This window comes from Gossypium arboreum, chromosome 11 (genome assembly GCF_025698485.1).
Source record: "Gossypium arboreum isolate Shixiya-1 chromosome 11, ASM2569848v2, whole genome shotgun sequence".
Classification (NCBI taxonomy): domain Eukaryota; kingdom Viridiplantae; phylum Streptophyta; class Magnoliopsida; order Malvales; family Malvaceae; genus Gossypium; species Gossypium arboreum.
This window is the reverse complement of record NC_069080.1, coordinates 12,960,738-13,104,916: the sequence shown is the minus strand read 5'-3', so window position 1 is coordinate 13,104,916 and position 144,179 is coordinate 12,960,738. Positions and strand designations below refer to the sequence as shown.

The following is a 144,179-nucleotide window of genomic DNA, read 5'->3' as shown; positions in this document are numbered from 1 at the left end:
TTACGACTCACCTTGTGCCCGTTTAACTCGTAACTTCTCATCATTCTTCCGAGCTTCACATATTTGTTTGTAAAATGTCGGTTTAGCTCTCAATTCAGCTAGGATTGAACCATCATCATCAATAATAACCGGGTATTCATAGCTCGTAAAAGCAAACAGAGATTTTCGGCTCAAAGCATCACTACAACATTAGCCTTACCGGATGGTAATCAATAATCAAATCATAGTCCTTTATTAGTTCAAGCCACTGCTACTGTCTCAAATTCAAATCTTTTGTGTCATCAAATATTTCAAACTTTTATGATCGAGATAAATATGACATTTCTCACCGTACAAGTAATGCCGCCATATCTTGGTATAAATACAATAGCGACTAATTCAAGATCATGTCTTGGGTAATTTCTTTCATGTGGTTTAAGTTGTCTTGAAGCATAGGCTATTACTTTACCTTCTTGCATCAAAACACAACCTAAACCATTTAATGAGGCATCATTGTAAATAACAAATTCCTTACCGGTTCAAATTTGCACTAATACAGTGCTTTCGTTAATAGGTCTTTCAATCGGTTGAAACTTTGTTGACATTCATCATCCACTCGAACTTTACATCTTTACGCAATAATCGAGTCATTGGAGATGCTATCATAGAGAATCCTGTACAAATCTCCGATAATAACCAGCTAAACCCAAGAAACTTCTAACTTCGGATACATTCTTGGTGGACTCAATTGACAATAGTTGAGATTTTACTTGGATCTACCCTGATGCCTTCGGTAGATACAATGTGTCCAAGAAAACTCACTTCTCGAAGCCAAAATTCACATTTCTTGAATTTAGCATACAACAGACTTCTCTCGTAGAATTTGCAACACAATTCTCAAATGTTCGCATGTTCTTCTTCATCCAGAAATAAACCAAAATATCATCAATGAATACTACTACAAATCTGTCTAAGTACGGTCTAAATATTCGGTTCATCAAATCCATGAATCTGCAGTGCATTAGTTAGCCCAAACGGCATAACTAGAAACTCATAATGCCTGTACCTGGTTCTAAAGGTTGTTTTTGGCACATCCGACTCTTTTACCCGTGGCGATAATAACTCGATCGAAGATCAATCTTTGAAAACATAGTAGCACCTTTCATTGATCAAATAAATTATCAATGCAGGGTAACGGTATTTATTCTTTATGGTTACTTTATTAAGTCGCCGGTAGTCGATACACAATCTCAAAGACCCATCTTTCTTTTCACAAAGCAGCCGGAGCACCCCAAGGTGAATGACTCGGTCGAACAAAACCCCTCATCAACAAGCTCTTGCAATCGTGTCTTTAACTCTTTTAATTCTATAGGAGCCATCGATCACGGAGCTATGGAGATCGGAGTAGTTGCGAAATCAAATCTATAGAAAATTCCACTTCTCTTTCGGTGGCAATCTGGTAATTCTTCCGAAACACATCGGAAAATTCACATACCATGGGCTACTTCTGTATCTTTGACTCGAGATACCTTGGTGTCGAGTACATAAGCCAAGTAAGCATCATACCCTTTTGACATACCTTTGTCTTGCCATTATGAAATCATATCGATAACCCTCTCATCGATCAGATTTAACCCGAGCAACTCACCATTCGACATTTTAGCACAATATATTTTTGTTTACAATTTACTACCGCATCATGCTGGGTTAACCAATCCATACCCAATATTACGTCAAATTCATCAAATAGCAGTAACATCAAATCAGCCGGGAAACAATAACCTCTTACCATCAGTGGACAATTTTTACAAATTTTATCCACTAACACAGACTGACCCAGGGGGTTTGAGACTTTAACCACAAATTCAGTAGGTTCAACAGATAAATTTTTAACAATTGCAAGTTTAACACATATATATGAATGCGTAGAACCAGGATCAATCAATGCAGTAATATCAGTATCAAGTAAAGAAAATGTACCAGTAATAACATCGGGTGCTGAAGCATCTTCTCTGGCACGAATGGCATATGTCCTAGTAGGTGCTCGTACCTCAGGCCTACCTATAGTATCTTTTGTAGCTCCTCGACTACCACTGACATTACCGGATGGTCGAGGTGGTCGCCCTCGAAACTAGATTACTCGGCCGATATATGTTCAACTTCTTTTCAACCCTTTCGGACAATCTCGAGAAATGGTCAAAAGAACCACATCGGTAACAAGCCCCACTCTTAAATCGGCATTCACCAAAATGAGCTTTATTACGATCGGCATCTCGGTTTAGGAGTGCCAACACCGCCAACACCGGTCATCGATGGAGTAGAAGGCCTTGGATTAGTGCGTTGAGAACCTCGCTCTTTGCCCGAATACCCAATGGTGAAGTAGAACGATCCTCGATATTTCTTCAATTTCTTTGAAGCGAAAACGGGATTTTCCCATCGATCTTTTACTAAAAATTCGAGCTTCCTCTCTCTGTTTCTTTTCTTTGCTCAATTCTTACGCTTTATAAGCTCTCTCGCCAATGTAGCAAACTCTCGAATTTCAAGAATTCGATCAAGAACTTAATGTCTTCATTCAACCCTTCTTGAATCGTTCGCACATTTCACTTCCATTGTACCCATTCGGAGCATATTTACTCAATCGAACAAATTCTCTTTCACATTCGAATCTTGATCTATTGCCTGTTTCACTCAAGAAATTTTTTCTTTTACGGTCAAGGAACCTCTGGTGATATATTTTTTTCGAACTTCGATGCGAAAGAATTCCCATGTAATTTCTTCTTTCGGAACAACTGAAGCTTTAGTATTCCACCAATGGTAAGCTGTATCTTTTAGCAGTGAGACGACACATTTCAGACATTCTTCTGGTGTACAAGATAATTCTTCCAGAACCCGAGTAGTATTTTCTAACCAGAATTCAGCCCGTTCGGAATCATCATCAACTGCTGCTTGAAATTCTTCGGCCCTATATTTTCGAGTTTTATCTACTGGAGCTTTCCTTTTTCCGATTCGATTCAAGACTGCACCTTGTGGGATCTCGGGAACCGGTGGAGGAGCGGGAGGGGAGCTTGAACTTCTGCACTCTGAGGTTAGTTCTTAAGTATTGATTAAACCATTCATTCATCATTTGAAAGAAGACTGTTTTTGCCTCCTCCCCTCGACTCTCTGTCTCGGGCCTTCTACTGCTAGTTTCTTCTCTTTGTACTGAAGCCGGAGCATGACTCCCAGCTTCCTCAGATTGAGCTCGGTCGGATGACATTACTATAAGAAAAACACATTTTAAATGGTCAGGAGATATCACACTATCAATAATAATTTAAATGGCATGTATAGCTAATCCCGTAGTTGCTACATCGGTCCTAGAACCGGCTAAACCATAGCTTTGATACCAATAAATGTAATACCCCTACCCGTATTCATTGCCGGAATAGGGTACGAGGCATTACCGGAGTTTACGAATTAATTTTTTTTTATATTTAATATAGCCCTTTTATAAATATCTAACCTTCCCTGTAATATTAAATCGAGACCAATCCACATCAACCAAATCAATTCAACATATTTTCATGATAGATTCATGCATTTATATAAGATAACGTCATCACATATCTATAACCAGGTTTGTTAACCACACTAATGGCTAACTTTACATTCATTTCACGTTAACATTTACTTTGTTAGCTTATACATGCCATTGATTTCCAAAATAAAGTTTCTTTATATACCGAAATCCACGAGGTTGACGATGTGATGTGTCTCCAGACCAAGTCCGACCTCCAGACCTCTTAACACTACAAAATAGGGAAAAAGGAAGCGGGTAAGCACTTTGTGCTTAGTAAGCTCATGTAACAAGAATTATACTTACCTAATATTTTCAATACAATACAATAAACATCCATATATCCATTCAATGCATTATTACCCTAATATGCACAAACTCAACATTCAAGTTAGTACAATAATTTCCATGTACCAATAATATATACCATGATTGATGAGCTCTTCAATACCATGATTTCCATTTCCTTGTTATTTTTCCATATTTATCCCGTTGAATTTCTTGGAATTTTCGATGGATTTTCAAAGGTACACTTTTAGTGTACAATTCCGAGTCTGTCAATTCATATTCATGTGCACACATTTCCATTTCAGAGAGCACACTCCCGCGAACCTCAACCTTGCAGCGGGATTACCAGTCCAGGCTAAATCCCAAGCGACAATTACTCTAATGAGCTTGGATCCGAATTACAGTCGAGGCTAAATTGAGACCTAATTTGGATTACCCGTCCGGGCTAAATCCATTTTACACATATTCTTCGGAGGGCTATATCAGGATAGGATCACCCGTCCGGCTTGATCCTTTTACCGTCAATTCCTTTTCGAGATCCATCGAATTTTCCTTTCATTCAACCGGGATTTCTTCCCATTTTATCAAATATATCAATGTTTCATTAATTTTCATACAATGAACACTCAAATCATATTCACATCAATAACATACAATCTCAAGCATTTAAGAATATAATTCAAGTTACACGAACTTACCTTGATACTTGTTTGTAAACAGTAAAAATCTATTAATCCCGAACTTTTTCGATTCGAAAAATTCAAATTGAGTTCGGTTGCTAAAATAGGATTTGTCAACTCGACTAACTCAAAATTTTTTGACTCGATTCGACTCGCCTCGATCGAATACTCACACCTACCATTGACCATTTTTGCAAATGGACACCTAGAATAGCGTTGTTTTGATGCAATTTAAGGACCCTGTAATACCCTTACCCGTATTCATTGCCGGAATAGGGTATGAGGCATTACCGGAGTTTACGAATTAATTTTTTTTTTATATTCAATATAGCCCTTTTATAAATATCTAACCTTCCCTGTAATATTAAATCGAGACCAATCCACATCAACCAAATCAATTCAACATATTTTCATGATAGATTCATGCATTTATATAAGATAACGTCATCACATATCTATAACCAGGTTTGTTAACCATACTAATGGCTAACTTTACATTCATTTCACGTTAACATTTACTTTGTTAGCTTATACATGCCATTGATTTCCAAAATAAAGTTTCTTTATATACCGAAATCCTGAGGTTAACAGTGTGATGTGTCTCCGACCAAGTCCGACCTCCGACCTCTTAACACTACAAAACAGGGAAAAAGGAAACGGGGTAAGCACTTTGTGCTTAGTAAGCTCATGTAACAAGAATTATACTTACCTAATATTTTCAATACAATACAATAAACATCCATATATCCATTCAATGCATTATTACCCTAATATGCACAAACTCAACATTCAAGTTAGTACAATAATTTCCATGTACCAATAATATATACCATGATTGATGAGCTCTTCAATACCATGTTCCATTTCCTTGTTATTTTTCCATATTTATCCCGTTGAATTTCTTGGAATTTTCGATGAATTTTCAAAGGTACACTTTTAGTGTACAATTCCGAGTCTGTCAATTCATATTCATGTGCGCACATTTCCATTTCAGAGAGCACACTCCATGAACCTCAACCTTGCAATGGGATTACGGTCGAGCTAAATCCTGCAATATAAACTCATAGAGTATTGTCGGGATTACCACCAGGCTAAATCCTCTAGCGACAATTACTCTAATGAGCTTGGATCTGAATTACCATCAGGCTAAATTGAGACCTAATTCGGATTACCCATCCGGCTAAATCCATTTTACACATATTCTTCGGAGGGCTATATCAGGATAGGATCACCCGTCAAGGCTTGATCCTTTTACCATCAATTCCTTTTAGAGATCCATCGAATTTTCCTTTCATTCAACCGGATTTCTTCCCATTTTATCAAATATATCAATGTTTCATTAATTTTCATACAATGAACACTCAAATCATATTCACATCAATAACATACAATCTCAAGCATTTAAGAATATAATTCAAGTTACGAACTTACCTTGATACTTGTTTGTAAACAAGTAAAATCTATTAATCCGAACTTTTCCTTTCCTCGATCTAGCTTCGTATTTGAATCTTTTGGTGCAAAAATTATGAAATACCAGCTTAGAGAACCCTCCTATGGCGTTTTTAGCTGGTGGAATTGAAGAGAAATGAAGAGAAATCTAGATATTTCCTATTTAGTCCTAGTTTTATTTAGTTAATTTTGCAATATTCCAATTTTACCCTTAATTTATCAATTTTTCTGCGATTTCATACCCTTGCCGTCCAGCCCAAATAACTTTTGGGTCTAATTGCCTTTTAAATCCTTTCTCATTAGACTAATAAGCTATTTAATCACTCTAGCAACTTTTACACCTATTACAATTCAGTCCTTTTCATTTAATTGACTACCCAAACATTAAAATTTCCTAACGAAATTTTAATACCACATTAATAACATTTCATAAATATTTATAAAATTATTTTCGACTCGGTTTTACGAGATAGAGGTCCCGATACCTTATTTTACCCAATTTCTTCAATAATTTCTTTTTCTAACTAATCACTAAATCGATAAAATTTTCCTATCAATATTTTCATACGATTTTCCTATCATATAAATTTTCAAGCAAAAATATTGAAATAAATTTCTCTTTAAATCGGATCTATGGTTACGAAACTATTGTTCCGATAACCTTGAATTTAGGCCATTACAGACCCGACCGAAGTGCCATTAGGATCTACATGTTTCTTTAAAAGGGATCTAATTTCTGTTTTAGTCCTTCTATTTTTAGGCTTTCTTGCAATTTCGCCTTATATTGTTTTATTTTTGTCCCTTTTATTTTTTATTTTTAGTATTTAGTCCTTTTGTAACACCCCTTAACCCCAAACCGTAGCCGAAACAGGGTTACGGAGCATTACCGAACCTATCAGACAATTTACATAAAATACCTATGTTCAACCAATCTAAACACATTTAAATATGCTCAAAACTTGCTAAATTTACACATTTTATATATTGTCCAATACTCAATTCTAAGTACTTATCAAATATTATCAAATAAATCAAATTCATACTAAATTAGTCAAGTCCTATTATATACCATTACCAAAATCTAAATCTACTTATTTCACTTTTACATTCACCATTCAAAATGACACACATAAGACACCCTAGGTACATGCCATTATCAACAATTAACACGCTTTACCTCGTTGAATTCGAGATCGACCTCGGATGCTGATTCGACATTCTCACTTTAACTTAACCTACGCACGGAAATAAACGTACACTGAGTATGGGTATACTCAGTAGTATTTCTATAATCCGAACACTTAATGAAATAAAAATATAACAAACACTTAAAATCATATAACAATGATAACTATTCAATTATTTAATTAATAGATATATTTATTGTAACTTATTTCATTTTTTTTCACTTACTAACCTATATAGCTTTCCACGATTTATTCACAAGTCATTAAACAATTATAATATTCACTTTTATCCAATCCAGAGCTACATAATTCATTTGTCTCAATCATACTTTAGTTCACTCTTTAATATCAATAAACTGTATTCAACTATTCACTTTTCAATCAGTGTTTTGTACATATCCATTTCAATAACAGTCATTACCATTCATATCAAATCAACTTGCTATCCCAGATAGCTTTCACTATATAATACGATTCGTGTGTTTCAGTCCACATTTCAATTCTTCATTCAGTATCAATTTGATCACTGTTATATTTAATAACCCTTATCAACATGACCTAGACTCAGACGGATACACGGATCCAACCAAACACACCAGAATGGCACCCAGTGCCTCATCGGATAGTTCAAAGTAATATAGTGACACCCAGTGTCTCATCAGCCTAGCCGAAGTAAAATGGTACCCAGTACCTCATCAAATCTATCCGAAGAAATATAGTGACACCCAGTGTCTCATCGACTCGAGGTCGAAGTATCCCTGCACTCTTCCAATCCTATGGCATGCCAACTATATCCGACCTAGCTCGATACTATTAATAGGGTTTCCAATTCACTTTCCAGTTTCTAATCATTATACACTTCAACAATCACATTTATTCCCAATTCAATATAACTCAATTCACTTTTCAATAACAAATATTCAATTTCACAATAGTCACTTATTCATATTAATTTCATCACATACTAAATCAATTCATTTCAATTATAAAAAAAAAAACCACAATACAAATAATTCACATATTAATTATTTATCATAACATTTACCCAAAATTCAATTAGCATAATTGCACAATATCACATTCACACATATATATATATATATATATATTTTATAATATATATAATTCAATTCAATATTAATTCAATAAATTCATAACATACCAAATCAACCCTCTTCCATTATCAAACACAATAATTCTCACTTCAACATTCACTAAAGGCATTGAATAAAATATAACAATTAATAACTAGGTTCGGATTATAGAAATACAAACCGTAATTTCCGAGCTAGCTCTCTTCGATTTTGCCTTTTTCCTTGCTTAGCTGAGATTTCCGAAACAAGGCTAGCTACGGAAATTAATTAAATATTATCAATACACTACCATTCAATTTTAATTTCTATTCAAATTTTGCTTAAATTCCAATTTATTCCCTAAACTGAGACTAACTTTTATTCTTCATATTTAACTCAATATTTTCATTCAATTTTCATTTTAGACTTATTTTAACTCTCTAATTCCACCATAGGACCATAATTTCGAAATTATTTCAATTTAGTCCCTACCATTCAAAACTTATGAATTACTTTACAATTCAATCCTTATTTCACTTCTAACTTGAATTTCTATCAATTTAAACCTTAATTCATCATTTTATTCATCATGAACAGTATCTAGAAATCTAAAAATTTTCAAAATATCCTCTTAATTTCATCAAAACCTTATTCTAAAGCTTTCAAAACATCAAAATTAAGTAAAAAGGACTAAATTGACTTACCAATTAAACTTTCAAACCTTGAAATCTAAATTTTCCCTTTTCTCCGTTTCTTTCTTTTCTTTCCTTCCTTTCTCTGTTTCGTTTCATGCTATTCTGTTTTCTATTCTTTTCTTCCTTTTATTTGCTTTATATATATATATATATATATATAATAACTTATTAAATATCTATTTAATAATCAATATATTTATTATAATTATAATATTACTTATATTTACACATGTAACATATCATCATCATACATTTGTCATGTTTTAATTTATTTATTACATAAAAATATTATAATATAATTATTTAATTAATAAATATCTTTTATAATTAATAAATATCTATTAATAATTAAATACATATATTAAAAAATATGTATTTTTATTTATACACTTGTATCAAATCATATCCACACATTTATCTTTATTTAATTTATTCATCATATAATATCAATTTAATAATAATAAATACATTAATATTTACTTAAATAATAAGCAAATACATACATGTATCACAAATGTATGTATAATATTTATTACATTTGTACCAAATTATTTTTATACACTTGTCTTTCTTTTATTTATTTTATATAAAAATCGATTTAAATAGAAAGCAATTAAATAAAATATACTACAATTGTACAAATATATGTATTACACTTGTATATTTTATTTACTATTCATTTGTCTTTATTTAATTTATTTCATAATATAATATCAATTTAATAATAACAATAACATTAATATTTACTTAAATAATAAGTAAACACATACATATATTACAAATGTATGTATAATATTTATTACACACGTATTTTATTTTTATCACACACTTGTCACAATTTAATTTATTTATTATATAAATATCTTATAATATAATTATAATAAATTAATTTAATATCATATATTACTAATAAATATATATATTTTATAATTAAAATCTAAGTAAAATTTTAGATTTTTACTTTATATGCCGCCTCACTTATGCTAAATGGCATAATTTTCATTTGGGTCCTTTTTATTTTCTTTTAATCTATAATTAAACTTTCACACTTTATTCAATTTAATCCTTTTATCCAATTATCCTTAATTAAGCTAAATTCACTTAATTAAACTCTAATTAACCACTCAATTAACTTTGTAAATATTTTTGATAAATATTTACTGATCCATTTTTCAGCAACGGAGACCCGAAAATACACTTTTCCGATAACCGTAAAATTTGGGTCATTACACCTTTGACCTAGCGTTGACTTGCCAAGGGAATGGCATGTACTGGTGTTTGGAATAATTACCCATTTGGTCCTTGTACATTTCTACGTTGTTTCAATTGGATCCTTTTTTTTTCTACGATTTATGCATTTAAATTTTTTTATATTCAATTCAGTCCTTGTACTCTCGACCCTTTGGAGTGACGTGTGCTAGGTCTAGGATTATTTGCTCCCGAAGTCCCTAAAATTTTATACTTTATTTTAATTTAATCCTTTACATTATGTTTTCTTATAATTTAGGTATTAAATATTGTCATATTATCAATTTAGTCCTCTACTTCCTTTTCTTCATTTATTTTACAATTCTTGCTTTAAGTTTTGTTTAAATTTTAACTTAAAACTCATTTATTTAATTTTGCCTTCTTATTTACTATATCTTTTATTTTAATGCTTAAAATTCATGTTATTTATATTTTTTATGTACATTTCATGTTATCCTTGTATTTATCATTATTATTTTTGTTATTCATATTAGTACTATGATAGTAATCACGACATGATTATCGCTATTACTACTATAAAATTGATGTTTTATTATTATTATAGGTGCATTGTTATTATCCACTATCATAGTATTTATTTATTTCATCTTTTTTATTTTTCTTCATTTATTTATTTATTTATTCATTTGCTTATCATTTCAATGTCATCATTTCATTTTTATCCACAACTATTTTATTTAATTTTGTTAATCACCACGTCATGTATCGTATTAGAATATATTTATCCATTTTATTACTAGGCCTAAACAAATTAGAAAGTATATTGTTTTAAAATTTTCATTCGTTCTACCCAATGTATAGGAAACATTTGAAACCAAGGCAATGTTCATTATTTTTGGGATTCGAAGAGTTGTGTAATACCCTCTAACCCTAAACCGTCGCCGAAACAGGATTACAGAGTATTATCGGACCTTTAAGACAAATTACGAACATCATACAAATAAATAGAATACATATTATAAAATATTAATAGTGTCCCTTTAATGGACCCTCGAGGCCCAAAATACGTGTTAAAAGTGTATCGGGACCAATTTGAGTGCTCGAAAACTTTTTCTTGAAATTCCAAAACTCTTCCTAAGTACAAGGCTCACATGCTCATGTAATGGGGTCGTATGAACTCAATATAACCCTTTATAACAACCTAACCAACCCTACAAATTTAAACCGCAATCAATCTGAAACCAATATCACAACCAAAACAATTTATTTACAAATACACCTAAATTATATAAAAAAAATTTAATCTCTAAAACTTACTAAATAATCATTCATATGTATCTATCAAAGTAAACTTAAAAAACTTCATTCAAATTCAATCCAAATTTAGTACCAAATGTGCTATATTAATGACTTATCATTCCTCATAACCAATTTCAAAACATTATATATATTAATATACACAACCAAAACTACATTGACCCATATACTTAACCTAGGTACATGCCACCTTTACCAAAAGAAATATATATCACCAAGTTTCTGAGGTCGGGATCGGTTCTGGATGTTGGATTGGATCGTTTGACTTCTACTAACCTGCATACGGAAAACAACTGTACGCTAAGTATATTATACTCAGTGGTACTACTATAATTTAAATTATTTAAGTAAAATAACAAATAAACATATCAAATTATATAACAATTAATTCATAAATAAACTAATTTATTCTTAACTTTCATTTCTCAACAATAGCAACTCAATTTGGCTATTCATCAATTTAATATCATATAACATCTCATTTGAACATCAATCTCTTCATGAATCTTTGATTCATTCTTTTCATTCTCATTTCTCAATTTCAATTCACTTTCCATTTCATGAATAAAGTCGATCATTTTCATTCAATTTATTTTGCTATTTCATTTATTTGCCCCCTATTAACAGGACTCAGACTTTGGCAAATACAAGGATCTAACCAAACACACCAGAATGTCACCCAGTGCCTTATCGAATAGTTCGAAACAATAGTTGACACCCAGTGTCTCATCAGCCAAGCTGAAGTAAGTTGGTACCCAGTACCTCATTGAATCTATTCGAAGTAATATAGTGACACTCAGTGTCTCATCGACTTGAGATCGAAGTATCCCCAAACACCTCCAATCCTATGACATGCGAACTATATCCGACTTAGCCCAACTAGTTAATAGGGTATTTATATCACTTTCCAATATCTAATCAATACATATTTCAGATAATTTCACTTCGATTCAATTTAATTTGATTCACTTTTCCAATCAATATACAATTCATATATTCACACATATTCATAATTTCATTCACTTTTATTCAATGCAATATTCATACACACCTCAATTTCACTTACCAAGTACTTTAATCAAAATTTAACAATTGATAATAAATAAATTCAAATTATAGTAATACAAACCAGAATTTTCCTGAGTTACTCCTCGTTTGCTTTCTCTTTCCCCTTCTTGGCCGATGTCTCCGGCACTACGTTAACTACAGAAATTAAAATAATTTACAATTATTAATACAACACTAATTTATAACTAATACTTGAATTTCCTACTCAAATTTTACTATAATTCCAATTTATTCCTAACTAAATTCATTTATATTCCTATCACAATTCATGTTTTATTTCCATTCAATTTCCTACTAAACTTAAACTTAACCAACTAATTTTCATCATAAATTCTTAATTTCAAAATTCTTGCAATTTAGTCCCTATAGCACAAAACTTATAACTTATTTTACAATTTAATCCTTTAACCAATTCTAACTAAATATTCTATCAAATAAATCCCTAATTCATCAATTTTCCTATCATGAACTATATCTAAAAATCTAAATTTAAACATAAATCCAATGATACTTTGTTCTGAGATTCCAAAAACATCAAAATTATAAGAAAAGTGACTAAATTGACTTACCAATTTAAACTTGATTCTTAAAACCCTAGTTTTTCCTTTTTCTTTTCTTTTCTTCTTTCTTTATCCTTATTTCGTTTGCTTCTCTGTTTCTTTGTTCTTTCTTTTCCATTTTATGTGTTTTATTTATTATTTAATTAATATTGTAATACCCCGAAAATTTTTATAGTAAATATTATCCTTGATATAGAAAAATAAGGAAATAGGTGACAAAAAGGGAAGTTTTGAGTTATGACAACATTGGGAAGTAAATTATGATATCTTGATTCAGGAAAGGACTAAACTGAAAAAGTGTGAAAATTTTTTTTGCCTAAGAGTAAATACTCAAAATTGAGGGGTTAAAATGTAAATATGAAAAATTTAAAGGGCCAATAGTAAATATTTTAAGGATGGAATGATCTAGAAACTAAGGAAAATGGATGAATTAGGACCAAATTAAATAGGTGAAGAATTATAAGGGACTAAATTACAATTTTATAAAATTAAATGATGACTCAAGGATAGAATTTTAAAAGATAATAAAGGGCAAAATGGTCAATTGGAAGAGAGAAATCTAGAAAGTAATGATGATGTTGATGATATTTTATAATTTTTAATTAAAATAAATATTATTTTAATATTTTAATGAGATTTTTATTTTTTATTATTTTATTATTAATTTATTTAATATATAAGAAAGGAAAGATGAAGAATTTCTATCATCTTTCCATCCATGCAATTCATGTTAGAAGAAAATAGAAGAAAGAAAGTTTTCTTTTCTTTACAATTTGGTCCTTCCACCAAAAATTCACCATTTTCACTTAGAAATCAAAAGAATTTTCATAACTATCAAGAGAGAAAGATGACAAGGAGACTATGAGGACCTATAATATCAAGTTAGATTCAAGAAATAGAAGTTATAGGAGAGAGAAAATCAAGTTAAAGATTGAAATCAATGAGACAAGGTAAGAACATCAAGATTTCAATATATTTTTAAGTTTGATACTATTGAAAAAGCATGGAAATGATGTTAGTGTAGAGTTTTCTTATATAATGTTTTATATTCTTGATATGTTAATGAAGAGAAAGTAATGAGAAATAGTGTAGAGAAAGAAAATAAGGGAGTTATAAACATGGTAAATAAATATCTTACACTAAAACAGTTTTGGATAGCAGCAATAGGCTAACTTTGAAAAATCATCATAAATTTTGGAAATTGAATTAGAGGATGAAAAAAATATGGAATTAAATCTTATTGAGTCTAGTTTCTTATAGAAGAAATGATGTAAGCAATGGATCGTGAATAATGAGATATAATAAATTTTGTGAGACAACGTCAGAATGATTTTGGGTTCCCCTGTTCTGACTTTGGAAAATCATAAAAAATTGCAGAAAAATAATTAATGGCTTAAAGTTATATGTTTAAAATCCTTCATGAGTATGTTTTCAAGATAAATAAGCGCTAACATCATTCAAATCTCGTATGAGTAGATAATTAATTCTTAGTGAAGAAGGGTCGGAACTGTCAGACAGCAGGACAGGGGTAACTTTAAAGAATAAATTGTACTTATTGGCTAAATCAAAATTGCTGAAAATTTTATGGTAAGAATATATGTGAGTCTAGTTTTAGGGAAAATTAGCGGATCTTAATTTCGAGTTCTATATCTTAAGATAAAAATAATTTAGTGACTATGACAGGGATGGATAACTTTGAATATACATATAAGTAAATAGTGAAATTATAGATAATGTTACTTATAAGCATGTTATATACATTAAGGATGTGAAATGGAGAGGAGGAGGAGGAAAATATATATGAATATTCAGCTAGTATGGTTAATTTGCATGTTTTAGGCTCAATGACTAAATTGAATAAAAGTAAAACTTTAGGGGTAATTTTGTAAAAATGTCAAAAATGGCCAAATTGAAGGGAATGAATTGTTTTATTATCTAAATTAATAAATTTAATGAAATTATTAATTTAAGATTGGGTGAAAATCGAGAAAATGGTAAATTACCAAAATGCCCCTAAATCTTGGTATTTATGCAATTTAGTCAGGTAGGTTCGTATAACTTGAATGAGTATGTAAATATGTCAATTTAAATATTGTATTGTATTTTATATGATGTTTGAATTGAATATATGAAATTTATGGATGTTGAAATGAAAGAAATAACATATGTTCTGAAACTACTTGAAAGGGATGAAAATTTATTTGAATATTGGGTTCCGGATGGATATAAGTGATTTCCTAAATGAAAGAATTTCTGCATGTGTTGCAGAAGTAGATAACCCGAACAGTTAATCTGAAAAAAGCCTTCTCGAGAATATAATGTGGATAGGATTTGTTCCTGATTCACTATGGTAATTTAAAGTGAATAGGATTTATTCTTGATTCACTAGGGTAACTTAAGGCGGATAGGATTTGACCTGAAAAGGGTAATCCCGAGTCACTACGGTTACATGATATATGATTCATTATGGCAACCTAAGGTGGATAGGATTTGACCTGAAAAGGGTAATCCTGATTCGCTACAGTTACATGATACATGATTCCTTATGATAACTTAAGGTAGGTAGGATTTGACCTGAAAGGGTAATCTTGATTCACTACAGTTACATGAGATGTGACTCGAGAGAGTGCTTGATGATTAAACGTCCTAAGGGTTATTTCTGAATATGAACTGATGGAATATGAAAATGTACGCTTTGAGTGTACTGTTGAAAAATCCATCGGAATTCCAATGATTCAACGGATAGAATATTTGATATGATACGAGAATTATAATATGAAAAGGATGTTACATGAAACATGAAAATGAGTACTAAATGATATAAATTAATTGAAATTATTCTAAAAATTTTGGTAATACCTCGTATCATATCCCAGTCTCAGGTACGGGTATAGGGTGTTACATTTATTGGTATCAGAGCTAAGGTTTAGTCGGTTCTCGAGCCGAACATAGTATATATGAAGTTTAGAAATACATGTCATTATATAACTTGTGATAGCGTGATATCTCCCGACTCTGATGAGATTTGTTTTACTTATAAAATGACATGTTTTCCAATAGAGCCAATTTCGATAATGCTAAAAACGATGCTTAAGTATATGAGTAAAAAGTTGATTATGATGAATCGAAACTTATAAAGGTATGAATGAATGTTTTATAATACATGTCGATGATGAATATTATGTTATATGTATTATTAAAAGTAAATTATATTACTACACGAAATATTGTACTGATGGCTATATTACAATATATATATATATATATATATATATATATATGAAGTACATGATAAGGATTATTAGTGAATTATGGATGAATAGTGAATTTTAAAATATATTACACATATTAAAGATACGAAGATATAAATGTACGGATTATTGGTACAAGTATTAAATTGTAAAGCATGTAAAAGCATTATCTAGTCTACCGAGCCTCTGCTAAATGAAAAAATAAACAATTTTAGTTACAACGTAAAGGATTATCTTTGAGTAAAAATGTTGATTACGCTGAAACAGAACTCGTAAAGATACAGATAAATGTTTATTAGTATTTGAGAATGATAAATACTATGTTATATGGGTAAATACATGAAAAATTAAATTATGAGACTTTAAGATCTCTGCCCCCTTACCAGTACATTTATATGCAATGAAATTCATGATATTTATATTGATTAAGTTCAGAAGTGTGAGAGTTAAAAAGTTCAATGAACGAGCAATTGATAATGCAGTCAGAACTGAAAATAAGTTAATAAGTAAAGATGGGTTCTGAATAGAGATATTAGATTTTTCTGAAAACTACTTGGGATATACAGTACCACTGCTAAATAAAGAAGTTATTTATAGGAAAATTGCTTTATTCAGATATGGTATTTACAAAATGGTTAACTGAAAATTTCACAAAATGGTTAACTGAAAATTTCTTCTGAATTAGTTTCTTGAGTGATAGTGAAAATTATTGATGACTATACTAGTCAATGGATTGGTAAATAAATTGAAAAAATATTTGAATACAGCTGCTATAATTGGGTATATTACAGTAAATTTTTGGGATTTTATATGGGTGTCTTATATGTATTGATATTTTCAGAAGTACATGCAACTGCTCATGTTTGGATGCTATAATCATTATATGGAAAAGGTTAGATAAATATGCTAACAGACAGAAATTGTCACAAGTCTGGTTGATTCACAAGTGGTATTACTCTATCTTTCTTTGGTTTTCCAAGTCAATATATGTGATAGAACACTTTATACTAGGATTCATATGATATTATCTTCTATTTCTGTTGGTGGAATGATGGTCGCTAAACTAACTAAAAATTTGACTAAGGCAAGCACACCTATCGAACAGTAGTATAGTTATGGTGAGACCGGAAATATCGTATCCACGAGGACTAAAAGTACTAGTTTTATTATCTAGCCTAAAAATTAAGAGAATTTTTAATCTAAAACTAATTATCTAATTAACTAAGATTGCGATAGATATTAAAGTTGGAAAATACTTTTGGAAAACCGATTGAGAAGACAATACCCAAGGAAGAATTCACCTAGACTTCACTTATTACCTCTGAATTAGACGATTTATTCATTTGACTTAATCCGTAGGAATCCCTGATTTATGTTAATATCTCTCTCAAGACTAAAAACAACTGACTCTAGGTTGATTAATCGAAATCTCTTTCTAATTAAAACCCCTATTGTCGCATTAACTCAACCTATGGATTCCCTTATTAGATTTGACTCTAATCTGGCAGATTTATGTCGTCCTATCTCTAGGATTGCATGCAACTCCGCTTAATTATGAACGATTTACTCATAAATAGGGACTTTTGCTCCACTGAATAAGCACATCAAAAACCTGAATTAATATCCTGGAATATTAAAGCAAGGGTTAAATCTCACAATTAAGAATAAGAACAAGAATTTATCATATAATTCAAAGAGTAATAAGATTCGTCTTAGGTTTCATCTCCCTTAGGTATTTAGGGAGTTTAGTTCATAATAATGGAAAACATCTCAAAAATTGGAAAGCAACAAAACATAAAGAAACCCAAAGAACTTTTAGGAAATTGGATGGAAATCTTCAGTCTTGATGTAGATCCTCCTTCTGAGCTGATCCCGACGGCTGTTCTTGAGTATTTTCTATCTTCTCTTCTTCGTGTCCCTCTTGATCCTCTTCTAGGGTGTTTATATAGACCTTGGAATGCCCAAAATAGCCTAAAATTGGCCTTTTTCGAATAGAATTAGACTTTGGCTCCACAGGGACACGGTCGTGTGCCACGCCCGTGTAAAGGTGTTTTAGGCCGTGTGTAATTCTGAGTTGGTTTTTAGTCGACACGGCCATGACACACAGGCCTGTGGTTTGCCCGTATGTATTACACGGACATGTGGATTACCTTTGTGGAAGTGCCTAGGCCATGTGAAACACTGAATTAGGCCCATTTTGTCTATTTTTGGCCCGTTTCTTGCTCTTTTCGCCTTCTTATGCTTGCCTAAATATAAAACATGAATTTAAAGGATTAGGAGCATCAAATTCAATGAAACCAAGGAAAAATCATCCATAAATATGCCAAGCATGTGGTAAAAATATGTATATATTATGGTTTAACAAATATCCCCACACTTAAGCATTTGCTTGTCCTCAAGCAAAATCCTCAACTCATAATTAAAATATATCATTCTCAACTTATAATTCTCATTAATAATGTTTCGAAGTAATCCCTAAGTAATCATACATTGAGAGCTTAACTAAAAGAACATTAACATTTCAAACAATCCAAGTTGAGCATTTTAATCATCAAATCATAGGTATCCCCATTTATCTAAGTAATCACCTCTAATTCCAAATGGACAGGAGTTGACATCCTCACTAAAGATTCACTCAAATCACTCGAAGTGTTTAAGGTTCAATAATTAAGCACTCAATAGTCAAACATGAAAAGTTATTACCATAGGCTTGCATGAAAATCAAATCTCCACCACTATAAATGAGATGATACACAAATCAAAAGGTCTTTAACAGGGTTGTAATGGGGCTTGGGTTAAAGGTGTGGATAAAGGCTGAAAAAGAGGGTTAGAATCGAGATTAATTTAATAAATTACCAAGCTTAGAAAAATAAAGCTAATCACTGAATTACAAACAAGTGCCAGAATTAACACTATCCAAAACTAATGAAGTGAGCTTTTCTCTCAATATAATGATTTTAACTTATCCAAGCTCTTTAGCACAATATGTAATTGAATGAATATAAATATACATTTTTTTTTTCAAGAATAAGAACAAGTGCAATAATGGAAAGTACATAATAAGAAATAATTCAGCAACTAGAATGAACGAACATTAGTTATGTAACTAATCAAATCAAATCTCGATAAAAAAGAGTCGATGAAAAGGGAGAAATTCTTAATGAATCAAAAAGGGTTAAGATGTGGGTTAGCATTAAGTGGGAAAATCAAGAAACAATGGTTAAGGCTCAAAGAGGTTCACTAAGGGTCAATTATGTGGGTAGGCTTTTTATGGGGTAGGTGGGTTAAAACCTAAGTGCCTTTATCATCTCGGTATATCAAATCAATGGTGTGGTCTTGACATGTATATTCGAAGCAAGATCTAGAAAAACAAATCAGTATTTACACACTCATAAGCAATAATAAAAGTGAGCAAGAAAGGATATATGCTCCAAAAGGCTCAAGATCTCACAAAAAATTATGGCTTTTGATGTCAATCCTGTGAATTCAGAACTTCAAGATAATACCTCGATTCAGGGAAGTAACCTAGCAATTTTAGTTCTCAAAATTCCACTTATCATGCTTGATTCTCTAATGTCTTAAGGTTAACCAATCAATGTACAATTACCTATGATTTAATTCAAAACATGTCGAAAATTATAAATTAATCAGAATTCACTTTAATAATAATATGAGAAAATTATTTGAGAACGAGATAAAATTCAGGGATTTTCTAATAAACATATAAATAACCTCCTCACATTTAAGACGTACATTGTCCTCAATGTACAAAGATAAATAATAAAAATATAAACATAATATCAGAAGAGAGAGAGAGAAGTGAAACTGCCTTGAATTTTTGGATGAAATCCTTGGAATAGTGAAAGCGAGAATTATTGATAAGGCTAATGAAAGACATGATTCTGAGTTACTAATAAGAAAATAAACACAACTGTGGAAGAGAATTAAGGGAGTACTCGATAATAACTATAAAGATAAATATAGTTCAAAATATAAAACATAAGTCTTCAAAAATAAATAAAAGGAAAATTAAAATTAAAATAAAAATTAATAATAATAATGAAATAAATGAACTTAAAGGTCCTCATCATCGGATGCCTCGTGGATTGACGGTGCCAAAGGAGAGATGTGGAGGTGGTGGTAAATTTGTCGAAGAGTGGCATCGATGCTGCCGAACCGCTCAAAGCACTGCTGCACAAAGCGAGTGAATCACTCGGATATATCTATCAAATTGGCAGCAAGAGGTCGGTGACTCAATGGTGGTGGTGGGTATGGGTCCTCGTGAGGGGAGGGACATCATCAGTAATGTCCTCTGGCTCATCTTGGTCGTCAGACTGAACGATTCTGTACTGAAGGGGGTCGAATCCATGGCGTCGCTCTATTATCCTCATGTGGATCATGCTAGATATTCCTTAAGGAGACATCTGGCCTACTAGAGTGAGTGTCACTGGCATCTTTGGATTTTCAAAAAGGCCGAAGTGTCGAGCGAGATGAGTCACGTAGGGGCCAAGGCAAATGGGGCCCCTCCTATGGTGGTCTGTCTGGTGGCGAAAAGCCAGGGCGATAAAATATGCCAAATCAAATACATGACCAGTCGCCATGCTCCATAAGAAGTAAGCATCGGTGGTGCTAAAGACGCTGATGCTCTCTCTCCTTCCAGTCAAGGTATGAGCCAAATAGCATGGATGTAGCGTAGTACTGGAGGAAGAGAAGTCGCCTTTGAGCGACTTGCATCATAGGGAACAGCCCTCGCTGTAAGGTCGGTCCAACAACAGGAGGGCGAATAGTGTATGTGACGGTGAAGATGTAAAAAATTCTGGGAAGCCATAAACTCCTCCATGTAAAGGCCTAAAGTAGCTCCAAACTCTGGTACACTCATGTGTCGTACAAGTCCACCCAGTCTAAAAATAATAATACCGGCCTCGTCATAGGTATTCATCACATGCTGCAGATGGAAAGTAGTGTAAAACACCAAGGTAAGATCTGAATAGGTGGGCTCGATAATTGAAAAGAACCGATCTCACGGGGCAGTAGCGAGATGGAATTGAACAAGGTGGGCAAGTTGAACCTGCTGTAAAGTGGTCTAATCAGTACAACGGCCTACACCTAGTGGTCGCACGCGCAAAAGTTGAAATAAGTCGTCCTGTGGGCTAGAGGAGAATCGAAGCAGTGGGTGACGAGCTTCAGTCGAGGCACTCGAGCGGGTTGCGCCAGGACCCTTCCACTTTTTTGAAGCGCGGACGGCAATCTTCTTACCTCGTGTGTTTGTCATGGTGTTCTTGAAAATAACAGAAGTCAAATGGCACCAAGTATTTAACCACAAGACAAAGATAAAAAAAATAGAATCTAAGTAAAAATAAAACTATAGTCCTAAAAGGTGTATACCCTAACACTAATGAAAGTAAAGACTAGAATAATAGGGACATATGCAAATATATGAGAATATAAGTACTAATAATAATAAAATAGGCTAAAGCAAAACTTGAAAAGATAGAAAACTAAAACAAAGTAGTAATAATAAAAATAAAAATCATAATAATCCTAAATAGTAACATAATAATAATGAAGACTATCAAAAACTAAATAATTAACGAAAAATATACTAAACTCAAAATGAAATAACAATCAAGAAATAACAAAGAAATAAAGGAGTAAATAAGTAAAATGGGATAAAATAGAGGTGAGGGTGAAAGAGGAAACCACGATCAATGGTCGGAGGTGCGGACGACGGTAGAAGGAGCTGGTGTGCGCATGTGATGGAGGTGGAAGTTTGGGGGTAGAGAAAGAAGATGAAAAGGGAAAAGCAAGGGAAGGGAAAAGAAGAAAGGATGGAGAAGAAAGAAAGAGAAAAGAAAGGAAAGGGAGGAAGGGGGTCGGCCAGCGTGGGAGGCGATTGCTGGTGCGGTCGGCATTGGGGGGCACGGGCGTGGGGGGTTTGATGGCTGCGACGACTAAGGGGAGGCTTTGAGGAAGTAGATAAAAGTGAAGGAAAAGCTAGGGTTTGGTCACAAGCCTATGTGGCTCAAGTTTAGCCCGTGTTTGTCGCGAAAATTGAATGCCCAATCGTCACATGGCCTGGGGACACGCCCATATGTCTAGGCCGTCTAGTTCACAAGACCGTGTCGCACTACCGTGTTCTTCGTTGTTCACTTCTCCCACACCCTTGCGGTGTCCCACACGCCCATGTGTTCGATCACATGGCCGTGTACCTTGCTCGTGTACCTCTCTGACTTGTTAAAAATTTAAAAATTTTGCTCCAATTTTCACACTGCCTGAGACACGCCCGTGTTTCCAGGCCGTGTGGTCCACACGGCCGTGTCGCACGCTCGTGTGGCCTCTTTTAGCCCGTGTCTGTCGATTTTGAGTGAATTAAGCCCTGATTCTAGACGGCCAAGGACACACCCGTGTGTTTAGGCCGTGTGGGTCACTGTTCCTACATAAAAAATAAGAAAAATAGAAAAAATAAACGGGTTAGTAGTGTTAGTGCTCGGGTTGCCTCTTGAGAAGCACTTATTTAGAGTCTGAGCTCAACTTACCTCTAATTCGCATGGTCACGGCAGATCACGGAGTCGAGACTCCTCTTTCTCACTATCCATTCTATTATCCACTTAAAGTCGAAGTCGAATAATATTTACCTTAAACGTGCCGAATTGAGAATGATTTACCTCAACTGTACAGTATGGGAAAACATTCAGTACCGTGAAAGGAATCGCTCCGTTTGTATTAAGCCTTGAAGTAGCAATTCGGGGGTACTTTTCATCTAACAATAATTTATCCCCGACCTTAAATTGCTTTGTTTCATCCCTATGCTCATCATGGCGTCGCTTTGATTCATCGTGTACTTTTGGTTTCTCCTTAACATGTGTTCGCCATTCGTCTAATTCATCGATCTGAAGCCGTCGTTCTTCATGAGTGGCTTTGTTTTTGTTACATGGATTAAAATGTGGCTCCATCACGTTCTTCCTAGAGGTTTCCTGAAAAGTAGTTTGAGCCATAATGTTATTCATATCAATAGAACTTTTATAAGCATCTTGCTTACTAGAAAATTTAGTTGAATCACGAGCTTGGAGGGTAATCGTGTCATCACCTACACAAAGCGTTAATTCACCTGTGCCAAAATCTATGATAGTCCTAGTAGTTGCTAAAAAGGGTCGTCCTAAAATCAAAGGCACGTCACTATCCTCATCCATGTCTAAAACAATAAAATCAATTGGGAATATAAATTTATCAATTTTGACTAGCACATCTTCAATGATACCCCTAGGAAACCTAATTGTTTTATTTGCCAGTTGAATGCTCATCCTAGTTTGTTTTGGTTTCCCAAGACCTAGTTGTTTAAACATTTTATAGGGCATAACATTAATGCTCGCCCCTAGTTTAGCCAATGCATTATTAATATTTAAACTACCAATTAAGAAAGGAATCGTAAAACTCTCTGGATCTTTCAACTTGTTGGGTAGCTTATTCTGTAGAATGGCTGAGCAAACTGCGTTTAATTCCACATACGACGCATCATCTAACTTTCGTTTATTAGCCTAGAGCTCCTTTAAAAATTTCACTACGTTTGGCATTTGCGAAAGAGCTTCAATAAACTGTAAGTTAATATGTAATTTTTTTAAAATTTTAAGGAATTTACAGAATTTTTCATTTGTGTGATCTTTCCTTGTCGCATTTGGGTATGACACACAAAGTTTATATTCCTTATTGACTGAATTAAGCTTATTCTGGCTTACCTCAACTTTACCATTGCTTACCACAGTTTCTCATCTCGATTCCGCTGCAGATTCAGCTAACCCTTCTTCATCTCGAACCGTGATTGCGTGAAGTTGCTCTCTACCTTGTAGTCATTCAAAAATTAACTTAGCGAGCTGTCCTATTTGAGTTTCGAGCCCTTGAATTGATGCTTGCTGATTTTTAAGTGCCATTTTGGTATTCTGAAAATGAGTTTCTGACAACGAGATGAATTTTGTGAGTATCTCTTCAAGGTTCGGTTGCTTCTCTTGTTGGTAAGGTGGTTGTTGAAAGCCTGGAGGATGTTGTGGCCTTTGATTTCCCTGACCACCCCACGAGAAATTGGGATGGTTCCTTCAACCTGCATTATAAGTGGTACTATACGGGTTATTTTGAGGTTTAGAATTATTACCCATATAGTGGACTTGTTCTTCCTCGGTGCTAGGGTTGAAGGATGGATACTCTGTGCTGTGCACTCCTCCTCCATTTGAATCACACCTCATCACTGGATGTACCTGAGTAAAACCACACAAACCATCTATCTTTTTATTTAAAACTTCTACCTGGTTGATAGCATAGTGACCGCGTCGAGGTTGAAAACACTAGCTGCTTTTGTCGGCTTCGTTCTCATGACTTGCCACTGATAGTTATTCAGTGACATCTCTTCAATAAATTCGTAAGCTTCTTCAAGTGTTTTGTTGTTGAAAGTACCACCGGCGGTTGCATCAATCAGTTGCCTTGTTAAGGGGTTCACACCATTGTAAAAAGTCTAAACCTGGAGCCATAGAGGTAACTCATGGTGAGGGCACCTTCTCAAAAAATCCTTGTCTCTCTCCAAAGCATCATAAAGAGTTTCTAGATCCATCTGCACAAAAGAAGAGATATCATTCCTCAATTTAGCTGTTTTAGCCGGCAAAAAATATTTAAGTAAAAATTTTTCGATCATTTGTTCCTAAGTGGTGATTGACCCTCGTGGTAACGAGTTCAACCACTGTTTAGTCTTATTCCTCAATGAAAAGGGAAATAACCGAAGGCGAACGGCGCCTTCGGCATCGTCAGAAACACCATTAATCTTAAAAGTGTTGCAGAATTCTAGAAAATTTGCTAAATGAGTGTTAGGTTTCAGTTTAAAATTATTTGCAGCAATAGCAGGTTTAACTATACTCGATTCAGTTCCTGTTAAAGCAGGTTTAGCATAATCATACATAGTAAGAGGAGCAGGATTCTGATCTACTGGATTTGCAGCAACCACAGGAGGTAGCGGATTATTCTGATTACCAGCCATCTCCTCGGTGTTATTGGTGTCGTCCTCGTGCCCTTCCTCTATGTATTGTAGGTTTCGCCTTATTTCTCTTCGATTTCTGCGAGCTGTGCTCTCGATTTTTGTAACGCCCCTAACACGAATCCTTCACCGGAATAGAGTTACAGAGCATTACCGGAGTTACCGATTTATTTATCAGATATTTCATTTCATCTAACGTTCATATTTGGAATCAATTAAAATCAAACATATTGTCCCTTAACGTACTTATTTTTCTCGATATGTTGTACTTGAATTTATTACTCGTCTCAATTTAATTAATTTCCTTGTATCAACGTATCAAAGATAATCACCTATTTACATGTCATGATAAATATTATTCTTTTGCCATTTCTTCATAAACATAAATCAGGTAATTCATTATATCGATATTTCATGCATTTAAAAATACAATTCAAGTTACACTAACTTACCTTGTTACTTGTTCATGTTTATAATTTTATTAATTCGATATCTTTTCTTTTCCACGTTCAAGTCTCGTATTCGAGTCATCAGGATCTTTACAAAGAAATTTGATCGTCGTTTTCATTTATTTCATGTTCTAATACATTCAATTGATGCTCTAAACAAAATTACCATTTTACCCCTAAACTTTTTAATTAATGACGATTTCATCCTTAGGCTAAAAAAATAAAATTCTTGCAATTTAATCCTTATTTCCAACTGTTATTATCAAACAAATTGATAACAACCCATGAATTCTATAAAATATCAGAATTTTCCATAATTTCAACAATTTTCAATTAAATCCTTAAAACATGTTTTTCCCCGATCTTGAAATAAATTAATAATTTCATTCAATTTTGTAATTTTAAATGATAAAATAATCCATTTCATGCAAATTGGTCATTTCTAACATTTTTACAAAATTACCCATAAAGTTTTACTTTTATTCAATTTAGTCCCTGAGCCTAAAACATGCAAATTAGTCATGCTAGATGAGTATTCATACATATTTCCCTCCTCCTCCTCTCCGTTCCACATCCTTAATTTATATAACATGCTACAAATAACAATATCAATAATTTCACTATTTACTTATATGTATATTCAAAACTATCCACTTGCGTCATATCCACAAATTATTTATATCTTGAGCTACAGAACTCAAAATTAAGATCCGCTAATTTTCCATGAAACTATACTTATGTATCTTCTTACCATAAAATTTTCAAAATTTTTGGTTTAGCCAATAAGTACAGTTTATTCTTTAAAGTCACCCTTATTCTGCTGTCTGACAATTCAGACCCTTCTTAACTAAAAATTAATTTTCTCATTGTACAGAATTCAAATGATGTTCCCGTTTATTTCTCTTGAAAATAGACTCATTCATTTAAGCCCCTAATTATTTTTCTCCAATTTTTTTTATGATTTTCCAAAGTCAAAATAGAGGAACCCGAAATCATTCTGATCTTATCTCACAAAATTTACTATATCTCACAATTTACAATTTCATTTCTTACACCATTTCTTTTATAAGAAACTAGACTAAATAAGATTTAATTTCATTTTTTATTTAACCTCTAATTCGATTCCCATAATTTTTGGTGATTTTTCAAATTTAGACTATTGCTGCTGTCTAAAACTGTTTTAGTGCAATGTATTATTTACCATGTTTATAACACCCTTATTTTCTTTCTTTACACTATTTTTCATTACTTTCTCTTATTTTCTCTTCACTAACATGACAAGAACATCAGACCATATATAAGAAAACTCTAAATCAACATTAATTCCATGCTTTTTCAACAATATTAAACTTAAAAATATATTGAAATCTTGATGTTCTTACCTTTTCTTATTGACTTCAATCTTTAACTTGATTTTTCTCTCTCCTCCAGCTTCTATTTCTTGAATCCAACTTGATATTCTTGCTCCCCATCATCTCCTTGCTATCTTTCTCTCTTGATGGCTATGGAAATTCTTTCAATTTTTAGGTGAAAACAATGAGTTTTTGGTGGAAGGACTAAATTGTAAAGAAAGAAAACTTCTTTTCTTCTTCCTCTCTCACGTTGGTTTGCATGGGAAAGAAAAAATGATGATTCTTCATCTTTCTTTCCTTATATATACTAAATAAAATAATAATAAAATAATAAAATATTATTTAAAAATCAATTTAAAGTATTAATAAACTGATATTTATTTATTTAATTTATCTAAAATATCTCCAATATCATCATTGTCTCTAGATTTCTCTCTCTTTCAATTGACCATTTTGCCCTTAGTGATCTTTTAAAATTCCATTCTTGAGTCATCACTTAATTTGGTAAAATTACAATTTAGTCCCTCATAATTCTTCACCTATTCAATTTGGTCCTAATTCATCAATTTTCCTTGGTTTCTAGATCATTCCACCCTTAAAATATTTTCACTATTAGTCCTTCAACTTTTCATATTTACACTTTAATCCCTCAAATTTTGAGTATTTACTCCTGGGCCATAAAACTTTTCTCACTTTTACAATTTAGTCCTTTCTTGAATCAATATGTCATAATATACTTTCCAGTGACATAACTCAATTTTTTCTCTTCTTATCACTTTATTTCCTTATTTTACTATATTAAGGATAATATCTTACTGTAGAAATTTTATGGTGTTACAATTTCACTGTCAAAAAGCAAAAGTCCTGACGGGTTCCTCCTAGTCATAAACTAGAGGCACCTGCCAGAAGCAATTAAAAAGAAAAATTTAGAAAAGAAAAATTAAACTTAAAGCAAAAAGTAAATTGCAATAAAAGCAAAAATGGCTAAAGTAATAAAAATCAAGCGTTCTTAATATCTTAGTTCCCCGGCAACGGCGCCAAAAACTTGATGGTCGCTAAACTAACTAAAAATTTGACTAAGGCAAGCGCACCTATCGAACAGTAGAATAGTTATGGTGAGACCGAAAATATCGCATCCACGAGGACTAAAGGTACTAGTAATTACTATCTTTTTATTATCTAGCCTAACAATTAAGAGAATTTTTAATCTAAAACTAATTATCTAATTAACTAAGATTGCGATAGAGATTAAAGTTGGAAAATACTTTTGGAAAACCGATGGAGAAGGCAATACCCAAGGAAAAATTCACCTAGACTTCACCTATTACCTCTGAATTAGATGATTTATTCATTTGACTTAATCCGTAGAAATCCCTGATTTATGTTAATATCTCTCTCGAGACTAAAAACAACTAACTCTAGGTTGATTAATCGAAATCTCTTTCTAATTAAAACCCCTATTGTCATATTAACTCGATCTATGGTTTCTCTTATTAGATTTGACTCTAATCCTGCAGATTTTTGTCGTCCTATCTCTAGGATTGCATGCAGTTCTGCTTAATTATGAACGATCTACTCTTAAACAGGGACTTTTGCTCCACTGAATAAGCACATCAAAAACCTAAATTAATATCCTGGAATATTAAAGCATAGGTTAAATCTCACAATTAAGAAAAAGAACAAGTATTTATCATATAATTCAAAGAGTAATAAGATTCGTCTTAGGTTTCATCTAAGCGTCAATATTTCATAAAAATTCAACATTTATATACTTATTTCATATGCAAGTATACTAACATTTATATACTTATTTTCTCGACATGTTACACTTGAGTTTAATAATTCTCTTTACTTACATAATTCCCTTGTATTAACATATCAAAGATAACCATATATGTACATGTCATGAAACATATCATTCTCTTACCGCTTTCTTCATAAGTATATATCAATCATTTCATTATATCAATATTTCATGCACCATCAATTCCATATATTTTATGTATATTTATTCCGGTAAAGTTATATCAAACTTAACATAAATTATATTCCATGTACTTATTCTTATTTTGTTTATCTATCTTCATAATTATTTCATACAACTATTTTGTACATATATTTCCATATGACCAGTTCTTGTAAACATTTCACACAACTATTTCATATAACCATTCGTCATCTGATACATATTACCTGAATATCAATTGTTCAATAGATGTCATCGTCTCCCATCCACGGTCTTATTTATCTTTAACGTTGATGCCATAGTGTCTTTCAATTATGGTCTTACTCATTTTCTGTCATGTTGCCATGGTATCTTTCAACCATGGTCTTATTCATTTCATGTCATGCTGCCATGGTATCTTTCAACCATGGTCTTATTCATTTCCCGTCATGTTTCCATGGTATCTTTCAACCATGGTCTTATTCATTTCATATCAGGTTGCCATGGTATCTTTCATGTAATGGCCTAAATTCAAGGTTATCGGAACAATGGTTTCGTAACCATAGATCCGATTTAAAGAGAAATTTATTTCAATATTTTTTCTTGAAAATTGATATGATAGGAAAATCGTATGAAAATATTGATAGAAAAATTTTACCGATTTAGTGATTAGATAGAAAAAGAAATTATTGAAGAAATTAGGTAAAAACAAGGTATCGAGACCTCTATCTCGTAAAATCGAGTCAAAAATAATTTTATAAATATTTATGAAATGTTATTAATGTGGTATTAAAATTTCGTTAGGAAATTTTAATATTTGGGTAGTCAATTAAATGAAAGGGACTAAATTGTAATAGGTGTAAAAGTTTCTAGAGTGATTAAATAGCTTAAAAATCTAATGAGAAAGGATTTAAAAGGAAATTAGACCCAAAATTTATTTGGGCTGGACGGAAAGGGTATGAAATCAGCAGAAAAATTGATAAATTAAGGGTAAAATTGGAATATTGCAAAATTAACTAAATAAAGCTAGGACTAAATAGGAAATATCTAGATTTCTCTTCATTTCTCTTCAATTCCAGCAGCTAAAAATGCTATAGGAGGGTTCTCTAAGCTGGTATTTGATAATTTTTTCACCAAGTGAGTTAATCCTTGCCTTTTTCTTGTAATTTTTGTGTTTCTAAGACTTTTACAACTAGGTCCTACTATTAAATTCATTAGTTTTTGATTTCATGGATGAAATTGAAAGTCACCATGGTTGAGTGCTGTAATTTTATGATGAAATAGAATGAAATTAAAGATTTAATTTGTTTATGAGATGATTTTATTAGGTAATTTCAATAGAAATTGATTTTTAGGACCTAATTGTGAAAATGCTTGGAATTAAAGTCTATTGCTGAAATTCTGATTCCTAAAGGTTGTAAACTAGTTTAAGGTGATAGAATAAAATGTTAATTGAGAAAAATCAGCTCAATTGAGAGGCTAATTGAGTAGGGACGAAATTATCATTTATTAAAAGCTTAGGGGAAAAATGGTAATAAACAGCTTGCACAAAAACAGTTTGGACAGCAGCAGTAGACTAATTTTGAAAAATCACCATAAATTTTAGAAATCGAATTAGAAGATGAAAAAAATATGGAATTAAAGATTATTGAGTCTACTTTCTCATAGAAGAAATAGTGTAAGCAATGGATTTGTAAATTTTGAGATATAATGAATTTTGTGAGACAAGGTCAGAATGAATTCGGGTTCCCCTGTTCTGACTTTGAAAAATCATAAAAATTTTAATAAAAACAATTATGGGCTTAAAATTATATTTCTAGAATCCTTAATGAGTATATTTTTAATAGAAACAATCTATAACATTATTTGAATTCTTTATGAAGAGATAATTAATTTTTAGTGAAGAATGGTCAGAACTGTCGACAGCAGAACAAGGGTGAATTTAAAGAATAAAATGTACTTATTTGCTAAACCAAAAATTCTGAAAATTTTACAGTAAAAATATATATGAGTCTAGTTTCAGGGAAAATTAACAGATCTTAATCTGAAGTTCCGTAGCTCAAGTTATAAATAATTTAGTGACTATGACTCAAGTAGACAGCTTTAAATGAACTATAAATAATAGTTGAATTATAGAGAATGTTGCATATGAACATGAAATGTATTAAATTGATAATTAAATTTATTTATTTAGATCCGAAAGATTCAAATATGAAGCTAGATCGAGGAAAGGAAAAAGTTTGGGATTAGTAGATTTTTATTGTTTACAAACAAGTATCAAGGTAAGTTCGTGTAACTTGAATTATATTCTTAAATGCTTGAGATTGTATGTTATTGATGTGAATATGATTTGAATGTTCATTGTATGAAAATTAATGAAACATTGATATATTTGATAAAATGGGAAGAAATCCGGTTGAATGAAAGGAAAATTCGATGGATCTCGAAAAGGAATTGACGGTAAAAGGATCTAGCCGGACGGGTGATCCTATCTTGATATAGCCCTCCAGAAGAATATGTGTAAAATGGATTTAGCCGGACGGGTAATCTGAATTAGGTCAATTTAGCTTTGGTGGTAATCCAGACAATGCTCTATGAGTTTATATTGCAGGGGATTTAGCCTGGACTGGTAATCCCGCTGCAAGGTTGAGGTTCGCGGGAGTGTGCTCTCTGAAATGGAAATGTGCGCACATGAATATGAATTGACGGACCCGGAATTGTACAATAAATGTGTACCTCTGAAAATCCATCGAAATTTTGATAAATTCAACGGGATAAATATGGAAAAATAACAAGGAAATGGAAATCATGGTATTGACGAGCTCATCAATCATGGTATATATATATTATTGATACATGGAAATTATTGTGCTAACTTGAATGTTGAGTTTGTGAATGTTAGGGTAATAATGCATTGAATGGATATATGAATGTTTATTATATTGTATTGAAAATATTAGGTAAGTATAATTCTTGTTACATGAGCTTACTAAGCACAAAGTGCTTATCCTGTTTCCTTTTTCCCTGTTTTGTAGTGTTAAGAGCTCGGAGGTCGGATTTAGTCGGAGACACATCACACTGTCAACCTCAGGATTTCGGTATATAAAGAAACTTTATTTTGGAAATCAATGGCATGTATAAGCTAACAAAGTAAATGTTGACGTGAAATGAATGTAAAGTTAGCCATTAGTATGGTTAACAAACCTGGTTTTAGTTATGTGATGACGTTATCTTATAAATATACATGAATTTATCTTGAAAATATGTTGAATTGATTTGGTTGATGTGGATTAGTCTCGATTTAATATTGCAGGGAAGGTTAGATATTTATAAAGGGACTATATTCAATATAAAAAAAATTAATTCGTAAACTCCGGTACCCTATTCCAGCAATGAATACGGGTAGGGGTATTACATTTATTGGTATCAGAGCTACGATTTAGCCGGTTCTTGGATCGATGTAGCAAATACGGGATTAGCTATACATGCCATTTAAATTATTATTGATAGTGTGATATCTCGACCATTTAAAATGTGTTTTCTTATAGTAATGTTATCCGTAGAGCTCAATCTGAGGAAGTGGGAGTCATGCTCGACTTCAAAGATTACAAAGAGAAGAAACTAGCGATAGAAGGCCCAGACAGAGGGTCGAGGGAGGAGGCAAAATAGCCTTCTTTCAAATGATGAATGAATGGTTTAATCAATACTTAAGAACTAACCACAGTAGTGCAGACAAGTTCAAGCTCCCCTCCTGCTCCTCCATCGGTTTAGAGATCCCACAAAGTACAGTCTTGAATCATCGAGAAAGGAAAGCTCCAGAGATAAAATTGAAAATATGGTGCCAAGAATTTGAGCAGCGATTGATGATGATTCGAGCGGGTTGAATTCGGTTAGAAAACACTACTCGGGTTCGGAAGAATTATCTTGTACACCGAAGAATGTCAAAATGTGCCGTCTCACTTCGCTAAAAGACACACTTACCATTGGTGGAATACTAAAGCTTGAGTTGTTCGAAAGATGAAATTACATGGAATTCTTTCGGACCGAGTTCGAAAAAAAATATATCACCAGAGGTTTCTCGATCAGAAAAGAAAAGAATTTCTTGAGTTGAAACAGGGTAACAGATCAGTATCTGAATATGAAAGAGAATTTGTTCGATTGAGTAAATATGCTCGAGAATGGGTACAGTCAGAAGCTAAAATGTGCAAACGATTCGAAGAAGGGTTAAATGAAGACATTAAACTACTGATTGGAATTCTTGAAAATTGAGAGTTTGCTACATTGGCAGAGAGAGCTTATAAAGCAGAAGAATTGAGCAAAGAAAAGAAACAAGCTGAGAGGGAAGCTCGAATTTTTAGTGAAAGACCGATGTGAAAATCCCAGTTTTCTGCTTCAAAGAAATTGAAGAAGTATCAGGATCGTTCTACTTCAGCCATTGGGTATTCGGGCAAAGAGCGAGGTTCTCAACGCACTAATCCAAGGCCTTTTACTCCATCAGTGACCAGTGTTGGCAGTGTTGGCACTCCTAAACCGAGATGCCAGTACTGTAATAAAGCTCGTTTTGGTGAATGTCGATTAAAGAGCGGGGCTTGTTATCGATGTGGTTCTTTTGACCATTTTTTCAGAGATTGTCCAAAAGGGGTGAAAAAGAAGTGAAACAGATATCGGTGAGTAATCCGGTTTGAGGTAGACCACCTCGACCATCCGGTAATGTCGATTGGTAGTCGAGGAGCTACAAAAGATCTGCAGGTAGGCACGAGGCACGAGCACTTGCTAGGACATATGCCATTCGTGCGGAGAAGATGCCTCGACACCGATGTTATTCTTGGTACATTTTCTTTACTTGATCGATATTCTTGCATTGATTGATCCTGGTTCTACGCATTCATATATATGTGTTAAACTTGCAATTATTAAAAATTTATCTGTTGAACCTACTGAATTTATGGTTAAAGTCTCGAACCCCTTGGGCCAGTCTGTGTTGGTGGATAAAATTTGTAAAAATTGTCTAATAATGGTAAAAGGTTATTGTTTCTCGGCTGATTTGATGTTACTGCCATTTGATGAATTTGACGTGATATTGGACATGGATTGGTTAACCCAGCATGATGCGGTAGTAAATTTTAGACAAAAATATATTGTGCTAAAATGTCAGAATGGTGAGTTGCTCCGGGTTAAATCTGATCAGACAGAGGGGTTATCTGATATGATTTTGGTAATGGCATCACAGAGGTATGTCAAAAAAGGGTATGATGCTTACTTGGCTTATGTACTTGACACCAAAGTATCTGAGTCAAAAATACAGGCAGTTCCAGTGGTATGTGAATTTTTCGATGTGTTTCCAGAGGAATTACCAGAATCGCCACCAGAAAGAGAAGTGGAATTTTCTATAGATTTGATTCCGGGAACTACTCCGATCTCCATAGCTCCATATCGTATGGCTCCTATAGAATTAAAGGAGTTAAAGACACAGTTGCAAAAACTTGTTGACAGGGGTTTTGTCCGACCGAGTCATTCACCTTAGGGTGCTCCGGTTCTGTTTGTGAAAAAGAAAGATGGGTCTTTGAGATTGTTATCAACTACCGGCAGTGTAATAAAGTAACCATAAAGAATAAGTACCCGTTACCCCGGATTGACGATTTATTTGATCAGCTGAAAGGTGCTACTGTGTTTTCAAAGATTGATCTTCGATCAGGTTATTATCAGTTACGGGTAAAGGAGTCAGATGTGCCAAAAACAGCCTTTAGAACCAGGTACGGGCATTATGAGTTTCTTGTTATGCCGTTTGGGCTAACTAATGCACCTGCAGTATTCATGGATTTGATGAACCAGATATTCAGACCGTACTTAGACAGATTTGTAGTAGTATTCATTGATGATATTTTGGTTTATTCTCGAGATGAAGAAGAACATGCAGAACATTTGAGAATTATATTGCAAATTCTACGAGAGAAGCAGTTATATGCTAAATTCAGTAAATGTGAATTCTGGCTTTGAGAAGTGGGTTTTCTTAGACACATTGTATCTGCCGAAGGCATCAGGGTAGATCCAAGTAAAATATCAGCTATTGTCAATTGGAATCCACCAAAGAATGTATCTGAAGTTAGAAGTTTCTTGGGTTTAGCTGGTTATTATCGGAGATTTGTACAGGGATTCTCTATGATAGCTTCTCCAATGACTCGATTATTGCGAAAAGATGTAAAGTTCGAGTGGATGATGAATGTCAACAAAGTTTCAACCGATTGAAAGACCTATTAACGAAAGCATTTGTATTAGTGCGGCTGAGCAAGTATAAGAATTTGTTATTTACTGGTGATGCCTCATTAAATGGTTTAGGTTGTGTTTTGATGCAAGAAGGTAAAGTAATAGCCTATGCTTCAAGACAACTTAAACCACATGAAAGAAATTACCCAAGACATGATCTTGAATTAGTCGCTATTGTATTTATATTTGAAGATATGGAGGCATTACTTGTGCGGTGAGAAATGTCATATTTATCTTGATCATAAAAGCTTGAAATATTTGATGACACGAAAGATTTGAATTTGAGGCAGTGCGGTGGCTTGAAGCGATAAAGGACTATGATTTGATTATTGATTACCATCCGGATAAGGCTAATGTTGTAGTTGATGCTTTGGTAGAAATCTCTGTTTGCTTTACTGAGCTATGAATACTCGGTTATCATTGGTGATGATGGTTCAATCTAGCGAATTAAGAGCTAAACCGACATTTTTACAGCAAATATGTGAAGCTCGGAAGAATGATGAGAATTTATAAGTTAAGCAGACACAGTGTAAGTCGGTAATGATTCGAATTTGATTGGTTCGATGGTTGTTTATTATTCGAGGTAGGGTATGTGTACCTCGAGTTGAGCTCATCTGAAGATTCTACGCGAGGCTCACAGTATATTATGTCTGTACATCCGGGGAGTAATAAAATGTATAATGATCTAAAAAAGATGTACTTGTGGTCGGGAATGAAACGTGATATCTACGAGTTTGTATCAAGGTGTTTAATATGTCAACAAGTTAAAGTGAACATCGTACCTTGAGGGTTACTTGACCAATTACTATACCAGAATGGAAATGGGAAAGAATCACTATGGATTTTGTATCGGGGCTACCTTTGTCTCTGAGGAAAAAAGATGTTATTTGGGTGATTGTTGACCGATTAACAAAGTCAGCTCACTTTATTCCGGTACGTATGGATTATTCTTTAGATAAACTAGCTGATCTGTGCATATCTGAGATTGTCAGGCTATATGGAGTGCCTGTCTCCATTATATCAGATAGAGATCCCCGATTTACGTCTCGTTTCTGGGACAAATTGCAAGAAGCCTTGGGTACTCAGTTGTATTTCAAAGACGCATTTCATCCTCAAGCAGATGGTCAATCGGCGTGTAATTCAAGTATTGGAAGATATGCTCGATGTTGTATACTAGAGTTTGAAGGTAATTGGGAGAGGTATCTACCTTTGATTGAATTTGCTTACAATAACAGTTATCGATCTAGTATTAAAATGGCTCCGTATGAAGCTTTGTATGGTAGAAAATGTAAAACACCGTTATATTGAATGAGCTCGATGAAAGGAAGATACATGGGGTTGATTTGATCCGGAAAGCAGAAGAAAAAGCAAAGGTTATTCGGGATAGTCTAAAAGTCGCTTCGATCGTCAAAAATCATATGCCGACCTTAAACAAAAAGAGATTGAATTTCAAGTCGGTGACAAGGTATTTACGAAAGTGTCTCCTTGGAAGAAAGTCCTCCGATTCGATCGAAAGGGTAAACCGAGTCCAAGATTTATCGGCCTTATGAAATCATAGAAAGAATTAGACCGTTAAACTTATCGATTGGCATTACCACGAAACTTGATAGAATCCATAATGTTTTTCATGTATCTATGTTACGACGATATCGATCGGATCCTTCACATGTTATTTCTCCGTGAAGTAGAGATTCAACCGGATATGACTTACGGTGAAGAACCGGTCAAGATATTGGCACGGAGACAAAAGAGCTTAGAAATAAAAGATAAATTTGGTGAAAGTATTGTGGAAAAAGCACGGGATTGAGGAAGCGACATGGGAACCGGAGGAGGCAATGAGGAAACAATACCCAAACCTCTTTACTGGTAAGATTTTCGAGGACGAAAATCTTTAAAGGGGGGAGAGTTGTAATGGCCTAAATTCAAGGTTATCGGAACAATGGTTTCGTAACCATAGATCCGATTTAAAGAGAAATTTATTCCAATATTTTTGCTTGAAAATTGATATGATAGGAAAATCGTATGAAAATATTGATAGAAAAATTTTACCGATTTAATGATTAGATAGAAAAAGAAATTATTGAAGAAATTGGATAAAAACAAGGTATCGAGACCTCTATCTCGTAAAACCGAGTCAAAAATAATTTTATAAATATTTATGAAATGTTATTAATGTGGTATTAAAATTTCGTTAGGAAATTTTAATGTTTGGGTAGTTAATTAAATGAAAAAGACTAAATTGTAATAGGTGTAAAAGCTGCTAAAGTGATTAAATAGCTTAAGAATCTAATGAGAAAGGATTTAAAAGGAAATTAGACCCAAAATTTATTTGGGCTGGACGGCAAGGGTATGAAATCAGCAGAAAAATTGATAAATTAAGGGTAACATTGGAATATTGCAAAATTAATTAAATAAAGCTAGGACTAAATAGGAAATATCTAGATTTCTCTTCATTTCTCTTCAATTCCAGCAGCTAAAAATGCCATAGGAGGGTTCTATAAGCTGGTATTTCATAAATTTTGCACCAAGTGAGTTAATCCTTGCCTTTTCCTTGTAATTTTTGTGTTTCTAAGACTTTTACAACTAGGTCCTACTATTAAATTCATTAGTTTTTGATTTCATGGATGAAATTGAAAGTCACCATGGTTGAGTGCTGTAATTTTATTATGAGATAGAATGAAATTAAAGCTTTAATTTGTTTATGAGATGATTTTATTAGGTAATTTCAATAGAAATTGATTTTTAGGACCTAATTGTGAAAATGCTTGGAATTAAAGTCTATTGCTGAAATTATGATTCCTAAAGGTTGTAAACTAGTTTAAGGTGATATAATAAAATGTTAATTGAGAAAAATCAGCTCAATTGAGAAGCTAATTGAGTAGGGACGAAATTATCATTTATTAAAAGCTTAAGGGAAAAATGGTAATAAACAGCTTGCACAAAAACAGTTTGGACAGCAGCAGTAGACTAACTTTGAAAAATCACCATAAATTTTAGAAATTGAATTAGAAGATGAAAAAAATATGGAATTAAAGCTTATTGAGTCTAGTTTCTCATAGAAGAAATAGTGTAAGCAATGAATTTTTAAATTTTGAGATATAATGAATTTTGTGAGACAAGGTCAGAATGAATTCGGGTTCCCCTGTTCTGACTTTGAAGAATCATAAAAATTTGAAGAAAAAAAATTATGGGCTTAAATTTATATGTCTAGAATCCTTAATGATTCTATTTTTAAAAGAAACAAACAAAAATATTATTTGAATTCCGTATGAATAGATAATTAATTTTTAGTGAAGAAGGGTTAGAACTATCGACAGCAGAACATGGGTGAATTTAAAGAATAAACTGTACTTATTGGCTAAACCAAAAATTCTGAAAATTTTATGGTAAAAATATATATGAGTCTAGTTTCAGGGAAAATTAACGGATCTTAATTTGAAGTTCCATAGCTCAAGTTATAAATAATTTAGTGACTATGACTCAAGTAGACAGCTTTAAATGAATTATAAATAATAGTTGAATTATAGAGAATGTTGCATATGAACATGAAATGTATTAAATTGATAATTAAATTTATTTATTTAGATCCGGAAGATTCAAATACGAAGCTAGATCGAGGAAAGGAAAAAGTTCGGGATTAGTAGATTTTTATTGTTTACAAACAAGTATCAAGGTAAGTTCGTGTAACTTGAATTATATTTTTAAATGCTTGAGATTGTATGTTATTGATGTGAATATGATTTGAATGTTCATTGTATGAAAATTAATGAAACATTGATATATTTGATAAAATGGGAAGAAATCCGGTTGAATGAAAGGAAAATTCGATGGATCTCGAAAAGGAATTGGCGGTAAAAGGATCTAGCAGGACGGGTGATCCTATTTTGATATAGCCCTCCAGAAGAATATGTGTAAAATGGATTTAGCACGGACGGGTAATCCGAATTAGGGTCTGAATTTAGCTTTGGATGGTAATCCCGACAATACTCTATGAGTTTATATTGCGAGGATTTAGCTTTGGACTAGTAATCCATTGCAAGGTTGAGGTTCATGGGAGTATGCTCTCTGAAATGGAAATGTCGCACATGAATATGAATTGACGGACCGGAATTGTACAATAAATGTGTACCTCTGAAAATCCATCGAAATTCCGATAAATTCAACGGGATAAATATGGAAAAATAACAAGGAAATGGAAATCATGGTATTGACGAGCTCATCAATCATGGTATATATATTATTGATACATGGAAATTATTGTACCAACTTGAATGTTGAGTTTGTGCATGTTAGGGTAATAATGCATTGAATGGATATATGAATGTTTATTATATTGTATTGAAAATATTAGGTAAGTGTAATTCTTGTTACATACTAAGCACAAAGTGCTTACCCCGTTTCTTTTTTCCCTGTTTTGTAGTGTTAAGAGCTCGGAGGTTGGATTTGGTCGGAGACACATCACCTTTATCAACCTCGGGATTTCGGTATATAAAGAAACTTTATTTTGGAAATCAATGGCATGTATAAGCTAACAAAGTAAATGTTGACGTGAAATGAATGTAAAGTTAGCCATTAGTATGGTTAACAAACACAGTTTTAGATATGTGATGACGTTATCTTATAAATATGCATGAATTTATCTTGAAAATATGTTGAATTGATTTGGTTGATGTGGATTAGTCTCGATTTAATATTGCGGGGAAGGTTAGATATTTATAAAGGGCTATATTGAATATAAAAAAAGTTAATTAAGTAAACTCGGTAATGCCTCGTACCTATTAAAGCAATGAATACGGGTAGGGTATTACATTTCAACCATGGTCTTACACATTTCATATCAGGTTGCCATGGTATCTTTCAACCATGGTCTTACACATTTCATATCGAGAGCACACTCCATGAACCTCATCCTTACGATGGGATTACCGGTCGAGGCTAAATCCTGAAACGACAATTACTCTAATGAGCTTGGATCGAATTACAGTCCAAAGCTAAATTGAACCCTAATTTGGATTACTGTCGGGCTAAATCCATTTACATGTATTCTTCGGAGGGCTATATCGAGATAGGATCACCCGTCAAGCTAGATCCTTTTACCGTCAATTCCTTTTAGAGATCCATCGAATTTTCCTTTTATTCAACCGGATTTCTTCCCTTTTATCAAATATATCAATGTTCCATCAATTTTCATACAATGAACATTCAAATTATTTTCATATCAATAACATACATTTCAAGCATTTAAGAATATAATTCAAGTTACACGAACTTACCTCATTGCTTGTTTGTGTTTATAATTTCATTAATCCGATATCTTTTCTTTTGTACGATCAAGTCTCATATTTGAGTCGTCCAGATCTTTATAAATAAATTTGATCACCATTTTCATTCATTTCATATTCTAATGCATTTAATTAATGCTCTAGGCAAAATTACCATTTTTCCCCTAAACTTTTAATTAATGACGATTTCATCCTTAGGGTCAGGGAAAATAAAATTCTTGTAATTTAATCCTTATTTCCAGCAATTATTCTCATATGTATTGATAACAGTTCATGAATTCTATAAAATATCAGAATTTTTCATAATTTCAACACTTTTCAATTTAATCCCTAAAACATGTTTTTCCCTGATCTTGAACTAAATTAATAATTTCATTCAATTTTTAATTTAAATAATAAAATAATCCATTTCATGCAATTTGGTCATTTCTGAAAATTTTACAAAATTGCCCATAAAGTTTTACTTTTATTCAATTTAGTCCCTAAGCCTAAAATATACAAATTAGCCATGCTAGATGAATATTCATACATATTTTTCCTCCTCCTCCTCTCCATTCCACATCCTTAATGTAGATAACACACTTGTAAGTAACATTATCCATAATTTTTATTATTTACTTTTATGAATATTCAAGCTATCTATCTGCGTCATAATGACTAAATTATTTATATCTGGAGCTATAGAACTCAAAATTAAGATATGATAATTTTATCTGAAACTAGACTCATATATCTTCTTACGATAAAATATTCAGAATTTTTGGTTTATCCAATAAGTACAGTTTATTCTTTAAAGTAACCCCTGTTCTGCTGTCTGACAGTTCTGGCCCTTCTTCACTAAAAATTATTTATCTCCTCATAAAGAATTTGAATGATGTCCCTGTTTGTTTATATTGAAAATAGACTCATTCAGGATTCTAAAAATATAAATTTAATCCCATAATTATTTCTATCCAATTTTTTATGATTTTATAAAGTTAGAACAGGGGAACCTGAAATCATTCTGACCTTGTCTCATAAAATTCACCGTATCTCATGATTTACAATTACATTGCTTACATCATTTATTCTATAAGAAACTAGACTTAATAAGCTTTAATTTCATGTTTTATTCATCCTATAATTAGATTTATACAATTTTTGATGATTTTTCAAAGTTAGACTATTGCTGCTGTCTAAAACTGCTTTAGTACAAGATATTAATTACCATGTTATAACACCCTTATTTTCTTTTTCTACATCATTTCTCATTGCCTTCTCTTATTTTATCTTCACTAACATATCAAGAACATAGGACCTTATGTAAGAAAACTCTACTATAACATTATTTCCATGCTTTGTCAATAATAACAAACTTAAAAACATATTGAAATCTTGATATACTTACCTTGTTCTATTGATACTAATCTTTAACTTGATTTTCTCTCTCCTCCAGCTTCTATTTCTTGAATCCAACTTGATATTCTAACTCCCCATGGTCTTCTTAACATTTTTCTCTCTTAGTAGCTATGGAAATTCTTTTGATTTCTAGGTGAAAATGGTGAATTTTTGGTGGAAGGACCAAATTGTAAAGAAAACAAAATTTCTTTCTTTTCCTTCTCTTCTAACGTTGGTTGCATGGGAAAGGAAATGTGATGTTAATTCTTCATCTTTCCTTCCTTTTATACTAAATAAATAATAATATAATAATAATAAACATCTCATAAAAATATTAATAAAATAATATTTATCTAATTAATTAATTTAAAATATCAACAACGTAATCATTACATTCTAGAATTCTCTCTCTTACTAATTGATCATTTTGCCCTTCATGATCTTTTAGAATTCTATACTTGAGTCATCACTTAATTTGGTAAAATTACAATTTAGTCCCTCATAAATTTTCACCTATTCAATTTGGTCCTAATTCATCAATTTTTCTTGGTTTCTAGATCATTCCACCATTAAAATATTTGCACCATTAGTCCTTCAACTTTTTTATATTTACACTTCAACCCCTTAAATTTTGAGTATTTACTCTTGTGCAATAAGACTTTTCTCATCTTTGCAATTTAGTCCTTTCTTGAATTAATATATCATAATATACTTCCCAATATTGACATAACTCAAAAATTCCCTTTCTGTCACTTTATTTCCTTATTTTACTATATCACGGATAATATTTTACTGTAAAAATTTTCGGGGTATTATAAGTGAGGTCTTTATACTTGAAGAGTGATAGAGTTTGATTTACTTATTGTATTGTAGATTAAAGGTAGTGGAATTTCTCACCAATATAGGCTCCGCAAACATAAGGAAATCGAATTGTGCAAACAACTCTTTGTGTCCTTTATTTATTCTATTTTAGTTGTTCATCATAGTGATAATCAAAGTGGCCACTACAACTAAGCACTTCAATTCAAACATTTACACCACATTTGGTTGGGGGGAATAGAATAAAGTTGTAATAAAATAGAGTTGTAATCAATAATTCAATTGTTTGATTAAATGAAATAGAATGGAGTTGTAATAGTATTCTTGTGTTTGGTTGAATGGAATATATGTTGTAATAGCATAAGGAAAAAAGACTTAAATAATCAGAGTACTCTTAACAGAATTTTTGTAGGTAGATGATTATTGTTTGTTATTAAATTTTAATAGGATTATTATTAAATATAATTTAATAAAAAATTTAATCATATTTTAATCTAATTATTATTAAATATAATTTAATTAAAATAATATATAATTTAATAACATTCTTAATATAATAGTTATTAAAATATGAATTAATAAAAATCATAATATATAATATTAGAAAAATAATATGTAACTTACTTTATTATTTTTAAACTACAATGCATATGTAATGTGCTAGAATATCATTAGCGAAACGAATAATTTTATCTTCTAAACTAAAAGCAAAAAATTAGAAGTAATAAATAGCTTGATAATTATATTTTACATCCAAACATAATATTCATACATTAACAAAAAGTTATATGATGCCATTAGCTTATATGCCATAATCTATATATTAAATTTTACAACATCAAAAAGTTACAACAGTTTGTGGCATTCTATCATGTCATTATACTATCCAAATTTACATATACAAAAAGTTATCAAAACATCACTAACACAACCATAATTTTTAACGGGTAAAAATAAACATTCTCACCCATTCTAATCACATAGAAGAGGTAGACTAAAGAAAACGAACATTTGTGTTGGATAGTTTTAGATTTTGTTCAATGCATAAAAGCGCTCATCCTCAATTAATCCTTTTACTTCACATAAGGCTAAATATAATTTTTGGACACTTTCTTGAATGAGCATTTTTGGCTTCCCTTAAATTAGCACTTCGGAGGCAATGCTCCTACTCAATTTATGGCCAAAAGTTTGTATGTTTTCCCCCAATAACATGGTAGCATCAATAAATGAAGTAAAAATTTGTTTACTTTCATCAAAAATCTTTTTTTTTCTTCTTTGAAAATGTGGAATCATCTTGGTTTGGCTTCGACGGTAGCAATTGTGTACCCGAGACATCCATCTCATGTAATGAAACATCATCTTCGCATATATGGTAATTGCTTCCTACTTCAAGATTCTTTGCAGTAGCTAGGGGTGAGCAAAAGTCGATTCGACTAAAAAATCAAAGAAAAATTCGAATTTCGAGTTAAACGAATCAAGTTATTCGAGTCAACTCGAATTTTTTTCGAATTTCGAGTTCGAAGTGAGTTTAATTTTTAAATTCAAATAACTTGAATAATTTGAATAAGCCGAATACCAAACTATAATATTTTATATTTTTACCCCAAACTCCCAAACCTTTTTACTTTCTTCCCAATACTTTTACTCCCTCCCACTTCCCCCCTAAAACTTTTACTCCCCTCCCGTCCTACCCCCATTTACTTTTCCCCCAAAATTTTACTCATTCAACCCTCAAAACTTTTTATTTTCCTTCTAAACTTTTTTTTCACCCTTTACCCCAAATAAAAATCATCCAAAAATCCCTAAATCTAAATCGTAATAATTTTATTTATTCTACTATTTATATTATTAAGTTAAATTTAATTTCACATTTTGTATTATTTATATTATTGAATTGTTTAATCATATTAAATCTTTATAATTTTTGCTAAAATTGAATTATTGATGATGCCATAAAATATTCGTGTTAAAATTTTATGTTGGTATCAATTTCACATTTTATCTTTAAGATAATTTTTATTAAAAAGCACATTTTTATATTTATTATGTTTTTAATTTCAAAACATAGTAACAAAAATCAGAAGATAATTGAAGCAACTAAACAAGTAAAAAAGCTAAAAACAAGTAAAAAAGCTAACCTATATATAAAAGATTAATAAATAAATTATGAGGAGATGAAAGTTAATAACAAATTTGATTACGGTGGGTGACAGTGGTTACAAGGACCCAAAGTCATTTTTTTAATTTAACTCGAAAAAAATATATTCAATTCGAATTCCATCTCACTCAACTCGGTTTGAGAAAATTTCAAATCAAGTTAAGATGATAAAATAAGATTCTTCAACTAGATTAACTCGAAATTTTTTCATTCAATTCGATTCAATTCGATCCGATCTGATCCGATCCGATCTAACGCTAATCCCTAATAGTAGCTACATCCTCAACATCTATTTCTTCAGCAATATCAACAGTTTTTTAAGCATTTTTCCTAGTGGCTCGATCTTTTGCATATATGGAAGTAAGTTGATCATAATAAGGGAAACTGTTATGTCTAAATTGATCGGCTTCTTTAGGACTCTATAGAAAAAAAAGAATCTACATTAGATATGAGTTTGGTCAAAATAAGATAATAAAGATAGTAAATAATTCGTACACTTATATATGAGTTCCACACAACATCTTCAGCAACAACCATCTGCATATGCTTGTCTCAACCAAAGCCGCTATTGTTTTTTCCTTTGAGTATGTCGTAAACGATTGCCCAATCCTTTTTCTATGTCTTAATCCTTGATTCAAGATTATGTCTAGCCTTTAGCATAGCACGAGGTAAAATTTTTTCTAACATTATTTCTAACTCATTTAAATAATCGGTATTGAATCTCGTAACTACATTAAAATTTTCAACATTATGCAAGTCGACCATACAGGCAACCAATGCAACATCTTTTTCTCGAACCCATTTCTTTTTATTTCCTCGATAATTTTGGGAAGAAGTTGTAGTTGATTGTGTAAAGCCTGGCATAACTATCTTAAGAAAAAAAATGCAAAATAACAGTAGAAACCTAAAATGTAAATAAGAGTAACAACTCATATTTTTGTTTTGTTAGGTCACAACCATAATATCTGGGAAGCAAGAATAAACTGGCAACAAAATTAAACTAAACTATTTTCGATTACAAAAATAGTTCAACATAGAATACAATATTCAACAAAGATATTAATATTATAAAATAATAATAAAAATGTAAAGAACCTCAAGCATAGGGTTAAGAAATTGAAGAACTAAAAACCACAAACAAAACATTGAAATGTAAAGCTCTAAACTGCAAAATGATAATTTAAGAAAAAAACCACAATATCACATTTAGGAACCAATCAGAAAAGGAAATGAGAGTTAGACAAGATATCAATTACAAGCCAAAATGAATCATGAAAAAAATTATTTGTCTTCATTGGAAAGAAAATAGAATCAAATATATAAAAACATAATATCACACACTTCAATCGAAGTGACCAACCCCAAAATATAAGTTATCATATCATTTTCTTAAAAGTTTTAATGGTTTGGTCTTTATTTTTCCAAAAAAAAAAATCAATTTAATAGATCCTATAGAAATTACATCAATATACAAACTATTGCAAAAACAAAAACAAATATAGAAACAAGTGCACCAATGCAGTAATTTTGAAGTCATATTTTTTTCCAACCGAGCCTTTAAAGTGTGAATTTCATGAAAAAGTTCTACAATAGAATATAAAAAATAACAAAAGTTAGAGAATTCAATCAATAAAAGCAAATCCTTTCTCATTCTATATTCTCTTGCAATTGTTAGAAACCACTATATGTATCTATTGTTGATAAATAAGTCCATCACTTTTAATCTGTTATTTCCTTATAAGCCAACGCTTATTTTAGGGAGTTATTTCATCTGCAACTTCTATATTCTCTTTTAATGAACAACCAAAAGCAATTGGAACAATAGCATAGTCCATGGGAAAGGCCTATAGAAAGACATGAACTATCCATTGGTGTTGTAATTGTGCCAATGATAACCATTTAAGTTAGGCTATTGTATTACAAACCAATAGATTTGCTCAAGGATCACAAAATCAGATCGGTTTTCAGTTGTAGTGGAAATCATACCAAAGAACCCAAATTAATCAAATTCGACATAACACTCCAAGAACCAAAAGAAAGATGAAAGACCCTAACAAGAATCAAACATATCTTCTTTTTTGTTGTTCAACAAGAATTAAACATATTGGCAACATTAGTAACCAAATTCCCAAAGTCAATCAAGTTGTATTAGTTTTGAATAAGCCTTAAACCGAATTCCTATTCCCCCAACCATACGTTGTGTTAATTTTGAAAGAAATTATCAATTGCTAAAATCAACAATCGGTGTTAGAGTCTTTTTCTTAATATATTTAGTGGTGATTCCTAGTGTTGTTAATTACTAGCAATTGAATGATCCTTGACTATTCGGCCCCAAATGGTAATTATCATTACTAGAAAGCAAGAATGAAGACATATATGAAGTCATAAGGCATAAAGCTCAGTGCTCAATGGTTGGCAATCTCATATGGTTAAGTCCGAAGTCAGAAAAGTTCCTAAACCTAAGTTGGAGTGGACTATAGAAGAAGAACGCGTTGCTAATGTCAACTCTAAGGCACTATATACCATATTTTGTGGCGTTGATTTGCAATAATTCAAAAGGATATCTAAATGCACTATTGTAAAATAGGTGTAACACTCATATCCCGTTTTGTTACCGTAAGAGGGTTACAGAATGTTACCGTACAAGTCAAAACATTTCATTTCAATTCGCATCCAATTAAAAAATAATTTCATAAATTCATATAAGATTCAATATGAAATAGAATATACATTTATGGGCATTAAATTAAGCCTTTGATTCCCTAAAAATAAGTTACGAACATTTAAGGACCAAATTGATACAATTTAGAACATTCAGGAAAAATTTGAAAATTTTCAAAACAGGGGTCACACGACTGTGTAGCCAGCCATGTTTTAGACCGTGTAACATTCAAATTAATTCCATATGACCGTGTGTCAGTCCGGGTGGATACTTTACCTAAACACGTACAAGGCACACGCAGGTGTGGTTTGCCCGTGAGGGACATACGCCCATGTGACAGCCCGTGTCTCAGGCTATGTGTATCTAAAAATTGACCCAAATTATGCTCTTTTCTTCACCCATATGCTATGGTACCTAAACATATTCAAACATACAATCTCATAGGTCATTAAACACCTTTAATAACATTCAACTCATGTAAATACAATCAACCTAAATGCCTAACCAATGTGCCATCATTGACACCTCAACATTTCATTACAATTCACTTCCAAAGTTTCATACCATTTCATCTATATCATTTCATTTCATACCATGATTCAACTTAGATAAAACATGCATATTTCCATAGTTAATCAAACACAACTACACAAGCTAAAGTGTAAACTTGCATAAAACTAAATATCAATACAACATATCCAAAAGGAAAAGGAAAAGGAAAATGTAATGGCCTAAATTCAAGGTTATCGAAACAATGGTTTCGTAACCATAGATCCGATTTAAAGAGAAATTTATTTCAATATTTTTGCTTGAAAATTGATATGATAGGAAAATCGCATGAAAATATTGATAGGAAAATTTTATCGATTTAGTGATTAGTTAGAAAAAGAAATTATTGAAGAAATTGGGTAAAATAAGGTATCGGGACCTCTATCTCTTAAAACCGAGTCAAAAATAATTTTATAAATATTTATGAAATGTTATTAACGTGGTATTAAAATTTCGTTAGGAAATTTTAATGTTTGGGTAGTCAATTAAATGAAAAGGACTAAATTGTAATAGGTGTAAAAGTTGCTAGAGTGATTAAATAGCTTAAGAGTCTAATGAGAAAATATTTAAAAGGCAATTAGACCCAAAATTTATTTGGGCCGGACGGCAAGGGTATGAAATCAGCAGAAAAATTGATAAATTAAGGTTAAAATTGGAATATTGCAAAATTAACTAAATAAAACTAGGACTAAATAGGAAATATCTAGATTTCTCTTCATTTCTCTTCATTTCTCTTCAATTCCAGCAGCTAAAAACGCCATAGGAGGGTTCTCTAAGCTGGTATTTCATAATTTTGTACCAAGTGAGTTAATCCTTGCCTTTTTCTTGTAATTTTTGTGTTTCTAAGACTTTTACAACTAGGTCCTACTATTAAATTCATTAGTTTTTGATTTCATGGATGAAATTGAAAGTCACCATGGTTGAGAGCTGTAAGTTTATGATGAAATAGAATGAAATTAAAGCTTTAATTTTTTTATGAGATGATTTTATTAGGCAATTTCAATGGAAATTGATTTTTAGGACCTAATTGTGAAAATGTTTGGAATTAAAGTCTATTGCTGAAATTCTGATTCCTAAAGGTTGTAAAGTAGTTTAAGGTGATAGAATAAAATGTTAATTGAGAAAAATCAGCTCAATTGAGAGGCTAATTGAGGAGGGACGAAACTATCATTTATTAAAAGCTTAGGGGAAAAATGGTAATAAACAGTTGCACTAAAACAGTTTGGACAGCAGCAGTAGACTAACTTTGAAAAATCACCAAAAATTATAGGAATCGAATTAGAAGATGAAAAAAATATGGAATTAAATCTTATTGAGTCTAGTTTCTCATAGAATAAATATTGTAAGCAATGGATTTGTAAATTTTGAGATATAATGAATTTTGTGAGACAAGGTCAGAATGAATTCGGGTTCCCCTGTTCTGACTTTGAAAAATTATACAAAATTGAATAAAACTAATTAGGGACTTAAATTTATATGAATAGAATTCTGAATGAGTCTATTTTTAATAGAAACAAACGAGAACATCATTTGAACTCTGTATAAAGAGATAATTTATTTTTAGTGAAGAAGGTTCAGGACTGTTAGACAACAGAAAAGGGGTGATTTTGAAGAATAAACTGTACTTATTGGCTAAACCAAAAATTCTGAAAATTTTATGGTAAAAATATATATGAGTCTAGTTTCAGGGAAAATTAACAGATCTTAATTTGGAGTTCTGTAGCTCAAGTTATAAATAATTTAGTGACTATGACTCAAGTAGACAGCTTTGAATGAACTATAAATAATAGTTGAATTATAGAGAATGTTGCATATGAACATGAAATGTATTAAATTGATAATTAAATTTATTTATTTAGATCCAGAAGATTCAAATATGAAGCTAGATCGAGGAAAGGAAAAAGTTCGGGATTAGTAGATTTTTACTGTTTACAAACAAGTATCAAGGTAAGTTCATGTAACTTGAATTATATTCTTAATTACTTGAGATTGTATGTTATTTATGTGAATATGATTTGAATGTTCATTGTATGAAAATTTATGAAACATTGGTATATTTGATAAAATGGAAAGAAATCCCGGTTGAATGAAAGGAAAATTCGATGGATCTCTGAAAAGGAATTGACGGTAAAAAGGATCTAGCAGGACGGGTGATCCTATCTGATATAGCCCTCCCAAAGAATATGTGTAAAATGGATTTAGCCGGACGGTAATCCGAATTAGGGTCTAAATTTAGCTTTGGACTGGTAATTCAGATCCAAGCTCATTAGAGTAATTGCCGTTGCAGGATTTAGCTCGACCGGTAATCCCGACAATACTCTATGAGTTTATATTGCGAGGATTTAGCTTTGATCGTAATCGCGTTGCAAGGTTGAGGTTCGCGGGAGTGTGCTCTCTGAAATGGAAATGTGCGCACATGAATATGAATTGACGGACCCGGAATTGTACACTAAAAGTGTACCTCTGAAAATCCATCGAAATTCCGATAAATTCAACGGGATAAGTATAAAAAAATAACAAGGAAATGGAAATTATGATATTGATGAGCTCATCAATCATGGTATATAATATTGGTACATGGAAATTATTGTACTAACTTGAATGTTGAGTTTGTGCATATTAGGGTAATAATGCATTGAATGGATATATGGATGTTTATTGTATTGTATTGAAAATATTAGGTAAGTATAATTCTTGTTACATGAGCTTACTAAGCACAAAGTGCTTACCCGCTTCCTTTTTCCTGTTTTGTAGTGTTAAGAGCTCGGAGGTCGGATTTGGTGGGAGACACATCACACTCGTCAACCTCGGGATTCGGTATATAAAGAAACTTTATTTTGGAAATCAATGGCATGTATAAGCTAACAAAGTAAATGTTAACGTGAAATAAATGTAAAGTTAGCCATTAGTATGGTTAACAAACCTGGTTATAGATATGTGATGACGTTATCTTATATAAATGCATGAATCTATCATGAAAATATGTTGAATTGATTTGGTTGATGTGGATTGGTCTCGATTTAATATTACAGGGAAGGTTAGATATTTATAAAAGGGTTATATTGAATATAAAAAAAAAAAATTAATTCGTAAACTTCGGTAATGCCTCGTACCCTATTCTGGCAATGAATACGGGTAGGGGTATTACAGAAAATGTGCAAAACTTAGTAATTATTGTAATTAGGTGGCTTAATAGATTAATTAATAAATGAGGGAGGGTTTGTTAGGCAATTAGACATAGATAGTGGATGGTAATGGAGTGAAAATTGAAAGAAAATTATGGTAATGACAATTTTGTAAATTTTGCAATATTAAAACAAATTAATTTGAAGAAAGAAACACTTTCTTCTCCATTTCTTCAACTCATTACCGAAACACCATTAAAGGAGGACTCCAAGCTTTTATTTTCATTTCCTTGGTACATGTGAGCTAAATTCTCATATATTTCTTATAATTTTTATGTTTTTGAGATTGTTACAACTAAGTCCAACTAACCCGTACATTCGTTTTTGAATCTGTTAAAAGTTTTAGAAGTTTCCATCGATGAACCTTGATTTTTTTTTTGTGATAATTATGTGTTTGAAGCTTTGATTGTGATTTTTGGTTGTTTTGTAAAGTGATTTTAGTTAGTTTTTAATTAAAGGATTAAATTGTTAAAATGTTAAAATCACATGGTTATTGGTGAATAAAAGTTGTTTTTAGGATTGTTTAGAAGCCTTGAGCATTCGATTGGTATGCTGAGTTTTTAGAAATGGTTATTTGATGATTTTCGGGTTAAGGGATTAAATTGCATAAATTGTAAAAGTTAGGGGAAATTGTATAAATTTTAAAAATAAAAGGGTATAAATTGTAGAATAAATTGGAATATGAAATGTAAGCTAATAATTGGAAAATTTTATATTTTAGATCAAGACCCTTTGACTTACGTGAAAAAGGAAAAAATTGGGGAATAGTCATTGAACTCCGCAACTATTACAATTTAGTTCAGGTAAGTTTGTTCGGCTTGTAATTTAATATCTATATGAATTGTATAATGATATGCTATGAAATAATGGATATTAATTGTTATATTAATGATGTGAAATTACTCAAAAAATGCCTATTAAATTACTATGTTTGTGCCAGATGAATATAAGATAGAGTACGACTGATTACATGGCGTGTTATACGGGCCTTGGAGAGGAGGAGATGTTACATGAATTATATATTTCCTGAGTATACCAATGTTCAACATTTGTTACGAGCCATCGTATATTACTCCCTTATTCTGGCGTGTTACTGGGGGCAAATGTAAAGCCTTCAAGTTGGCATATAGTACTGAGGTATGTTTTGGAAGGATGTTGGCCTACAGGCTAGGCATTCAGTGCCGAGGTGTGTTATTGGTTGGAATAGCTCTATTGAGCATATGATGTGTTCAGTTGGATTACAAGGGTACTCCTATCTGTACGTCGTTCATCAGGCTGTGAATATCGTATTATTACTTGTATAAAGACTAGTATACTATGAAACATTATTGAACTATTGAGATAATTCTGTTTTGGACATGAATAATATTTTTGGATTATCATGTGAATCTTGAAATCGAGCTATATAACTAGTTGGTTTGGATTATGCTTGACAGGAAATAATAATCTTTGAAACTATATTAGATTAAATTTATCATGTTTATTTGGTAAGATTTACAATTTTTATCCATCAAACTTACTAAGTATCAATAAGTTTACTTGTGTTAATTTCTGTTTCTTGTAGATACTTTTGAGGGTCGGATGATCAGATCAGCACTCAAGTCACACTATCCATCTAATTGTGGTAGATTTTGAATGTTAATTTTGGATTATATGACATGTAATAGGCTTATTATGTCATTACTTTTGTTTTGTTATGTAAATATATAAAGAGTGCCTAAATGCAATTTGAAAACATAAGCATCATTACAATGATTTTGGAGTTCATTTGGTAAATGTTTAGTTGATAACTTATTATGAGTTATGAATGACGAAAGATGTCTTTGGTACAAACTTTTAGCAAATGTATGACTATAGGTTATATTGAATTGTTATGAATTGAGGAGCCTATGATAAGCATATTGGTTAGAAGTTTAAGTTGTATGAATTGACATATTTTTGGTTGATGATGAAAGTACTGTAACGCCCCTAACCCGTATCCGCTGCTAGAATAGGGCTTCGGAGCATTACTACCACTTGCAAATCACTAAAAAAAATTCACTTAAATACTTATCAATTCAATGCATCAATAAATGTATTACCATTCAATCAATGGCTTGGCACTTGCCTAAGCATCAACAACAACACTTGTTAGTGTACTTACACATATTTCATATAAATTCTTATTTTCTCAATATGTCATATTTGAATTTAATATTCGTCTTAACTTACATATTTTCCTTATGTTAACATAAAAAAGATAATCTCATATGTACATGTCATGATACATATCATTCTCTTATCGTTTCTTTAATAACATATATCATTCACTTCATTATATCAACATTTCATGCACCATCATTTCCTTATATCTTAGGTATATTTATTTCGGTAATTGTAACATCCTGATTTTCGAGTTTTTCGCGATTCTTGATATTTTAAGTAAATTTCTAAAATTTGGTATGTGATTATAGAATTCATAATTTGGGTATGTTAATGGGCTTATGGAAGGCCCATGAGTTGGCCAAAACCCGGTAGAATTTTAAAATTTTGGACTTAGGAGTTAGGGGTTCTGGCTAGGTGCCCTTATATTAAGTTGTGGGTAAAAGGCATCACACAAAGAGCTTTGGTAAAGTGGCAAGGGTGACGCCACTAAGCTCCTAAAAAGGTGGCGTGTGGAGCATTAGGGAAGTCCTGGGTTCGATTCCCTGTGTTGGCAAATAAGAGGATTTATTTTTATGTGCAGGAAGGGTAAGTGTTGGAACCTAAGTGGATTCTGTAAGAGGAGAGTTGGATCAAGTCAAATGCATAAATTAAGGAGGGATAAGGGGAGAGATTTTAGGGATTTGAGAGAAGGATAGAGCTTAGCCGTTTGGAAGGGAGATTTGAGAGGGGATTTTCGGCAGAAGGGTATTAGGCTAGTTAATTTCGGCATTAGGGTCTGAGTGTGCCGATTTCTTCTTTGGTATGTAGCCTTCTTCTCTTTTCTTTCTCCTCTTGCCGATTGTTCTTAAGCTAATCCCTCTCTTTTCTCTTTCGTTATTTCTTCCACAAACTCTCTACATCTTATTCTTCCTCTCTTTCGTTTATAGTAAAAGCCGAACCTATCATTCTTTTCATTGCTAACCTAATATCAACAAGCCAAATCCAAGGAGTCAAAGGAAGTCGATTGCTTTATAAAGGTATACACTTGTTCTTTTTCTTTTTAGCCGATTCTTGTTATTTTAAAAGCCTTTCAACTCTTGTGTCAACACCCTTTTGGTCCATAACCACTTTTCTTGATGACCCAAAAGCCAAAAGCACAGCACCCTTGGGTAACTTGGTGGCCGATTCGTAGGATCCTTGTGGTACGGGTTCTGCTAGTGTTTTAGAGTTGCGACTGCGTTGAATCGGAGTTAACATGGGATTGAAATCGTTTGGGTAAGTGAACCTTGGTAAGTGCTCGTAGCTTTAATCAATTCAATATTAGGGAGTTTAAGAAAAGCCGAAACCTCTCTAATTTAGAGATGGCGAATATGGGCATAGACTTTATGGGGTCTTCTTTTAATATTTTTGGTTTATTTATTGAAGGAGCAGCAAGGTGTAGTGTCGTTTTGGAGTAGCTTGGATCACCGGAGTAGCTAGGCCTAGTCATCAATCGCGACAAAGGTAAGGTGCCTAAGGCCATTATGGATGGTGGTAGAATGTGTAAGTGTTAATATTGGAAAGTTCTTATTTTGGTTCAATTATTGCGAGCTGATCTAGTTAACAATTGATTATAGGAGAAATCGCATAGGAGATCTCGTCAAGGAAAATCGCAAATCGTGTGTAAACGAACCCTTTCATAGCTTAAAGCGATAAAATGTTGAAAAGCGAAATGCTTAAATTACGGCATTTCGAGGACTTAATGAGCAATGAACGCTCACTAGTTGGTTAGAATCGATGAGGCGATGATCGAGAACGATGGAAAGCAGTAAGAATGTGATTTTGGCGTTCTTGGTAAGTTGGGCCTCGAGTAGAAGTGGGGCCCATTGGGCTTCGGGCCCATTTGGGTAAAATTGGTAGAAAACAGGAAATCTGTTAAATTGCGTGATAAGACTGTTAAAACCGTTATGGAATATAGGCTAAATGGGCCTAGATGACGAAATTGGCTAAGTAGGGCCCATTAGGGGTTTTAGGCCCAATAACTCGATTTCGCTAAAAATGGGCCAGAATCACTGTTTGCACCCATGAATTGTTAGTAATCGTTAATGAATGTGGAAACCCTAATTTGTGGTAAAACTACAAGATTACCCTTATACCATGAAAATGACCGTTTGCCCCTAGGTAAAATGACCATTATACCCTAGGGTTTATGTATGTTTTTAATACATGGGATTTTGATAAATATGGTATGTATGATATGCACATGAAATGTATGATATGCACATGATATGTATGATATGCACATGAGGTAATCATAAATGCATTGGGTTGGGTTATTATGTGGATGGAGGAAGTGAAAAAGGGCTTATGCCCCAGTTATCGAAAGGGCTTATGCCCCAGTTATAAAAGGGCTTATGCCCCAGTTATTGAAAGGGCTTTGGCCCCAGTTATTAAAAGAGGCTAGGCCTCAGGTTATATGATAAAGCATATCTTGCCGATTGGAGAGTTTGGCGGGGTGGGTCGAGTTAATCCCCACATGGTGTGTTGGTTGGTACGGGTGGAGAGTAGCGGATGGTGGGTTGAGTAGTCTCCCCAAATGGGTTGCATTCTTCATTGAAATTATATGTGACATTGAAATGGGCCTAAGGGCCATACCGTTTATAGTAAAAGGCTTCGGCCCAGTAATATGAAATATGAAAAGGCTTCGGCCCAGTATTATGAAATATGAAACATGAAAAGGCTTCGGCCCAGTATTATGAAATATGAAATATGAAAAGGGCTACGGCCCAGTGCATGATTGAGATTGGATTTGGGCTTAGACCCAACAGGCCGTTATTGTTTTGGGCTCTGAAAGGGGCTTGTTGCACACTGAGTTTCCAAACTCACCCCCCTTTCCTTAACCTTGCAGGTGAACCTTAATATGGGGACTTGGGCCGGAGAGGATTCAGAGTGGCCACGGTGATTGTCTTTGGACTTTTAAATAAGTGTTGGTTTTCATTTAATTTCCTTTAATTATTATTTATTTTTGGGTTGTAATAAGGCCAATTTTAACTTTCCTTTTATTTCTTTTCGGAATTATTTTAATTTTAATAACTTTAAAAATTGGTTAATAATTATTCAAATGGGCTAGACTTAGGACGTGTTTTCAAAATGATACTTGTTTTCAAAATATCTCAACACCACGATTAATCGATTTATCAAAGACGTCCACTTAAACAAATTTAAACTCGATATAACAAAGTGTGGCTATGGTTGTGGGCATGTCTAAGATTGGATCCAATCAAAGAGCTTGGTACTTAAGCAGCCTTCATGGCTCACCTCCTCTGTCTCGGATACCTACGGTGCCCACTTCCATACACTTTGTTAACTCAATAAAATGTATGGTTTTAAAACACTAAAACGGGACGTGGGTTTTCAACTCCAATGTGGCACGTCAGATTCGGCCATAACGTCTGGGCCGGGTTTGGGGTGTTACATTTAGTGGTATCAGAGCCTAGGTTGCAACAACTCGGCTGTGGATCGGGTCCAAAAATGTTTTCGAAAACTTAGGCCTAAGAAGGGTATTTTTGGAAAATAGTTTTTGAAAAGTTCATTTTAAATATGGTTGCGGAGAAATATAGGTAAAAAGGGTACCAATTTTTCTGTTTTAAATCAAGAGTTCAAAATAAAGGGAGTTCTCAAATCAAAATTTTCAAATTTCTATTTTCGATAATCAAAAACATGTTTTTCTAAATGGATTGGAGAAAGAAGTGGCGCACTGAATCCCCGGCACCAAGTCTGTAAGTATATCTTCCTTACAATATATGATATTGATATTATGAATAGTGTTGAGACCCTACTATGAGACTTTAGCTAGGGTAGAGCTGTAAACGGTAGGAATGAGATTGTAGCTAGGCTACGATGATACGAAAAATCCTTGAACTGCTATATCTACATAAGACATTTTCTTAATAAACAGTGGAACGTTATACTAATTGCATAAAATTCGTAAATCGATAATTCGATATGAGTACTAGAGGAGCTCAGGGCGAGGCCGCGGACGTGGTCGCGAAGGGTGCAAGTGAATCTTCATCCTCGGGGCATAGGCCACCGAGGAGCCACCGTGTCCGCAAGCAACGGAGACCGGTCTTATGATCGGGTGCGGGGATGACGCTTTATCCCAAGCCATGTTAAGGGTTTTAGAAAGAGTGGTGGAGCTAGTCTTGGACGGTGAATAAGGGTCTATATCGAGCGACTCAAGCCAACGGAGCGGAGGTATTTAGGGTGTATCTCGAGTGGCCCGAATGTGGCAGAATATTGGCTGGAGGCAACAGAACGGATCATGGACGACCTAGACTGCTCAGTGGAGCAAAAGCTGAGAGGAGCTGTGTCGCTGCTACGTGACGAGACATACCGATGGTGGATCACCGTAAGGGAGAGTACCCCAATTGAGCAAGTAACCTGGGAATTTTTCAAAACTGCCTTTAAAGGGAGGTATGTTGGAGCAAGCTATGTGGATGCTCGTCGAAAGGAATTCTTGAATCTGACTCAAGGTGATAAGACTGTAGCAGAGTATGAGGCAGAATTTTTGAGGCTGAGTCGATATGCTAGTGGTATGTGGCAACCGAATATGAGCGCAGTGTCCGCTTTGAGGATGGTCTCCGCGATGAGCTTAGGATATTGATAGCTCCACAGAGGGAGCGTGGTTTTGCTGCGTTGGTAGAAAAGGCTAAGATAGCCGAGGAGGTGAAGCTGAGTGAGCGACAGAATCGTGAGAAGGATCGACCAGATTCAAGAGGGATTTGCACCTCAAGTGCCACAAATCGAAGTGTTAAAGAGCAAGGATGGAGGAACCGGTTCGAGCGGTTCCCAAAATACTTATAGACCGCAGGCTTGCAGGGACTGTGGTAGGGTGCATATGGGGGAGTGTTGGAAACGAACTGGAGCATGTTTTCGATGTGGGTCAAAGGAGCATAAGTTCAGAGAGTGCCCTCGGAGGACAGCTCAGGAGCTAGCGGCAGAGCAAAGGGATGTCCAACCACGGCGAGAAGGACCACCACCACAGAGGGGTCGGGGGCAAGGTAGAGGTGGAAATGGTGGGCACCTGGCAGAGGTGCTGGACATGCTGAAGCTCGACAACCGGCGTTGGTTTATGCTGCACGACGTCGTGAGGAGGGTGACGCTCTTGATGTTATAACTGGTACGTTCTTCATTCATAGCATGCCTTACACTGCTTTGATTGATGTGGGTTCCACCCACTCGTATGTTGCTTGTGATGTATCGGGGGCTTTGGATGTGCTTCCTGAGAAGACTGTGAGTGGGGTATCAGTAATAAGTCCATTAGGACATTCGGTTAAGGTAGATAAAATTTTTAGGGCGCATCAGTTAGTGACACAAGATAAAATTTTGAAGGAGATTTGATGGAGCGCCATTTGGGATTTTGATCTTATTCGGGAATGGATTGGTTAATTAAGCACAAGGCGACGTTGGATTGTGCTGCAAAGAGGATGGTACTAAGAACTACCAAGATGAGGAGATAATGGTCATAGGGGAACGAAGGATTATTTATCCAATGTTGTTTGCGTTCAGAGCCGGAAGTTGATCTGGAAAGGTTGTGAGGCGTACTTGGCCTTTGTGAGTCAAACGGGACTTGAGGAGATAACGGTGGAATCGGTTAGGACTATTAGGGAATTTCAGGATGTATTCCCAGATGAACTTCCTGGATTACCCCCGAATAGAGAAGTCGAGTTTGGAATCGACTTACTACACGGAACGACTCTCCCGTGTCTATTGCGCCTTATCGGATGGCACCAAAGGAGTTGGTAGAATTGAAAGCTTCGATTCAAGAGCTATTGGATAGAGGGTTTATAAGACCAAGTGTTTCCCGTAAGTGCACCAAGATCTTGTTAAGAAGAAGAAAGATGGGACTATGCGCATGTGCATTGACTATCGGCGATTGAATAAGTGACTATTAAGAACAAGTATCCGTTACCAGAATTGATGATCCGCTCGACCAACTAAAAGGAGCCTCGGTGTTTTCTAAAATCGACCTTCGGTCGGGATATCATCAATTAAGAGTTAAAGAGGGGGATATTTATAAGACGGCGTTCAGGACTCGATACGGACATTACGAGTTTCTGGTAATGCCATTTGGGTTGACTAATGCACCGGCGGCATTCATGGATTTGATGAATCGGGTATTTCAGCCATACTTGGATCGGTTCGTAGTCGTTTTTATTGATGATATCTTGGTATATTCGGAAACGGAAGAGAAGCATGATGAGCATCTTCGTGTAGTGCTGCAAGTGTTAAGGGAGAAGCAACTTTATGCAAAGTTTAGTAAGTACGAGTTTTGGTGAAGGAAGTTACCTTCTTGGGGCATGTTGTGTCTCGCCGGGGATCAAGGTGGACCTCGAAAGATTGAAGCAATTGGAATGGAAGCCACCAAGTCGGTAACGGAGATTCAAGTTTTCGGGGTTGGCGAGTTATTATCGGAGATTCGTGGAAGGATTTTCGTGTTGGCGAGACCGATTAATCTAAACTTATAAGGAAGGGAGCACCTTTTGTTTGGACAAATAAGCGAAGAGGCTTTTGAGAGATCAAGAAGGTTTTGACTAAGCGCCAGCTTTTGATTCACCAGTCCGGTAAGGATTTCACTGTGTATAGCGATCGTCACATGTAGGTTTGGGTGCGTGTTGATGCAAGAGGGTAAAGTGGTCGCTATGGTTCACGACGCTTAAGCCACATGAGGTGAACTACCCTACTCATGACTTGGAATTGGCAGCAGATAATCTTTGCACTTAAGATATGGAGGCATTACGTATGGGGAGAAATGCATCATCTATACGGATCACAAGAGTCTTAAGTACTTGCGACTCAAAAGGAGTGAATCTTAGGCGTGAAGGTGGATAGAGTTGTTAAAGGACTATGACTGTTCGATCGAATATCATCCAGGTAAGGCGAATGTCGTGGCTAATGCGCTAAGTCGAAGGACGGTGGCAGAATTAAATGCGATGTTTACTCGTCTAAGTTTGTATGACGATGGAAGTTTATTGGCCGAATTACAGGTAAGACCGACTTGGGTAGAACAGATTAAGAAGCAACAGCTTGGAGGACGAGTCGTTGGTTGCTCGGGTTCGACAAGTTGAGAAAGGGAGAATCGACTTTGGGTTAAATAGTGAGGAGTTCTTTGTTTTCGAGGAAGAATTTGTATGCCGAAAGACTCGACTTGAGATTGATGATTTTGAAAGAGGCACATAATGGACCTTGTGCTATGCATCCAGGAGGGAGTAAGTTGTATCGAGACTTGCGAGAGAAATATTGGTGGCCTGGGCTTAAGCGAGAAGTGACCGAATTTGTTGGGAGATGTTTGACATGTCAACAAGTGAAGGCCGAGCATCAACTACCTTCGGGATTGTTACAGCCGGTAAAGATACCACTTTGGAAGTGGGAAAGGGTAACTATGGACTTTGTAAGTGGGTTGCCGTTGACACCTTCTAGGAAGGATTCGGTTTGGGTGATTGTGGATAGACTCACGAAATCGCTCATTTCATACTGTCCAACCAATTACTCACTTGAAGTTGGCGGATTGTATGTGGCGAAAATAGTGCGATTGCATGGTGTGCCAAGATCGATAATTTCGCATCGAGACCCAAGGTTTACATCTCGGTTTTGGCGAAGTTGCATGAGGCATTGGGAACGCGATTGGATTTCAAGACGGCTTTTCATCCTCGATCGGATGGGCGATCGAGAGGGTTATTCAGATTTAGAGGATATGTTGAGGGTTGTGCTATTGAGTTTAAAGGCACTGGAGGACCATTTGCCCTTAGCGGAGTTCGCATATAACAACAGCTTACCAAGCAAGTATTCAGATGGCTCCATATGAGGCACTATATGGGCGAAGGTGTCGCCGCCTACTTGTTGGGCGTAATTGGGGAAAGGCAAATACTTGGGCGAGTTGGTGGCGACATCAAGACAAGATTAAGGTAATCGGAAGAGGTTAAAAGAGGCGGCGGATCGACAAAAGTCTTATGCCAATCTGAAGCGTAAGGATATTGAATATGCGGTAGGAGACATGGTCTTTTGAAAGTTTCGCCTTGGAAGAAGATCTTGAGATTTGGTAAGAAGGGTAAGTTGAGCCCACGGTTTATTGGGCCTTACCAATCATTAAGCGGATAGGTAGGTGGCTTATCACTAGAGTTACCTCGAATCTGGATCGCATTCACGATGTCTTCCATGTGTCCATGCTAAGGCGATATCGTTCGACCCAACTCATATCGTGCGATTCAGTAAATTGAGGTACAATCGGATTTGACCTTTGAAGAGGAACTCGTGCAAATACTTGATCGTGATGTCAAGGTGTTGAGAAGGAGGTCACTCCGTTGGTGAAGGTACTTTGGAGGAACCATGGCAAGGAAGAAGCTACTTGGGAGACCAAGAGGCAATCGTCGTGATACCCTCAACTGTTTGGACGAGTAAATTTCGAGGTCAAATTTCTTTAAGGAGGGTAGAGTTGTAACATCCGATTTTCGGGTTTTTGATTCTTGATATTTTAAGTAAATTTCTAAAATTTGGTATGTGATTATAGAATTCATAATTTGGGTATGTTAATGGGCTTATGGAAGGCCCATGAGTTGGCCAAAACCCGGTAGAATTTTTAAATTTTGGACTTAGGAGTTAGGGGTTCTGGCTAGGTGCCCTTATATTAAGTTGTGGGTAAAAGGCATCACACAAAGAGCTTTGGTAAAGTGGCAAGGGTGACGCCACTAAGCTCCTAAAAAGGTGGCGTGTGGAGCATTAGGGAAGTCCCGGTTCGATTCCTGTGTTGGCAAATAAGAGGATTTATTTTATGTGCGGGAAGGGTAAGTGTTGGAACCTAAGTGGATTACGTAAGAGGAGAGTTGGATCAAGTCAAATGCATAAATTAAGGAGGGATAAGGGGAGAGATTTTAGGGATTTGAGAGAAGGATAGAGCTTAGCCGTTTGGAAGGGAGATTTGAGAGGGGATTTTCGGCAGAAGGGTATTAGGCTAGTTAATTTCGGCATTAGGGTCTGAGTGTGCGATTTCTTCTTTGGTATGTAGCCTTCTTCTCTTTCTTTCTCCTCTTGCCGATTGTTCTTAAGCTAATCCTCTCTTTTCTCTTTCGTTATTTCTTCCACAAACTCTCTACATCTTATTCTTCCTCTCTTTCGCTTATAGTAAAAGCCGAACCTATCATTCTTTTCATTGCTAACCTAAATATCAACAAGCTAAATCCAAGGAGTCAAAGGAAGTCGATTGCTTTATAAAGGTATACACTTGTTCTTTTCTTTTAGCCGATTCTTGTTATTTTAAAAAGCCTTTCAACTCTTGTGTCAACACCCTTTTGGTCCATAACCACTTTTTCTTCAAGGACCCAAAAGCCAAAAGCACAAAGACTCTTGGGTAACTTGGTGGCCGATTCGTAGGATCCTTGTGGTACGGGTTCGCTAGTGTTTTAGAGTTGCATTGCGTTGAATCGGAGTTAACACGGATTGAAACCGTTTGGGTAAGTGAACCTTGGTAAGTGCTCGTAGCTTTAATCAATTCAATATTAGGGAGTTTAAGAAAAGCGAAACCTCTCTAATTTAGGAGATGGCGAATATGGGCATAGACTTTATGGGGTCTTCTTTTAATATTTTTGGTTTATTTATTGAAGGAGCAGCAAGGTGTAGTGTCGTTTTGGAGTAGCTTGGATCACCGGAGTAGCTAGGCCTAGTCATCAATCGCGACAAAGGTAAGGTGCCTAAGGCCATTATGGATGGTGGTCGAATGTGTAAGTGTTAATATTGGAAAGTTCTTATTTTGGTTCAATTATTGCGAGCTGATCTAGTTAACAACTGATTATAAGAGAAATCACATAGGAGATCTCGTCAAGGAAAATCGCAAATCGTGTGTAAACGAACCCTTTCATAGCTTAAAGCGATAAAATGTTAAAAAGCGAAATGCCTAATTACGGCATTTCGAGGACTTAATGAGCAGCGAATGCTCACTAGTTGGTTAGAATTGATGAGACGATGATCGAGAACGATGGAAACGGTAAGAATGTGATTTTTGGCGTTCTTGGTAAGTTGGGCCTCGAGGGGTCAAGTGGGGCCCATTGGGCTTTCGGCCCATTTGGGTAAAATTGGTAGAAAACGAAATCGTTAAATTGCATGATAAAACCGTTAAAACCGTTATGGAATATAGGCTAAATGGGCCTAGATGACGAAATTGGCTAAGTAGGGCCCATTAGGGGTTTTAGGCCCAATAACTCGATTTCGCTAAAAATGGGCCAGAATCACTGTTTGCACCCATGAATTGTTAGTAATCGTTAATGAATGTGGAAACCCTAATTTGTGGTAAAACTACAAGATTACCCTTATACCATGAAAATGACCGTTTTGCCCCTAGGTAAAAATGACCATTATACTCCTAGGGTTTATGTATGTTTTTAATACATGGGATTTTGATAAATATGGTATGTATGATATGCACATGAAATGTATGATATGCACATGATATGTATGATATGCACATGAGGTAATCATAAATGCATTGGGTTGGGTTATTATGTGGATGGAGGAAGTGAAAAAGGGCTTATGCCCCAGTTATCGAAAGGGCTTATGCCCCAGTTATAAAAGGGCTTATGCCCCAGTTATTGAAAGGGCTTTGGCCCCAGTTATTAAAAGAGGCTAGGCCTCCAGTTATATGATAAAGCAGCTATGCTGCCAGTGGAGAGTTTGGCGGGGTGGGTCGAGTTAATCCCCACATGGTGTGTTGGTTGGTACGGGTGGAGAGCAATGGATGGTGGGTTGAGTAGTCTCCCAAATGGGTTGCATTCTTCATTGAAATTATATGTGACATTGAAATGGGCCTAAGGGCCATACCGCTTCTGATAAAAAAGGCTTGCCCAAGAATATGAAATATGAAAATGCTTGACCAAGATTATGAAATATGAAACATGAAAAGGCTTGACCAAAGATATGAAATATGAAATATGAAAAGGGCTACTACCCAAGCATGATTGAGATTGGATTTGGGCTTAGACCCAACAGGCCGTTATTGTTTTGGGCTCTGAAAGGGGCTTGTTGCACACTGAGTTTCCAAACTCACCCCCCTTTCCTTAACCTTGCAGGTGAACCTTAATATGGGGACTTGGGCCGGAGAGGATTCAGAGTGGCCACGGTGATTGTCTTTGGACTTTTAAATAAGTGTTGGTTTTCATTTAATTTCCTTTAATTATTATTTATTTTTGGGTTGTAATAAGGCCAATTTTAACTTTCCTTTTATTTCTTTTCGGAATTATTTTAATTTTAATAACTTTAAAAATTGGTTAATAATTATTCAAATGGGCTAGACTTAGGACGTGTTTTCAAAATGATACTTGTTTTCAAAATATCTCAACACCACGATTAATCGATTTATCAAAGACGCCCACTTAAACAAATTTAAACTCGATATAACAAAGTGTGGCTATGGTTGTGGGCATGTCAGATTGGATCCAATCAAAGAGCTTGGTACTTAAGCGACCTTCATGGCTCACCTCCTCTGTCTCTCGATACCTACCGGTGCCCAGCTTCCATACACTTTGTTAACTCAATAAAATGTATGGTTTTAAAACACTAAAACGGGCGTGGGTTTTCAACTCCAATGTGGCACGTCAGATTCGGCCATAACGTCTGGGCCGGGTTTGGGGTGTTACAGTAATGGTTCGTATTAAACTTAACATAATTTAAATTCCAAGTACCTATACTTATTTCATTTATCTATCTTATAAATTATTTCATACAACTATTTTGTACATTTATTTCCATATGACCAATTCCTGTAAACATTTCACATTACCATTTTGTATAACCAATTCATTTAACCATTTGTTATATTACCTGAATATTAGTTGTTCAACAGATATCTTGGCGTTTCTCTTCCACGATCTTATTTATCTTTGACATGATGCCATAGTGTCTTTCAACTATGGTCTTACTCATTTTCTGTCATGTTGCCATGGTATCATTCAACCATGGTCTTATTCATTTCCCCGTCACGTTGCCATGGTATCTTTCAACCATGGTCTTACACATTTCATGTCACGTTGCCATGGTATCTTTCAACCATGGTCTTACACATTTCATATCAGGTTGCCATGGTATCTTTCAACCATGGTCTTACACGTTTCATATCAGGTTGCCATGGTATCTTTCAACCATCGTATTACACATTTCATATCAGGTTGCCATGGTATCTTTCAACCATGGTCTTACACGTTTCATATCAGGTTGCCATGGTATCTTTCAACCATGGTCTTACACGTTTCATATCAGGTTGCCATGGTATCTTTCAACCATGGTCTTACACATTTTCTATCATAGAGCACACTCCCGCGAACCTCATTCTTACAAAGGGATTACCGGTCCGTGCTAGATCCTCAGAATATAAACTCATAGAGTATTGTCTGGATTACCACCAAAGCTAAATCCCGCAACGACAATTACTCTAATGAGCTTGGATCTGAATTACCAGTCCAGGCTAAATTCAGACCCTAATTCGGATTACCCGTCCGAGCTAAATCCATTTTACACATATTCTTTGAGAGGGCTATATCAGGTTAGGATCACCCGTCCGGGCTAGATCCTTTTTACCGTCAATTCCTTTTCAGAGATCCATCGAATTTTCCTTTCATTCAACCGGGATTTCTTCCCATTTTATCAAATATATCAATGTTTCATCAATTTTCATATAATGAACATTCAAATCATATTCATATCAAAAACATGCATTTCAAGCATTTAAGAATATAATTCAAGTTACACGAACTTACCTCATTGATTGTTCGTGTTTATGATTTCATTATTCTGATATATTTTCTTTTCCATGATCAAGTCTCGTATTTGTGTCGTCCGGATCTTTATAAATAAATTTGATCATCATTTTCATTCATTTCATATTCTAATGCATTTAATTAATGCTCCGTGCAAAATTACCATTTTGCCCTAAACTTTTAATTAATGACGATTTCATCCTTAGGGTCAAGAAAATAAAATTCTTGCAATTTAATCCTTATTTCTAGCTAGTATTATCATAAATATCGATAATGATCCATGAATTCTATAAAATATCAAAATTTTCACAATTTCAACACTTTTCAATTTAATCCCTAAAACATGTTTTCCTCCGATCTTGAACTGAATTGATAATTTCGTTAAATTTTGTAATTTAAATAATCAAATAATCTATTTCATGCAATTTAGTCATTTTTGATATTTTTACAAAATTGCCCATAAAGTTTTACTTTTATTCAATTTAGTCCCTAAGCCTAAAACATGCAAATTAGCCATGCTAGATGAATATTCATACATATTTTCCTCCTCCTCCTCTCCATTCCACATCCTTAATTTATATAACATGCAACAAGTAACATTATCAATATTTTCACTATTTACTTATATGTACATTCAAAACTGTCCATTTGCGTCATAGTCACTAAATTATTTATATATTAAGCCACAGAACTCAAAATTAAGATACGTTAATTTTTCCTGAAACTAGACTCACATGTCTTCTTACCATAAAATTTTCAGAATTTTTGGTTTAGCCAATTAGTACATTTTATTCATTAAAATCTCCCCTATTTTGCTATTTGGCAGTTCTGACCACTCTTCACTAAAGTTTAATTATCTCTTTAAACAGAATTCAAATAATGTTATAATTTATTTCTTATAAAAATAGACTCATTAAGGAATTTAACCATATAAAGTATGTAACAAAATTATTTTTGTATAATTTTTAGTGATTTTTCCAAGTCAGAACAAGGGATCTTGAAATCATTCTGAACCAATCTCACAAAATATAAATATCTTAGAATACGAATTACTTTACTCTCTCTATTTATTTTATATAAAAATAGACTCAATAATATTTAATTCCATATCACCTTTAGCTTATAATTAAATTTCTATCATTTTTGGTGATTTTTCAAAGTTAGCCTATTACTACTGTCTAAAACTACTTTAGTGCAACATATTGATTACCAAGTTTATAACACTCCTATTTCCATTTTCTACCATATTTCCCATTATTTTCTCTCATTTCCCTTCACTAATATATCAAAAACATGGAACCATATAAAAGAAAACTCTACATTAACATCAATTCCATGCTTTTTCAACAATATTAGACTTAGAAATATATTGAAATCTTAATGTTCTTACCTTTTCTTATTAACTTCAATCTTTAACTTGATTTTTCTCTCTCCTCCAGCTTCTATTTCTTGAATCCAACTTGATATTCTTGCTCCCCATCACCTCCTTGCTATCTTTCTCTCTTGATGGCTATGGAAATTCTTTCAATTTTTAGGTGAGAATAATGAATTTTTGGTGAAAGGACTAAATTGTAAAGAAAGAAAACTTCTTTTCTTCTTACTCTTTCTCACGTTGGTTTGCATGGAAAGGAAAGATGATGAAAATTCTTCATCTTTCTTTCCTTATATACTAAATAAATAATAATAAAATAATATTAAATATCTCATAAAATATTAATAAAATAATATTGATCTAATTAATTAATTTAAAATATCATCAACATAATCATTACATTCTAGAATTCTCTCTCTTACTAATTGACCATTTTGCCCTTCATGATCTTTTAGAATTCCATCATTGAGTCATCATTTAATTTGGTAAAATTGCAATTTAGTCCCTCATAGTTCTTCACTTATTCAATTTGGTCCTAATTTATCCATTTTCCTTAGTTTCTAGATCATTCTACCCTTAAAATATTTACACTATTGGTCCTTAAACTTTTCATATTTACACTTTAACCCCTTAAGTCTTGAGTATTTACTCTTAGGCAATAAAACTTTTTTGACTTTTACAATTTAGTCCTTTCCTGAATCAAGATATCATAATTTACTTCCCAATGTTGCCATAACTCAAAACTTCCCTTTTTATCACTTTATTTCCTTATTTTATTATATCAAGGATAATATATTACTGTAAAGATTTTCGGGGTATTACAGGTACATTGGTTAGGCACTTAAGATGGTTGAATTAGCATGATTTGATCATGATTAATGGTATTTTGAATAGGTCTAATGGCTGGTAAATGGATTGTTTAGTGTCCAAGAAATCTTGAAATGGTAAAATTGATGTATGGGGTTCATGTAGGTGCACACAGCCTAAGAGACAGGCTGCCACACAACCGTCTGCTATACATGGTCTGCGACACGGTTGTGTGCCATACACGGTCTGCGACACGGCTGTGTGTATCAAGTAAGTGAGTCACATGGTTTGTGACATGGCCGTGTGTATCAAGTCAGAGAGTTACACAGCGTGATACATGGCCTACGACACAGCCGTGTGATCTAAGTCAGTGAGTTACACGATTTAATACACAGGTTGGGTGACGATAGTTTTATGATTCACTAAATTAGACTACGATCACGATAAAGGCAATTGCACCTATAGAATGGTAGTATAGTTGCGATGAGTCTAGAATATCGTATCCACGAGGACTAAAAGTACTAGTAATAACTATCTTTCTATTATTTAGCCTATAATTAAAGGGATTTGTTTTAATCTAAAATTAACTAAACTAATTAACTAATGAACGCGACAGAGAGTGAAGGAAATAATCAAATAAACCAACGATAAAGACAATACCCAAGGAAGAATCCACCTAGACTTCACTTATTATTCTGACTCTGAATAAAATGATTTATTCACTTGTCTTGATCCGAAAAAATCCCTAAATTATGTTAATATCTCTTTCGAGACTAAGAACAACTGACTCTAGGTTGATTAATTGAAATCTCTTTCTAATTAAAACCCCTATTATCGCATTAACTCGATTTATGGATTCCCTTATTAGATTTGACTCTAATCTGACAGATTTATGTCGTCTTATTTCTAGGATTACAATCAACTCCGCTTAATTATGCTAGATCTACTCTTAAATAGGGATTTTTGCTCCACTAAATAAGCATATCAAACTTGAATTAATATCCTGAAAATATTAAGGCAATAATTAATAACACATAATTAAGAACAAGAACAAGTATTTATCATGTAATTCAGAAAATTAAATAATAAGATCCATCATAGGTTTCATCTTCCCTAGGTACCTCGGGAATTTAGCTCATAATTTTGGGGAAAAACATCTCAAAAATAGGAAAACAACAAAACATAAAGAAATACAAAAACTTCAAGAGAAATTGAAGGGAGATCTTCAGTCTTGAAGGAGGTCCTGCTTCCGAGTTGAATCTGTTGGCGTTCTTTGAGTAATTTCTACTTTTTACTCCATGTGCCCTCTTAGGTCCTCTTCTAATGTGTATTTATAGACTTTAGAATGCTCAGAAACCATAAAAATTGGGTTTTTTTTGCGTAACAGGGAAGCAGGGTACGAAATCGACATGGACTGGTACATAGGTGTGTGGCCAGCTCGTGCGGAAATGCCCAGGCCGTGTGGATCCTAGAAACAGCTCTTGTTGCCCGATTTTGGCTCATTTTCTCGCTCCTTTCGCTCCCCTATACTCACCTAAGTATAGAAACATGAATTTAAAAGATTAGGAGTATCAAATTTACTAATCCATATAATCAATCATCCAAAAATGCATCAAGAATAGGATTAAAAACATGTCACTTTTATGGCTTATCAAATATCCCCACACTTAAGCATTTGCTAGTCCTCAAGCAAAATCCTCAACTCACAATTAAAATTAATCTTTCTCAACTTGTAATTCTCATCAATAATGTTTTGTCATAATTCACAGATAATCACACCTTGATAATTCAACTAAAAAAGCCCTAAAGATTCAAACAATCCAAGTCACACATTTTTTTAAGACACGAAAACATAGGTATCTCCCCTTATCTAAGTAATTACCTTTAACTCAAAAATTGGCAAAATTTTACATCCTCACTAAAGATTCACTCAAATCACTCAAAGTGTTTAAGGTTCAAAAATTAAGCACTCAAAAGTCAATTATGAAAAGTCATTACCATAGGCTTGCATGAAAATCAAATCTCCACCACTATAAAATGATATGATACACAAATCAGTAGGTCTTTAAAGGGTTGTAACGGGACCTGGGTTAAAGGTGTGGATAAAAGCTGAAAAAGAAGGTTAGAATCGAGATCGAATTGATAAATTACCTAACTAGAAAAATAAACTAATATTGAATAATTACATCAATCGAAATTATTACAGAATAACACGCGCTTCTTCTCAGAATATGAATTTAACTACTTAAGGTCAAAAACATAGAACTAGTAATAATCAACATAAATGTATTTTTTTTTCACTTTTTTTTAGAATAATGGATAATAATAAGAGAAAATTTAACAACTGAAACAAAAGAGCATAGTTAAACAACTAACCAAATCAAATCTCGACAAAAAGGGAGTCAATAAAACAGGAAACAATTCCCAATGAATCAAAAAAAAAGAAATGGGTTAATATTAAAGGGTAAATCAAGAAACAGTTTGTTAGGCTTAAATGGGGGTTCACTAATGGTTAATTATGAAGGTAGGCTTATGGGATAAGTGGATTAAAACCTAGGTGCCTTTATCATCTCAGTATATCAAATCAAAGGTGTGGTCTCGACATGTATAATTGAAGCAAGTTCTAGAATGACCAATCAGTATTGACACACTCATAACCAATAATAGAGTATGCAAGAAAAGTGTATGCTCTAAAGGCTCAAAATCTCACAAAAATTATGGTTTTTGATGTTAATCTTTCAAATCTCAAACTTTAAGGTAATACTTCAATTTAGGGAAACAACCTAAAATTTTTAATTCTGAAAATAGACTTATCATGCTTGATTCTCTAGTGTCTTAAAGTTTAAACAATCAATGCACAATTACCTATGAATATAATCTAAAACACATCAATGATAATCATAAATCAATAAAAATTCATTCTAATAGTAATGTGAGAAAATTACTTAAACACAAGACATAATTCAGAGATTTTCTAATAATTCTATAGATAACCTTCCCACACTTAAGATGTACATTGTCCTCAATGTATAAACATATAATCACAGTATAAACACAATATCATAAGAGAGGGAGAAAACTGAAACTGCCCTGAATATTGGATGAAATCTTCAGAATAGTGAAAAACGGAATTGCAATCAAATCTAAATGCAACTCATGATTCCGAGCAAACTAACAAGAAAATAAACACAAATAATAAAGAAGATTAAGGGTTATAACTCGATTAGAAACAACCATAAATCTTTCAAAAGATAATAATGAAAATAAGTTGAAGAGAAAAATAATAATAAAACAACTAAAACAAAATTAAAAAGAAAGATAAAAAACAATAAACTCAATGATATCAATAAACTTAAAAGTAATTGTAATGATAATAGTAAAAAAATACAAAAGAAAAAAAGAAAAAAATAGAAATAGCAAAATAAAAATAAAAATAAAAATAATAAAAATATATAGAAAATTAAAATTTAAAAATATGTAAAAATATAAGTATAAGAATAATAATTTAATTAATTAATTAGTAAAATAAAGATAAATAAGATAACAATTAAAATAAATAAAATAAAATAAAATTGGGGTGATTAACCTAGTTTTCACGTAGCTATAGACATTCTCATGTGTCTAGACCGTGTGTGTATTCCTTCACTTCTCCCATGATCATTAAGATCCCACACGCCCGTGTGGCCAGGCCGTGTGCTCCACACACCCGTGTGGCTAAACCACATAACTCTCTGACTTTGAAAAAAAATTAGCTCCAGGTTTCACACGGCCTAGGACACGCCTGTGTGGCCAGGCCGTGTGGGTCACATGGTCATGTCGCCAGGCTGTGTGTGTTTTCCTTCGCTTCTGCCATGCCCATGTGAGATCCTACATGCCCGTGTGGCCAGGCCATGTAGGTTAAAAACACACTCTTTTTTTTAGATTTTAAAAATTAATTAATTTTTAAAAAAAATCATGAAATAATGTTAAGAAAATTAGTAGTGTTAACACTCAGTTTGTCTATTGAGAAGTGCTTATTTAAAGTCTAATTTCAACTTACCTCGTATTCGCACGGTTACGGTGGTTCACGGATGATCACGTGATTTCGTGATAGGTTTTAAATATTTATAATTAATCGTTCTTGAAATTAACTATTATTGCGATGTAGGCAAGTGTACCTATCGAACAGTAGTATAGTTTTAGCAAGACCGGATTGTCGAACCCAAAGGAACTAAAAGTACTAGTAATGACTGTCTTTTTATTATCTAGCCTAAGAATAAAGAGGTTTTTGTTTTAACTAACTAATTATCTAAACTAAGAATTCACAGAGAATAGAATTGGGGAATTGCTTTTGGGAAAATCGATTGAATTCAGACAATACCTAAGGAAAAATCCACCTAGACTGTACTTGTTATTCTGGCTCCAAATCGGACGATTTATTCATTTAACTTGTTCCGTAGAGATCTCTAAGTCATGTTATTATCCCTATTCAGGACTAATAACGTCTAATCCCTAGATTGAATAATTGAGACCTTTCTCTAATTAACACCCTAGGGTTGCATTAACTCGATCTATGGATCCCCTTAATAGGTTTCACCCTAATCCGGAAAAATCTTGTCACCCTATGTCTAGGCGTGCAAACAACTCCGCTTAATTATGACAAATATACTCTTAGACAGGGTCTATTCCTCTTCTGAATAAGAGCTTATCTTGAATCAAGATCCGGGATATCAAAACAAGAATTAAGAACACATAATTAAGAACAAGTTAAATATTTATCATACAATTCGTAAAATAATAACAAGATTCGTCTTAGGTTTCATTCCCCTTAGGTATTTAGGGGTTTTAGTTCATAACTAAATAAGAAAACATCTTAGAATAATAAAGAATATAAAACATAAAGAAAACCCAAAACTCCTAAAGGGGAAATTGAGGAGAGATCTTCAGTCTTGATTATGAATCCGGCTTCTGAGATGGATCAATCGGCTTCCTTAGAGTAATTTCTTACTCCCTATTCTGTGTCTCATTTTCTTCCTCCTCTAGGGTGTATTTATAGGCTGTGGAATGCCTAAGAGCCCTCAAAATTAGCCTTTTCCGAATTGGACTCAACTTGGGCTCGGCAGGGACACGCCCGTGTGAGATTACTTCAGGCCGTGCTCGAATCTGCCAAATTGACACAGCCGTATGGTCTACCTGTGTGAGGAGGTCCAGGCCATGTTGATTTCGTACTTTGGCCTATTTTCTCCGTTTTTGGCCCGTTTCTCGTTCCTTTCGCTCTCCTATGCTCTCCTAAGTATAAAACATGAAATTAAAGCATTAGGAGCATCGAATTCACCAATTCTAATGGGAAATCATCCATAAAATGCGTTAAATATGGGTTAAAAATATGTATAAATTACGGTTTATCAACAGAGTCGAAACTCCTCTTTCTCACTGTCAATTCTATTATCAACATAAGGTTTTAGCCGAGTAATATTTACTTTAAAAGTGACAAATTTAGAATGATTTACCTCGACTGTACTGTATGAGAAAATATTCAGTACCGTAAAAAGAGTTGCTTCGTTTGCATTAAGCTCTAAAGTGGCGATTCAAGGGTCCGTTTTATCTAACAATACCTGATCGTCAATCTTAAATTGGTTCGTCCCATCCTTAGGCTCGTCATGGAATCTCTTTGGTTCATCGTGTACTCTAGGTTTCTCCTTAACGTGTGTCCGCCATTCATTTAGTTCATCGATTTGTAATCTTCTTTCATCATGATTTGTTCTGTTTTTGTTATGTAAACTGGACTACAGCTCTGTCACGTTTTTCTGAGGTGTTTCCTGCAAAGAATATTGAGCCACAAGGTTATTAACATTAACAAAACTCGTAATATCATCTTGATCACTAGATATCCTAACAGAATCACAAGCTTAGAGTTTAATCGTATCATCACCTACACGAAGTATTAACTCACTTGTACCAACATTTATGATAGTTCTAGCAGTTACTAAAAAGGGCCGTCCTAAAATCAATGTTACGTCACTGTCCTCATCCATGTCTAGAACAACAAAATCAACTGGGAAAATAAATTTATCAATTTTGACGAGTATGTCTTCAACAATACCCCTAAGAAATCTAATTTTTCTATCTGCCAATTGAATGCTCATCCTAGTTTGTTTGGTTTCCCAAGACCTAGTTGCTTAAACATTTTGTAGGGCATGACATTAATACTAGCCCCTAAATCAACCAAAACATTATTAACACTTAAACTACCAATTAAACAAGGAATACTAAAACTCCCTAGATCTTTCAATTTGTTGGGTAGTTTATTCTGCAAAATGGCTGAGCACATTGCATTTAGCTCCACGCGCGGCGAATCATTTAACTTCTACTTATTTGCTAAAAGCTCCTTTAAAAATTTAACGGAATTTGGCATCTGCGAAAGAGGTTCAATAAACGGTAAGTTAATATGTAATTTTTTCAACAGTTTAAGGAATTTACCAAATTGTTCATTTATGTGGTCTTTTCTTGCCGCATTTGGATATGGCATATGAGGTTTATATTCCTTACCGAACGAATTTTGCTTACTTTGGCTTACCTCAACCTTACCATTGCTTACCATAGTTTCTTGCTTCGATTCAGATTCAGATTCAGTTAACCCTTTTTCATATCGAACAGTGATCGCATGAAGCTGCTCCCTTGGGTTAGTTCAGGTGTTGCTTGGCAAGCTACCTTGTGATCGTTCTGAAATCATCTTTACCAATTGACCGGTTTGATTCTCAAGCCCTTGAATCGACGCTTGTTGATTTTTGAGTGTCGTTTCGGTGTTTTAGAAATGAGTTTCTAACACTGAAATAAACTTTGTCAACGTCTCTTCAAGGTTCGGTTTCTTCTCCTGTTGGTAAAGTGGATGAAAGCCTGGACTACCCTAAGAGAAATTGGGATGGTTCCTCCAACTTGCATTATAAGTGTTACTATACGGATTATTCTAAGGTCTAGAATTATTACCTATATAGTTGACTTGTTCGTCTTCTGTGCTTAGGTTGTAGGATCAATTTTTTGGATGGTTCCCTCCTCTATTTGTGCCATATTGCATCACCGGATGTACCTACATAGAACCATATAAACCATCAATCTTTTTATTCAAAAGTTTACCTGATTTGACAACTTGGTGACCGCATCAATGTTAAAAACACCGGCTGCTTTCATCAGCGTTGTCCTTATGACTTGCTACTGATAATTATTCAGTGACATCTCTTCTATAAACTCGTAAGCCTCTTTAGGTGTTTTGTTATTCAAAGTCCCAGCGACGGATGCATCGATCAATTGCCTAGTTGAGGGGTTCAAATTGTTGTAAAAAGTTTGAACCTGTAGCCATAAAGGTAACCCATAGTGAGGGCACCTTTTCAATAAATCCTTATACCTCTCTCATGCATCATATAAAGTCTCTAAATCCATTTGTACAAAGAAAGAGATATCATTCCTCAATATGGCTGTCTTAGCAGGTGGAAAGTACTTCAGCAAAAACTTCTCGGTCATTTGATCCCAAGTAGTGATAGAACCTCGTGATAGGGAGTTCAACCACTGCTTAGCCTTATTTCTCAACAAGAAGGGGAATAACCGTAGGTGAATGACATCATCAAAAATGTCATTTATCTTGAATGTGTCGCAGAATTCTAGGAAATTAGCCAAATGAGTATTTGGGTCTTCGTCCTGGAAACCATCAAACTGAACAAACTATTGAATCATTTGAATAGTATTAGGGTTCAGTTCAAAATTATTTGCAGCAACAGCAGGTCTAACAATACTCGATTTAGCCCTAGTTAAATTGGACTTGGCATAATCATACATAATACGAGGAGCAAGATTCGGATTTACAGGATTTACAACAACTATAGGAGGTAACTGATTATTATGATTTTCTGTCATCTCCTCAGTATTAATAATAATATCCTCTTGCTCTTCTATTGTACTTTGTTGACTTTGCCTCGCTTCTCTACAATTTCTGCGAGCTGTACTCTCGATCTCAGTGTCGAATACTAGAGGTCCTGACGGGTTTCTTCTAGTTATAAACTAAAGGAACCTGCTAGAAGCAAATAAAAGAAAATTTAGTAAATTAAAGTAAAAACAAAAATAAAATACAAAAAAAAAATAAAAAAATGGTTAAAGTAATAAAAACTAAGTGTTCCTAATATTTCAGTCCCCGGCAACAGTGCCAAAACTTGATGACCGTTTTATGATTCACTAACCTAGACTACGATCACGATAAAGGCAAGCGCACCTATCGAGTGGTAGTATAGCTACGATGAGTCCAGAATATCGTATCCACGAGGACTAAAAGTACTAGTAATAACTATCTTTCTATTATTTAGCCTACAATAAAAGGGATTTGTTTTAATCTAAAATTAACTAAACTAATTAACTAATGAACTTGACAGAGAGTGAAGGAAATAATCGAATAAACCAATGATAAAGACAATACCCAAGAAAGAATCCACCTAGACTTCACTTATTATTCTGACTCTGAATTAAATGATTTATTCACTTGTCTTGATTCGTAGAAATCCTTAAATTATGTTAATATCTCTTTTGAGACTAAGAACAACTGACTCTAGGTTGATTAATTGAAATCTTTTTCTAATTAAAACCCCTATTGTCGCATTAACTCGATTTATGGATTCCCTTATTAGATTTGACTCTAATCCGACAGATTTATGTCACATGTTTCTAGGATTGCAATCAACTCCGCTTAATTATGCTAGATCTACTCTTAAATAGGGACTTTTTCTCCACTGTATAAGCACATCAAACTTGAATTAATATCCTGAAAATATTAAGGCAAGAATTAATAACACATAATTAAGAACAAGAATAAGTATTTATCAAGTAATTCAGAAAATTAAATAATAAGATCCATCATAGGTTTCATCTTCCCTAGGTATCTAGGGAATTTAATTCATAATTTTGGGGAAAAACTTCTCAAAAATAGGAAAACAATAAAACATAAAGAAATTCAAAAACTTCGAGAGAAATTGAAGTGAGATCTTTAGTCTTGAAGGAGATCCTGCTTCCGAGTTGAATCCGTTGGCGTTCTTCAAGTAATTTCTACTTTATACTCTGTATGCCCCCTTAAGTCCTCTTCTAGTGTGTATTTATAGACTTTAGAATGCTCAGAAACCCTAAAAATTGGGTTTTTTTGCATAATAGGTAAGCAGGGTGCGAAATCGACACGGACTGACACATGGGAATGTGGCCAGCCCGTGTGGAAATGCCCAGGCCATGTGGATCTTGGAAACAGCTCTTTTTGCCTGATTTTGGCTCGTTTTTTGCTTCTTTCACTCCCTTATGCTCACTTAAGTATAGAAACATGAATTTAAAAGATTAAGAGCATCAAATTCACTAATTCATATAATAAATCATCCAAAAATGCATTAAGAATGAGATTAAAAACATGTTACTTTTATGGTTTGTCATTAGGACACGACTATGTGTCCCAACTTCAAATACTCACACAGCCTGGGCACACTGCCGTGTGTCCCCTATTTTTGAAAATTTTTATATTTTCCTAAAATTTCCTTACTTTTTTCAAATTAGCCCTTAAGGGTTTTAAGATAATTTCTATAGCCCCTTAAACTCGATTTAAGCCTCGTAAATGTAAGTTATAATTGTAATTCAATTACTTTATGTAATTTGAGAAATTATATTGTAATGATCATGATTTTACCTATTTATTTTGTTAACTTGCTGTAGCATTCCCGTAACCTGTATCAGTCGACGGATACGGGTTAGGAGTGTTACAACACTTCTTGCACATTTTTTAAGAGTTTTATTCTTTCTTTTGTTTGGGGTTATTGCAAAATTAAAATCTTGTTCAATTTATGATATCTATGGAATTTACTAATTATAGATGACCATCTATTAATACATAATTTATGGAAATTAATTCCATTCTATTTAAGCATTAACACAAATTACATACAATATTTCATCAATAACATTTCCATATTCAAAATACATTCGAGCCTGGAGTTGTGCCCAGGGTATGTCGTGGGGTGTACTGTTGAGGTGGCCTTCTTTGCCATTGGGGGTGAAGGTTGTTGTCATCATTCTATAGTAGGGACCATGGAAAAAAATTTAAACTGTTTTGGAAACACCATGTAAAGTGGCAGCACCAAAAAAATTCCAAAAATAATATTTGTGCCACCATCTCTTAATTAGTCATTAGAGATTTTTTTTTTTTACAGATATTGGTCACTCCATGGAAGAAGGCGGCACTAGAAATTTTTTTAATCCAATTTGGTGCCTCCATTAAGGGAGGTGGCACTAGAAATAATAAAGAATATATTTTATTTTTTTCGATTGACTCTGAAAATACACGAGAAAATATGAAAAATTTATATGGGTTCTGCCAGCACTGAAAAATAATTTTTTTATCCTATTATTTCTGAAATTATAAAGTAATGATTGGAGGCACACTTTGATACAGTAGAAATTCAATTTTCTAAATAATCTAGTACTAGGGTCATTTTCATTAAAAAAATTTATTTTTTGGGTTAGTTATTAAAAAAACCAATTGGTGATTTCCATTTAAGTTTACCATTTTTTTTTTGAATTTCTATTATGACTTTTTTTCAGTGTTTGACTTGGGGGTTGAGATGTGTGTAGAAAGTTGAGGCTGAAAACTCATATATGAAAGGAATTGTTCCAAGGTCTTGAGATTTGGTCCCTAGGTCTTGTGACTTTCCATCCTTGGTTTTGAAGATGAATATCCAAATTCTTTCAACCCTAAATGAAGGGAAGAGTTAATTTGCTCCTATTGAAAAAAAATGACAGATTGTGGTAAGTAAAATTGAAAGGCATAATGGGATGAATTTCTTTCATCTCAAACATTAAGAAGAATTAAAAAGGAAATATTGGCTTGGGGTGAGGATTTTTGTTCATTATATTAATGTAATTTCCGAGTGCCACGTGTAGCAGCATTGATTTCGGTCCTCCGTCAATGCTAGAGTAGCTTAATAGACATCTCTTTCTCCCACATTGGACAAACCGCTTCACGTTCAATTCATTATATGCATTTAAACAAGGTTAGTTGAAATTAGATTATAAAAGCCATCACTAGAAGGAAATATAATTGTAATTGAAATGTATGGATTTTATTGGAAAATTCATAGGTGTGGGATACTAGTAACAAGCATACCGCCAAGTCCAAACCATTGGAGTTGATGATGAGGAGGAGAGATTCCCGGAGAACCATGCGTGGGCTTAATAATCAATTATTACTTGAATCTCATTTAATCACCCTCAACCTTCAGCTTTACGTGCATCACAACTCATCTTTTTTATTGAATTCTATTATATTAAACAATTTACCATCTAAATTTCCGTGTTTGCAGAAATATAGTTTATAATATCATTTTAATATTTTATTTCCTCCTATACACTAACCTTATGCAGTTGGATTTTAATTTAAAATTTTGACAATATTTCCCTTTTTATTAATTTTAAAAATATAATTAAAATCATGAATCACGGCTATCCCAGGTGAGCCCGAATTTTTGAATGACGGCTATGTTAACCAGTTTCACATTAGATCATTCCTCCTCCCTTTTATTTTTTTAATTTCGTACCCATTTCTAGAGGTCCCCGCGAAAAACGATCCCTCCGATCATCCAGCCCTGCTATACGAATCATGAGATTCCCTGCACATCATCACACTATATCTATCCCCCACTCCCCAATAGTTCCTCACTCGTCTCTCTCCGTACCCGTTTTTCTGCGGCTAAGTTTCGTCGCCGACGGATAAGATCGTCCCTTCCCAACTCTCCTTTGACACGTGTAATCATCCTATACGTCCATCAGTATCCCCACGTAAAGAAGATTGGAACCCCTCCTAGCTCGACTTCTTTAATCATGGTTAAAATCTAACCCTTCTTCTCAACACACACACACACACACACACACACACAAAATAAAGAAAACTCCTTATCCTATCATGTATCTGTCTTTTCACTTCACTTTCTCCATCTATAGCTCCTTGTATGCTTCGTTAATGGTGTTTCAGATCTAAAAGCCAACTCTAGAGCTTGACAGAGTTAAAATATCGTCGAAACTTAAAAGCATTAAGACAAACAAGTTTAAAGTCTTTCCAATCAAAAGGTTTCATCTTTGTTCCTGCATGCATTTTTTAATTAATGCAGAAGAAAATGGCATATTCGTTCCCAGATGAAGTGCTGGAGCACGTCTTCTCGTTCATACAATCAGATAAAGACCGAAACGCGGTGTCGCTGGTGTGTAAATCGTGGTACGAAATCGAACGTTGGTGTCGGAGGAAGGTGTTTATCGGGAACTGTTACGCTGTTAGCCCTAGGATGGTTATCAGGCGATTCCCAGAAGTTAGATCCATTAAGCTGAAAGGGAAACCACACTTTGCTGACTTCAATCTGGTGCCAGACGGTTGGGGCGGTTACGTTCTTCCGTGGATCGCGGAAATGGCTGGCGCCTATCCTTGGCTCGAGGAGATTCGACTTAAGCGGATGGTAGTTACGGATGAAAGCTTAGAGCTTATCGCTAAGTCGTTTAAGAATTTCAAAGTGCTGGTGCTTTTTTCTTGTGAAGGGTTTTCAACTGATGGACTTGCTGCTATTGCTGCTAGTTGCAAGTTAGTTTTATGAACTAGTTTCATTTCTCTTTTATGTGTTCTTATTTCTCCTTTTGCTTGGTTTTGTAGTGAGGAAAAAAAGTTAAAAAATTTTGTCTTTGCTGGTGTTGAAGTAGCTTTGCTGCTATTTGCTTTTCTTTTAACTAGATTTTTCACAATGGAGTAGTTTTAGTTCTATTTTGGGATGTTCCTAAAAAGATGAATATTTGTTTGGGTTAAATGTTACGTAGGATTGTAACTTGATTGGGGAGAACAGCTTTTGAATCCATCACTCGTAGATTCGAAGCTTGGTTTCTTGTTTTAGTTGTCTTCCTTCTATTTTTAGGCTTTTACTTTACTCAGATCTGAGCTGCGCTACTTTTTTTTTTTTTAAAAGAACATCTAAGGTGGAAAAACCAGTGAGAATTACTTTGTTCTCTTTCATTCTAGGATACCTTGTTGGTTTTCATCTAGCAGATTCGTTTTGGGGTTCTTTCCGGATTTTGGATGTTTAATTCCTGCGGACTGTGGACTTCTTTTTGCACTTTAACTAGATTCCTTTTCCGTTGATTTATTGTTATTAATGATGTTTTCTTTGTCAACTTTTGTTGATTTATGTTTGAGGCGAATAATTTTCCAAGGTGGGTCGTTATTTTTTCTATCCTTTTTCCTGGGTTTTTTTTTTTTTTTTGTTTGTTTGCTGTAAATTCCATCTTGGGATTCTTGCAAGTTCAGTTGTAAAAAGGAAAGTAAATATAGTGTGGTAGTCTAGTCGTTTTCAATGATAATGACAGTAGTGAGCTTCTTGATTTCCTATGTTCACATTTAGGTATTTTTTTTTTCACTTTCTTCTGTGTCTTGTATGCTGTTTTTATGAACCAGTCTATTTACTAATGCAGGAATCTGAGAGAGCTGGACTTGAGGGAAAGTGAAGTGGATGATTTGAGTGGGCATTGGCTTGCTCATTTTCCTGAGACATGCACATCCTTAGTGTCCCTTAACATTTCTTGCTTAAGATCTGATGAAGTAAGTTTCTCTGCCTTGGAGCGCCTGGTTGGTAGATGTCCTAACCTGAGGTCTCTTCGGCTCAACCGTGCAGTGACCCTTGATAAGATTGCCAACATTTTACGCCGTGCTCCACAGTTGGTTGATTTTGGCACCGGTTACTATGCAGCTGAGCTACAGCCTGATGTCTTCTCAAACTTGGCTGGAGCTTTTTCTAGTTGCAAGGAGCTAAAGAGCTTGTCAGGGTTTTGGGATGTGGTCCCGGCTTATCTTCCAGCTCTTTACTCTATCTGCCCTAGATTAACATCGCTGAACTTGAGCTATGCTACCATACAAAGTCCTGATCTCATCAAGCTTGTAAGCCACTGTCCAAGGTTGCAGCGTCTTTTGGTAAGCTTATTATTAGGTACCATTGGTTTAATTATTTATTAATTTCTTGTTAGTTTTTCTCCTTTCCGTTTGACTTGCTAGCTAACTATAGTGAAAGGATTAAGCACTGCTGAGATAGAATTCCAATCCTCAACATGTTGTGAACATTAACTGGTTTGAAGATTGCATTTAAAAATAAGCTGTTCACATAACATTCTGATAACTGAATTGAATCTTGTTTCTCTGTACTTATGGTCTGAATTTCTGATTGCTGAAGTTTTTTATTCCAGGTACTTGATTATGTTGAAGATAGTGGCCTTGAAGAACTTGCTTCTAGTTGTAAGGACCTACAGGAGTTACGTGTGTTCCCATCTGACCCATTTGGTGCAGAGCCAAATGTATCCTTGACGGAACAGGGCCTTGTTGCTGTTTCTTTGGGTTGTCCTAAGCTACGGTCAGTTCTGTATTTCTGCCGACGGATGTCTAATGCAGCGTTAGTCACCATTGCCCAGAATCGTCCGAACTTGACCCGTTTTCGTCTATGTATAATTGAGCCTAAAACACCTGATTACCTGACCCTTGAGCCACTCGATGTTGGTTTTGGAGCCATTGTTGAGCACTGCAAGGATCTCAGCCGGCTTTCCTTGTCTGGTCTCCTCACAGATCATGTGTTTGAATATATTGGGACATATGGGAAAAAGCTAGAGATGCTGTCCGTGGCTTTTGCAGGAGATAGTGATTTAGGACTCCATCATGTGCTTTCTGGCTGTGAAAGCCTCCGTAAACTAGAGATTAGGGACTGCCCTTTCGGAGACAAGGCTCTTTTGGCCAATGCTGCAAAGCTGGAGACAATGCGATCCCTTTGGATGTCTTCTTGTGCCGTGAGTTTCGGAGCATGTAAGCTGCTAGGTCAGAAGATGCCCAAGTTGAATGTTGAAGTTATAGACGAGACAGAACCTCCAGATTCAAGACCTGAAAGCTGCCCAGTTGATAAGCTCTACATATATAGGTCTGTCGCTGGGCCGAGGTTTGACATGCCTCCTTTTGTGTGGACAATGGATGAAGCAGTGAGGATTCTGCATTGAAGCTTTGCTTGAGACATCACCTGTGAACTAGGCAGTGTGTGAAAGAGCTTATTTGATCTCAAGAATGAATGTATCAGGTACATGCTCCTACTCATTGTTCTGGCTTGAGCTCGACTGCCGTTCCTTATACTCTTGGCTGAGCTATCAATTTCAAACGTAATGGTGAATAAAGTGTATTTATTTGTTTTCCAGTTGTTACTACCATGTATACTAGTTTTAAGACATTTGGATGTTTATGCATATTTGTATTTCCCTTTTTAATTATTGTGTCAATTGTTCGCCTTATGGATGCGAGCTTAGTTGACTCTCGTGGTTGGTACCTAGTATTTGCACTTTGGTTGCTCTTACTTACGATCAGGTTGTCAAAGCATGCATTGAGGAGGATATTTAATAATTAAAAAGAAAAGGAAAGCCCTGCTTAAAGACGACTGCTTTTGCGGTATCACAACAGTTCCCATGTTTTGATCAGAAAACAGGTTTTTTGCATTTAAGACTTTTTAAACATGTTGTACGGAGCAATCATTGTAAAAAACGATATATAAATCTAACCTCATCCTAAATCTGATCATAATGGAGCAATCCAACGCTACTCGCTCATTATTTATTTTGAAAGTAGAATAAAAAGATAAAAGGGTAGCAATAGCATGGTGGTCTCCCTCCCAGGCTCACAGTCGAGGTAAGGTAGCTTTCACCTATTATTATCGTTGCTACCAAGTGTACGAGGCTCCTCGATTGTTGTGACACGTGATAGATTCGGTGACATTGATTAGCGTCCACAATTTTTGTTTCTTTTCTACATTTCTCATCTGCTCTCTGATCACCACTCCACCCCCCTTCGGCTTTTAATTCAAACGTGGATCATCAAAATTAATTCTTTATCAGGTGTATTATGTTATTATGCTCATTTTCTAGAAGAATTTTTTTTTTTTAATCTTTAGAAAATCAAACATTTATAACTGTATTTTTGTGTACGTGTAACACAATAATGCTAAAACGAAATCGAAACAACCGTAGCTAATCATAATAAATGTAGTTTGAAGTTAAAAGACATTAGAAGCGACAAACGGAAATGGCTCAGCAAGGGATGACGCCCGATGAGTGGAATAGTGGGTGCATGTATTCATGATGGATCATCAAAATCATCATTAATATTCTATGTTGTGTTGTGTATGATTATTGGGGTAGCCGATTTCATCTCTCTCATTTATTTACATTTATATATATTACTGTTTAACATCCTCATCATGATATCACACCACAGGGTCAAAAATTCTTTAATTCTTGACGCTACACTGTCTCCACCAGGTGAGGGTTGAGTTCCGTAAAAAGTGATCCCCCAGTATTCTTACTCAAATATTTTAATTGAATAAAAAGGCAAAAAAGAAAAGAGGTAGATGACCCTTACTACTGTCTCTCTATTTAATAAATAGGAGTAGCATTATTGAAACAGAAACGGCCAAAGTTGGTGTAATTAGAGAATCATATGATTGTTGAAAGTGGCCCCTCAGCTGCAAAAATCATTACTACTACCATCAATAATCAGTGACAATGATAATGCCTCTGCTCCTCTCTGTTATGCTCTACGTACGTGAATTTATCATTTTAGTTGCCTTTTTGCACACCCAAAGCTGTCCATTTCATTATTTATTTACTCTCATTTATTTTTGCTTAGTTTCGTACATCCAGTAACAATAAATTTGTTCAGCTAAATCACCTTAATTCAAAAATAAGTCTACGGTTTGTATTTAAGTTTTAGCTGATACCTATTTCCAATTCAATCTTTGGACTAGTCTTACAAAATAATAAATAATAAAAAACAATTTTTTATTTATGAACCAAAGAAAAAAAATTGAGAAAAAACAAACAATTGTAACATATTAAGAGAGAATTACCCTGAAATATTACAGATAAAAGTTGATACAGGTAAAATACTAAATCAACATTCGCAGTGAACAGGTAAATACTCGGATTGGCTGTGAAATATGGTATACAGCAGCATGGAGTAAATCCCCTGCTTTGGGCAATTGTACTGTTGCACATGTTCTCTACCATCAGCTACCATAAGCACTAGTGAAGAACAAAACAAGAAATAACAAATTCTAGATCACTAATTTGTATTGACTGGAAGCAGTAGATGAACCCTGTATGGACTGCAAAAGATGCTGGATTCTGTATTTCATTACAGGCTGACCATGTCGTGTCTTTTTGAACATCTCTTTCCTTTCTACCTTCCTCTGAGCTTCAGCTTTCTCTCTCTGTTCCTTCTTTGCTTGCATAGCCGCCTCTCTCTCCATCCTTGCCTTTTCTTTCTCTTCCCACTGCTTCTCGTACACTTGTCTCAAACTCTGTGAACCATTCTTCTTCTTCTTCTTGTTCATGTTGTTTGCCCGACTACCGTTTATGTCTTCATTCTCATCCTGTAACAATCCTCGCATATCAAACTCGGTCCTTTTCTATGAAGACTATGTGTAGTAGCATGCAAGGATATCGATCTGGATTCGGGTTACATGTTTCCAACAGAGCATTTCATAGAATATGAAGTAACTTTTGAACTAATCATTCAAGGTGCAGTTTTAGATTTTGGAACTCGATCATGTATAGGCTAGATCCACAATCACAAATCAATATGCCATCGAATAAAGCTCCAAATTAGAACTCATCTAATTAACTCCACAAAACAGATTTCAAACTCTCAACATATTAGGCCTCAAACCAAGTTAGAGCTACTAAATGCCTCGTATAATATAAACAGAAAAGGAGGAAAAAGAAACTTAAGTTAATCATAATTTAGAATTAAATAAAGACAAACCTCTATGGTCCTCTGGGCTGAAGGAAGACTGTTTTTCCCCTGATTTTGTTGCTTTAATGACTTCTTATACTTGTTAACATACTTAGCATTTTTATAGAACTCCTTTTTTTTCTCTGGGAGAAGCAAAAGTTGCGAATAAACAAGGAGATAAAAGTATAAAACCCAATAATAAAAAATTAAAAGAAAAACTACAAAATTCATACTAATTAAGGCGGGATTGTAGTGATTGCTAGTGGATTTGGCATTGACAAATGCTTGAAGCGAAAGACCAGTTCCACTTCCTCCCAATCGATTCATGTTCTTTTTCTTCTTCATAGTCATCGGCTTTGGGCCATCCATTGTGCTTCCTTCGCCGTTTCCATTTCCTTTGGGATTCCGATTCTTCATTGCCGAAAAAAGAAAAGAGTCCAACACCAAGAATTGCAGAAAATTTTAATTTGTTCTATGTTTTTGATATTGGAATGAAAACCCTAATTCCTATTTACTTTTTCCCATTTTTAATTTTTACAAAGTGAAACGTCGAGGGCACAAAACAAGAGTCCCCAGAGCCGAATGGTGCCCCACATGTCTTAGGTCGCAGCCCATATTGTTAACTCTATTCTCCTTTTTTTTCTTCACTTGGGCCTATATTCTTCTTCTTAATCTTAACTCCATCCAATGCTATTATTTTTACGGCTTTATTCACGATTTAACTCTTAAATTATATCTATTTTTTACTTTGATATTTTAATATTTTTTTGTCCCATTTTAATACCTAACAGTTAATGGAGTTAAAAAAAAGGTTGGCCAATTAGAGTGCATCACATCATCAATGACAAGGTAGATTGATAAATGATGTGGTACATAAATCAAATTGATTGAACGCTAATCACTTATTGATTCGTGTTGTATGACGTTGATTAACATTGATAAGTTGTTAATTGATAAAAATATTTAAAAGTAAAAAAAATATGGAAATTATAAAAATTAGTAAAAAATATTTTACAACTTCCAAAATTTTTATTTTAGAATATATAAAATATATAATTTTAGAAAATTTAAAAGTTGTAAAAATTCTTTACAAATATAAAAATTAGTAAAAAATATTTAGAAAACTTTAAAATTTATTTTTAAAAAATAAAAATATTTAAATATATTAAAAGTTGCAAAAGAATTGTTAAAAATTTTAAAAATCATAATAATCTTAAAAAGAATTATAAAAATTATTTAAAATTGTAAAACTATAATAATTTAAAAAATTTAAAAATATTAACCAAAATTGTTTAAAAATTATAATAATTTTAAAAATAATTGTAAAAGGTAGTTACCAAAATTTTCCAAGCATTTTATTGAAAAACATTTTTAAAAATTTTAAATAAAATTTAAATTATGTAAATAATTTTTACTATTTTCATAATTTTTACAAGTTTTTTAAAATAATTTTATAATTTTTAAATAATTTTTGACTGAGCAACAATCGATCAACGTAGGCCAACAGTAGGTTAATGTTGGTTGACATCAATCAACAATTAGTCAACACAGCCAATGCCGATCAACATGCCACATCACCAATTAATGTGCCACATCAAACCTACAATGTCATCGGTAACAAGGCACATCTTGATTGGCCAACTTTATTTTAATGTCATTGGCTGTTAAGTACCAAAATGAGTAACGGTGCAAAGTTTAAATATCAAAATAGAAAACTAAGGTGGAAAACAAATATAGTTGAATAGCTAAATCGTGATTTCTTTTATAATAAAGAATATATTTATTTTAGCAAAATTGCCAGTAGCAAGTAAATTTACAGCCAAAGAAGAGGAGAGATTAAAAAGTTGTAAAAGTTTTTTTCCATTGCCGAGAATTGAACCCGGGTCTCCTGGGTGAAAGCCAGATATCCTAACCACTGGACGACAATGGATTTGATTTTATACCGTGTTTGTTTTTAAAATAAGAATAAAAACTAATATCTGAAATTAATATTTTTAAAAATTGATTAAAAGTTAATAAAATTGATTAATTTTTAAAAATTAATATTTTTGAAAGTTTAAGTAATTCTGCATAATTTTATTTTGTTATTGTTTGAAAAAATTTTCAAAAATAATTTTTAAAGTTATTCTTAATAAAACAAAGGGTAAATTACACCAATAGTCACTCAAAATTTTGGGGTAGCTGACAAAACAGTCACCTAAGTTTCATTTCAGTCACTCAACTTTTGAAAAGTTGTAAAACAGTTCTTTTTTCCGTTTTTCGTCATAGACGTCACGGCAAAGTAACATAGCAGTTGATGGTGTCGTTGGTATGAAAAAACCGTCCAGCTGGCCAGTTACTCTAATTTAACAACCTTACCAGCACCATTTTAGGATTAGAGAAAAAAAGAAGAAGAAGAGGAGGAGGAGGAGAAGGAGGAGAAGAAGAAGGAGACGACGATAAACCTCTCAATTGGTGTTTCGGGCTTTAATGCCACACCGGGCCTCATGGCTTTTGACTTAATTTTTTGGATAAGTTTTTGCCAGTTTTCTGCAAAAGGTAACACGGTATTTTTGCATAAGGAAACAAGGAATAGAAAACCACATTGAGAATCTTTGAGGATCTACTACAATACATATGCAGAAACTTTGGTTATGGCATCTTTTGTGGAACAAAACCATGAGGTTTATGAATCTAATCCAAAGTTAGACGACTGTTTATGTAATTTACCCTAAAACAAATTCGACATAAATATATTTATCAATCTAAATTTATTTTATAATAATTAATATATTATATAACCTTAATAATAAAAAATGTTAAATATATTACATATAAGTTACTAATTAGAATTAGAACGAATTTGCTTGTAACGAAACCATTTAATGAGTTGTATTATCTGCGGTTTAGATTCTTCAATGTTGTTTTAATTAGTAGGAGACTACTAATAGAGATCAAGAACCCTGTTAATGTAGGCAAAATGCATAAAGAGAGATCACGACGATGTCTGTATTTTTTTTTTTTAAACCCAAATTCAAGACAAAATGATAAATCCCCGAGGAGAAGCAAATGTAGGCAAACAAGTGGAGAAGATTGGGGGCTTCATTTCATTAGTAGGAGACTGCTAATAGAGATCAACTACTATGTAATTTGTTTTTTTAACCATGGCTCATAGAGATCAAGATCTCTGTTCTCAACCATAATAATACAGATCTACAATAAAGAAACTAGAAAATTGAACCCAAAACTGAATAATATAAGAAGATGAAGAATAAAACAAGGTCGATGGTAATGGAGTTTCCAGAGATCAACAGCCTCTATACTGACGCAAAACAGCAAAAATAAAGACAACAAGCAGAACTTAATTGACTGGAGTCAGACCGCCGGTGATAGAGTTGATGAGATGGCCGATTAGGTCGCCGGTAAGGGAGAGAAGTCGGCGACAGTTGAGTAAAATATTAATATAAGTTTCTTTTTCAATAATATATTAAGAATACTAATTAAATTTAAAATTATTGTCAATCCAATAACAAAAAGAAGTTACATTTAAGCACATAATCATCTTTTGAAATTATATTCATATACTACACTATAACATTTCTGTTATACATTTATAGTTCATATTACACTACCAAACCTAAGTATATGTCATCTCTAAAGTCCAAAATTTATATATATACCCAAAAAAAAAAACTTGGTTTTGTAGCTTAGATTAATTATGTGATTCAAGTTGAAGTAGCAATTTTCATGAAAAAAGTTATCCATATACTTTCAATCTACTTTGTTTCACCTACATGTTAAACAAACGTGTTAAGTTATGTGAATAGTTTAGTAAGTACTCGATTGAATTCAATCTTACCTTTTATATATATATATATATATATATATATATATATTAATTTTAATAATATTTATTCACACAATTTCTTTCATCGATATACTTGAACTTTTAATTCATTTTCAAAACATAAACTCATTTAAATTAACTTATAACTTATAGTTTTTACTTTAACACGATAGTCACTAATGAACTTTCACATTCACATATTGTTAGAGTTGTGCGACCTAAATTCTTATTAAAATAAAATACAAGTGGCAAGATAGGAGGATCTGTGAAGGCGAAGGCCGCGACCCATCGCAGATCCCCAGTAAGCAAAATACTGGGTTAGGGTCGCAACCAAGGGTGTGTGTGTAACATCCCTTACCTAACCCGGATGCTGGACCTGAGCAAGTGATGTTACGACAAAGCTAGATCATTGATAATCACTTTATTATACACGAAACTCTAATATTAAAAACATCAATTACATGTAAACTAATATATATAATTAAATTTTAAAATTTGAAGAGGATCCGATGTTCACTAAACTAACAATAAATACGGCAAAGGCAAGTGCACCTATCGAATAATAGTATAACTATGGTGAGTAGGGAATATCGCATCCACGAGGACTAAAAGTATTAGTAATTACTGTCTTCTTATTATCTAGCCGACAAACTGGGGTGATGTGTTTTAATCTAAAATTACTGAAGTAATTTATCTAATAACGCAATAGAGAATGAAATAGGAAAATAATCAAAGATAACAATGATATAAACAATACTCAGGAAAGAATCCACCTAGATTTCACCTATTACTATGAATTTGAATTAAACAATTTATTACTTATGACTTGATCCGTAGAAATCCCTAAATTATGTTAATATCTCTTTCGAGAGTAAGAACAACTGACTCTATGTTGATTAATTGAAATTTCATTCTAATTAAAAACCCTATCGTCGCATTAACTCGATCTATGGATTCCCTTATTAGATTTGACTCTAATCTGTAGATTTACGTCGTTTTATTTCTAGGATTGCATGCAATTCCACTCAATTATGCTAGAACTCCTTTTAAATAGGGACTTTTGCTCTACTGAAATAAGCAAATTAAAGATGAATTAATATCCTGAAAATATTAAAATAAGAAATAAGCATACATAATTGAGAACAAGAATCAATTATTTATCATGTAAATTAGAAATCAAATAATAAGATTCATCATAGGTTTCATCCTTCCTAGGTATCTAGGGAATTTAGTTCATAATCCTGAATAGAAACATCTCAAAGTTAAGATAACCACAAGACATAAAGAAACTCAATAAAACTTTGAAAGAAATTAAATGGAGATCTTCGATCTTGAGGGATATCCTCTTCCGAGTTGATTCCGATTGTAACACCCCAAACCCGGCCCAGACGTTATGACCAGATCCGACATGCCACATCGAAGCGTTCAAAACATTTTATATTGTTGATCCAGAAAAACTTACTTAGTGTTTTAAAAGATAATTTCATTATAGGTTAAAGTGAATGGAAGCTGTGCACCAGGTAGGAAACCGGAAAAGAGATGGTGAGTCCATCGGACTGCTTAAGTACCAAGCTTCCTTCGGATCCAATCCTAGACATGCATACCGCCATTACCACACCTTAACGTCATGTATATTTCTAGAAAACCGATTTGATTAAGTCATTTTTAGGAAAAGTGATTAATTTTGGAAAATACTTTCATTGCGGAAGCTTTGCTTGTTGTCGTGTTATTTTGAAATCAATTGTTGTTTTTGAAAATGCGCCCTAAAGCTATCCAATTTCAACAGTTAAAATAAGTAATACCTATCTTAGTAATACATATTAAAACCATCAAAAATAATTAAGCGGCCTTATTACATTTAAAAACCCAAAACTTCAAACGTAAATAAAAGGATGTCCAGTTTACCAGAAGAAAATCAAACTTTCAGAACGGGTGGCCACTTCGAATTCCCTCACAGCTCCAAGCCCACTATGGTTGGGGATTACCTGCGTGGATGAAAATAAAATGGGTGAGTTTGGGGAAACTCAGTGTGTAAGGAAAACCCATTCAAAGCCCAAGTTAGCTCAAGCCTATTGGGCCTAAGCCTATTCAGGTAACAGTGGTACTAGACCAGAGCCCTTTTCAGATTACAATAAACTGGGCCTTAGCCCCTTATTCAGATAACAGTATGGCCCATAGGCCCATTTCAAATACATGCAACATCAATAACATATGCAAGCCCATTTGGGGAGACTACTCAACCCACCAACCACTACACTCCACCATTACCAGCCCTACACTCCATGTGGGAATAGCTCAACCCACCCAAATTTAACACTCCATAGTTGCACCTTGCGCTCAGCTTATCAAAGAATTGAGGCAAAGCCTCCAAGACGTGGACAAGCCACTTTCAAGACTTCCTCCGTCAATATCCCAATCCCATGCATCGATAATAACAACATGGCATGCAAGAAATAACAACATCAAACATGCATTTAGGTCAATTTAACCTGGGGTATTTGGTAATTTAACTACTAGGGGTAAAACTATAAATTTTCCACTTTTAAAGGTATTTCAGTAATTTATTTATTTTAGGGTTTTAATGCATATTCCTACTTTTCACGTACTAATGTAATCACGCATCGAGGGTTCTTACTCAATTGGGCCCTATTGGCTATTATTCCAATTTTGGCCCATTAAGCCCAAAAATATCGAGGGCACGTAAATTATGCACTTTGCAGTCCAAATTTTGCAGCTTACCAAAAACATTAATCGATTTACTTCACGAGCATTGGCACACTCGCAAATCTACAAAATACCAGTTTTTGGCATTTCGGGTTTTCGACTTTTGCTGATCCAGACTAAGAAAGAGGGTGTTAGTTACACACCTGTTTGTGACGATATCTTGTTTGAGATCTACACACGAACTGCCTACAATTGGATTACTAACACATTAATCTAACTATTCAAATACGAACTACGTATTAACCCCTTACAATATTCGGCCAACCACACCTACAGATCATAGTAAGCTTATAAGAAAACAATAAGCAACTCATGAACAAATTTTTGTCAATGTTTACCACATAATCATAATTTCACTGCAAGCTGTCTTTCTGAGCAATAGTCACTAAATTAATAATAACTGGAGCTACGAAACTCCAAATCAAGTGCCGTTAATTTTTCCTGAAAATAGACTCATATATCTTCTATCCATAAAATTTTTAGAATTTTTGGTATGGCCAATCAATACCATATTTTTCTTAAAGTTTCCCATGTTTCACTGTTTGACTAATCTGACCACTCTTCATTACGAATCAAATTTCTCATTGTAAAGAATTTAAAATATGTTCTCGTTTATTCCATTTGAAACTAGACTCATTAAGCTTTAATTACATAATTTATTCAGCTTTTAACTCATCTCCCACAATTTATGGTGATTTTCCAAAGTCACGTTACTGCTGCTGTCCCAAGCAGATTTATTACCAAATCACTCTTTCACACCTAACTTGCATGCTTGTTATTTAAACATGTATATCACCAATCAATCATCACATATCTATGATTTTACTTAAGTATAATCTCCATTTCATCATTTTAAAGCACAACATGTTAGCCGATTTTTCCCCTTAGCATCTAAGGCACGTGCATGCTCATTTGTTTGGCTCAACTTCACCTATCTTCCATTTTTCATCAAAAGAACATGAAACAACAACCATTTCCTTCATTTTAATTCATAAATAAATACTCACAACACAACTAAAACCAAAATATGCTTCAAGAGTTAAGGTAGAATCAAGAAGAACTCACGAACATCAAGATAGAAGCAAACTACCATGAACTTACCTTCAATTTTCTTCCCCAAGTGACCGAACATTCAAGAGCTTTCTCCTCTCCTTTCTCTTCTCTAACTTTAGGCTATGATGAACAAAGATGGACAAAACTTTGTTCTTTTCACCCCTTTTTCTTTTAATAAAATTTCATATTTCATCCATTTAATTCTTTAATACAAAAGACATGAAATTCCCATCATGGAACATTTACCTAACCCATTATCATGGAACATTTACCTAACCCATTATCAATTTGTATCAATTTGTATCAATTTGTACCATAAATTATGGATATCAAGTGCACATTTTGTCTACAACAACATGATGGCTGGCCACTTCATGTAAAATGGGAGGTTTGTCATGCAAATCCTCCTATTTTGCACTCCTATTTATTTGGCCACTTCAATTTAGCCTATAGCATTTTCAAACGTTTTCATATAGGTTCTATTTCATAATTTCACCCCCTTTTTCTTATGGAACAAAAATTAACTAAAATTGCCGGGTTCTATCTTAAGCTTGAGCCTTCTAGAAGCCCACTAACATAATTAAACCTATGCCAACATTCACAGAATTCCCGAAAATTGGGGCGTTACAACTCTACCCTCCTTAAAGAAATTTCGTCCTCGAAATTTTCCCGATCCAACTAGTTGAGGGTATTGTTGACGCATAGTCTTTTCTGATTCCTAAGTAGCTTCTTCCCTTCCATGATTACGCCAAAGTACTTTCACTAATGGGACAGATTTCCTTCTGAGAACCTTAACATCTCGAGCCAATATTTGCACAGGCTCCTCTTCAAAGGTCAAATCGATCGAACTTCAATTTCGCGAATCGGCGGGACATGAGCGAGGTCAAGACGATAACGCCTTAACATGGAGACGTGAAAACATCGTGAATCTGTCTAACTCGAGGCAATTCTAATCGATAAGCCACGGGCCTACTCGCTTCAAAACCCGATAAGGCCCAATGAACCGCGGACTCAACTTGCCCTTCTTACCGAACCTTGATATCTTCTTCCAAGGAGAAACCTTTAAGAAGACAATATCACCTACTGAGTACTCAATCTCCTTACGCTTCAAATCTACATAAGACTTTTGCCTATCAGATGCTTCTTTTAACCGGTCCCTAATTATTCTGACCTTATCCTCCGTATCAACTACCAACTCTGGTCCAAGAATTTGTCGCTCTCCTAGTTTAGTCCAACAATTAGGTGTACGACACCTTCATCCATATAGTGCTTCATACGGTGCCATTCGAATACTCGCCTGGTAACTGTTATTGTACGCAAATTCTACCAACGGCAAGTAATCCTCCCAACTACCTCGAAAGTCAATCACGCATCCCCTCAACATGTCCTTCAGAATCTGAATAGCCCTCTCTGACTGACCATCAGTTTGGGGATGGAAAGCTGTACTAAAGTTCAATCGCGTCCCCAACGCCTCATGCAACTTTTGCCAAAACCGAGATGTGAATCTAGGATCCTGGTCAGAGACAATCGAAACTAGGACTCCATGAAGTCGTATAATCTCCGCCACATACAGCTTGGCTAACTTTTGAAGCGAAAAGTGAGTACATACAGGTATAAAATGGGCCGATTTGGTCAACCTATCCACAATCACCCACACTGAGTCTTTCTTCGATGGTGTCAAGGGCAGCCCACTCACAAAGTCCATGGTTCCCCTCTCCCACTTCCAAAGTGGTATCTTCTCTGGCTGCAACAGTCCAAAAGGTAATTGATGCTCAGCTTTCACTTGCGGCATGTCGACATTTCCTACAAACTCACACTTCTCGTTTAAGTCCAGGCCACCAGTACAATTCTCGCAAGTCGTGATACAACTTGTTCCCTCCAGGATGCATGGCACAAAGTCCTCCATGAGCTTCCTTCAATATTGTCTGCCTCAAATCAAAGTCCTTCGGAACACAAATTCTTCCTCGGAAACACAGAACTCCTTCGCCATTTAACCCAAACTCAGAAGTTTCCCCTTCCTTAACTTGTTGGAAACGAGCGACCAAAGACTCATCGTTCAACTGCTTTTCCTTAATCTGATCCACCTAGGTTGGCCTCACTTGCAACTCAGCCAACAGACTTCCATCATCATACAGACTCAGACGAGCAAACATTACTCTTAGATCAGATACAGCTCTAAGACTTAGAGCATCGGCTACCACATTAGCCTTGCCTGGGTGATACTCGATCGAACAGTCATAATTCTTAAGTAACTCAATCCATCTCCTTTGCCTAAGGTTCAGCTCCTTCTGAGTCAACAAATACTTAAGACTCTTATGGTCAGTGTATATAATACACCTTTCTCCGTACAAGTAATGTCTCCAAATCTTAAGTGCAAATATCATCGCCGCCAACTCTAAATCATGAGTCGATAGTTCCCTCATGAGGCTTAAGGCGTCGTGATGTATATGCAACCACCTTACCCTCTTGCATTAACACGCAGCCCAAACCCACGTGTGATGCGTCACTGTACACACTAAAATCCTTCCTAGACTCCGGTTGAATCAACACAGGTGCTTCAGTCAGAACTTTCTTCAACTTCTCAAAAGCTTCCTACTGTTTCTCAGTCCATACAAACGGTACTCATTTCCTTATGAGTTTTGTCAGAGGTGCTGCCATCACAGAAAAACCTTCCACAAACCTTCTGTAGTATCCTACCAATCCTAGGAAACTCCGTATTTTCGACACTGACCTAGGCGGCTTCCACTCCAAAATCGTTTCAATTTTCCAAGGGTCCACCTTAATCCCCTCAGCAGAGACCGCATGTCCTAAGAAGGTTACCTCTCTCAACCAAAGTTCGACTTCTGTGAACTTCACAAAGAGTTCCTTCTCCCTTAACTGATGATATCCAGATCGAAGGTCGATCTTGGAAAATACAGAAGCTCCTCTAAGCTGGTCGAATAGATCATCAATCCTTGGCAGTGGATACTTATTCTTTATCGTCAGTTTGTTCAACTGGCGGTAATCGATGCACATGCGCATTGTCCTGTCCTTTTTCTTCACAAATAGCACCGGTGCTCCCCATGGAGACACGCTTGGCCTAATGAAGCCCTTATCCAATAACTCTTGAATTTGAGCCTTTAACTCCACTAACTCCTTCGGTGCCATCCTATACGGTGCGATGGACACAGGCGCCGTTGCAGGCAACAAATCTATTCCAAACTCAACTTCTCGGTTCGGAGGCAATCTTGGAAGCTCCTCCAGGAAAACATCTTGGAACTCCTTTACGGTCCTAACCTTATCCACTGTCAGTCCCTCCTCTTCCGACTGACTTACAAATGCCAAATAGGCCTCACAACCTTTCCGAATCCACTTCTCGGCTCTTAATGCCGACACCACATTAGACAAATAATCCCTTCGCTCACCTATCACCATAACCTCCTCATCCTTTGTGGTCCTTAACACCATTCGTTTAGCAGTACAATCCAGGGTCGCCTTATGCTTAACAAGCCAGTCCATTCCCAAAATGAGATCAAATTCTCCGAACGGTAACTCCATCAGATCTCCAAGGAAAATCCTACCTTGAGTTTCTAAGGGTACATCCCTATACAGTTTGTCTACCCTAACCGAGTGACCCAAAGGACTTAGTACAGATACCCCACTCACAATCTCTTCAGAGCAGTCCAAGTTGTCCATAATCCGCTCGTGGCCTCCAACCAATATTCCGCCACATTCGGGCTATACCGACACGCCCTAAAGATTTCGCTCAGTTAGCGAAGTCGTTCGAAATAGATCCTCGAACTCCATTGCCCGTATTTGCCCTTTGTAACCCTTTCTAAAACACGGTATTGCTCGTGATGAGGCATCATCGTTAAACCGCATGATCATGAGACTCTACCTCTGTTGCCGGTGGTACCGGTGCATCCACCGCTGGCATATGTCTCGAAGACGAAGATCTCGCTCGAGCATTTCCTCGGCCCCATCCACGGCCTCTTCCACGAACGACTCTTGTACTCATATCGTATTATCTTGATTACAAATTTTATGCATTGATTCAATATTCCAGTGTTTATTATAGATGTTTTATGAATCAGATAGTAATTCAGAGTTTGTTTTCGCAGAATCGAAGTCTAGCTACAGTTTTAGTCTCTTATCAAATTTTTCTATGGTTTCAGTATCATCCTATCTAGAGTATCCTAGCAGGATTTTAGTACAGACAGATAATTCAGAAAAATATTCAGAGAAGTTCAGAGTAATACTTACAGACTTGAGTCGGAGATTCGGAATGTCACCTTCTAAATATCTAAATTTTAAAAATCGAGTTTTTCGCATTCTTTATAAAATTTTCGTTTTCGAAAATATTTGTTTTTGTAAACCCATTCCACAGCCGAGTTGTTGTAACCTAGGCTCTGATACCACTAAATATAACACCCCAAACCCGACCCAGACATTATGACCGGATCCGACATGCCACATCGAAGCGTTCAAAACATTTTATATTATTGATCCAGAAAAACTTACTTAGTGTTTTAAAAGATAATTTCATTATAGGTTAAAGTGAATGGAAGCTGTGCACTAGGTAGGAAACCGGAAAAGAGGTGGTGAGTCCATCGGACTGCTTAAGTACCAAGCTCCCTTCGGATCCAATCCTAGACATGCATACCGCCATTACCACACCTTAACGTCATGTATATTTCTAGGAAACCGATTTGATTAAGTCATTTTTAGGAAAAGTGATTAATTTTGGAAAATACTTTCATTGGAAGCTTTGCTTGTTGTCGTGTTATTTTGAAATCAATTGTTGTTTTTGAAAACGCTACTAAAGCTATCCAATTTCAACAGCTTAAAATAAGTAATACCTATCTTAGTAATACATATTAAAACCATCAAAAATAATTAAGCGGCCTTATTACATTTAAAACCCAAAACTTCAAACGTAAATAAAAGGATGTCCAATTCACGGAAGAAAATCAAACTTTCAGAACGGGTGGCCACTCCGAATTCCCTCACAGCTCCAAGCCCACTATGGTTGGGGATTACCTGCGTGGATGAAAATAAAAGGGGTGAGTTTGAGGAAACTTAGTGTGTAAGGAAAACCCATTCAAAGCCCAAGTCAGCTCAAGCCTATTGGGCCTAAGCCTATTCAGGTAACAATGGTATTGGACCAGAGCCCTTTTCAGATTACAATAAACTGGGCCTTAGCCCCTTATTCAGATAACAGTATGGCCCATAGGCCCATTTCAAAATACATGCAACATCAATAACATATGCAAGCCCATTTGGGAGACTACTCAACCCACCAACCACTACACTCCACTCAGTACCAGCCCTACACTCCATGTAGGAATAGCTCAACCCACCCACCCAACACTCCACAGCTGCGACCTTGCTTTGCTCGCTTAACGATAAATTGAGGCAAAGCCTCCAAGACGTGGACAAGCCACTTTCAAGACTTCCTCCGTCAATATCCCAATCCCATGCATCGATAATAACAACATGGCATGTAGTAAATAACAACGATCAAACATGCATTTAGGTCAATTTAACCCTGGGGTATTTCGGTAATTTAACTACTAGGGTAAACGTAAATTTTCCACTTTTAAAGGTATTTCAGTAATTTATTAATTTTAGGGTTTTCATGCATATTCCTACTTTTCACGTACTAACAGAATCACGTCGAGGGTTCTTATCAATTGGGCCCGTTGGCCCATCATTCCAATTTTGGCCCATTAAGCCCAAAAATATCGAGTGCACAAAAATTATGCACTTTGCAGTCCAAATTTTGCAGCTTACTAAAAACATTAATCGATTTACCTCACGAGCATTCGCACATTTGCAAATCTACAAAATACCGGTTTTCGGCATTTCGGGTTTTCAACTTTTGCCGATCCAGACTAAGAAAGAGGGTGTTAGTTACACACCTGTTTGTGACGATATGCTGACGAGATCCACACACGAACTGCCTACAATTGGATTACTAACACATTAATCTAACTATTCAAATAAGAACTACATATTAACCCCTTACAATATTCGGCCAACCACACCTACAGATCATAGTAAGCTTATAAGAAAACAATAAGCAACTCATGAATAAATTTTTGTCAATGTTTACCACATAATCATAATTTCACTGCAAGCTGTCTTCTTGAGCAACAGTCACTAAATTATTTATAACTGGAGCTACGAAACTCCAAATCAAGTACCGTTAATTTTTCCTGAAAATAGACTCATATATCTTCTATCCATAAAATTTTCAGAATTTTTGGTAAGGCCAATCAATACCATATTTTTCTTAAAGTTTCCCATGTTTCACTGTTTGACTAATCTGACCACTCTTTATTACGAATCAAATTTCTCATTGTAAAGAATTTAAAATATGTTCTCGTTTATTCCATTTGAAACTAGACTCATTAAGCTTTAATTACATAATTTATTCAGCTTCTAACTCATCTCCCACAATTTATGGTGATTTTCCAAAGTCACGTTACTGCTGCTGTCCCAAGCAGATTTATTACCAAATCACTCTTTCACACCTAACTTGCATGCTTGTTATTTAAACATGTATATCACCAATCAATCATCACATATCTATGATTTTACTTAAGTATAATCTCCATTTCATCATTTTAAAGCACAACATGTTAGCCGATTTTTCCCCTTAGCATCTAAGGCACGTGCATGCTCATTTGTTTGGCTCAACTTCACCTATCTTCCATTTTTCATCAAAAGAACATGAAACAACAACCATTTCCTTCATTTTAATTCATGACTAAATGCTCACAACACAACTAAAACCAAAATATGCTTCAAGAGTTAAGGTAGAATCAAGAAGAACTCACGAACATCAAGATAGAAGCAAACTACCATGAACTTACCTTCAATTTTCTTCCCCAAGTGACCGAACATTCAAGAGCTTTCTCCTCTCCTTTCTCTTCTCTAACTTTAGGCTATGATGAACAAAGATGGACAAAACTTTGTTCTTTTCACCCCTTTTTCTTTTAATAAAATTTCATATTTCATCCATTTAATTCTTTAATACAAAAGACATGAAATTCCCATCATGGAACATTTACCTAACCCATTATCATGGAACATTTACCTAACCCATTATCAATTTGTATCAATTTGTATCAATTTGTACCATAAATTATGGATATCAAGTGCACATTTTGTCTACAACAACATGATGGCTGGCCACTTCATGTAAAATGGGAGGTTTGTCATGCAAATCCTCCTATTTTGCACTCCTATTTATTTGGCCACTTCAATTTAGCCTATAGCATTTTCAAACATTTTCATATAGGTTCTATTTCATAATTTCACCCCTTTTTCTTATGGAACAAAAATTAACTAAAATTGCCGGGTTCTATCTTAAGCTTGAGCCTTCTAGAGGCCCACTAACATAATTAAATCTATGCCAACATTCACAGAATTCCCGAAAATTGGGGCGTTACACCGATGGCGTTCTTTGAGTGTTTTCTTCGATCTTCTCTGATTGCTCCATTCTCTATTATTCTAATTGGTATTTATAGTCTTTAGAATGCTCAGAAAGACTAAAAATTGAGTTTTTTTTCGCATATTTGGGAAGCAGAGTGCGGAATCAACACAAGCTGGCTTATTGGCGTGTGGACAGCCTGTGTGGATCCTTAAAGCAGCTGCTTTTATCCGATTTTGGCTTGTTTTTCACTCTTTTCACTCCCAAATACTTTCCTAAGTATAGAAACATGAATTTAAAGAATTAGAAGCATCAAATTCACTAATTTGCATAATTAATCATCCAAAAACGCATTAAGAATGAGATTAAAATATATTACTTTTATAACTTATCAGGATCTATTTATGAACTTTAGTCATATAATAGAATTAAATTTCAAAAGCAATAAGTTTTAACACTAAAATGAAACTTTCGTAGTTGATATCGATACCTTTATAAAAATCAATACCAACATTCAATTATGTTTTCCTTGAAAAGCAATGGTATTGATAATTAGTTGGTGGTATCGATATTTTATGAAAAGTATCGATACTCAATTGAAAATCGATGCTATTTTGGCATTTTGTTTTATTTGTATACTATTCATTTGGTCAAGTATTGATACTTATCCCAATAATGGTAAAAATCTTATCTTAGCAACTTCAGTTCATGCCAAAAAGTCACCTTACCACTAAAGACAATAATTTATCCATCCAAACACCTAAATAACTTATCAATGTGCCCGTATTGACACCACAATACAACACTTTCACATTTCATTTCCTTCACTACAAATACAAGTCACAAACATGCTTCAAATGACTCACAATAAATCCCGAAATGTCTTACTTAACTCAAGCCAAACTTACCATATCATATTCAACCTAACATGCCATACTTCATTCATGACCAACTTACCATTTCATGCTTGACCATTTATGCACAAACTTAGGATTAAACATGCATATCTTAACTAGTTGCCCAAACCATAATATCAAATGCACAATACATATACCTTACAAATACCTATGAACTATTTCATAACATGACCAATGGTCCTATTACATGTCATATAAGCCAAGTTAAATTCAATAGGGTAAACTTGAATTTGAACACTAGAAATTTCAAGACTTCACACAACTAAAACCCCAAATTTAGTTAAGGTATCGTTCATATTCGTTTTATGGTTTATGAACAGAGGTGCACTACAGGAGAACAGACTTTTAGCGGTGTTTTTTTTGGCCTTTAGCGGTGCTAGAACTATTCGCGGCGTTTTCACAAGCGCCGAAAAAAACGCCGCTATAGCAAATGCTGCAAAATTTTACGGCGTTTATTTAAAAAAACGCCGCTAAAAATCATGACTTTTAGCGGCGCCTTTTTCGCAAACGCTGCTAAAGGTCATGGTCTTTAGCGGCGCTTTTCCCGCAGTCGTCGCTAAAGACCTTAACCTTTGGCGGTGCTTTTCCCGCAAACACTGCTAAAGACCATGACCTTTAGCGGCGCTTTTCCCAAAACGCCGCTAAAGGTCATGAGCCGTAAAAAACATAACCTTTAGGATCGCTTTTTCTAAAAATGCCACTATATAACAGACTTTTAGCGGCGCTTTTTTACGAACGCCGGTAAAGAATATAAACTTTAAAAAATATTTTTGAATTAAATAATATTTATTTTCTATGATAAATATTATATTATGTTTTATTTTGAAATTTGAACTTTTAAACTATATACTTTTAAGGATAAATAAAAAATATTTATTGAATTAAATTTTCTATTAAAATTTTAACTTTAAAACTAAATTAATGAATTTAAATTTATAATTTAAATATTATGTTTAAATAAATGGGCAATCTAACTCATAGCTCATCTGATCTATATTAGCTAAGCCAATTATAAAAGAAGCTACAAAACTCGTAATAATTAACCATCATGGTTAAAGAAGCTGGTACACAAGGTAGCTATAAATCCCTATTTCCATAACACAAAATTCAAGCTCCGACTAAGATGAATGACCATGGAATGCAACATTAAATAGCGTTCCACTTGAAGAAGTTTAACCCTTGGCTTTTCCAGCTTGAAGAGATTGAATCCTCTGCCACATCTTCAATTTCTAAAGGATGCAAAACCAAATGATCAAATTTTTCGTCACTTTGGCAGAAAAATCTAGTTACAATCTATTATCCACACTGAGGTGCCTGGATTCTAGACTCTAGAGTTTGATATTAAGAGGACACAAACATTCCGGTGGTTTTACAATTTGATTCAACACAATTTGATTTCATATCTAGAGGACATTAATAGAAACTCATACTGATGGTTGTTATTCCAGTTTAAGAGATACAAACTTCCATAAAACCCAAAAATCATATGGATTCATATAAAAAGCATATGGTAAATGCTAATAGTATTAGTTAAAATATTGCACGATGTCTGCTAATGAAAAAAAGGATATCCTTAACATCATTTTAAAGATCAGCCAGCATGCAATAGAGCATATAGATATACCTCTGTGCAACAAAACTTATAGTGAAAAAAAGCATATGGTAAATGCTAATAGTATTAGTTAAAATATTGCACGATGTCTACTAATGAAAATAAGGATATCCTTAACATCATTTTAAAGATCAGCCAGCATGCAATAGAACACATAGATATACTTCAATGCAACAAAACTTATAGTGAAGAAAAGCATATGGTAAATGCTAATAGTATTAGTTAAAATATTGCACGATATCTATAGAGTACATAGATATACCTCAGTGCAACAAAACTTATAGTGAAAAAAAGCATATGGTAAATGCTAATAGTATTAGTTAAAATATTACACGATGTCTGCTAATGAAAAAAAGGATATCCTTAACATCATTTTAAAGATCAGCTAGCATGCAATAGAGCACATAGATATACCTCAGAGCAACAAAACTTATAGTGAAAAAAAACATATGGTAAATGCTAATAGTATTAGTTAAAATATTGCACGATGTCTGCTAATGAAAAAAAGGATATCCTTAACATCATTTTAAAGATCAGCCAGCATGCAATAGAGCACATAGATATACCTCTGTGCAATAAAACTTATAGTGAAAAAAAGCATATGGTAAATGCTAATAGTATTAGTTAAAATATTGCACAATGTTTGCTAATGAAATAAAGGATATCCTTAACATCATTTTAAAGATCAGCCAGCATGCAATAGCACAAAACTTATAGTAAAGGTAGAAAAGATATACCTTTGATGATCCTGGTTGAAATTGTCCAGTTGGTAGTAGACATAGATAGGCTTCTTCATTCGCTTCTTAACCTAGTAAAAGCAGCAAGAGAACACTTAACCTTTTGTTAATGGTGCCATAGTGAAACTTTACTTTCCCAGATTTAACATCTTCGATGTACTGCAGTAACAGAGAGATAATACAATTTATGAAAATTTATGTCGATGAGAATTTTTAGATAAATTTTAAGCACATTTACATTTATGGAAAGAAAGAAAAAGAAAAAGCTCATACCAAATTCAAAGTAACAAAAATGGAAGAAAATGCATAATTAATCTCTTTCGCAAACAAATATCAGATTGGTTAAATTCTACTATTAGTAATAAGCAAGCGACCAAACGGTGGAACAGTGACCACTGACCATAAACTAGTGGAACAAGAGTTTTTAGTAGTCCGAAAACTTAATAAACTAGTGGACAAAAATCTTTAAGGTATAATAAAATTTCAAAGACATCACCACAATACTTAATAGGTACATATAAAAGTACATGTCAGGCAATACAATGAACAAGAAAATGAACTGAAACAGAACAGATAGAAAGAGTTCTAGGCTTAGTACTTGCTAGATTCACCTAAAGTTTGCACACAGTCCCAATCACCATCAGCATCCTCTGACCGTCAAACCCATAAGGAAAAGTAAATGTATCACAAATTGATCACATTTCTTAATCTTGTTGGCATATAATGAAATTTGCAAAAACAACCAAGATTTCTATGGTCTTGTTAAAGAGGGAAATCCATCTAGCTTATACTGCAGTGTTATCATAGCTACAGGAAAACAAAATATCCATTGTGGGATGCCACCGAACCATTTTCACATCCTGAGTATGACCTTGAAAACTTGAATACACTCAAATTCATTCCCTGGCAAGATTTCCCAAATCCATACAGTTTTATCTTGCCCACATGTCGCAAGAAGAGAACCTGATGCATTCCAAGGTACACTTTTCACTTCATTTTAAATTGAATATTAATGCAAGTGGAAATCATGTCTTTAAAATATATATTTGTGTTTAAACTAATTAATAATAACACGTTAAATATGGACTATATTAAAATAAAAATTAGATTCTATTGTAAGTAGACGAAATTTAAATTAATAAAGTAAGCATAATAAAATTAGAATGTATAAAATGCTAAAATAAAACTTTAGTTAAATGATAAATTTAAGATTTTACTAACTTAATTAGTATGGGTTCAAATCTCATTATATGCATATATTAAAATATTAAAGTACCCTCAAATAATATAATTTATTTTAAATGTGAAGAGACATTAAAATATTTTTCCTTAATGAATTGAGACTTAGTTGATGGGTGATACCAACTTAGTAAAGGGCTTTATAAATAGTATAGATGTCTATCTTAAAGAGCAATTATTAATACCACCCTAACATAACTCAAAAATATTGTTTCTATCAAATAAACCTTAATTTATTAACAATGCAATTACTTGTATATATAAAAATAATACGTAAAATCAACTGAAAATGATGAATATATAAATTTCGTTTGATGTTACACGGTTTAATTTATCATTGTTTTACTTGAATAATATTGTTTTTATAAATATTCTTTAAAAATTATGTATATATAATATCAATGTAAAAACAGACTAAAACCTTGGTGTAAGCAAATAAAAAAGCTTTCACATTTTGCTTATTGCAAAAGTGAAATTCTTAAAAACCTCCACCAAACAACCACAAGATCAACAAAACAGAACTTCCCTAATGCTTTATAGAAACTACTTATGCAACTCATCCCTTCGCATAGAAACAACTAGATAAGATGAAAAGGATATTCTTCGTAATGATGGAGTCAGACATTGTTTGGAACCTTTGTTGCTGTAATATGTAATGGAAGGGTAGTATTAGCTAAATCTGTTTAAAATTTATTGTTCTAAAATTCCTTATAGAATACCAAAATAGTTCAAAATAAGAACTCACTATCTGTTGAAGTAGAGCCTGGACCTGCATGACAATGTAATTAAAATCAGTAAAATCAGGATCAAAATCGGTTAAATCATTGCAATATCTATATAACTAAACATAAGAAAATCCTCATGCTTTTCCGCTATCTCGGAATATCATACAATGGTCCAAAGCAAACAAATCAATTTGAGTGCAAAACTCAGAATACACCCTAAAAAAGAATAATATTTGCTCGCTCTAAACAACCATGAAGAGAAGGAAATACTCTTAAAGTTTATTTGTGATACATATAAGTGTCGGGAACTTGAAAAGTAACTTACAAAAGCGCCATTGTTTCATTCTCCGATTTTCGATCTATAGAATCATCCCCATTCTGCGAATATAAGATAAAATAAAAACTATACAACACGAATGCTATCAAAGGTATCAATGTCTGCTACCATATAAAATGACAGTTGATGAAGGAAGCAAATTTTTTCTTTGAAGAACGTAAAATTCAAGCCTAAAATCAGTGAAATCAACATTATGCAGAATATAAGATAAAATAAAAACTATACACCACAGAATGCTATCAAAGGTATCAATGTCTGCTACCATATAAAATGACAGTTGATGAAGGAAGCAAACTTTTTCTTTGAAGAACTTAAAATTCAAGCCTAAAATTAGTGAAATCAATCTATCTTACTCAGACTCAGGTGTGAGCATAGAATATGGTTATGCGTCTGACATAAATGTATTTGAAGAGTCCTTGAAGGGTTGTAAACCCATGGCTATGTTAGACACAAGAGATAGACATGAGAAGGAGAAAGAAACCTTCAAGTACAAAGTTGACTGTTTCACAACATGAACATTTAGCTTGCCGAGTTCCTTCAGGATATGAAAGCAATTGACGACAAGAGCCACAAACCATTTGAGCCATTTGAACCATCTCTGCATCCAAAATATCAAAAACCAAACAAAGTAAAAAAGCCAATGAATCAAGACAACACTATGAGAAACATAATTATAGGCATAAGTATAGGCTTCGTTACCCAGGCTCGGAGCAATTTGGGATGCAGTACTTGTGTCGACACGATCCAACACGGTATACGGGTCAGATTCGGCAAAAACCAGCGGAGGTGGTGGGAGAGAACTGAGATGAGAAGAGAATGAAGAAACCTGATTTGTAAATATGAGAGAGAGAAGAGGGGATGGTAAGCTTCGTTACCCTGACTCGGTAATTTGGGGTGCAGTACCTGTGTCAACACGATTCGACACGGAATACAGGTCAGATCTGAAAAAAATCAGAGGAGGCGGCGATGGGCGAGAACTGAGATGAGAAGAAAAAAACTGATTTGCAGAGACGAGGGAGAGAAGAGGGGTGAATTTGGGGGCAAATTTTCAGAGTAAAAGGGAAAAATGAATAAGTACAAACTTTTATTTGGGGATTTAGGGCGCGCGACAGAGATGAGAAGAAGATGGAGTAATGAGCGGGTAACCAAAAATTATTGGTCTTTTGTGGCGTTTTCACCAAAAACGCCACTATAGCTAAACTTTTTATGGTGTTTTTGATAAAAAAAAACGCCACTATTGTTTAATTTTAATTTTTTTTTCATTTTTAACATTTTTTTTTATTTTTTCTTTCAAAATTTTTGTATTGAGTTTATCATTTTTCAGAATTTTTTTTAAATTTTGAATATTGAACTTTTTAACTGAAATATGAAATAAAATATTAAATATTACATTTTAAGTTTTAATTTTTAATTTTTGAAGATTTTTATAATTTTTAAATTTACATAAAATAAAGCTTAAAAGCGGTAACATTTTGCAATCATTTTGCCATTTCACTTTTTTTCCCTTTTTTTTTGTGTTTTGGTTTTTGCTCTTACATTAAATCATTATATATATACTTAATATCCATATGAAATTTATTTTTAGATTTTAGGGTTTATGATTTATTAGTTATAGTTTAGAGTTTGGGATTTATGATCTATAGTTTATGGGTTTAAAGGTTAGTTTTAGGGTTTGGGGTTTAAGAATTGGGATTTAGAGGTTGGGGTTTAAGGGTTAGAGTTTTAAGGGTTTATGATTTGAGATTTAAGGTTTCGGGTGTTAGGATTAAGGTTTATTGTTTATAGTTTTAAGGGTTTATGATTTGAGATTTAGGGTCTGCTGTTTAAAGAGTTATTAATCAGTGTTTATAGTTTTAGGGGTTTATGATTAGAGATTTAGGGTCTGGAGGTTAAAAGGTTATTGATTTAAGAGGTTAGGGGTTAGTGTTTAAAGAAAGCCATAACATTGATTTTAACAGCTTCGTAACTTAATTAAATGAAAACTTCTAATTAAATAGTTTAGTTATCAAAGTGTAACTTTTCATGATTAAGTAACTAAAATGAAATTAACTTTCCCATAGCTAAGTGAATAGTGTAGTTAATTTATATTGTTTATAAAGTCGATTTTAGATATAATCAAAATAAAATCAATTCAAAATAAAAATAAGACCTTATTTAATTTGTTATAATTTGGTCCTATCCAAAATAGATAATTACCTATCCATATCAATCATTACTTTCTTTTTCAATAAATAATTTGTTATAATTTTAAAATATTAAAATTAATATTATCTCTTTTATAATTATATAAGAGATTATTTAATATATAAATTAAAAACACTAATTAATCTAAACCCTAAACCTATTAATTATAGTATCCAAACCCTAAAATCATAAAACATAAACCATCAACCTTAAACCCTAACGCTTAAACCCATAATCCATAAACCTTAAAATAGTTTAGATCTATAGTGGCGTTTTTAAAAAAGCACTGCTAAAACTCAAGCTATTGCGGCGTTTTTCACAAAGCGCCGCTAATGCCACTGAAGCTAAGAGATGAGGCTTAATCTTTTAGCGGCGTTTTTTAAAAACGCCGCTAATGCTCGATCTTTAGCGGCGCTTTCTTAAAAACGCCACTCAATCTATTCGATTTTTAGTGGCATTTCAAACGCCGCAAAAAACTTATTTTGCAGTAGTGGCAAAGCCAGAAATTTTTTGAGGGTGCCGAAATTAAATTATAATTTTTACGATAGTAAAAAGGCAATTTTATAATTTTAATATCCTATATCTTTATAATTTTTAAAGGATTAAATCAAAATTTTATCATTTTTAGAGGGGGCCAAAGTGTAATTTTACCTTTACTAATTTAAAATTTTAAAAGTTTTAAAAGTTTTAAAAATTTTAAAAGGCCTAAATGGAAATTTTTTTCATTTGAAGGGGGTAGGGCCCCTGCCAGTCCCCTAACCACGACCTTGCCTATGAAGACCCTTTCAAGCAGGGGCGAAGCTAGAAAATTGTTATTGGGAGGGACGCCATTAAATTTTATATTTTTACAATAATAAAAATACAATTTCACCATTTTAATAGTCTATATCTTTATAATTTTTAAAGGATTAAAATCAAATTTTTATCATTTTTGGAGGGTCAATGTGTAATTTTACTATTAATAATTTAAAATTTTATAAATTATAAAGGGGTCTAAATAAAAAAAAAATTATTTTAGAAGGGATCAAGACCCTTGCCAACCCCATGACTTCGCCACTACTTTCAAGGTTCATGGTTATCTCTCTTAACCATATCATATCCAAGGATTGAACCTAAATTCTCTTATTGGAAGGGCAAAATATGCTTTACTATTATACTTAAGACTTGTTGGTCAACCTTGCATATTTTTAAAGAATAATGTTTGAAGCATTGGAAGTACATAAGTTTCATAAGCCATTAATAAATTACAACATGACATGTCATCATTGGGTAAAGCAAAAAATAGTGGACTTATAAGTAAATACTAATATTTAAGCATAATTAAAATTAATTATAACTATTATATTTTTATTCAGTTTCGAGTTTATGAGTTATATCGAGTTTTGGATTTTGAATTTATATTTAAATATAGTTATTGGTATTTATTTATAAGTCCTCTACTATTTTTTTTGTTTTATATTTTACTAGTGATGAGGTGTTGTATTATTATTTGTTGATGATGTATAAAATTCATACATTGACAGTGCATTAAAGATTCATACAAATTTTTTATGAATTTAAATATTCGTACCATTTTTAATCATAGAAAAAAGAGATGATAATACTGCCCAGTAACTGCAAACTATAAATGATATTAGTACCACTTTTCATTATTTGCAAAATCAGATCTCTAAAATGCATAGTAATAATCACTTTGATAAGCTAATGAAGCAAAAGTAGGTGGCATTATTTGCTCTCAACCGAGTAATAGGCAGTCTCCGTTGTGTCATCGGATACTCCATTGCATTGGTTAGCATCTAAATCTAATGTAAGGCATGTAGGTGACGATATGCGCTGGCTGCTGTGCCGGATCGATCCCTGACGCTGACCACCTGTATCATGGCACAATTTAAGTAATAGATAGTAATAATGGACTTGCGAAACCTGCTTTGATGCTGGTGTTACGTACCAGTACCATCTTCTTAAACACCAAATTCAGTATTTCACTCTACCTCCTTTAATGCATACATATAATATGCTCCAGTTGCCTTCAATGCACCCTCAACTTCCTCCTTTATTCCAACTTCCACGCCATTAACTATCCCACACCTTTGTAACATCTCCATATTTCACTTTTTTTAACCCTTACAACAAGTCTTTGCATATAGTACCTTAAAACCCCTTCTTCATTCTCTGAACTTTTGCCTTGTTTGTTTTGAGATTAACATGGAAGGAGTTGGGAGCAACTTGAAGGTGGTAGAGAGTTCAAGGAGAATTAGATACTGTGATGGATTATTGAGGGTTCTGGGGTTACTCCTTACGTTGGTAGCAGCGATTTTGACGGATGCCGACAAGGAGACCAAGACGATTCCTATAAGTATCACCAAAACTTTGCCCACTTTGCACGTCCCTGTCACTGCTAAGTGGCACTACATGTCTGCCTTTGTGTGAGTTTTCATATTTTCAGTTCCATCGTTCAAGATTATATATGTATGTATATGTCCCTGTGACTGCTGATGTTCTTTTCTGGTAAAAAATTACTTCCCAATTTCTAAGTAGTCAAAAGAAAGTAGACTAGCCCAAGGTAGATCATCTAGCATATTTCTTATATTAGATCTCAGTGTTTAGTCATAAATCTTGATGATCTTATTAGGTAAATGTTATCAGCATGACTGTCAACATTCTAAACTAAACATTACTCAAAATCGGAAGTTTCTTTTAAAAAAAATCCCATTGGATCTCTTCAATGAAATATTCATATTTTCTCCTGTGGTTGACCATGGTATCCATGAGGAAGCTTCCAATTAAAAAAGTTTTTTGCCATCTTTTTTAATGCAAATTAATAATCACTCCTGTTTTGGCTCACTCCACATCATATATAGAAACTCCATTCTGATAACAAACATATACATATATATATATGCCTGACTCAGCTTTATTTCTTTTTATTAGATACTTCTTCGTATCAAATGCCATAGCATTTTCATACGCCGCAGCATCACTGGTAGCATCAATGGCAGTCCGAACATCCAAAGACAAGACAGGATTAGTTGTCGTCATTCTAGATATGGCGATAATGGGGTTGCTCTTGTCTGCTAATGGGGCTGCAATCGCTGTTGGTATCTTAGGCCAATAAGGTAACTCGCATGTGCAGTGGAGGAAGGTGTGCAATTCGTTCGGTGGCTTCTGTCACCAAATGACTGCTGCTATAACCTTATCTTTGGTTGGATCTTTGGTTTTCTTTTGGCTGGTGGCAGTGGCCCTTCTCAACCTTCACAAGAAATCAAGGTAGATGAAGGGAGTGAAGGAGGTCGATGGGGAGCCATTACTGGTATTGATGTTAATTAGCATCCACATGTAGCTTTAGCATTAACTTTTAGTAGGAAAAAAGTTGGTTAGCTAGCTGTAGTACATGCGTATTTAATTAGCTGTGGATGGTGTTAAATTTGAAGCCAAGCCGGTTGGTGTAACTCATTAGTTATTACAGTGAGTGAAAATGGAATATTCTAAGTACAGGACGCACTATCTCCCCCAACCATTCTTTATTAATCTGCATGAATGTCATTCTAGAAAGGATCCAATTCGGCAATATGTAATGCATAAATACTGCTTTGGCCACCAAAAAAAATAATAATAAAACAAAAATTCTGCAATGTCTATAATCAATTTATCCTAGCCCAAAGTATTGATTTCTGTCTAAAACTTCCATAAATTGCTACATTGACTAGAAAAGCTACACACTATTTATCCATGCAATGACGAACACATATCGCAAAGATACTAGCTCATCCAAAGTTGTGAGCTCAATAAAGATGCGAGCTCACTTAAGGTGTGAGCTTTGTTAGGTGATCTTATACATGTTAGCCCTTTCTCTAGAAGTTGCCAACTTACTTCGAAATGATAAAACTTTTTGACAAGCTGATTCGGTTGTTGATTAGACTAAAATCAGCCAATAGATAGGCAAGTTGTATTGTACAAGTTCCAAGACTTGCCAAGTTGTAATTATTTAATATTATTTTTAGCTTATTTAAGCATTGCTGTACATGTAAACTATAAGTCAAGTAATGAAACAGAAGATCATAACTTGTTTTTGCTTTCTATCTTAATCCATTTTTCATCAAATATCCAAAAATTGGTATCTAGAACCAATTATCTTTGAGGACCTTTGTTTTGTTTAAAAAGAAAAAATAACCTCTATTTCTATAAAAATGTCTTCAGCAAGCTTTCCACCACCTCCACCCCCTGTTTTCACATGTGAAAACTACCATATTTGAGTAGTAAAAATGAAGACTTATCTTCAAGCCTTTGATCTTTGGAAAGTCGTAAATGCTGAAATAGTACCACCAACTTTGAAAGCAAATCCAACACTTTCTCAAATGAGACAACAAAATGAGGAATGTGCAAAAAAGCATAAGGCAATGTCTTGCCTGCCAAATGATGTTTCAAGATCTTTACAAGAATTATGGCTTGTGACCCTTCTAAACAAGCTTAAGATAAGCTCAAAGAGGAGTTCCAGGGTTAGCAGAAGACAAGGTAGCAATAGTTGATCAATCTTAGACGAGATTTTGAAAACCTCAAGATGAAGGAAGCTGAGATTGTAAAGCAATATTTAGATAGAATTATGGTAGTGGTGAACCAGATAAGATTGCTAGGAGACCATTTTGCTGACAGACAAGTAGTTTAGAAGGTGATTGCCACACTTCCTGAGAGATATGAATCAAAGATATCCTCATTGACAATTAGAGGAATCTGTCAACCATCTTACAACCAGAACTGATCAATGTTTTGTATGCTTAAGAACAAAAAAGGACAAGTAGAGAAAAGGGGCACGTTGAAGAAACTTTTCAGGCAAAAGGCAAAGAAAGCTCAAGCTTCTCAAATCAGATCGGAAAAAAGAGTTGGTTAGATAATAAAGAAAAGTAAAAAAGAGAAAGTGGAAAGAAAAAATATCCACCGTGCTCGCTTTGTAGGAAGTTGGGTCACCTTAAGAGAGTCTGTAACGCCATTAACCCGACTCGAGTTACCGTGTCTGGATCTCGATTTTACTACACAAATACTTATAAAGATTTTCAAAATAGACGACTTGTACTTTTGACTTAAAACTTATCTCTTATTATTTTATTTAGTGTTTTATCATTAAAGAAACAAATAAAAGTATTTAAAAATAAATAACACAATACATTAGATTAATTATATCTTCTTACAACATCAAAAGTTTGCTAAGGACAGACTCACAAGGTGTAGTCTACAATATGCCACTATCCGAAAACGTCCACTATATGCATAATAACACGGATCGCTGCTTCCTTAGCATAGTCCCTCTTGGCGAACTCATTTTTCCAATAATACCTAAAACATAAACATAAAATTTGTAAGTTGAAACACCCTTGGCCCGTATTCAATGTCGGAATAGGGTTACAGAGCATTACCGAACTTACAATCGAACAAACATACATTTCATGTTCATCTCATATTCAAATCAAAAACCATTCATAATCAATTCATATTCAAATCAAAAACCATTCATAATCAATCATATAGTCCCTAATATGAGCCTTCGAGGCCCAAAATAGACATTAAAAACAAATCAGGACTAAACCGAGTACTCAAAGAATTTTTCAAAAAAGGCACGCTCGTGTCTCAAGTAGTGTGGGCATTTGACATAGGGACACATGGTCGTGTCTTAGCCTGTGTCCATGTCCGTGTAACTTACTGACTTGGGTCACATGGCCAAACCACACGTTCGTGTGGCAACCGTGTGCTCTTCGAAATAATCTCACATGCTCGTGTGCCAGGCCGTGTGAAAATTGGAGGGTATACTGATTTGTGCCACACGACCAAGCCACATGCCCGTATGCTAGGCCATGTGAGGCTACTGACTTGCCTTCTTTAGAAGTTACAGGGGACACACAGCTATTTCACCTGAGATACACACCCGTGTCTCTGCTCGTGTGGACAAAAATAGGCTATTTTCCAAGCTATATTTCTCACCCAACTTGGTACCAACCTAAAACACAACAATTTTCATATGACCATGACATAAAAAGGCATTCAAAACCAACTAAAATCAAGCTTAAAACTTGTAATATCAACATATACAACCATGATACTTATAGTTACCTCAATTGGCCATTTAAAACATGCCAAATATGTCTCCAAAATCTACCTAAATGGTCAAACAAATATATGTATCATTGTCCCTAAAACTTAACATATATGTCACTTATCAAGATCAACTAAATGATACCCAAAATACCAATTCAGAACTAACACATACTCACATGATAAACATACGCCAATATGATAAGGTCATTTACACATATATACATAACAAAATATACCAAATACAAGCCAAATCAAATTGCTAAATACATGACCAAAACATATAGGCTACCACTAGCCAAAAAGACCTATACATGCCATTAAAACCAAAATATATAACCAAAAGTACCAAAATAAGTGTTTGATAGTGTGGTGTAATCTTTGACAACTTTCAATCTGAACGAGCTTCTGAATCACTATAAAACACGAAAAAAAAAAAACAGACTAAGCAATTAAACTTAGTAAGTTCGTATAACTAAAAATACAACTTACCAATAAACCACAATTTAGGTAAGTAAAATTTAGGCATAATACAACTCAATTTAGCCCAAAAGCCTAACGCATAATTATCAACCATGTTAGTCATGAATTCATATGTCAAATATATATACCACTTCCCGTATTTCACATAAATACTTTGTTCGTATTGAACTCGTATAATTCTCGTAACAACACTGTGTCCATTGAACCACTTGGAATAATATCGGATACACGGGTATCTCGCACACTATGTGCCGACACGTGGTCAAAACCACTATGATTTCATATTTCATATCAATGCTCTCTCTCGAGCCAAAGCTGGGTCTGTTCACACAAGCTGTCAGTCAAGACGTAGCTACACGGTACTGCTCACACAAGCTGTAAAGTAACTGCAACACATGCTAAAAACTCAGCCAGCGGTAGGACGTACGAGACCAGCACCCAAAACATGATAATCCCTAATGACATGTCATTTGTATCCTATCTATTCCTAAGGTTCAACTGGGATCCATAAATCACCGAAAATTCTTCGAATATTTCTGTGGAGTCGTTGATAAATCGTAATTTATACATATTTTTACCCCATGTTTAACATATTTTATGGATGATTTCCCATTAGAATTGGTGAATTCGATGCTCCTAATGCTTTAATTTCATATTTTATACTTAGGAAAGCATAGGAGAGCGAAAGGAACGAGAAATAAGCCAAAAACGGAGAAAATGAGCCAAAGTACGAAATCAACACGGCCTAGACCTCCTCACACGGGCAGATCACAAGGCTGTGTCAATTTGGCAAGCTCGAGCACGGCCTGAAGTAATCACACACGGGCGTGTCCCTGCCGAGCCCAAGTTGAGTCCAATTCGAAAAAGGCTAATTTTGAGGGCTCTTAGAATTATAAAGCCTATAAATACACTCTAGAGGAGGAAGAAAAGAGGACACACGGGGAGGAAGGAAGGAATTACTCCAAGGAAGCCGATTGATCCATCTCAGAAGCCGGATTCATCATCAAGACTGAAGATCTCTCTTCAATTTCCCGTTCAAGAGTTTTGGGTTTTTTTTTATGTTTTGTATTCTTTATTATTCTGAGATGTTTTCTTATTTAGTTATGAGCTAAAACCCCTAAATACCTAAGGGGAATGAAACCTAAGATGAATCTTGTTATTATTTTCTGAATTGTATGATAAATATTTAACTAGTTCTTAATTATGTGTTTTTAATTCTTGTTTTGATATCCCAGGATACCGATTCAAGATAAGCTATTATTCAGAGGAGGAATAGACCCTGTCTAAGAGTATATTTGTCATAATTAAGCGGAGTTGTTTGCGTGCCTAGACATAGGGTGACAAGATTTTGCCGATTTAGGGTGAAACCTAATAAGGGGATCCATAGATACAACCCTAGGGTGTTAATTAGAGAAAGGTATCAATTATTCAACCTAGGGATTTGATGTTATTAGTCTTGAATAAGGATAATAACATAACTTAGGGATCTCTACGAAGTTAAATGAATAAATCGTCCGATTCGGAGCCAGAATAACAAGTAAAGTCTAGGTGGATTTTTCCTTAGGTATTGTCTTAATCAATCGATTTTCCCAAAAGCAATTCCCTAATTCTACTTTCTGTGAGTTCTTAGTTTAGATAATTAGTTAGTTAAAACAAAACCTCTTTATTCTTAGGCTAGATAATGAAAAGACAGTCATTACTAGTACTTTTAGTTCCTTTGGGTTTGACAATCCGGTCTTGCTAAAACTATACTACTGTTCGATAGGCACACTTGCTTACATCGCGATAATAGCTAGCTTCAAGAATGATTAATTATAAATATTTAAAACCTATCACGAAATAACGCGATCAAGTTTTTGGCATCGTTGCCGAGGAACTAAGATATTAGGTACGCTCAATTTTTATTACTTTAGCCATTTATTTTTCTTTCAATTTAATTTAATTTTTATTTATTAATTTACTTTTTCTTTCTCTTGGCAGGTTTTTATAGTATGACTAGAAGAAACCTGTCAGGACCACTACTTTTTGACGAATAAATCGATCGCACAGTTCGCAGAAACCAAAGAGAAATAAGGCGAAGCTTAAGATACACAGAGAATGAGCAAGAGGACGATACTCAACCCCCAACCGAAGAGATGGCTGAAAACCAAGACAATCAGCTACCTTCTGTAATTGCGGTTAATCAAAATCCTGCTCCACGCACTATGTATGATTATGCTGAACCTTCTTTAATAGGAACTGAATCAAGCATAGTTAGACCTGCTGTAGCTGCAAATACTTTTAAACTAAAACCTAACACTATTCAAATGATACAGTAATTTGTTTAGTTTGATGGTTTGTAGGATGAGGATCCCAACGCTCACTGAGCAAACTTTTTGGAACTATGTGATACATTTAAAATTAATGGTGTTTCTGATGATGCCATTCATCTTCGGTTATTCCCTTTTTCATTGAGGAATAAAGCTAAACAGTGTTTGAACTCATTACCACGCGGGTTAATCACTACTTGGGAACAAATGACCGAAAATTTCTATTAAAATATTTCCCGTCGGATAAAACAGCCAAATTACGTAATGATATCTCTTCATTTGTGCAATGGACTTAGAAACTCTTTACGATGCATAGGAGAGATACAAGGACTTACTGAGAAGGTGCCCTTACCATGGATTACCACTTTGGCTTCAGGTTCAAACGTTCCATAATGGCCTGAATCCTTCGACTCGGCAAATGGTTGACGTAGCTGCTGGCGGAACCATCAATAATAAAACACCTAAAGATGCTTATGAGTTCATAGAGGAGATGTCACTGAATAACTATCAGTGGCAAGTCATGAGGACAAAACCAACAAAAACAGCCGGTGTTTATAACGTCGATTTGGTCACCATGCTCTCTAATCAGGTAGAACTCTTGTATAAGAAAATGAATGGTTTTCTTAGTTCTTCACAGGTTCACCCAGTAATGCAGCTCGAAGCAAGTGGAGGTGGATCAAGCAATTCGGAATACCAACCTTATGGCCACAACATGGATAATGAGTAGTTAAATTACATGGGTAATAATTCTCGATCTCAAAACAATCCATATAGTAACACTTACAATGCAGGTTAGAGGAACCACCCAAATTTCTCATGGGGAGGCTAAGGAAATCAAAGACCACCTCCAGGCTACCAATAACCACCATACCAACAGGAAAAGAAGCTGAACCTTGAAGAGATGCTCTCAAAGTTTATATCAGTGTCAGACACTCGTTTCTAGAACACCAAGACAACACTTAAAAATCAACAAGCGTCGATCCAAGGGATCGAAACTCAGATAGGCCAGCTTTTCAAACTAATCTCCGAAAGACCACAAGGTAGCTTGCCAAGTAATACTGAACCCAACCCAAGGGAACAATTCAACGCGATTAATATTCAAGATGAAGAAGGAGTCATTGGGCTTGAGCTAGAACCAAAGCAAGAAACTATGGTAAGCAAAGGTCAAGGTGAGGTAGGTCATAATAAAAACAAACCAGTGAATGTTGAATATAAACCTCGCGTGCCATACCCCAACGCGACAAGGAAAGACAACTCAGATGAGCAATTTGGTAAATTCTTTAAACTCTTAAAAAATTACATATTAACTTATCGTTTATTGAAGCCCTACCGCAGATGCCAAATGCAAGGAAATTTTTAAAGGAGCTTTTAGCAAATAAGAAGAAGTTGGATGAGGCATCGCATATGGAGCTAAACGCCAGACACGGGTGTGGGAGAAGCGAAAAACGCCAGACACGGCCGTACGACACGACCTTGTGCACCCACACGCCCAAGGAACACGGGCGTGTACTAAATGTCAAAAGCGCCCAATTCAAAATTCGCGAATCACACGGACTGAAATTGGGGAACACGGGCGTGTTACCTGGCCGTGTGCCTCAAAATCTATAAATACCCTGTACTATTCATTGTCTTCCCCACTCAAAAACCCTAACCCTAGCCACTGTAAGTCCACACGCCCTCCCTGCCACGCCCGTGCGCCGTTCCCAACTTCATTCTCGACGCTCAATCTCTTTCCTTTAGCGTTTATTTACTCCTTTCTCTTTTATTTCACTGATTTATAATGCTATTTATCATAGTAATCTATATTTTTCATGTTATTTTCATCTTTCTATCACACAAATTTCATTTATAGAGCAAGTTATCATCTTTTTCATGTTCAAATTCTTACTTATTACATGATTTCTTTACTCCATTTAATTATTTAGAAGTGAATATTCATGGTTAGGATAGTTGAAATAATCATGCCTTTTGTGTTGACATTTCTATTCAGTCATATAGTATGTTGCATTCCATTCTTTTCTATTTTTACTTATATCACCATGCTAATGCGACAAAAATAGGTCATTGAACTTATTGTTTTAGTTAAACTTAGTAGTTGTGGCTGAACATAGTTATGCATTTTTCTTTCGAATTTAGTCACAAATTTTTTTTCCTTGTCTACTCATCAACACGAATTGATGTTTCCACTTGCAGGTATACAATGTCGTCTTCATGTGGTAAAAAGGCCACTGTCCCTGCTTCAAAGAAAAGGAAGGGAGCGTCATCTTCCTCGGGTCCTACCGCAGAAGTTTGTCACCATTTTTTGAGGTTCCCCATCGGGTCTCAAGAAGAACTATTGCAAATACTCCGGGACCGACTTTTAATTGCGATCCACTGCATCGACTAGGCTGCGATAGAACAAGTTCAGTTGGCTGAAGGGATTCGGGCCCTCCTAACCACCGACCCTTGGGAGCTGTTCTTTGGGATCATCGAGCCAACATACCTCGAGATCACGATGGAACTATGTTCAACGTTCTATCTTTAAACCGTAATGACGAACTACGATGATCTCGGCACGGTCCAATTTCGCCTAGACAGATTAGCCTGCCAGCTCAGCATCCTAGAATTCGGTACGACGCTGGGTTTATATATGAAAGAATTCAAGGAGGAGAATGACTTACATGCTCTCAACCGCCACATCTGTCGTTCTCTTTCACGGTGCTGGGACGCACTAGTACCATGTGGGGCCACCTACAATCCTAGCCACTCCAAGGCATCGGCTTTCCCTCCATCTCTGAAGTACCTACACGCCATTTTAGCTCACACAATTACAGGACGACGATAGAGCATTGGCGTTGTCAACACTCACGATGTCTACATTTTATGGTGTATGTCGCACGGGCACGTCATCGACCTTGCCTATTTCATCGCCCTCACGATTCAGCACCAGACGGAGCGGCATAGGAAGGGGGTCATCTCCATTGGCCTCTATGTTACTCAGTTGGCTCGACACTTCGGGCTTCTCAGCACCGCAGCTCAAGAATCATCCTTAACCCTCATTGGCCAGATGTCTCCACAAGGCATCTCAAGCATGCTTGGCATAAGAATGATCGAAAAGCATCGAGAAACCTTGTAATAACCCAAATTTTACGGTTATCGGAAAAAGTGTATTTTTGAGTCTCCGTTACTGAAAAATAGATCCGTAAATAATTATCAAAAATATTTAAAAAAGTTAATTGAATGATTAATTAGAGTTTAATTAAGTGAATTTAGCTTAATTAAGGATAATTGATAAAAGGATTAAATTGAATAAAGTGTGAAAGTTTAATTATAGATTAAAAGAAAATAAAAGGACCAAAATGGCAATTAAGCCATTTAACATAAGTGAGTGACATATAAAGTAAAAATCTAAGATTTTTACTTAGATTTCAAATTATAAAATATATATATTTATTAATAAATGATATTAAATTAATTTATTATAATTATATTATAAGATATTTATATGATAAATAAATTAGTACAAAGATAAATGTATAGTAAATAAAATATACAAGTGTATGGATAAAATACATACATTTGTAAAACATGTATTAGATATTAAATAGATATTTATTATTTTATAAAAGATATTTATTAATTAAATAATTATATTATAATATTTTATATGATAAATATATTAAATAATGACGAATGTATGGTTATAAATGGATACAAATGTACTAATAATATACACATGAATAAATAAATAATACTTACTATTTAAGTATAAATACATGTGTGCATATATATATATATAAAAAAGAAAGAGAATAGAAAGGAAGAAACAAAGCAAACGAAACAGAGAGCAGGGGAAGGAAAGAAAGAAAAAGAGAAAAGAAAGAAGAAAAGGGAAAATTGAAGGTGTGAAGCTTGGAAGTTTAATAGGTAAGTCAATTTAGCCTTTTTTTACTTAATTTTGCTGTTTTAGAAGCTTTGGAACAAGATTTTGATAAAATTAAGTTGATATTTTGAAAGTTATTAGATTTCTAGATAATGTTCATGTTAAGTAAAATGATGAAATAAGGGTTTAATTGATAGAAATTCAAGTTAGAAATGAAATAAGGATTGAATTGTAAAGTAATTCATAAGTTTTATGTTGAAAGGCTAATTTTTAAAGTTATTATGGATGAGTGCTGGAAGCATATGATGAATAAACATAGTATTGAAGCTTTAATTTTGATATAAGATAATTTTATTAAGTAAAATTGACGGAAATTGATTTTAGGACCTAATTGTGAAAATGTTTGGAATTAAAGTCTAGTGCCGAAATTATGATTTCCAAAAGTTGTAAAGTAGTTTAAGGTGATAGAATAAAGTGTTAATTGAGAAAAATAAGCTCAATTGAGAGGCTAATTGAGTAGGGACGGAATTGTTATTTATTAAAGTTCGGGGAAAGAATGGTAATAAATAACTTGCACTAAAACAATATTGGACAGCAGCAGTAGGCTAACTTTGAAAAATCACCATAAATTGTAGAAATCGAATTAGAAGATTAAAAAAATATGAAATTAAATCTTATTGAATCTAATTTCTCATAGAAGAAACGATGTAAACAATGGATTTGTAAATCATGAGATATGATGAATTTTGTGAAACAAGGTTAGAATGAATTCGGGTTCCCCTGTTCTGACTTTGGAAAATCATAAAAAAATTGGATTATTTAGGGGCATAAATTTATATGTTTAGAATCCTGAATGAGTGTGGTTTCAAGAGAAATAAATGGGAATATCATTTGAATTTTGTACAAGGAGATAATTAATTTTAGTGAAGAAGGGTCAGAACTTTCAGACAGCAGAACAGGGGTAAATTTAAAGAATAAACTGTACTTATTGGCTAAACCAAAAATTATGAATGGTAAGAAGATATATGAGTCTAGTTTCAGGAAAAATTAGCAGATATTAATTTTGACTTCTATGGCTCCAGATATAAATAATTTAGTGACTATGACACAGATGGACAGCTTAAATATTCATAAAAATAAATAATAAAAATTATAGATGATGTTACTTACAAGTGCGTTATAAACTTTAAGGATGTGGAATGGAGAGGAGGAGGAGGAAAATATATATGAATATTTAGCTAGCATGGCTAATTTGTATGTTCTAGGCTTAAGGACTAAATTGAATAAAAGTAAAACTTCAGGGGCAATTTTGTAAAAATGTCAAAAATGACCAGATTGAAGAGAATGAATTGTTTTATAATCTAAATTAATAAATTGAATGAAATTGTCAATTTAAGATCGGGTGAAAAATCGAGGAAAATGAAAAAAAATTATCAAAATGCCCCTGAATTTTAGTATTTTTGTAATTTAGTCAGGTAAGTTCGTGTAACAGAATTATGCATAATTATAAGCTTGAATTAAATATCATACTTGTGAATTGTATTTTTGTCATGCATATGAAATTGATATGGATATATTTGATAATGCCCGATAAAATGATACATCCCATTGAACAAAGGAAAATCGATGGATGTAAGTTTCTCGAATTGGTTGTAGTTCTGCATATGTTGCAGACACACCATAGCTCGAAAGAGCGTCCCGATATTAGCCCTCTCGAGCTCCCCGTTATATGATTCTTGCAAGCTTCCCTTTATAGCTCTTCAGAGCATCCCGATAGGTTGTGATCCACATGTGTTGTGGACACACCGTAGCTCTTAAGAGCGTCCCGAAATACAACTCTTCGTGAGCTTCCCGATAGGCTCTTTGTGAGCCTCCCGATAGTTCTCGCTTGAACTTCCCGATATATGGCTATTCAGAGCTTCCCGATAGGCTCTTCATGAGCTTCACGATATGGTTCTTTGTGAACTACCTGATTTCGGCTCTATTGAGTTTCCCGTTATAGCCCGAATTAGCTTCCTGATATGGCTTTTTATGAGCTCTCAGTTAAATAGCTCTAGACGGTAAAAAGGATCTAGCCCGGATGGGTGATCCTATCTTGATATAGCCCTCCCGAAGAATATGTGTAAAATGGTTTTAGCCCGGATGGGTAATCCGAATTAGGGTCTGAATTTAGCCTGGATTGGTAATTCAGATCCAAGCTCATTAGAGTAATTGTCGTTGTAGGGGATTTAGCCTGGACTGGTAATCCCGACAATACTCTATGAGTTTATATTACAGAGGATTTAGCCTGGACTGGTAATCCTACTGTAAGGATGAGGTTCGCGAGAATGTGCTCTCTGAAATGAAATGTGTAAGACCATGGTTGAAAGATACCATGGCAACCTGATATGAAATGTGTAAGACCATGGTTGAAAGATACCATGGCAACGTCACATAAAATGAATAAGACCATGGTGGAAAGATACCATGGCAATATGACAGAAAATGAGTAAGACCATAGTTGAAAGATACTATGGCATCATGTCGAAGATAAACAAGATTGTGGAAGAGAAACGCCAAGATATCTGTTGATCAACTAATATTCAGGTAATATGTACCAGATGACAAATGGTTATATGAATTGGTTATACAAAATGGTTGTGTGAAATGTTTACAGGAATTGGTCATATGGAAATATATGTACAAAATAGTTGTATGAAATAATTAAGAAGATAGATAAATGAAATAAGTATAGGTACATGGAATTTAATTTATGTTGAGTTTAATACGAACTATTACCGAAATAAATATACATAGAATATAAGGAAATGATGGTGCATGAACTATTGATATAACGAAATGAATAATATATACTTATGAAGAAACAGTAAGAGAATAATATATTTTGTGACATGTACATATATAATTATCTTTGATATGTTAATACAAGGAAATTATGTCAGTTGAGACTATTATTAAACTCAAGTGTGATATGTTGAGAAAATAGGTATATCAATGTTGAATTTATATGAAATATGTGCAAGAATACTAACAATGTTGTTGTTTGACGTTTAGACAAGTATCAAGCTATTGACTGAATGGTAACATGTTTAATTATAAGGAGCATTGAAATGGTAAATACTTAGATAAAAATATAATTTAAGATTTTGCGAAATTTTTTTCTATGATCTCGATTTTATTTCGGTTGATTTCTAATGTATGTTTTGGGCTTCGAGGGCCCAGTAGAGAGACGTTATGATTATTTTGAAAATATTAATAATAAATGACTTAGAAATTATCTGAAAATGTTCAGTAAACTCCGATAATGCATCATACCCTATTCTGGCAATGGATATGGGTAGGGGGTGTTACAAACCTACCCTCCTCAATATCGTCTCGCCCAATCAACCGAGGAGGAGGCCTACGAGGACATTCCTGATGATGTCCCTCCACAGCACGAGGACCCACCGTATCAGCCACCACCACCCTCTCGTCTAGTTCATGCGGCGGCTTCATATGCTGACATCTCTGAGTGCCTCACTCGATTCGAGCAGCAATGTTTTCAACGATTTGATAACATTGATGCTACTTTACAGCAGATTTGTCAGCACCTACACATCTCACCGCCAGTCCCACCTCGCGAACCATCCAGTGATGAAGATGTTTAAAAATATTTATTTATTAGTTTATGTTTTTAATTTTTATTAAAACTACTTTTTATTTTTATTAGATTTTAGAATTTTATTTTTAATTATCAATTTCGGTTATTTCTTTATGAGTAATTATTCTTCCTAATATCCCCTAAAAAGTTCTTGATTTTATCACAGTTATATAGAGCTCTTAAGCTCATCATCACATAGGAACTAAAAACTCCACCGGAAAAGGTTCTCCACGACTACCATGTCCTGATCGACCACGACCATAGCTACCACTAGATATAATATTCTTTGGCGCAGGACTTATGGACTAATGAACCTCTACCACCGCCGGAGTATCCTCCTCCACTCTCGCACCGATTACTCTCCAAAACTCCAGTTCGAGGAATTCATCATACAGGAAGTTTCACTTCTCTCCCTATCTTATTTTTATATTTTTATATCTATTTTTGTACATTGAGGGCAATGTACATCTTAAGTGTGGGGGGGATTCATTTCATTATTAGAGAAATCCCTGAATGACTGCCTTGTTCTTTTGAAAAGCTTTCATATCATATTCAGGATAAATTTTAATTGATTTATGATTTTTATTGATATATCTTGAATTAAAACATAGACATTTTTGCATTGATTGTTTAAACCTTAAGACATTAGAGAATCGGGTATGATAAGTTGATTTTTAAGAATTTAAAATTTTAGGTTGTTTCCCTAAAGTTTAGGTATTACTTTGAGTTGGAATTCACAAGTTTTAAACATCAAAAAGCCATAATTTTTGTGAGATTTTTGAGCCTTTTGAGCATCTATTAATTCTTTCATGCTCACTTTTATTATTGCTTTAAGTGCGTCAGTATTGAATTGTTAGCATGTCAAGACCACACTATTTGATTTGATATGTCAAAATGAGAAAGGCACTTAGGATTAACCCACTCATGCCATGAAAAGCCTACCTCCACGATTAAACCTTGGTAAACCCCGTTGAGCTAACAAGCCATTTCTTGTATTACCCTTCATATTAACCCTTAACCTATTAGTGTTGAAATCCCCTAAATTAATTTGATCCCTATTTTTGTCGAGATTTGATTTGAATAAATTGCTTAGCTATGTCTTGTTCTTAATAGTTAGTCTATGTTATTTAACTTGATATAAAAAAAAATGTCCACATATTAGTAGTGATCTTTTGTTTGTAAGCTTCAGTATCTTAAATCCATACTCTGAGAAGAAGCTTTGTTGTACACTTGTGATATTAAATCTTTTTCTAGTTAAGTGATTTTTCAATTCAATCTCGATTTTAACCCTTTCTTTCAGCTTGTGACCACACCCCCTAACCAAGCCTCATTACAACCCTCTACAGACCTGTTGATTGATGTATCATCTCAATTTATAATGGTGGAGATTTGATTTTCATGGAAGCCTATGGTAGTAATTTTTCATTATTGACTATTGAGTGCTTCAATTATTGTTCTTAAACACCTCGAGTGATTTGAGTGAATCTTTAGTGAGGATGTGAAACTCTGTGATATTCTAAATCAAAGGTAATTACTTAGATGAGGGGAAACACCTACCTTTGCATGATTAAATACTCAACTTGGAATGTTTGAAACTTTTATGTTCTTTTAGTTGAATTCTCAATGTATGATTACCTATGAATTATTTTGAGATATTATCAATAGAAATTATAAATTGAGAAGAATTTATTTTGATTATGAGTTGGGAATTTTGCTTGAGGACAAGCAAATGCTTAAGTGTGGGGGTATTTGATAAACCGTAATTTATACATATTTTTACCCCATGTTTAACGCATTTTATGGATGATTTCCCATTAGAATTGGTGAATTCAATGCTCCTAATGCTTTAATTTCATATTTTATACTTAGGAGAGCATAGGAGAGCGAAAGGAATGAGAAACAAGCCAAAACAGAGAAAATGGGCCAAAGTACAAAATCAATACGGCCTAGACCTCCTCACACGGGCAGACCACACGGCCGTGTCAATTTGGCAGGCTCGAGCACAGCCTGAAGTAATCGCACACGGGCATGTCACACGGGCATGTCCCTACCGAGCCCAAGTCGAGTCCAATTTGGAAAAGGCTAATTTTGAGGGCTCTTAGGCATTCCAAAGCCTATAAATGCACCCTAGAGGAGGAAGAAAAGAGGACACACGGGGAGGAAGGAAGGAATTACTCCAAGGAAGCAGATTGATCCATCTCAGAAGCCGGATTCATCATCAAGACTGAAGATCTCTCCTCAATTTCCCGTTCAGGAGTTTTGGGTTTTCTTTATGTTTTGTATTCTTTATTATTCTGAGATGTTTCTTATTTAGTTATGAACTAAAACCCCTAAATACCTAAGGGGAATGAAACCTAAGACGAATCTTGTTATTATTTTCTGAATTGTATGATAAATATTTAACTAGTTCTTAATTATGTGTTCTTAATTCTTGTTTTGATATCCCAGGATATCGATTCAAGATAAACTCTTATTCAGAGGAGGAATAGACCCTGTCTAAGAGAACATTTGTCATAATTAATTGGATTTGTTTGCGCGCCTAGACATAGGGTGACAAGATTTTGCAGAATTAGGGTGAAACCTAATAAGGGGATCCATAGATCGAGTTAATGCAACCTTAGGGTGTTAATTAGAGAAATGTCTCAATTATTCAACTTAGGGATTAGACGTTATTAGTCTTGAATAGGGATAATAACATAACTTAAGGATCTCTACGGAACAAGTTAAATGAATAAATCGTCCGATTCGGAGCCAGAATAACAAGTAAAGTCTAGGTGGATTTTTCCTTAGGTATTGTCTCAATCAATCGATTTTCCCAAAAGCAATTCTTTAATTCTACTTTCTGTGAGTTCTTAGTTTAGATAATTAGTTAGTTAAAACAAAACCTCTTTATTCTTAGGCTAGATAATAAAAATTCCTTTGGGTTCGACAATCCGGTCTTGCTAAAACTATACTACTGTTCGATAGGTACACTTGCCTACATCGCGATAATAGTTAGCTTCAAGAATGATTAATTATAAATATTTAAAACCTATCACGAAATAACGCGATCAGTCGTATCATCAAGAATATAAAAATAAAGCATTTAAATTAAATATAATTTAATTCTTATTAAACATACTAACTTACCTCAAACACGTAAGAAGAAAAACAACCGGTTAGTCCAATACTTTGTCTTTTTCCCGATCTAATTCCGTACATTGCATTTCTTGATCTATATAATAAAATTTAACTAATTTAAACTTCATTCTATTCAATTCAATCCAAAAATCATGTTTTGGAGAAATTACCATTTTTCCCTTATACTTTTGACTTCTTTACAATTTAGTCCCTAGGCTTGTAAAATGAAATTCATGCAATTTTCTCCCTACCCAAGCCTAGCTGAACTTTATTCTAGATTATATCAGCCCACACATTTCATTAATTCACAATTTACACCATGATATTTCACATTTTTCAATTTAACCCCTAATTAACAAATTTATCAAAACTCACTTAACAAAAGTTATTTATCTAACAAAAATAATTCATTTTCTTCCATTAAACTTCACAAAAAACTAATATAAACTCATGGTAAAACCCTAGATATTCAACCATTTTGCAAATTAGTCCTCGGGCTAGCTAGGTTAAGCTACAATGATCCCGGAAACATAAAAATCACTAAAAATGGGACAAAGTTTCACTTACATGCAAAGGAAGAGCTTGAACAAAATTTTTATCTTCTTCAATGGTGATATTCAGCTAGCACAAAGGAAATGGGAGAAAGATGATAACTTATTTCTTTTATTAATTTAACCTTTAATTACCAAATTACCTTACCTAACTTTAAAAATTTCATAAGTGCCAAGCCCATCATATCCACTAGCTCATTTAATGGTCTAATTACCACATAAGGATGTCCACTTTAAATTTCTACAGCTATTTAATACCTTTAGCTAATAGAACATAATTTTGCATGTTACGCGATTTAGTCCTTTTCATCAAATCGAACATGTAAACGTTAAAATTTATTAACGAAACTTTTATACTATAACATTATCATGCTGAAGATCACAAAATAATATTAAAATAAATTTTTTGACTTCAGATTTATGGTCTCAAAACCACTATTCCGATTTTATTGAAAAACGGGTTGCTACATAAGTTACACGAACTTATTGAGTTTGAAATACAATTCACCTTTAAACCTTTCATGCTGAATTATTCATCTTGAACATTTAGATTACCAAATCTATCTTTGGTTGATACCTTTGAATCGTCGTGCACACATACATACATACATACATATATATATATATATGTGCCACTTACCATACTTAATGTATCATTCTTAACTTTTTTTAGTTATTCCAGAACAATTAATCATAAGTACTATTCACAGGCGGATACTTACACATTTGGCGGATTTCTACACTGAGTTGAATACAATCGGTTTACCAATCAATTCATGTTTCAATTCAATACCCAACACAAGCTCATACCGACAATGAACTAATTAGATCAATAAAAAGAATTCTTCATAACTCTTGCTACAAAGCATGATAATACCCAAATTAACAAATAGCGCAAATATCATAAAATTCTGGAATTGAGACCTGATGCTATTCAGATGTGGTAGATACTAGATAACTCAAAATCTAACTCTTACATTAATGCAAACATTCTCATATCATCGTATACGGATATATTTCATAGTTACGAATTCTCCCATTTCCATACTAGTGGATTACTATAGTGGATATACAAATTTATACTTCCATTAAAACTCATTCCATTATATCATAAACTAATCAAACCAAAGTACTTTAGACTAATGATATCCTTATCATAAAGCTACTTAACATAGGATACTCAGAACATACCTAGAACCTATTATAAAGACCATACATAATTCACCACAAGGGCCAAACAAAGTACGCCACAAGGGCCAAACAAAATACGCCACTAGGGAAACATATAGAATCACGTGTTTGCAGTCCCAACAGACTTTTGCAGAAGGTACCATGAATTTCTCCCTTATGGATTTATACTTAAATTCATGTCATGATTTGCCAGTTTGATAACATATTATCGAAGGCTTCACCATGAACATTCATATCATTATATCATATTATGCCATGGGTCTCAGTCACATAGGCTTCCACACTTTCATGTCATGATCTTTCAGTCCAGTCTTCGTCCTACTAGAGGCTACACCATGAGTGTTTTCATAACATTCATTGCCATGGGTCTTAACCATATAGTCTTACACTTATTTTCATGTTATAATCTACCAGACTAGTTAGCAATATACCTGTCCTACCAGAGGCATCAAAAGAGTCATTTTATCCAGAAGTTACATAGATTTGTTCACGCATAGCTGATCGATTCATACATTCCTTATATCAAATCTTACTTGCATACTTACCAATCATTTTTTATTCATATAGTACTTCATACATAACTTTATTATACACATATAACATATTTACTATACTTCACAAACTTACTCATTACTTGAGGTTTTATCATTATATATGTGCATTTACTTGAATAATTAACATGTAGGAATCAAAACAAAGACTAAACTATTACTCACCTAAACTGTAGCTTGAAGCTCCAGACTTGGACATCCATCTCGACCCAGCAGCAACCATTACTTAAAGAATACAAATTCACCATTTAAAACCCATTTTCATACAATTTGCGAACATCTTAAACATATATAACCTCCATGAAAGATCTTGCATTTATAGTTATTGTTCCTGTCGAAACCATTTTCAAATCGAGTTTTGGAAAATGGGAATCGACTTTAAGAAAAATGAAAACGGGAGTCGCCACCAATCTTTTTAGGTGTGATTGGATCACCTTATAAAATGTTTTGTTTTAAAATCATTAGTTTTGGTCTACGAAATCAGAAAATGGGTTCGGGAGTCGGTTACGTACGAGGAAGGGTTAGCACCCTCGTAACGCCCAAAATTGGTACCTAATTGATTATCAAGTGTCTTTAATGTCGGAAATTCAAAAATTTTAAGATGCAATCCTCTTTAGAATATTTTGATTTTGAAAATTGAGATTCATTCGTATCAAAATATTGACACTAAGTTAGCCCCCCTTTTTGAAATCCCTATCTCGAAACGACAAAATGCCACATCCAATAAGTTAGGACACAACGCTTTGAAATTCCAAGACAGTTGCTCATATTTTGAAAACCTTAAAAAAAATTAGAAGGGTACTTGACTATTCGAACTCCACGAGAAAAGTTGCAACCCAATAAGTTAGGGCACTACTTTTTCGAAGCTTCCAAACACCTAGCATTGCCTTTTTATTTTGAAAACTTTGAAGTCTCGCTTTTAAAACGATGCATGAAGGAGCACATTAACATAATAAAACATAACATACAAGATAACATATTATAGAAATAGGTAAATAAAAGCATAATAACAATAACATAAATGTCATACATTAATTAATATATATATATATATAAGAAATATAAAATATGGAAAATTTTAAATAAGTAAAATATACATAAAAAACAACATATATTAAAGAAGAATAGATAAAATATATAAACATATAATTCAACATATATTTAAACATATTAATAAACGAGAAAATGATGCATGATGTATGATTGTATAAAAACAAAACAAGACAAACAAATACAATAATATATAATAATAATAATAATAATAATAATAATAATAATAATAATAATAATATAGTAACATATGTTATCAAACAATCAACACTTTATAAAATCATGAAAATAGCATTTAATACATGGACAATTTATAATATAAAAAATATAAAAAGGTTTAATAAAATAAAGTGAGTAATTTGGATATATGTGTATATAATTAAAATACAATTTAGAAATGGGTGATAATAATATATTATAGATAAACTTTAATTTTAAGATAAAATAATAAAAAATATGATATTGTATTATATCAAATAATATAAACATTTAATAATACATAAAAATATAATATTTAATAGTGAATTTTAAAATAGATAATATATGATAGTATATAAAATAATAATAAATGAAATAATTTATAATATATAATATAAAAATGTAAGTTTTAAAATAATGTATAATATAAATAAATAAATATATAAGATATATAAGTTAAAATATAATATATAATAATAATTTACAAATTTTGAAAATATAAATAATATAATAAATAATATATATAATAAATTAAAAATAAGTTTAAAAGTATATAAAAAAGGGGTGAGATTAAAAAAGGTTGAGAAACTAAGATAGATGAAGAATAAAATAAGAACAAACCAGAGAGAGTAAGAACGCAAGAGGGAGAGAAATTTGAGTGAATGCTCTCAAGAATTCTTATTGCTTCCCAAAACTCAAGTGATTTACAATGAAGGGAGAGGCCTCTATTTATAGTTGAGCCTCCCCAAATCCAACGGTACAGATCAATTACATCAACGGTTAAGATTAAAGGATATCTACAAATTAAATCTCCAAGATTACAAAATCATATCTTCTAAGATTGTATATCATATCTAAGATTGCAATCATATCTAAGATTGTATCATACCTAAGATTGCAATCATATTTAAGATTGTATCATATCTAAGATTGCAATCATATTTAAGATTGTATCATATCTAAGATTACATATCATTGAAGATTATATTTCCATATGAGTCAAGCTTGTAGATGGACCTTAAATCTTTTCAAGTAATGGGCCATTCCGATCGGGCCAAATTATATTTGTAATTCTGGACTGAACTTGGACTTCGTTTTTTTTTGGGTTTATTATTTTAAATACTGAAATGGGCCGGGCAAAATTGAGTGTCTACAGTTCCTATAGCTCTTAACATATTTACTTCTTTAAAAACTTAACATGTAGAGCTATAATACTTACCAGGAGGTAGAACAACCACTGATTAAATCAAGAACTTTAGCTTCCAGCTTAATGAGGAAGAGATAATATTTAGATTTTAGAAAAAAAAACTATAACAACTTAGTTTTTAATTAGGACTTTTTAATTAGGACTCATGAAAGGGACTTATATAGTAAAATACCCTTAGTTTTTAAGATGAATGATTGAGGAATTGAAATTACGTATATTTATATTAAAACATTAGTTAAAATTTGATTATAAAATGAATTTTAGTAATTACAAGAAAAAGATGGTAATGGAATGGAAGAGAAAAAAATGATATTCCCTTTTCATCTTCATCAATCGAAGGAAGGCAACATTAGTTTTCAACATATAGTTTCTTCATTTTCTCTTAGTCTTATGAGAGGGAAAGGAGAGCCACGGCTTGCATGTTACCGCAAACCTAAAATTTCACTTATTTTAATGGTAGATTCTATAACCCTTATGGTTTGTATTTCTAAAACTCGAATTTTTTTCAATTGATGCATTTACGAACTACGCTGCATGTTAATAACAAAAGGTAAGTTGGAAAAAATAGAACGAGTTGAATTGAATCTATTTGAATTAGTAGTTGGTGATAAGGATTAAATTAAGTAGTTTTGAAAATATGATATAATATTACAATTATGCAATTGAATTCAATTGTGATGAGTTATACTATTACATATGTGAATTGATGATTGGTTGATGAATTTATGTTGTTGATTTGAGAAATTGACTATTATAAATTGAGATGAAAAAGGATATAAAAGTTTGATGATTCACTGAATGTGAAATAGTAGTGAAATGCTACATATTAGTACTTTTGTTTGTTTGGTCAATAAAAGCTATAAAGAAGTGGGAATTACATGTTAATTTGCATATCATCCATTACTTCTAACTTATGCATTTGAATGTACTACCTTATGATTTAGTGTTCGGATTATAGAAAATACCACTGATTTTACTCCACGTACGATTTTGTTTTCTATGCGTAGGTTAGGTACTTTACGTTTTGATCATCGAATAAACATCCAATAGTAATCCCGAACTCAAGCATTGGTGATGTGTTCATTTTGGTCTTGGGATGTACCTAGGGTGTATTATGGCTATAATGATCTTTTTTTATTTTGTGGTAATTGGAGACTATTTATATAATGTTTAAGTATGTGATGAGAAAGGTTATGTTGTTAATGTCTTGCTAAAATAATAAGGTTTATGAGATTCATGGTATAAATGTTGATATGATATTATGTTAGGTGATGTGGTTAATTGGTATTTAGTTGAAAGTGATGAATAATATGTTATTGTTGATCTTGTATCGAATGGTAAGTTTGGTGTATGATTTGTGATTGAAGTTCATTAGGTATTAAAAATGGTATAATAGCATATGTTTGGTTGAACTTGTTGAGGTGCCTTGAATGCATATTGGTTAGGTATTAGGTTAATTATTAAAATGATATTTTTGGTATGTTGGAATTGAATAGGTAACTCTTAAATTGATGATTTTTATGTTTATAATTGTGTTTATGAGATACCATTTGAGCTTAGGTGATTTTAGGCTTAGGTATCGATATTTTGGCAATTGGTATTGTAACAGCCTAATTTTCAGTGGTGTCGAAACAGTGATTCGAGATCACTAAATCCAACAAATGAGTAGGAAATATTATTAATTTAGTGAGTATAAGTTAAATGTGAAGTTAGGAAAAATTTTAAAATAGTGAAATGTACAAAAAATATATATATTAAAATAATTAGAATTGAAAACGAGGTATCGAGACCTCGGGAATTTTAAATCGAGCCATAAATATTTTTATAAATATTTATGGAGTGTTAATAAGTTAGTATTAAATTTTCGTCAAGAAATTTTAAAGGACTGATAGCTAATTGAACAAAAAAGACTAAATTGTATCAAATGCAAAATTCTGGAAAATGATTAAATAGCTTAAATGATAAAAGAAAGAGGGTTTAAAAGGCAAATAGACCCAAGGTCTATTTGGGCTGGACGGAAAGAGCATGAAATCACCAAGAAAATAAGGGAAAAATTGGAAAATTGCAAAATTTACTTAATAAAGCTAGGACTAAAGTGGAATTATCTAGATTTCTCTTTATTTTTCTGCATTCTCATCAACAAAAACACCATGGAAGAGTTCCCTTAAGCTGGTTTTTCATATTTTTACTGCAAGTAAGTTCAATTCTTGATTATTTCTTGAAATTTTTGTGTTTTTGTGACTTTTACAACTAGGTCCATTTGTTGAACTCATTAGTTCTTGATTCTATGAAAGAAATTGAAAGTTTCTATGAATATGTGCTGGAAGCATATGATGATTTGATATAGAATTAGAGCTTTAAATTGTTTATATGCTGATTTTATTGAAAGAATTGAATAGAAAGTGAATGTTTGGGACCTAAATTGTAAACGAGTTTGAAGTTAGAGTTTTATGTGGAAATTCTGAATTTCAATAGTTATGAAATAACTTATAATGTCTAGGAAAAGTGTTAATTGATAAAATTAGTTTAATTGAGGGGTTAATTAAGTAAGGACTGAATTGTATGAACTATGAAATTTGGGGCAAAATGAAAATCAACATTTTGCACTAAAACAGTTTTGGACAGCAGCAATAGTCTAACTTTGAAAAATCTCCAAAAATTGTAGAAATCTAATTAGAGGATGAATAAAATATGAAATTAAATTTTATCGAGTCTAGTTTCTTATAGAAGAAACAATGTAAGCAATGGAACTGTAAATCATGAGATATAATAAGTTTTATGAGATAATGTGAGAATGATTTCGGGTTCCCCTGTTCTGACTTTGGAAAATCATCAAAAATTGGAGAAAAATAATTAAGGGATTAAATTTATATTTTTAAAATCCTTAAAGAGTCTACTTTCAATAGAAATAAGCGAGAACATCATCCGAATCTCGTACGATGAGATAATTAATTCTTAGTGAAGAAGGGTCGGAACTGTCAGACAGCAGAACAGGGGCAACTTTAAAGAATAAACTGTACTTATTGGCTAAACCAAAAATTCTGAAAATTTTATGGTAATAAAATAAGTATGTCTAGTTTCAAGAAAACTTAATGGATCTTAATTTCGAGTTCTGTAGCTTAAGATATGAATAATTTAGTGACTATAACGCAAATGGATAATTTTGAATATACATAAGTAAATAGTGAAATTATTGATAATGTTACTTGTTGCATGTTATATAAATTAAGGATGTGGAATGGAGAGGAGGAGGAAAATATGTATGAATATTCAGCTAGCATGGCTAATTTGTATGTTTTAGGCTCATGGACTAAATTGAATAAAAGTAAAATTTTATGGGAAATTTTGTAAAAAATGTTAGAAATAACCAATTTGTATGAAATGGATTATTTTATTATTTAAATTACAAAATTGAATGAAATTATTAATTTAGCTCAAGATCGGGAAAAAACATGTTTTAAGGATTAAATTGAAATGTGTTGAAATTATGGAAAATTCTGACATTTTATAGAATTCATAGGTTGTTATCAATTTGTGTGAGAATAACGGCTGGAAATAAGGATTAAATTGTAATTATTTTATTTTATTTTAACCTAAGGATGAAATCGTCATTAATTAAAAGTTTAGGGGTAAAATGATAATTTTGTTTATAGCATTAGTTGAATGTATTATAACATGAAATAAATGAAAACAACGATCAAATCTCTTTATAAAGATTCGGATGACTTGAATACGAGACTTAAACGTGGAAAAGAAAAGATATTGGATTAATGAAATATCTGATAAATGAATCGGTAACTCCAGTAATGCTCCGTAACTCTATTCCGGTGACGGATTCGGGTTAGGGGCGTTACAGGTATAGATACTTGACCATATGAACAATTTTAGAACAAACAAAATCATTATTTGGTATTGGGACCAAATAAAGTACCAATATGGTATAGATACCAAGCAATTAAATATCGATACCAACTTTGAAATTTTAAAATTTTACAATTCAACCCTATTTCAAGCCTGGATTTCACAGTTAGGTTCATATGGATTGCAAATTATCATTATTTTAATTAGATGTGAATTGATGATATTTAATTTAGTTTTTGGATCATAAATTGGATGAAATTTTTTTTATTTTTGTCCGTAGCATCTTATTACTCGGGTTCGATGACCGAAGCAGGTAATGGGTGTTACAGAAACAGAGAATAATATTGAAGGAAGAAGAAACTCCCTCACAAACGTTTCTCACCCATATATATATATAACCAACTTCTCTTCTTGGAACTTAACAAGTGTCAAAATTATCCAGAATTTGTCCTTCTTAATGATCTACATATTCCGAGAGAAACATAAATGAGCATACTATATGATTGATATTTGACTAGACAGTCTAGATGGCTCTTAACCAGTTCACATTACGAACCAAACCAACATAATGCTTAAACAAACTAGGTATACTATGCATACGAAGGTAACTCACCCAACTTATACTTCACTAGATATACCTTTCTCTTAGATAACAGAATAAGAATAACATAAAGCCTTTATTGTAGCACCCCAAACCCGGCCCAGAAGTTATGGCCGGATCCGGCATGCCACATCAAAACGTTAAAAAAATTCCATTCTAAGTCCGAAAAATCGTACTTGATGTTCAAAAGATTAATTCATTAAGGGTTAAAGTGAATGGAAGTCATGCACCGTAGGAAACCGGAAAAGAGGTGGTGAGTCCATCGGATTGCTATACCAAGCTCCTTCGGATCCAATCCTAGACATGCATACTGCCATTGCCACACCTTAATGTCATGGATATTTCTAGGAAACCGGTTCGATTAAGTCATTTTTAGGAAAAGTGATTAATTTTGGAAAATACTTTCATTGCGGAAGCTTTGCTTGTTGTCGTGTTATTTTGAAATCAACTGTTGTTTTTGAAAACGCGCCCTAAAGCTATCCAATTTCAACAGTTAAAATAAGTATTACCTATCTTAGTAATACATATTAAAAACCACCAAAAATAAACAAGCGGCCTTATTACATTTAAAAGCCCAAAACCTCAAACGTAATTAAAAGGATGTCCAGTTCACCAGAAGAAAATCAAACTTTCGAGCGGGTGGCCACTCAAATTCCCTCACGACTCCAAGCCCACTATGGTTGGGGATTTCTGCGTGGATGAAAATAAAAGGGTGAGTTTGGGGAAACTCAGTGTGTAAGGAAAACCCATTCAAAGCCCAAGTCACTCAAGCCTATTGGGCCTAAGCCCATTCAGTAATGATGGTATCTGGGCCGAGCCCTTTTCGATTACAATAAACCGAGCCTTAGCCCTTATTCAGACAACAGTATGGCCCATAGGCCCATTTCAAAATACATGCAACATCAATAAACATATGCAAGCCCATTTGGGGAGACTACTTAACCCACCAACCACTACACTCCACCCGTACCAGCCATACACTCCATGTGGGGAATAGCTCAACCCACCCAAATTTAACACTCCACAGCTTCTTGAGATTGTCGCTCGATTATCAAGAATTGAGGCAAAGCCTCCAATCGTGGACAAGCCACTTTCAGTACTTCCTCCGTCAATATCCCATCCATGCATTAGATAATAAGAACATGGCATGCAAGAAAATAACAACGATCAAACATGCATTTAAGTCAATTTAACCCTAGGGGTATTTCGGTAATTTATCTCCTAGGAGTAAAACTGTAAATTTTTCACTTTTAAAGGTATTTCAAGAATTTATCTATTTTAGGGTTTTTCATGCATATTCTTACTTTTCACGTACTAACGTAATCACGTCGAGAGTTCTTACCGAATTGGATGAATCACGTACCGAGAGTTCTTACCGAATTGGGCCCGTTGGCCCATCATTCCAATTTTGGCCCATTAAGCCCAAAAATATCGAGGGTACAGAAATCATACACTTTGCAGTCCAAATTTTGCAGCTTACCAAAAACATTAATCGATTTACCTTACGAGCATTCGCACACTCGTAAATCTACAAAATACCAGTTTTCGGCATTTCGGCTTTTCGACTTTTGCCGATCCAGACTAAGAAAGAGGGTGTTAGTTACACACCTGTTTGCGACGATATGCTGACGAGATCCACACACGAACCGCCTACAAATGGATTACTAACACGTTAATCTAACTATTCAAATACAAACTACGTATTAACCCCTTACAATATTCGGCCAACCACACCTACAGATCATAGTAAGCTTATAAGAAATCAAAAAGCAACTCATTAACAAATTTTTGTCAATGTTTACCACATAATCATAATTTCACTGCAAGCTGTCTTCCTGAGCAACAGTCACTAAATTATTTATAACTGGAGCTACGAAACTCCAAATCAAGTTCCGTTAATTTTCCTTGAAAATAGACTCATATATCTTCTATACATAAAATTTTCAGAATTTTTGGTTTGGCCAATCAATACCAGATTTTTCTCAAAGTTTCGCATGTTTCACTGTTTGACTAATCTGACCACTCTTCATTACGAATCAAATTTCTCATTCTACAGAATTCAAAATATATTCTAGTTTATTCCATTTGAAACTAGACTCATTAAGCTTTAATTACATAATTTATGCAGCTTCTAACTCATCTCCCACAATTTATGGTGATTTTCCAAAGTGACATTACTGCTGCTGTCCCAAGCAGATTTATTACCAAATCACTCTTTCACACATAACTTGCATGCTTGTTATTTAAACATGTATATCACCAATCAATCATCACATATCTATGATTTTACTTAAGTATAATCTCCATTTCATCATTTTAAAGTACAACATGTTAGCCGATTTTTCCCTTTAGCATCTAAGGCACATGCATGTTCATTTGTTTGGCTCAACTTCACCTATCTTCCATTTTTCATCAAAAGAACATGAAACAACAACCATTTCCTTCATTTTAATTCATGACTAAATGCTCACAACACAACTAAAAATCAAAATATACTTCAAGAGTTAAGGTAGAATCAAGAAGAACTCATGAACCTCAAAATAGAAGCAAGGTACCAAGAACTTACCTTCAATTTTCCTCCTCCTAATGACCGAATACTCAAGAGCTTTCTCCTCTCCTTTCTCTTCTCTAACTTTCAGCTATGATGAACAAAGATGGACAAAACTTTGTTCTTTTCACCCCTTTTTCTTTTAATAAAACTTCATATTTCATCCATTTAATTCTTTAATACAAAAGACATGGTATTCTTATCATGAAACATTTACCTAACCCATTATCATGAAACATTTACCTAACCCATTATCATGGAACATTTACCTAACCTATTATCATGAAACATTTACCTAACCCATTATCATGGAACATTTACCTAACCTATTATCAATTTGTATCAATTTGTACCATAAATTATGGATATCAAGTGTACATTTTGTCTACAACAACATGATGGTTGGCCACTTCATGTAAAATGGGAGGTTTGTCATGCAAATCCTCCTATTTTGCACTCCTATTTATTTGGCCACTTCAATTTAGCCTATAGCATTTTCAAACATTTTCACATAGGTCCTATTTCATCATTTCACCCCCTTTTTCTTATGGAACAAAAATTAACTAAAATTGTCGGGTTCTATCTTAAGCTTGGGCTTTCTAGAGGCCCACTAACATAATTAAACCTATGCCAACATTCACAGGATTCCCGAAAATTGGGGCGTTACAACTCTACCCTCCTTAAAGAAATTTCGTCCTCGAAATTTACCTAATCCAAACAGATGAGGGTATTGCTGTTGCATCGTCTCTTCTGGCTCCCAAACTCAGAAGTTTCCCCTTCCTTAACTTGTTGAAAACGAGTGACCAAAGACTCATCGTTCAACTGTTTTTCCTTAATCTGATCCAACTAGGTTGGCCTCACTTGCAACTCAGCCAACAGGCTTCCATTATCATCTGACTCAGACGAGCAAACATTGCTCTCGGATCGAATCTGATTCTACGACTTAGAGCATCGGCTACCACATTAGCCTTGCACGGTGATACTCGATCGAGCAGTCATAATCCTTAAGCAATTCAATCCATCTCCTTTGCCTAAGGTTCAGCTCCTTCGAGTCAAAAATACTTAAGACTCTTATGGTCGTGTATATAATACACCTTTCTCCGTAAAAGTAATGTCTTCAAATCTTAAGTGCAAATATCATCGCTGCCAACTCTAAATCATGAGTCAAATAGTTTCCCTCATGAGGCTTAAGCTATCGTGATGCATATGCAACCACCTTACCCTCTTGCATTAACACGCAGCCCAAACCCACGTGTGATGCGTCCACCGCACACATAAAATCATTCCCGCACTCGGTGAATTAACACAGGTGCTTCAGTCAGAACTTTCTTCAACTTCTCAAAAGCTTCTTGCTGCTTCTTAGTCTATACAAATGGTACTCCTTTCCTTATGAGTTTTGTCAGAGGTGCTGCCATCACAGAAAAATCTTCTACAAACCTTCTGTAGTATCCTGCCACTCCTAGGAAACTCCGTATTTCCGACACCGTCCTAGGTGGCTTCCACTCCAAAATTGCTTTAATCTTCGAGGTCCACCTTAATCCTTCTACAGAGACCACATGTCCTAAGAAGGTTACCTCCTTCAACCAAAATTCACACTTGTGAACTTCGCAAAGAGTTCCTTCTCCTTAATACTTACAAAGACTATACGGAGATGCTCATCATGTTTCGTTTCATTTCAGAATATACCAAGATATCGTCAATAAAGACGACTACGAACTGATCTAAAAATGGTTGGAACACATGATTCATCAGATCCATAAACGCTGCAGGAGCGTTCATTAGTCCAAATGGCATAACCAGAAACTCGTAATGACCATACCGAGTCCTGAATGCTATCTTATGGATATCTGCCTCCTTGACCCTTAACTGATGATATCCAGATCGAAGGTCGATATTGGAAAATACAGAAGATCCTCTAAGCTGGTCAAACAGATCGTCAATCCTTGGCAGTGGATACATATTCTTAATTGTCAGTTTGTTCAACTGGCGATAATCAATACACATCCGCATCGTACCACCCTTCTTTGTCACGAATAGCACTGGTGCTCCCCATGGAGACACGCTTGGCCTAATGAAGCCCCTATCCAACAACTCTTGAATTTGTGCCTTTAGCTCCACCAACTCCTTCGGTGCCATTCTATACGGTGCGATAGACACAGGTACCGTTTCAGGCAATAAATCGATTCTAAACTCCACTTCTCGGTTCGGAGGCAATCCTGGAAACTCCTCCGGAAAAACATCTTGGAACTCATTTACAGTCCTAACCTTATCCACTGTCAGTCCCTCCTCTTCCAACTGACTTACGAATGCCAATTAGGCCTCACAACCTTTTCGAATCAACTTTTCGGCTCTTAATGCCGACACTACATTGGACAAATAATACATTCTCTCACCTATCACCATAACCTCCTCATCCTTTGTAGTTCTTAGCACTATTCATTTAGCAGCACAATCCAGAGTCGCCTTATGCTTAACAAGCCAATCCATTCCCAGAATGAGGTCAAACTCTCCGAACGGTAACTCCATCAGATCTCCAGGAAAAACCCTTGCCTTGAGTTTCTAAGGGTACATTCCTATACAGTTTGTCTACCCTAACCGAGTGACCCAAGGGACTTAGTACAGATACCCCACTCACAATCTCCTCAGAGCAGTCCAAGTCGTCCATAATCCGCTTCGTGGCCTCCAACCAATATTCCGCCACATTCGGGCTATACCGACACGCCTTAAAGATCTCAATTCCGTTAGTCCCGAAGTCATTCAGAAATAGATCCCTGAATTTCGTTGCCCGAACTTGCTCTGGCAACCCTTTTCAGAACACGAAGCATTGCCTGTGACAGGGCATCATCCTCGGCGACCCTATCATACGGCCCATTCTCATTTGTCGGTGGTGGTCGTACTACTCCAGTGGGTATGTGTTCAGAAGACGAAGATCCAGCTTGAGTACTACCTCGTCCTCGACCACGGTCTTTTCCCTGAGTAGCTCTCGTACTCATATCGATTTATCTTGATTACGAATTTTTATGCATCAATTCAATATTCCAGTGTTTATTACAGATGTTTTATGAATCGACAAGAGTTCGAGTTTGTTTTCGCAGAATCAAGTCTAGCTACAATTTCATCTCTTATCGATTTTCCTATGGTTTCAGTATCATCCTATCTAGAGTATCCTAGTAGGGTTTCAATCTGCAGATAAGTCGAAAAATATTCGTAAGAGTTCGATAATACTTACGAGCTTGGTGGAGATTGAATGCCACCATCTAAATATCTAAATTTTGAAAATCGCGTTTTTCATAATCTTTATAAAATTTTCGCTTTCAAAATCTTTGTTTTGTAAACCCATTCCACACCGAGTTGTTGCAACCTAGGCTCGATACCACTAAATGTAGCACCCCAAACCCGCCCGAAGTTATGGCCGGATCCGTATGCCACATCAAAACGTTAAAAAATTCCATTCTAAGTCCGAAAATCGTACTTGATGTTCAAAAGATTAATTCATTAAGGGTTAAAGTGAATGGAAGTGTGCACCAGGTAGGAAACCGGAAAAGAGGTGGTGAGTCCATCGGACTGCTTAAGTACCAAGCTCCCTTCGGATCCAATCCTAGACATACATACTGCCATTGCCACACCTTAATGTCATGGATATTTCTAGGAAACCGGTTCGATTAAGTCATTTTTAGGAAAAGTGATTAATTTTGGAAAATACTTTCATTGCGGAAGCTTTGCTTGTTGTCGTGTTATTTTGAAATCAACTGTTGTTTTTGAAAACGCGCCTAAAGCTATCCAATTTCAACAGCTTAAAATAAGTATTACCTATCTTAGTAATACATATTAAAACCACCAAAAATAAACAAGCGGCCTTATTACATTTAAAAGCCC

The 144,179-nt window shown here is 34.0% G+C and overlaps 3 protein-coding genes, 2 long non-coding RNA genes and 3 other non-coding genes across 8 annotated transcripts; 4 read left to right on the top strand and 4 right to left on the bottom strand.

Moving 5' to 3' along the window:
- The first annotated feature begins 24,834 nt into the window (after positions 1–24,834).
- On the top strand, positions 24,835–24,941 carry LOC128284616 (small nucleolar RNA R71). The gene has a single exon (XR_008275040.1). It is a non-coding gene; the product is annotated as a small nucleolar RNA R71 (small nucleolar RNA).
- Positions 24,942–75,788: 50,847 nt separating this feature from the next.
- LOC128284676 (small nucleolar RNA R71) lies at positions 75,789–75,895 on the top strand. The gene has a single exon (XR_008275098.1). It is a non-coding gene; the product is annotated as a small nucleolar RNA R71 (small nucleolar RNA).
- A 4,066-nt stretch (positions 75,896–79,961) lies between these two features.
- On the top strand, positions 79,962–83,761 carry LOC108470696 (protein TRANSPORT INHIBITOR RESPONSE 1). Its single transcript, XM_017772127.2, has 3 exons — positions 79,962–81,062; positions 81,941–82,436; positions 82,706–83,761. The coding sequence occupies exons 1-3, from the start codon at positions 80,596–80,598 to the stop codon at positions 83,498–83,500; spliced, it is 1,758 nt and encodes a 585-aa protein (XP_017627616.1). The 5' UTR covers positions 79,962–80,595; the 3' UTR covers positions 83,501–83,761.
- Positions 83,762–85,367: 1,606 nt separating this feature from the next.
- Positions 85,368–86,929, bottom strand: LOC108471065 (stress response protein nst1). Its single transcript, XM_017772636.2, has 3 exons — positions 86,513–86,929; positions 86,310–86,422; positions 85,368–85,917 (listed from the first exon to the last, which is right to left on the bottom strand). Exons 1-3 carry the CDS (start codon positions 86,694–86,696, stop codon positions 85,600–85,602), a joined length of 615 nt encoding a protein of 204 aa, XP_017628125.1. The 5' UTR covers positions 86,697–86,929; the 3' UTR covers positions 85,368–85,599.
- Positions 86,930–88,137: 1,208 nt separating this feature from the next.
- TRNAE-UUC (transfer RNA glutamic acid (anticodon UUC)) lies at positions 88,138–88,209 on the bottom strand. The gene has a single exon. It is a non-coding gene; the product is annotated as a tRNA-Glu (tRNA).
- Positions 88,210–91,846: 3,637 nt separating this feature from the next.
- On the bottom strand, positions 91,847–140,529 carry LOC128284028 (uncharacterized). The gene is made up of 3 exons (XR_008274325.1): positions 140,322–140,529; positions 139,132–139,405; positions 91,847–92,090 (listed from the first exon to the last, which is right to left on the bottom strand). It is a non-coding gene; the product is annotated as an uncharacterized LOC128284028 (long non-coding RNA).
- On the bottom strand, positions 98,880–100,881 carry LOC128284029 (uncharacterized). The gene is made up of 3 exons (XR_008274326.1): positions 100,740–100,881; positions 99,783–99,824; positions 98,880–98,901 (listed from the first exon to the last, which is right to left on the bottom strand). It is a non-coding gene; the product is annotated as an uncharacterized LOC128284029 (long non-coding RNA).
- Positions 111,063–112,547, top strand: LOC108472813 (CASP-like protein 1E1). Its single transcript, XM_017774371.2, has 2 exons — positions 111,063–111,476; positions 111,982–112,547. Exons 1-2 carry the CDS (start codon positions 111,256–111,258, stop codon positions 112,163–112,165), a joined length of 405 nt encoding a protein of 134 aa, XP_017629860.1. The 5' UTR covers positions 111,063–111,255; the 3' UTR covers positions 112,166–112,547.
- Positions 140,530–144,179: the final 3,650 nt, after the last annotated feature.

What these genes read in the sequence shown, in the direction of transcription:
- LOC108470696 (XM_017772127.2), top strand. Translation starts at nt 80,596, where the DNA reads ATGCAGAAGAAAATGGCATATTCGTTCCCAGATGAAGTGCTGGAGCAC. An exon ending in GCTATTGCTGCTAGTTGCAA is followed by an intron (nt 81,063 to 81,940) that starts GTTAGTTTTATG and finishes TTACTAATGCAG; the next exon opens with GAATCTGAGAGAGCTGGACT. An exon ending in CAAGGTTGCAGCGTCTTTTG is followed by an intron (nt 82,437 to 82,705) that starts GTAAGCTTATTA and finishes TTTTTATTCCAG; the next exon opens with GTACTTGATTATGTTGAAGA.
- LOC108471065 (XM_017772636.2), bottom strand. Translation starts at nt 86,696, where the DNA reads ATGAAGAATCGGAATCCCAAAGGAAATGGAAACGGCGAAGGAAGCACA. An exon ending in CTACAATCCCGCCTTAATTA is followed by an intron (nt 86,423 to 86,512) that starts GTATGAATTTTG and finishes TGCTTCTCCCAG; the next exon opens with AGAAAAAAAAGGAGTTCTAT. An exon ending in CAGCCCAGAGGACCATAGAG is followed by an intron (nt 85,918 to 86,309) that starts GTTTGTCTTTAT and finishes GGATTGTTACAG; the next exon opens with GATGAGAATGAAGACATAAA.
- LOC108472813 (XM_017774371.2), top strand. Translation starts at nt 111,256, where the DNA reads ATGGAAGGAGTTGGGAGCAACTTGAAGGTGGTAGAGAGTTCAAGGAGA. An exon ending in CACTACATGTCTGCCTTTGT is followed by an intron (nt 111,477 to 111,981) that starts GTGAGTTTTCAT and finishes TCTTTTTATTAG; the next exon opens with ATACTTCTTCGTATCAAATG.